The sequence below is a fragment of the Nuphar pumila genome, chromosome 13 (assembly GCF_984573655.1).
Source record: "Nuphar pumila chromosome 13, dmNupPumi1.hap1.1, whole genome shotgun sequence".
Taxonomy (NCBI): domain Eukaryota; kingdom Viridiplantae; phylum Streptophyta; class Magnoliopsida; order Nymphaeales; family Nymphaeaceae; genus Nuphar; species Nuphar pumila.
Genome location: NC_143261.1, coordinates 51,974,891 through 52,119,069, shown reverse-complemented (window position 1 = coordinate 52,119,069; position 144,179 = coordinate 51,974,891). Strand labels below are relative to the sequence as shown.

The 144,179-nt window shown below is 39.0% G+C and overlaps 1 protein-coding gene and 1 long non-coding RNA gene across 3 annotated transcripts; both read left to right on the top strand.

The window, feature by feature from the left end:
• Positions 1 to 10,308: 10,308 nt before the first annotated feature.
• On the top strand, positions 10,309 to 19,490 carry LOC149818372 (zinc finger protein CONSTANS-LIKE 9-like). Its single transcript, XM_089985732.1, has 5 exons — positions 10,309 to 10,457; positions 12,122 to 12,859; positions 15,028 to 15,255; positions 16,868 to 17,226; positions 18,553 to 19,490. The coding sequence occupies exons 2-5, from the start codon at positions 12,182 to 12,184 to the stop codon at positions 18,671 to 18,673; spliced, it is 1,386 nt and encodes a 461-aa protein (XP_089841858.1). The 5' UTR covers positions 10,309 to 10,457; positions 12,122 to 12,181; the 3' UTR covers positions 18,674 to 19,490.
• Positions 19,491 to 60,923: 41,433 nt separating this feature from the next.
• Positions 60,924 to 107,372, top strand: LOC149818371 (uncharacterized). Of its 2 annotated transcripts, none has more exons than XR_016427399.1 (2): positions 60,924 to 61,015; positions 107,094 to 107,372. It is a non-coding gene; the product is annotated as an uncharacterized LOC149818371 (long non-coding RNA). The 2 variants fall into 2 exon arrangements; XR_016427400.1 differs by lacking the exon at positions 60,924 to 61,015 and adding an exon at positions 69,303 to 69,380.
• Positions 107,373 to 144,179: the final 36,807 nt, after the last annotated feature.

Sequence of the window (144,179 nt, the reverse complement as noted above, 5' to 3'; positions counted from 1 at the left end):
CTCTGGTAAGGTGCCAGGAACGATCGAACCTCGTACCGACGAGCGGATCCCGTCTCCCAGTTTTTCCGCAAATATTTCAAAAACGGAGGCGAGTTATTTCAAATATTTTCAAAATTAAGGTCAAGTGAGACCCCGCAAAAGAGTTCCTCTTCTCTTCTCTTCTCTTCTTTTCTTTTCTTTTCTCTTCTCTCTTCTTTTTCTCTCTTTTATTTTTCTCCCTTCAAAAAGGAGGAAATAGAGGTTAGAAAGGAAAAGAGAAGGAAGAGAGAGAACATCACGAGAGGAAAATTTTGCGATGATCACATGAACTTTATTTGCATGTCATCGCATGTGTTTAGCTGTCCTCTAAGACATATACAGTCATTGCAATCTAGGAGTGAGAGAAAAGTAGCAGAGTAACTTGTGTGACACTTCTTTTGACCTCGTGTTGGCATTGTCCCTTGTCTTTCACTTGAACCGAGGATGCGCACATGACAAATATGATCTGCTATTTTCTTGATCTTTGAAATACAACATGCAGTGAGTTGGACAAACATGTATCTTTTGATACTCCATACCTAGAGCGTTGACCATAACCTTCACACGGTAAAAATTTTGTGGCAATTTTTCATCTTTGGGCAACATACACTTTATAAAAAAACACAAACGATCAGAACATGATTGACTCAAATTATACTCTGACTTCAAATTCAGTAGTTAAAGAACTGCAGACAAGATAGTGTGACTCTCACAACCATTCTACAATGGCTCATCAATATCTCTAAGTCATAAAATCTATTAGCTGCATCGTTTGTTGCTTCTTTCTCTACCCAGTTGGTACATCACTAGGATCCATAGCAGAATCTAGTTCTGGTCCTGTGACATAAAATATTAAATCCACATATAGATTATCGTGCACCACATTCACTTGTGCATCAAAATTAGTCCAAAATTCTTCAACATGAAACATTCAAATCTGATAACTACTGACAAAACCCTTCCTGTATAGGTGATGTCTAATGCCATGAGGTTCTACAAATCGATTGTTCTTACACATCGTGCAGGGGCACCTGATCCGACCGGTGTGATCCACTGTACTGATATTTGTCGTTGCAAATTCAATAAAATTGTCAACATCATCCATATATTCAAGCGATACCTCATTATTAACTATCTTACGGTATATTCATTCATGGTTTGCAGCTATTTTGTCCTATGATGTTATGAATATTATCTTAAGCAGTTAAAAGAGAATCATAATAATGTTATGATAAAGAAAATATTTAATAAGTCTTCATTTTGCTTGTTGCTTGTGTTGAGTTGGTTAACACTTTGTTGTTTACAAATCTATTAGAAATTTTTGTTTGGTGTTTGTTAGTGAGCAATTTTTTTGTTTTAGTTAATGCATAATTTTTTTTTCTCTTTACCACAAACATGTTTAACATAAAATGCAATTTCATGAACTATTATACATGCATTGATAAATCAATATTTTTTTGTATAACACCATCACATCATATTTACACACATCACAAAGATATTTAGAAAGATGAAATCACATTCACAAATATGATACATTCATTTTAAGCATATTTTCATGATACAATTTTATATGAAAGGCATAATCAAATCGAAAATAACTTCATGCAAGCATGGATACAAGCACATCAAATATGGCAATACAAATAATCATTCATACCACAACAATGTCAAACATGTATCTGCAGCAAATACACTCCAATATCTCACTAACTACAACCATGACTAGTATGGTCTCCGAACTACAAAAATAAGAGCACTTCTATTTTCATACATTCAAATCATGCTTAGCATGATCTCCAAATTTCAGTAGAACAGTTCTAGATATCCACAACTAAATGAGTGTGTGAGCATAAAAGTGTTGCATCCAAGAAAGCAAAGAACATGTGATGCGTTTGCATCGCTTACTCATCACAGGTATTTACCCAATTTGCATTATTTTGCATTTGCATTTTTTATTTTCTTATTGCATTCTTTTTGCTTGACCCTTTTAGCCTCATGTGATGTGTAGCATTAAGCATCACGCATATGCTCAGGTACGCACCTGCAATGCACGAATATATAGACAATTCAATATAATTCCAACATTTATACAATGTGTTTGTGCTACAAACTAAGTGCATGTGCAACAAACTTTTACATTTCTATCATACAACATGAATTACATTTTAAAATTTTAGTTTAGGAATCCTACCTTTTCAACGCGATGAAAAGTAAAGCAAAACTCAAAATCTGAAAAGTTCAGTGTAACCACCACACACGACGACCTACACAACCCTCTCACCAGGGAAGAGTGCTGCAACTGCACACACACAAATGATAAATTCTAACTACGCTTTCACTCACGTGCGACAAAAATTAAAACGTAAAATGGTAATTCGATTGGCGAAAACTGCGAAGCAAAACCCTAACAAGTCCAAACAAAATTGGATAGTCGCGTGGTGTATCTCTATGGGTTGCACACTGCCCCGTGCATCCCCTAGTGATGACACAACCATCCCTACGCAGAGTTGTAACAAAGCTCTTCTCTCTCCTCTGCGTGTGTGTGTGTCTATATATATATATATATATATATATATATATATATATATAGAGAGAGAGAGAGAGAGAGAGAGAGAGAGAGAGAGAGATGGTAAAACACTAACAATGAGATGAGAGGCATTGGGAGATTGCCCACAAGCGCATGGAGGCCGACAGTCGCCCATGTACGATCTTGCCCGTTCTCCTCTCTAGTAGGAGGCGGCGTTGGTGGTGATTGTGGTAGGGAAAGAGGGAGAGGTGGTGGTGGCTCTCCCTTCGCTCTGGGTCAAATCAAAGAATCTTTCGAGGAGGCGGTGGAGGATCCCAGCATGCCTCCCTCCGGATTCGGCCATGGAAGAGGAAAACCCATCTCTTCGGCTCCAATCCTTCCTTCCTTCTCATCGTGGGTCTCTGAAATCATGCCCTCCATTGGTCGAGGCCGCCCTTCCTCCCCTCCCTAATAAGAACCAGGTGGCGGTCGCCCCGTGAAACCCATCTTTTTTCGGCAAGAAGACGTGGAACCTGCCGATCTTCACTCAAAGAAGAAACCCCAATTCTCGATTTCGCCTTCTGCGCCTGTAGAACCCAACCTGCATTCCTCTCTGGCTGCTGGTTTAGCGGGCGCAGGCCGTGGGCAGCCGGTTAGGCCGCCACCAGGTGTCACGATAAGAGAAGAAGAGAATCAGCATCTTTGTTGGAGGGGCATCGATGATGGCTAACGTTCGGACGAAAGGGGAAACGCAGAAGAAAGAAAGGAAGGGAGAAAAAAGAAGGGAAGGGAAGGGAAGGGAAGGGAAGGGAAAGGAGAGCTGAGGGGAGATGGCGGCTGATCCCCGACATACTTAAGGAGGGCGACAACCTCGTTGGGTCTCTGATGGCGGCGCGAGTCGACGACAGAGGTGGAGTGAGGGAAGAGGGAGGAGAAGGGTAATCAGAGAGAGAGCGAGGGAGAATTTTGTGCTCTTAGATGGGCCATTTTATATCGAAAAGTAGTGACAGATTAGCGACAAAAACATTTCGTCTCAAATGCCACCGCAAATTAGCGACAACGTAGCGACGAAAAAATTATGTTGCTCATACATCGCGAAGTTGCAATAGAATGTTTTCATCACTAATTAGCGATGGATTTTGAGACAGAATTTTTTTGTCGCTAATTTTGCAACTAATTTCAATTTTAAGGACAACTAGTTTTCTCTAGCTAATCCATCACAAATTTGTGATGGATTATTTCCATCACAAATTTTCGTCGCTAATTAACATTTTTTTTGTAGTGGAATTAAACCTGACCCGTTGACACCCACCCCTACTCATGGCGGTCACTCACCAGCCACCACCACCAGTATAATTTACTTTGAGTATCTTGGGGATTTCATAGTGCTTGTTTTTATAAGATTATTGAAAAAAGAATTGAGCCTTTTGGTGTAGTATTGAAATTTCTGTTTTATTTTTCTAGTATTTTTTTGTATCTCTAGTTTGTTTCGGGCAGATCGGGTTCAGTTTTGTGCTGCTGTTTTTTATGCCTCAGATCAGTTTAATTGAGGTCGTTTTCATGTAAAAACAGTGCTATAAGTGTGTTGGGTGGCTTCTTTGGAGCAATGTATGAGTTTGATTGAGATTTAAGAGGTTTTATAAAGGTGATAACCTTGTTTTTCAGTATCATAGGGTTATTGAGCTTGTGTTTCTTCCCTTAATCTCAATTTTGAGTGCTCTCATCTCAGTTTTAGTATTCTTTAGCCTGTGTTAGTGGTGTGGTTAGACAAGTTTATAGCCTTTTTTTGGTATCGACATCTCTATTCCAGCAAGGTTATATCACTCTATTTGTTCTTGGCATCTTGCTTGTGATATTGGCCTGAGTATTATTGTTCTGGTTTGTCTTCGATATTTGTTGGTTGTATTCTTGTTCAGGCCTTGTATTTCATATGAATGATAGGGCTGATCTCGGTTCGTTCTTGGCCTTGTATAAGATGAAAAAAGAAGTTGCTTAAACTTTGATTAAATGTGTTCCTCAATGGATCACCTCAAACAGCATACCCCCAGAATCGAGCCCAGTTCGGGTCGAGACGAGCCTGAACACTCAACCTCGAGTCTAGCTCAAGCCGAGCCTGTACACTAACATACTTGGGCAAGCCAAGCCTGTACATGATATGCTCAGCTCGCTCGTGTGCATCCCTAATGGGGGGTAATGTTTGCTACCCTAGTGGGGCAAGGAAACTGTAATGAAAAAATGTGATATTTTTATAATTTTCACCCTTTTTGCACATTTGACCATCCATGTGATGTGCACGTTAATGTTTGCTACCCTCATGGTCAAGGAAACTCTAATGAAAAAATGTGATGTTTTTTATAATTTTCACCCTTTTTGCACATATGACCCTCCATGTGATGTACACAGCTAGGGATGGCAGTGGGGCGGGGTGGGGGACAAGGTCTCCACCCCTGCCTCGCCTCAAGATTAGAACCTCCATCCCCGGTGGGGATGGATTTTAACCTCCACCCCCCCCTTCATCCCCGTTTCATGTCCTCCATCCCCGGTTCAAACAAGGATGAGGCAGGGACGGGGCGGGGAAAAGGGTATGTCCATCCCCGTACGGGGATGGATTTTAACCTTCGTCCTTGCCTCCATCCCCGTTTCATACCCTTCATCTCCGGTCCAAACGGGGCAAGGCGGGGCCCTGCTTTTCCCGGTCCACTGCCATCCCTAGGTATTTGCAAGTTTAGTTTGATGTTTGAATTGGATTTCATAGGTTGAAAAAACTACAATGTATCAAAATTTTAAATCTGAAAAAAACATATTTTTACCTCGAAAAACTATAATCCAAGGGTTGATTCCTACTATTTTGATCATGTTGGATCTAGCAATATAGAATCTGACTTAATCAGATTCAGAACTGAATTCGGATTCTAATGAAAAAAGATAGAACCCAATCTAGATCGGACTAGTCCAAAACTCGATATTTAGGCTTAATCTGATTTGGATCAAAATCGGATTCGGATCCAGATTTTAATGAAAAATTAATACTGAATCCGAATCTGATATTTAATCGGATCCGGAATTGGCTACCGAATCCGACCGGGTAGGATAGCATGCAACGTCAACGCAAGGCACACTAATTTCGTTGATGAATATCCATTTTGGTCCAATTCACGTAGCATGGGCAATTTGGGTAATTTTGCATTCAGCAACCTTTAAATAAAGATTCCATTATGCTTTTGTACCCGGTCTTACCCAAAAGTGCGTCCGTGCTTTCCTTAACGAATGATATAGTGACACGTGTAAACGTTTGATCAATAATTTAGTACCACGTGTCCCCCACTTCGTTAACTTTTCAGCCAATCTCACTATCAAGTGTTTCGTCATCAATGCAGTCAGAGATGCTCTGCCACGTCAGACGTCGTCTGACTAAGACCTTTTCGGCCACGACGTCGACGTGGCTGATGACTCATCGCCATGTCAGCACTAGACCTATCGGCTGTCGACGCATTGAAGGGAAAAAGACTGAATCACCCTTAAAATTTTATGGACTTACCAGAACAGAGAATTCAATAGTAAAAAAAAGTCCCCCACAAGGGCTCCGCTCATCTGGTAGGGACTACTTGTGAATGTGGTCAAATTAACATGACATCACAAGTTCGAAACCCACGAGGTGGCATCCCTTGCTGCAAAGTCGAAGTTAAGTGTACTCTCTGCTGGGCAATGGTGACTTCAAGAGTTTTACTAACTGGAGGTCGGCCAATGTATGGTTGGTGATGGAGGGCATTTTCTCGGCAAGAAAAAATTCTCATAATATACCAAGAAAACAAAAAAAACATTGATCCAGGCTGATTTCTAATTGAATCAGTGAAGTATCAATTTAAAACTAACCAGTTGATTCGAACTGATTTTGATAACACTAAAGCTAAACACTGTTCCCTGTATTGCGGGTCATTGCTAGGGCTGGTAAACCAACTGAGCAGTGACTCAGCTCGGTTGGGTTCTTGATGAACTTGTTCATGACTGGTTTGTATAACCGGTGATCCGAGCCACGAGCAGCTCATTTAGCTTAAATAAATTGAGCCCGAACATAGGGTGTTCCCCTCGTGAGAGCGTGTATAGATAACATATATGTATTTTTTATATATAATAAATATTTTAAGTATAATATATAAAAAAAGAATACATAAAATATATATATACAAAAAATGCATGAAATATATAATATGAATTATTAAGTGTAATATATATATATATATATATATATATATATATATATATGTATGTATGTATAAATAAGCCAGTTTTATGAGATAGCAAGAGAATTACATATATCCAAACGCTGTAGGGGCCGAATGAACAAGCCAGTTGAAGCAAAGGACTCAATTTAAACGAAAAAGACTTCAAATACTTCACCCATCAGTCAGATTGAGTTGCTTAACCATTTTGAAGTCTACATCAAATAGATACAAAGATGCATTTCTCTTGTGCAGCCCATAGTGACAAACCTTTTTTTTAGCAAAATCTTGTTTGTCAAAAACTTGCGAGAAATTATTTTTTTTTCATAAAATCTTGCATTTTGGCAAAATCTTGGTAATAAAAAATAAATAAAAAATATAAAAAATATTTTTTTAAGAAAATATTAATAAAAAGTTTCTAAAAATAAAAATACACATTTTTTCATGATAAATAGCCATTTAAAATGTAAATATCATGTTTAAATCATGGTATTTATATTTTTTCATAAATCTCATGATATTTTGAAAATCTTGAGAGAAATTTCCATTTTAAACTTTTAGGCAATTTCTTGTGATATTATCACAAGATTTTCATAAATCGCGCGATATTTGTTAGAGAGGTGCAACCTCTTAAAAATATTTATAAGGAACACAACAAACAAATAAACTTTAAGTATCATAATATAATTCCTAAGCTCGTGACAAATATCAACGATATATAAAATGTCATATTTTTAATGTGAAATACAATCACAAAAAAAATGTATTATTTTCAAGCATTTTTTATTTAGAATATGTTGTAGTTTTACGATGATATTGGCACTTTAAATACATTTTCATGTTTTAATTGTTTGCATTGAATCCATATTTTAGAATTTGATTGAATCTTATAGGTCATCAATTACTTCGTTTCTATATTTTCCTTGTTTTATATAAATTTTTGTGGATGTTTTTATTTTTAAATAAAAAAAATAAATTTTAAATAGATCGATTCAAAACTATCTGATCCGGGTTGATCTTCTGAGTTTTTTTTGAAAAACGAATCGGTTCAGAAACGGATTCTGGCAACATTAGTTGCATTGTGATTGACAATTTAACATTTTTTTTAAAGAAAGCCTAAAGAAAAAATAATTTGCCAACAGAAATTCAGCTTCTTGAAATTATTTAAAAAGGGTAATTCCGGAAATAAACCCTTATTCAATTTCGTTTGATTTTGAACAGCCTGTTTCATTGTTTCATGCCCCAAAAAGTGCAATTGGGCCCACTACCACATTAAATTTTGCACTTTTTGGATCCAACAGTGAAGATAATTTGGACAATTATTTTCCACCAAATTTCGAAATTACCCTTTAACAAGCAGGTGGGAAGTACCAAATCCACTGGATTTGTGGTTTCCATACTTCCTTTCCCAGCTACCATGGACGCCAAGATTCCAAACAGGCCCTTAAGTCACATGCTGAATAGGATCCTTATCCAATCTTGACATCAGCATGGATCAATAAAAATTATTCGGACTCAGCTCACATTTTCTATCTGACCCGTACACAATCTGCCCCTAATAACCTTATATATATATGTTTATGTGAAAATGAACAGCATAAGAAAGTTGGATCAAGGGATACCTGGCCTATAGCCGATCCATACCCAAAGCTAGGGATGTCAATGGGTCAAATTTTATCGGAATCTGGTTCATGTTTGGTCGAAAATGGTAAGCCAGACACATATCCTATTGTAATGGGATTCTGATATGGTTTTGTTTCTTGCTACTAAATCCAACAGATATCCGGTTTTGAAGGATGTCCAAATCCAATTACACGTAAAAAAAATACTGGATTTGGTATGGGTTTTTCATCATCGGAGCCCAAATTCAAATCCGTTTAGCTAATGTCCCATTAGCCGCATCTAGTATTGGTCAGATCCTAATCACAACTGTTTACATCCCTAACGTCATTTAAAAGTGTAGTTAGAAGGCTTATTCTTAAAAAATAAAAATTGTTATTATTTTACATTTAACCCTTTTGGTTATAAAACATTAAGAAACTCTAAAAGCTCCAATCATTTTTTTCTCAAATGATTATCTTTTGTTGCTTATTTTTTCGGTTTATGTTGAATTTTATGTTGACATCATTTATAGTCATGCATAATTGCACACTAGTACAAGCAAAGCTAAGTAACTAGGGTGTCAACGGTCAGGTTTGGTTGTGAAACCAGACCTGGCCCCAATTTTCGGGTATGGTATTGGGTTCAGACTCGGGTCTAACCGGACTCACCATAAAAGAAACCATACCTGGACCTGATAAGAATTACATGAACCAGACCTGGGCCATACCCAGTAAAATAATATTTTTTTTTTATCATTTTTACATTGAAAAATTGTGAGTCTTAATCAAAATTCGGGTCGGGTCTAATATAAAATTTTAAAAACTATACCCGACTCTATGTATTAATCGGACCTTTGAGTCCGAACCCAGACCTTATTCGGGTCTTCTTATTTATCACCATACCTAGACCGTATAGGGTTTGATATAGGTCGTGTCCGAGTAAACCCAACCCATTGACACCCTTGATCTATCTAACACATGATCCAAATTCAAGTCAGCGAAAAACCTTTTTTTTTTATAGTCCAAGGAAAACCCCCAACCCCCTATCCCAAATCACCGACCACACACATTGGCTGGTCTTTGATTGGTAAAACCTTGAAGTCCTCCCAACCTATCGGATATTACACTCAACTTCATCCTTGCTGCAGGAGGCACCACCTGTGGATTTCGAACTTGTGACGTCCTGTTTTGATGACATTATTGAAGCCCATGTGGGCAGAAACTTTTGTTTTTTTTTTTGACAAATAAAGCTGGGGTTACCAGTTATACAACAATACCATAGGGATTCGAACTTGCAACGTGCCAACACAAGGACTGCTCCTGCCACACAAGCGGAGCCCCTGTTGGTGTGGGGGGCAGGAAATTAGTAACAGTCCATAGGCCATATCTATACCTATTTATGTTATATAGCCACTAGTCTCTAGGTGACACGACACTGGACAAGCTATTTGATACGTCATGATTCATGAATAAATCTGACGTTATTTTATTATATTTAATATTATTTTGAATACTAAATACATGTTTTGTATTAAAAGTTAAAAAAAATGACTCGCGTTTTAATTTTTAAAAGAAGAGTTGAATGCGTGTCACGTATCTACATCCAGATTACATACGTGTCCGTGTCCTCATGGCATAAACCCAAGCTCAGAACCGGAACAATGCTACTCGGATCCAATACGACTCGGCCACTGCGACGTGAGCACGTGCGTCACTCGTACAACGATCGGCTGAAGATGCGGGAGGCAAAGAAACGGAAAAAGGGCATGCGAAGTCATTATCTATAACTTTCGTGGGCTGTCTTGTAGTTTCCTCTTAGTTATACTTTTCGTCCACTGTTCACGCGCTGGCCCGGATGACCCCTTGTCCTTTTCTCTCTCTCTCTCTCATTTATTTTCGTTTTGTTTAAATTTTTTATTCTCTCAAGGCAAAAGGCAAAAGGCAAAAGGCAAAAGGCAAAAGGCAAAAGGCAAAAGGCGAAAAGCCTGTGTACAGAGCTTTGTCTATCTTCTCATCATCCGATATTTTTTGTTCTCTTTTTCATTTTCATTTTTTTTCCGCTCGCGGGAATTCCGACGACTCGCTGTGATCTTCTTTCTTCTCTTTTAGGTACGATCTTTAATTAGTTACTGGTCAGTTATTGTACTTTTTGTTGCATTTTCTGCGTTTTGATTCGTCTTAGCGCTATTTTCCCCGTTTTCGGTGTTTTTTTAAATGTTTTTGGTGTTTATTTGCTGAGTTCTTGTGTAGGTTTTGGATTCGTTAAGAGTTAGTCGAGATCTGATGGGATTTGCAGTTTTTTTCGTTTTTTATGGCTTTTTGTGCTCGGATTTGAGTGTAACGATTTGAGTTGGCGTTCGGTAAGATAAAGTAAGGTTTATGTGTAGAATCGGCAACCGGGAACGTAAATTTTAGCTCAGCGTGTTTGGATTTGTCTCCAAATTTCTGAATTTCGGGGAAACGCAGTGCTTGTTGTGGAAAATCCAGCAAAATCCTGTTTTTTCCTGCGAAGAGTTAATATTTGTAGTTAGGGATTGCTTGAATCTGTTGAATTCTGTCGATTAAAGGTGCTTATCGTGGAAAATAGGTGAAATAGGTGCTAGTGTTTAATATAGCGGTCGCTTTTGGATTTTGGTTAAATTTCTATCTGGAGATCTTCCGAATCACGTGGAATTATGGTGAATTATGTCGGAATATGTTGTCGTTTAATAGTTGATATATATAATTTTTCTAGTTTGAGGTTTTAGATTTTTTTTCGTAAATTTTGTGAGATTTAGGCATTCATCAAAGCCTTTTTTGTTCGAAGTATAACGCAGATTTTTATTTATAAATCGTGACAGTGGAGCTTTTGCGTTGGCTTTGTATGAGAAAAGTTCAGCTTATAGATTTTTTCTCTTTGGAAAATTGTTTTGCTTTTATCTTTCTGAACACGATTTTATCTACACATCTATCAAAATCATTGAGATGAGGTATGATATTACCTTTTTTAAAAATTTTCTCAAGGTGCTTCTACAATTTATGTTTATTGAGGCCCTGATTTTCAGTTGAAGATCTAAATCTCAATTCTGAATAGAGATTCCAATTTCCAAATAATTTTCTTGTGAAAATTGGTCAATCTCCCATATCAGTGAGATTTGGTCCTTTTATTAATTATCAAGATTTAAGGATTTAAAAATTCAAGGAAACTTGTAATTTAGTTTTGTTGAGTTCAAAAGTGGACTGCTATATTCATAAGGAATTGTAGCATTTCTGAGAATGATGAGGATCAAGCTTCTTGTTGGAATGCTCAAATGATGTCTTGAATTGTCAGCTAATGCACTTTTTTTTTCATCCATTAGCCATGAAAACTACATAATACGTGAGAAACTAAGACTTTCCTTCTCCTAGAGAAAAGCTTCATAAGAAATAAACAATTCTGACTAAGTTTTCTGCTATCTCACTTTCTGGTGCAGCCTTGCTTAAATATTCATCTACTAGTCTATGTTTGGTACTCTATTTTATTGCCGTTCGCTTCTCATATATAAGTTGCAAGATCTTACATGTTTACTCTGAGCTAGCTTGTTGGTTGTCTCATTTTGTTTTTGTCTTCTCAGCAGTAATAAATAGACATTGTACAAGAAGAATGGTGCATTTTATTTTGGTTTGTTGAACTGGTTTATGATTGTTGACATGAAGTGTTAGAGGTTGAATATTATTCAACTAAGTGATATTCTTAGATAGTGGTTTTAAGACAATGACTAATCAAGATTTGGAAACTGGAATCACTTTCTTAGGTTGTGAAAATCTTCAAGTAAGGCTATCATGGTGGTATTACTAAATGAAGAAGCTGCAACATGATTGAGGTTGATGACAAATCTATTATCTTGTGGATAGAAGAAGTCTCTGATTTCATCTGCCCTCTGAATTGTCAGAATACTAACAGGAAAATGGGTGTTATTTGTGACTTCTGTCGAGAGCAAAGATCTGTAGTGTACTGCAAATCAGATGTTGCTTGCCTATGTCTTTCATGTGACCGTAATGTTCATTCAGCGAATGCACTTTCTCAGCGTCATTCTCGAACATTGTTATGTGATGGATGCAATTCACAGCCAGCTAGAGTCAGGTGTATTGAAGAAAAGATGTCATTTTGTCAAAATTGTGACTGGAATAGACATGGTGGTTCAGCCACAGCTACAGAACACAAGAGACAAGTAATAAGTTCTTATGCTGGCTGTCCTGCTGCTGCAGAACTTTCTAGAATCTGGTCCTTTGTCCTCGAATTGCCTTCTTCTAGGGATTCCAAATGTGAAGAAGGGATGCCATTGGCAAGCATTGATGAGAATAGTGTCAGCAATTGTTGGGAACCTTCAAGCAGCAACACTTTGGAACTAACCATGCCTAGCAAACTAAGTGAACTGGAAGCTGCAGATAAAACAAGTTTTTGGATGGAATCTTCTCCATTGCCCCCTCTGAACTCTATGCCATTTGGTGTGGATCAGCAAGGTGGAATAATGGACTCTGCTATGCCCAAGGTGAGTCATCATGGTGATTCTTTTGTTATATGTATTCAAATGATGTTATATGAAAGTATGAGTCTTGTGGCATGTTCTTAATTGCAAGATATTTAATGTGTTGCATTGTTCTTGTGAGATATGCATGCAATATTATCTATGATTCTATATTAGTTGATGTTTGATGATGTCTTATGCGGTTCATAGAGACATAAATGCTTCATATGTGATTTTGTGTAATTCGTCATTATTTCATGTGATATGATTTTTTTAGAATTTTTACTATTTTTTCTGATTTTTCTTGAATTTTTGGAAATTTTTTATTAAAAATTTATGATATGTTTACAATACGGGTAACAATACGATACTTACAACCTTGTAAATGTTAGCACCATACTATGTCACACATACACTTCACTTAGCATGCATGTCCCGTATCAACACGGCACGACACTCGGTCACTTCATGGACATGATAGGACACTTCATTGACATAGTCAAATATGCACTATTACAAAAAAAAAATAATAATTTACCAAAATGACACCTAACTTATCAGCTTTTTTTAAAAAATTACCCAACATTTTGGTTGTACATTGATTCAACCACCTATTTTCTCTTAATGCATTTCAAATACCTGACAAGTGTAAACTGGAATTTTTGTTCTCTATGAAACAATCAAGTATATGTCAACTTATGTTTTTTCAAACAACCCAACAATGGGGGTATCCTAATCACTTGGTTTGATTAAACAAAGGGTCAATTGAATGGCTTCGTGACCAAGTGTGCCTTTGAAACCTGAATTTATAAAGGCACGTGCTAAATGTAATAACCCAAATGTTAACGGTTTTTGTAAATAGCTGAAAAGTTAGATGGATTTATGCAAATTACTCGTTCGTTTTTCTCCTAAATGAAACACTTGTTATAAGGGAAGGGACAAATATCATTGTCTTTGACTTCAACCTAGCAAAGATAGAAGGAAACATGCATTAAAGATGATACTGCATTACATATCGCAAATACTCACTACTGGCTTCAGTGGTAAGTATAGGTATCGGATGTACTAAAGGTCCTCTTTTTGTACTTGGTTTCACCCTGTATCCTTCAGTATATGCTGTACAAGGCATGAGAGAAACGAGACCTGAATTGGCAAACAAGTGAAAAATCGATACTTCAAAGCCAGTTGATAGTTGGTATTTGTAGTGCAATATACACAAGAAATAGTGGAGGGATGTGAAAATGTGGCGATGGGCCGAATTATACATGCATAGAGAAAACTCACATTAAACAACTTCATTGGAACTGAATTGTGTATCCAGTAGCTGCAACATGATGTGAAGGCCTGAAACTATCAACCAAGAAATAGACTGACATATCTGAAAAAACAGCACTAAGATATGAGGGGCATGTTTTGGAAGCTGTGCTGCAGCTATTCAATGGACAAGGTCAAGTAAAATGTTACAGAGATGGCAGTAAGCCAGTAATCCTAGAAGTGTAGGATGATTACCTGTGCTGTTTCTTACACAGTGCTAGGAGTTCCTCTAAAGATCTGATGGACTGGCAATGAGGCAGTACCATATAGTTTTGCCAGTGAGTACTTGACGTGTCCTGTGTTAGGATGTCCATGGTATGTCATGACTTATCTTTTCTCCCCTTTTTGTATCAATATGTGCACCTCTTTATTTGCTTGAGGCCATATTTATCTTGTTCCAAATTCTTGTATATTGTGCCAGATACATAGGTATATGTTAGCCTTTCTTCACATTTCTGATTCTTTTTACCCTTTGATTTTGTTAAGAAATTTACCTTGTGTGTTCCTCAATTTCATTATGTCAGGTTCATCTTTTTCTTGTGGTACAACCTCTTCGTTTTTAGTCTCTTATAAGGAACTTTGAGTCAAACTTGTGCATCTTGTAAATTTGCTTTTCTTATTGAAACAAGAGAGCTAGACATATTTTCAGGTAACTTGAAGCATTGTTTGTTTTTCATTTTAGTAGTTTCTTTCTGTAACGTTTATATTTGGAGCTTCTAGTAACCGGCTTTCATATGAAGAAAACTCGATTATTGTTATCTATATTTGCATGCCTATTAGCTGTTAAAATTTCATATGACATTTGTGTGACTGGTTGAGCTTCATTGCAGTTTGTTATTTTCAAAGAACTTCAAAAAATTTGCTGATGCTACATGCAGTTATCATGTGATGGAATGAAAGACATTGGAATCTTTGAGGATGCTGAACTATATGAAGATTTCAATATGGGTGATGTAGACTTAAGCTTCGAGAATTATGAAGAACTCTTTGGAAATTCTCAGAATAACTCTCAACTTCCTTTTGAGGATGGTGGTGCTGATAGGCTGTTCTGGGGAAAAAATGTTTCTGCTGCTGATTCAAATGGCCAAAATGAGATTTCCCTAGAGGTTTTTACTATGGCTCCTCATGCTCCTGTTTGCTTGACTGCTATAACCATGTTAATGATATTTATATCTTGTACTTGTGAACTACATTCATTATCCAGATCTTATTGATTGGCATATACCTAAATGGATATATGAAGCTAATGGCATTACCTGACTCACAGGGACACTCCATTTTACTCATATTCTGTCCTCTTATATACCGCTTTTAATGGAAAATCACTTAAGGATGGTATGTCACATGTCCCTTTTTCTGTGTCCCTGTGAAATAGCAGCTGCTAGCTTATTTAGACTGAGATCAGTTTGCCCATCTCACCGCATGTCTGAGTTGAGAATCTAATAAATGGATCACCTCATCAACTTTTGCTAAGTCATAAATGCTACATGTGGGAATCTGACATGCTTGAATCCGTATCTTCCTCTGAAGTGGGCCATGATTTCTAAACATTGTTACATGTAGTTTAAACGTGACATATAATGGTACAAAATCATGCTCATATTTTAATGAAAAAATCATGCAGTGAGTATGTCATCAACACCAGTCAAATCTTCTCATGATACTATGATGTAAAGGCATAATGTTTCTTGGATGGTTTTGGGCACTGCACCTGTTCTGGGGTTAGTCATATCTGCTCTTTACTTAACATCTGTATGTGCTTGTCTGAATTTGGCAGTTGTTTGGGAGAACAAGTGAAAGCATAGATGACTTTAACTAGACAAACTTTCATCTTGAAGAAATCATGATGTGATTGCTAGATACTTCATGTTGACATGGAACAAGGGCTCATATTAGCGTATGAGCTAGATTACAAGCCGACAGTATTCATTCCTTACTGGGAAATAAATAACGATTTTAAAAGTCCCTCCTCACTCAGACAGATGGACCTTTCATTTTTTTGGTTAAGCAAGCTGGGGGATAACCCTCATGGGATTCGAGCCTGAGACCCTTGGTTATGATGGTGTGACGACCTAACCATCCAGCTATCTCATTCAACCTCCATTGCAAGAGATGGACTTGAATGAACAATTGGTAGTTCTTCATGAAATTACTAATGCCTTTTATCTCAGACATATGAACTAGAAATATGGTACTTTTTGGTACACATCATTGTAGAATAGTTCTTCAACCTTGCGTGCACTTTGCATTTTTTCAGACATTTGTAAAATGAGAATAATCTTGTTACTGCTAGTTTTATCTACAGGGATGAGTTAATGATTGTGATCATGGGCTATAATTCAATTTAAATACTCCTCTTTAACACCTGGTTTGTCTAGAATCTATTTGTTTTGGGATAAGCAGTATGCTGGCTTCTCTAGAATCTATTTGTTTTGGGATAAGCAGTATGCTGGCTTCACTGTAGAAAACACGATGGTTCAATAAGTTATTCATGCAATCAAAGGCCCAGTTGACATTTGGAAAGGATAAACTTAAACTTTGCTGCTGCAACAGAAACTGTGGTGACCATTTTCCACCTGACTTCATTGGTCTTGAGATAGGAGAAGAGCAATGGATTACTGAATATTTTATTTGTTGGTTATTCATAATAATTGGATTTGCTGCTGCTTTTATGCAGAAAGACTAAACCACCATTCTTCAATGTGTTTTCCTGATCAGGCTTGCTCTTCAGCCGCAGACCCTGCAGCAATTGAAGAGCCCCTTCTTGCTGGTCCATCAAAAAAATTGCAAACTGCAAGCAGAAGTGTGGTCTCTGATTCAGCAATGCCAAATCCTGGCCTTGACACTGATACAAGCCTTTGTATTCAACCAAGGCAAGCATGCTCAAGTTTGTCACTTCCATTTTCAACATTAAGTGGTGAAAGCAGTGCTGGAGATTATCATGATGGTGGGATATCATCCATGCTTCTCATGGGAGAACCTCCTTGGTTTCCCACTGCTGGTCCAGATAACTCGCATACTCAAGCTAGCAGAGACAGTGCTGTCATGCGTTATAAAGAAAAGAAAAAGACTCGCAAGTAAGTGTTGTTAATTGAAACAGTAGCATAAAGTTTGAACTTATTAGCTGATCATTACCCATTTACTATCATTTCCTTACAGAAAAACGCTAGCTGATTAAGAATTCTAAGGGCTAGTTTGTTTCATGAAAACAGTGACCGCTTTTATATGAAAATGGCTGCTCTTCCTGACATTTAAACAAACAGCTTTGCAGGAAAATGCAGGGCTCATGCATTGCCTACGTAGCAGTGCATTGAGTCCCACATTTTCCATCAGGGTTCATCATTTCATACGAAATGGCTTCCCCACTGGGAGGGGTTGGAAGCCATTTCATATGAAAAAGGGGCACACTGTGGTTTTTCAAACCATGTGACATCAAAGGGGATTCGATCCTCTCCCATGTAACAAACGGTACCCTAAACTAAATTGGTTCATATAATGCTGTTTTAGGAATGAAGGTTGAAACATTTGGTCAATTTCAGAAATTGTTGGTCTGTGTGCAACTCATGGATATTTGTGTAGGTGTGATTTTAATCTGACATCCACTAATTTTGAAAATGACAAGCATGTTTTGCAAATGAAATGCATAGAAAATGTCCCTAAATGTTGAACAACATTGCGCTATGTTTGAATGTGAGGGCAGTGAACATAAGTGGGTCCAAGGTGACCTATTCTAGTCTTTTTCTTTCTTTCTTCTTCTGCATGCTTTAAAAATGACTTGCAGCTGTGCCAAAAAAGGTTTTTGCTTCTAGAAAAGTTCAAACTACCATTAATTTTTCTTTTCTTTTCATACTATTATCTTAAGCTTTAACAGTATCCTTCGTACCATAGGTTTTTGGCATTTAAATTGTGTGCCTGTCCATGCGGCTGAAGGATAGATGGTTGGGTTGGTAGTGGGTGGGTATATCCTCTTCCAAGTAAAATTTTTGCCTCTGATTATTCTTGAATTTGTCAAAGGGCCTGACTACCTGAGACTATATCCTATCCTTTTATTTCTTTTCCTCATGATCAACCAATCATAAAGTCCTACAGGTGGTCTTTACGCAGCTTGGCTTGACTGCCTGAGACTATATCCTACCCCTGAATTTCTTTTCATCCTTAGGATCATCTAATCATGAGATCCTCCAGATGGTCTTTACATATCTTGGTACAGTGTACCATTTGGTATGAGTTGTTAATGCAGCTAATGATTTATGCCAATTGTATTTATTTATCTCCAATAGTGAACTAATCATGATATTATTAGCTGCATTAGCTCAGAGTCGGGATTCAGAGTTTTTAGACAGTGTGAGGCTGGTAATCGGTTTCTCCCGTGCATTTGATTTATTTATCTAAATCTTGAACAGGTTTGAAAAAAAGATACGATATGCTTCTCGCAAGGCAAGGGCCGATGTCAGAAAGCGTGTGAAGGGGCGGTTTGTGAAGGCTGGTGAGGCCTATGACTATGACCCATTATGTCAGACATGAAGCCTTCTGAAAGGAGCACAACATCCTTGATTAATTGCAGAATGAAATGGCTTATAATGGACTCAAAATTTAGTGTAGACTTATGTACCACTTCTGTATGTTTCCAGCTTGGAATTCTTTGGATCTATGCCAGGACTATACAAAGAGATATGCCACCTTGATTGTTCTACTGCAAAAAAAAAGACAGCGATTTAGGAGCTGTACGAGGTCTACATGTTGGGTGTCGAGATCGATATTGATGCCTACGTTTTACCTTGCCACAGATAAAGTTCTTTCTTTTTGGTATATGGAGAATGAAAGAGGAAATAAAACAGTAACAGCCTCTAAAGAGAAGGCTTAGGATATTCTGGTGTAGGCTGACCATTGGAATCAAAGGAAAAGAAAAGAGAAAAAAGATTAGTATACAAGAGGATTTTATGCAGCATAACTTAAAATTCAAAATGTTTACTTTTTTTCAGGTGGCATTATCCCCTGAATGAAGCTTGGATCTCTGTTTTCATAATCTCAAATTGAAAACCAAAAAACAGGCAAATGGAACCACAGGAGAACTGGAGGGCTCAGTTTTGAATTTCTTGCTGGAAGATAGTTTACTTGTTTCTCAAAACCTCAACAAAATTTTGATGTTCTTCAGTCAATGTTGTAAATATTTTTCATTGATTTTTGGAGAAAACTCATATCTGAAATTATGGTCCTTACAGCTTCTTCATTTGGTGCTAGCAAGAACTACGAGTATATATTACTATTGTAATTGGTCTGAGTTCATGTAAAATACTTAATTCATTGTCTTTATGGGTACATTTTGGTGACTCCTTGTAAACTGGTGTATTATTTTATCGTTTTTGCATTGTATTCTTGGTCGCATATGGAGAAACATAAACAAATTGGATGGTGCATAATCTTTGTTTTGGTTTTTAAGGCTCTGTTTGGGAGCCGCTGTTGGGAGCATTGATGGCAGAGCTGATAAAATCTGTGGATTTGGCAACATCATTTTCACGAGGACGTTGTTGAAATCCGCCTGTTTATAACACCATCACCCTTCCCAGTCTCCCCTCTCAAAACGGTGTCTTCAATCGACGGAGATGCTTGGGATTTAGTGAATCCCGGAAAAGGGCAGACAATCAATGCCTGCCCATCTAGATTAATGTAGCAACTATCCTTATCTTATTTTTTAAATCGCGAACTTGCACAATGAGGCCATTTTTAGTGTGAAAAGGTCAGGTGCAATATGATTGCATAAATATTTGTGCATTAAGCACCTGATTGCCCTCCGGGGACAGGCATGTCCCCCTTTCTTTATTGCCAAAACCTGGATTCTATCGGTTGGCCAGGGATGAGAGGGTGGTGTATGTTCTCCCTCGATGATTCACACTGAATCCCACGTCTGTGTTCGGGGTCTGAATGGGCATCACGTATACAAGCACATGGGGCTCGTATTTCCGTGTATGTTGACATCACTTAACATTAGAGTCTGGTGTGGTTGCAAAGACTTCAGTACCCTTTCTTGTTATTCTTCTCATAAAGCGATGGTTTGAGAAAATAACAAAAATGCCCTTCATTCAAAAAAGAAAAAACAAACAGTTCAAAAAAAGGACAAACATGTCCTCCATCCAGAAAGTCGAGGATGATGTTGACTCTTCAAAGTCTTCTTCTTCTTTCTTCGTAAAACACTGTAAAACCCTCTCTCTCTTTAGAGAAGAAATCAAGGGAGACAAATAGTTCTCCCTGGAGAAGGCCATGAACATCAACCCTCTCACTCTCTCTCCCTTCTCTCTCTACTTCTGTGCACATCCAACAGACGATCCTACATTGCTCCATCAAACACCGACTGACCTGCACACTGACTGTAGCATCGTTGAACTTGATAAGTTATGGAGCCTGATTCATAGTTTTTGCCCTTACAGGAGGGGGTTTGGGGGCTCCTCTCAGCGTGGGTAACATCATTCAACTTGATGAGTTGTGGGGCTTGATTTAGAGTTTTTGCCCTTACAGGAGGGGGGTTCGGGGGCTCCCCCCCGGCGCGGATCCCGCTGCGCGGTCAACGGGCATGGGTCAGGGGGGCGCCCCTGGCGGGGGGCAGCGCCCTCCGGACCAAAACTTTTTTGGGACCTTCTAACAACGATTTGTAGTATTATCGGGCTTTCCTACAACGATTTGTAGTATTTTTGGGTCTCCAACGAGCCCCACAACGATTTATAGTGTTATCCGGCTTTTCAACAATGATTTGTAGTGTCTTCCGCAAATCACTATAGCGATTTATAGTGTTTTGAGGTCTCCAACGAGCCCCACAACGATTTATAGTGTTATCCGACTTTTCAACATCGATTTGTAGTGTCTTTCGCAAATCACTATAGCGATTTATAGTGTTGTTGAATCTCACTATAGCGATTTGTAGTGTTATTCAGTAAGCAAATCGCTGTAAATCACTACCCGAATTAGGACCAACTTGTCAGGGTCATATCTCCCTAACCGGAGGTCATATTCCAAATCCGTAAAAAAGTGGTGTCTTCGTTATTGAGTCTAGTTTATTCCTGTAAATTTTCAACGATTTCTATTATCATTTCATTCCTCATTTTAACTAAAAAACAGACTCTTATTATTATGTGTTATTTGAGTTGCACAACACCATTCTTGCTTGACATCCACATCTTGATTCTGGCATGCTCCTTGTTGGATTTTCCATTGATTTCTTCCAACCTTGCTTGGAATAAACATATGTCTTTCTCACCACGACACCCTGTGCATTTTTTGACTACGACATCCGGGACCCGCGCCGGGGGGAGCCCTCAGACCTCCCTCCTGTAAGGGCAAAAACTCTGAATCAGGCTCCATAATGAATCAAGTTGAACGATGCTATCCACGCTGGGAGGAGCCTCCAAACCCTCCTCCTATAAGGGCAAAAACTCTAAATCAAACTCCACAACTGATCAAGTTGAATGATGCTACCCACGCTGGGAGGAGCCCTCAGACCCCCCTTCTGTAAGGGTAAAAACTCTGAATTAGACTCCATAACTCTTCAAGTTGAATGATGCTACCCACATTGGGAGGAGCCCCCATACCCCTCTCCTGTAAGGGTAAAAACTCCGAATCAGGATCTACAACTCATTTAGTTGAATGATGCTACCCACGCTGAAGGGAACCCCCAAACCCTCCTCCTGTAAGGGTAAAAACTCTGAATCAGGCTCCACAACAGTCAATGTGCAGGCCAGACGGTGCTTGATGGAACAATATAGGATCTTCTGCTCGATGTGCACAGAAGCAGAAAGAGAAGGGGGAGAGTGAGTGAGAGAGTTGATGTTCATAGCTTCCTTCAGGGGAGATTTCTTTCTCGGATAATCCTGCAGTGCAGAGATTGGGTCTTAAATAATCATCTTCAGGGCACTTAAGTCTTTACAACCACTCCTTTTCTAGAATCGCCATTTTTTTTGGCACCAATGGAGGAGAGGGTACTTAAGTCTTTGCAATCACATCAAACTCCAACGCTAATTAATGCTGACAAACATGGGGATACGAGACACACATGCTTACATACGTGGTGCTCTTTGGGACCCCCTGAAGATGAGATGTAGCTTACTGGCCTGTTCGGGGGGGAACATATAACCTGCTTCGGCCAGGGATCGGATCATGCCCACCCATTGACACACCTAATATCATCCCGAGCAATATATCTAAGAGTTTAGTTGGAACCATTTCTTTTTAGCCCAAGTTCTTCAATTTTTTTTTGAATTTATAACCTGAAGAAATCGCACCCAGCACGAAGACTTGGTCACAGTGGCTCAGCCTGCCATATCTACGGTCATCGTGCCAGCAGCGTAAAACTCTGAGGCTAGGACCCTTGCCCCAAACCCTATGCTACGCATTGGCTTGCGCAAGAGGGGCGACACCCATAAGAATCGAATCTTGACTGCCCCTACTAATAGCCAAGCCCCCCCACCCCACTAAGCCAACCTCCCTTGGGGCAAGTTCTCCAACTTTTCATCAAACATTTTTGACAATCAACATATATTTTTGTATTTAAAAGCGAAAAGGTTGTTACTTGTGATTAGGGGTGGGCAATCAACCTGGCAGCTCCATGGGCCAAGCCAACCTGGCATCCATGGGCCAGGTTTGGGCCATGATTTTAGGCCCGGGCCCGTTAGGTACCGTACCAAAATTTGGCTCGTTATATCGTAGGCCAGCTCGATGGGCTTGAGTTATTTATCGAAATTTTAATAATATAAAATTTTAAAAAATCACTATTACATTGTAACATGAATAACTATTATTATTTATCTAATTAATTGCATGAAAACTTGTTATTTGTTAATTATTACTATTAGGTCCGCTTCATATTGGCCCATTGGGCCAATGGCCCGGGCCATGGGCTTCTCTTCAAACCTAAGCCCATTAAGAATCCGGCCAAAACCTGGCCCGTTAGTAAATTTTCCGGGGCAGATGCCCACCCCTACTTGTGACTGTTGCCAATTAAACCAAAACAACAAAAAGAAAACCTAAAGTATATTATAAAGTACTGATTAAGGCCCGCTTCTACAATCTTATACCATTCTAAAAAGTCCAAAAATAGAAGTCTTGAGTTCGTACACTAAAGATCATTCAGAAAAAACTTTCTATAAATGGAACGATGATCTTCTAGTGAACCTCTAAAAGATAACGCCTCCCTAAGCCGTGCATGTTAGTCACCAAGAATTGCTTTCCACCCAAAGTAGGGATGTAAAGGGTGGGATCCAACCAGGGTCCGAACTGGATCTGACCCACATTACTGGATCTGGATAGCATATCAAATCTGGTTCTGATTTGAAGTAGATAAAGTTGGGTCTATTCAGATCTGGATCACAATCAGATGAGCATATATGGATGGGTTTGAGTAGGAATTGGGTCAAACCTGAGCGTTTTATCTTTTTACTTAAAAAAATCAATGGATTTTATCCGTCTCCACCATATCCAGTAGTGCTCATTTGTGAACTGGATCCTGAACTTCATTGTAAAATTCCAGTCAGATCTGGATCTATTACTGAACCCACTCTTACCAATGGACGGTTGATTATGCCCAACCTTCCCAAGTATTAATCAAACTCGCATGCTTTCTGTTCAGATCCGTGTTAAACCAGAACAGGATGAATGTTCGTTTTGCTTTACAATGGATAACTTAGAGAAAAGGAAGGCACTAAACTACAAGTTGACAGTACTTCATTAGTTAGATTAAAGCGAAAAAGATCCAATATAAGAAAGGAACTGGAAAAATACATGAATAAAATGTACTATAAGTTGGTATCAAATTTGTATATGTCAACCTTTGAGTAAAAATAACATCATTACTACAAGGACAATTTTTTGTTAAGACTACCGAATAGAATATATTCATTATTATTACAATAATATTTGATTTAATATGGGTGTTATTATTTTAATTTTTGGGTATTTTTATAAAAAATATACAATAAAATATTACTTGATAGCATCGTGTCAATTTTCTAGGGCTTCACAATGAGTCTGGTAAGCCCCAACTTGTCCTGGGTCTGGATCATTTAAGCCCTGCTGTAGATCGTATGACTTAGAATGTGAACCGAGCTTGAGCACCAAGCCGAGGCTCCTTCCACAAATGAGCCAAGCTTGGTCAACGTACAGCGCTTGACTGAGCTTGGGTAGTCCGGTTAGGCTTGCTTAATAGTGTTAAGAAAAAATAAAAGAAAAAGTTGTTGGGGGGTTTTGTCTCAAAAGTATTGAGTTAGAACCTAGGATTGTCTACCTATTTCACTAGTATACCCAAGTCAGTCATTGTTTATTTATTCCTAAAAGTTTAGTCCTATACTTTTAATTGAGTGAGAATTTTAGTTGGATTTAAATAATAGGGAGTTGCATTTATGAGTAAGTCTTGTTGGGGGGCATGTGATTTAGATTTAGACTTTGGATTTAGATTTGATTTTAGACTTGGGTTTGGGTCTAATCTAGCTCAGCTCATTTGGTTTGGTCTTGGTCAATCTTGAACTTTGACCATTATTTTTAGATTCTGGGATGATTTTATCCCCAAAACCAACACTGATCTTCTTCATCATTGACTGACCCATTTATGAGCCTTGACCAATCATTTATTAATCTAGACTCAGTCAATCCCAACATTGGAGCAGCCCTTGAACTGGTCCAACGTTCCTCTATGGCCCAGTGAATGCTCCAACGACCCTTAGCTGCTCTGTCATGTTGACCGTTGATCACTTAACAGGGTCATTTCTGTTCTATTGACTGTCCTCATCCTTTGACCACACCTAGGTAGTAACTCTCCTTCTTTTACTGCCAGCACAAACCCTTTTATTAGTAGTTGTTGGGTTGTCACTTATATATAATGTATCCCTTTCATTTTCATGATAACTCACGTCTCTTTTTTCTCTTTTAAGGGTCGGGCCCAGGGATGGCAGTGGACCGGGGGGGGGGGGGGGGGAAGCGGGCCCCACCCCGCCTTGCCCCGTTTGGACCGGGTATGAAACGGGGATGGAGGCGGGGACAAAGATTAAAATCCATCCTCATTCGGGGATGGACGTGCCCTTTCCCTGCCCTGCCCCATCCCCGCCATGATCCCCACCTCATCCCCGCCCCGTCCCTGCCACTTTTCCCCGCCTCGCCCCATCCCCGTTTGAACCGGGGATGGAGGACATGAAACAGGGATGAAGGCAGGGGTGGAGGTTAAAATCCATCCCCGCCAGGAATGGAGGTTCTAATCTTGAGGCGGGGCGGGGGTGGAGACCTTGTCCCCCACCCCACCCCACTGCCATCCCTAGTGGGGCCGCCCGTGCCTAATCAATTTCCCAGCTCGACTCGGGCCATCCATTGAAAGTCCAACTGGAATAGTCAGGCCAAAACCAACCCAATGACTAACCGAGTTGGGCTCGGGCACAAGGGTCGGCCCGAGGCTGGCCTTAATTTATAGGTGCCTTGTAAAAAAAGATAAATGCTATTTTAAAAAGAAAAGTAGAAACTCTAAGACCCTTGAAAAATGTCTTAAAAATGTAAAATATACTTGTTACCCGCCCATGCACATTTTGAGCTAACATTAAGCATTTGATAGCTAGCCTCTGTCTGGTTGATATGAGGTGAGATCTGTCATCATGAGACATATTTCTTTTTTTTTTTTTGGTATAGTCTCTTGACACTCCACTTCTCTTTCTCAAAGTAGACACCCTTTCCTTGCCCCCCCCCTTTTCTCTCTCTCTCTCTCTCTCTCTCTCTCTCTCTCTCTCTATATATATATATATATATATATATATATATATATATATATATATATATATATATATATATATATATATATATATATATATATATATATATATATATATATAGAATTGCAACTTGAGTTTAAAAGATTCATTTAAATCCAATTTAATTTAGCCTTTTTTATTTGAATTTCTTATTTAGAATTGGATCTTTTAATATAATAGATTCATCCCATATCTAAAGTAAACCTAGGGTTTATCATGCTTTCTTATAATACTCATTATAGGGTTTCTGAGGTAGATTTGATGGATTGAATTATTGTTATTTTTTTTTTAAATTTATGCATTAATTTCTATTGCTTCAGCTTTTGTAGCATAGATTTGTAGGAGTAATTGATGACATAGTATTTCTTTGCAGACTGTGTATGTTGATTTGCATCAAAGTAGGTTCAGGGTAAGCCCTAAATCTTTCCATGCTGCTGCTGTGAAGTTCGCAAAGCGACTGGAAGGAGACTCATAAAACACACAAGAGTTGCAAGATAACTTCTTTTCGAGAGATAAAAAAGTGATTGTGAATGATATGATTCAAGAGTTTAATTTGACAACGAATATGATTGAAAAAAGGTTCAAAGATTTGCTCTGTTAGAAAAAATTAATGTTGTTTATGCAGCGTTCAATTGAAAATAATAAAAGGTAAAATCATCCTCTTCTGATACGTGAGGAGCGTTTGAATCAATAGTGAATCCTCTATACTAGTGTTTTTCGATATACAACCACCACCATTTTTTACTCTTAGCCTCATTCTAGCAATGATGAACAAACATGATGTCAACCCGAAGCAGCTCGTGGTGCAAAAACTCGAAGGAGGGTTCCAACCCCCTCCCCTTTTCCCCACCACCACTTACCTTTCCATATGACACAAAGAAGACCACTACCACACTTGGGCAACCCAGCTATTCTCAGCCGGGGTGCTCAAGCTTGCAATGGCCCACCCAATCGATGAGGGTGGATGGCGGTGGACCTCGGCCTACCATCCCACCTGCCCTAGGATGGACAAAATAAAACATGGTGGGGGCAAAGCAGGTTATATGTTCCCCCCCCCCCCCCCCGAACAGGGCATCTCATGCTCGGGGGTCCCAAAAAGCACCACGTATTTAAGCCTGTGCATCTCGTATCCCCATGTTTGTCAGCATTAATTAGCATTGGAGTTTGATGCTATTGCAAAGACTTAATTACCCTCTCCTCCATTGGTGCAAAAAAAAATAATGATTGTAGAAAAAGAGTGATTGTAAAGACTTAAGTGCCCCGAAGATGATTATTTAAGACCCAGTCTCTCCACTGCAGGATTATCCGAGAAAAAAAATCTCTCCTGGAGGAGGCCATGAACATCAACCCTCTCACACTCTCTCTCCTTTCTCTTTCTGCTTCTGTGCACATCTAGCAGAAGATCCTACATTGCTCCATCAAGCACCGACTGACCTACACATTGACTGTTGTGGAGTCTGATTCAGAGTTTTTACCCTTACAGGAGGAAGGTTTGGGGGATCCTCCCAGCGTGGGTAGCATCATTCAACTAAATGAGTTGTGGATCCTGATTCAGAGTTTTTACCCTTACAGGAGAGGGGTCTGGGGGCTCCTCCTAGTGTGGGTAGCATCATTCAACTTGAAGAGTTGTGGAGCCTGATTCAGAGTTTTTACCCTTACAAAAAAGGGGTCTGAGGGCTCCTCCCAGCGTGGGTAGCATCATTCAACTTGATGAGTTGTGGAACATTAATTTGTAGTGTTAATCGCTATATCCATCACGCGTAAATCGCTATTTGAATCAAGACCAACTTGTCGGGGGCGTATCTCCCTAACCAGAGATCAAATTTCAAATCCGTAAAAAACGGTGTCTTTCTTATTAAGTGTAGTTTATTCCTGTCAATTTTCAGCAATTTTTATGGTCATTTATTTTCCCATTTTGATTAAAAACCAGACCCTTTTTATTCTGCATTATTTAAGTTGCACATATTTTTAGTTCATTTTGTGAAAGTCATATCTCCCCAATGAAATATCATTTTCCAAATCTGTAAAAAGGGTTTTCCTTTTTTAGGTGTCTAATTTATATCTGGAAATTTTTATAACTATTTATACATATTTGATATTTTAAATTTGTTAAAATTCAAGACTGGTTACAAATTAATCTTATTTAACCATGATTAAACAAAATAGTTTTGGTTTTTTATATATTTGAAATATCAAATAAATATATAAAGTTATTAAAATTTTCAGATATAAGCTAGACAAATGAAGCAAAAAAATCCTTTTTACAGATTTGAAAAATGATCTCTCGTTGGGGAGATATGACTCTTGCAAAATGAACTAAAAACATGAGTAACTCAAACGATATAAAGTATGATAGAGTCTTGGTTTTTTACCAAAAATAGGTATGAAATGACTATAAAAATTGCTGAAAATTGACAGGAATAAACTAGACTCAATAAAAAAGACACCGCTTTTTACGGATTTAAAATCCGATCTTCGATTAGAGAGATACGCCCCCAACAAGTTGGTCTTGATTCAAATAACGATTTACGCGTGACGACTATAGCGATTTGTAACCAGTCTCGGTTTTTAATAGGTTTGAAATATCAAATGAGCATAGAAAGTTATAAAATTTTCCAGATATAAACTAGACACATAGAGGAATAAAACCCTTTTTACGGATTTGGAAAATGATCTCCCGTTAGGGAGATATGACTCTTACAAAATAAACTAAAAACGGTGTCATTCAAATAAAGCAAACTGATAGGGGTCTGGTTTTTTATCCAAATGAAGTATCAAATGACCATATAAATCTCTGACAGAAATAAACTAAACTTCATAACAAAGACACCACTTTTTACGGATTTGAAATCCAATCTCTGGTTAGGGAGATATGACTCGGACAAGTTGGTCCTAATTTTGGTACCGTGATGGCTATAGCGATTAACACTACAAATCGCTATAGCCGTCACGCGTAAATCGCTATTTGAATCAAAACCAACTTGTCGGGAGCGTATCTCTCTAACCGAAGATCGGATTTCAAATCCGTAAAAAGCGGTGTCTTTCTTATTAAGTCTAGTTTATTCTTGTCAAATTTCAATAATTTTTATGGTCATTTCATACCTATTTTGGGTCAAAAACCAAGACCCTATCACACTTTATATCGTTTGAGTTACTCATGTTTTTAGTTCATTTTGCAAGAGTCATATCTCCCCAACGAGAGATCATTTTTCAAATCTGTAAAAAGTGTTTTTTTGTTTTATTTATCTAGTTTATATCTGGAAAATTTTATAACTTTATATATTTATTTGATATTTCAAATATATAAAAAACGGAAACTATTTTGTTTAATTATGGTTAAATAAGATTAATTTATAACTAGTCTTGAATTTTAACAAATTTAAAATATCAAATATGTATAAAAAGTTATAAAAATTTCCAGATATAAACTAGACACCTAAAAAAAGAAAACCATTTTTACAGATTTGAAAAATGATATTTCATTGGGGAGATATGACTCTCGCAAAATGAACTAAAAATATGTGCAACTTAAATAATGCAAAATAATAGGGGTCTGGTTTTTAATCAAAATGGGAAAATAAATGACCATAAAAATTGCTGAAAATTGACAGGAATAAACTAGACTTAATAATAAAGACACCGCTTTTTACGAATTTGAAATCCGATCTTCGGTTAGGGAGATACGCCCCCGACAAGTTGGTCTTGATTCAAATAGCGATTTACGCGTGACGACTATAGCGATTTGTAATCAGTCTCGGTTTTTATCAGGTTTGAAATATCAAATAAGCATAGAAAGTTATGAAAATTTCCAGATATAAACTATACACATAGAGGAATAAAACCCTTTTTACGGATTTGAAAAATGATCTTTCGTTAGGAAGATATGACTCTAACAAAATGAACTAAAAACGGTGTCATTCAAATAAGGCAAACTGATAGGGGTCTGGTTTTTTATCTAAATGGAGTATCAAATGACCATATAAATCTCTGAAAATTTACAAAAATAAACTAGACTTCATAACAAAGACACCATTTTTTATGGATTTGAAATCCGATCTCTAGTTAGGGAGATATGACTCTGACAAGTTGGTCCTAATTTTGGTAGCGATATACAACGATTTGTATCACAAATCGCTGTAGTGTTTTGCGAAAAACACTACAAATCGCTATAGCGAGGTCCAACAACACAATAAATCATTGTGGGTCTTGTTAGAGACCCAAAACACTATAAATCGTAGTTAAAAGATCGGACAACACTATAAATCGTTGTAGGGGTCGTTGGAGACCCGAAAATACTATAAATCGTAGTTGAAAGACCAGACAACATTATAAATCGTTGTAGGGGTCGTTGGAGACCCAAAAATACTATAAATCGTAGTTAAAAGACCGGACAATACTATAAATCGTTGTAGGGGTCGTTGGAGACCCGAAAATACTATAAATCGTAGTTAAAAGACCAGACAACATTATAAATCGTTGTAGGGGTCGTTGGAGACCCAAAAATACTATAAATCGTAGTTAAAAGACCGGACAATACTATAAATCGTTGTAGGGGTCGTTGAAGACCTGAAAATACTACAAATCATTGTTAAAAGACCGGACAACACTATAAATCATTGTAGGGGTCGTTGGAGACCCGAAAACACTACAAATCGTAGTAGGGACACATTAGAGACCCCAAAAAATCATAACAACGATTTGCTGAAGAATATTGTTAATCAAATAGCGATTTGTTGAAGGAGGGCTACAACAGTCATGATATGGGGGCAAAAATCAGAACATTTACAAAATCTGGATACAGGGTTCTGGTATTAAATCAAAATAAAATAGCAATTGATCATGAAAAATTTTGAAAATTTACAGAGATGAACTAGACGCATAAACAAAGAGAACCCATTTTACAAAATTGAAAAATAATCTCTCATTAGGAAAATAAAATTCTGACAAAATGGATCAAAATCTGAGCCGTTAAAATGACATAGGGTGACAGGATTGTAGTATTTGACCCCAAACTGGTATGAAAACACCATAGAAATCGCTGAAATTTGATATGAACAAACTAGATTCAATTTAAAAAACAACCTTTTTTACGGATCGAAAAGATCATCTTTGGTTAGGGAGAAATCACTCCCGCAAGTTGGTCCTGATTTTGCTAAAATCCTGATAGTGCAAAATAACAAGTTCTGAACCTTGATTTTTAAAGTGGGTCAAACAAACTCAGAATGATCTGATTTTGGTGGAGAGTATGAAGACATATGAATGAATTTGCAGTAAAAAAATTAGATTGAAATGAGCTCTGATTACATACAAATAGATGAATTTAAAATACACCAGAATTGAAAGTACAATCTAAAAAACAACTGAAAATGATAAGAGTCAACTGCACATTCAAAAAGAAATAACAGGTTCCAATGAATCCGAGAAACATCTTTGTATTCTCCTATACATATTAACTCTTCAAGTTGAACGATGCTACAGTCAGTGTGTAGGTGAGTCGGTGTTTGATGGAGCAATGTAGGATCGTCTGTTGGATGTGCACAGAAATAGAGAGGGAAGGGAGAGAGAGTGTGAGGGTTGATGTTCATGGCCTTCTCCAGGGAGAACTCTTTGCCTCCTTTGATTTCTTCTTTAGAGAGAGAGAGAAGGGGTTTTACAGTGTTTTACGGAGAAAGAAGAAGAAGACTTTGAAGAGTCAACATCATCCTCGACTTTCTGGATGAAGGACATGTTTGTCCTTTTTTTGAACAGAGAAAGAAGAAGAAGACTTTGAAGAGCCAACATCATCCTCGACTTTCTGGATGGAGGACATGTTTGTCCTTTTTTTGAACAGTTTGTTTTTTCTTTTTTGAATGAAGGGCATTTTTGTCATTTTCTCAAACCATCACTTTATGAGAAGAATAGCAAGAAAGGGTACTTAAGTCTTTGCAACAACACCAGAGTCCGATGCAAAGTTATGTCAACATACACGGGAATACGAGCCCCATGTGCTTGTATACGTGGTGCTCATTCAAAGCCTCGAACACAGACGTGGGATTCAGTGAATCATCGGGGGGGGGGGGGGGGACATACACCACCCTCCCATTGAAGGCCAGCCACCTTTTGGAGGGCTTTTGCTAGATGCAACATTCTCTCTCATTGAGTTTAGGCCTTAATTAGTCAAGGCTCTACTTAAATTGAGCTTAAAGTCTCTACCAAACTTAAGCCTAGGGTTCGAGGCTATGGTCTAGCCTAAGTTGAGTATAGGGTCTATCTAACTTAGTCAATAGGCTATTCTCGAGTTGCTTGATTTTACTTAGTGTAAAGTAGAAGAAAACTCGGTTGTATCTTGACAACCAAGAACTTGATCTTGAGTGGAGCAATTATTGCTTGAAAGGTGTCACGTCTAATACAACGTTCAAAACTGAAAATAATGTGATTTAAGTTTTGGACATATTGAGCTAAGCTCAAGCTGACTTGTTAAGAGAGAGAAAAAACACATTGTTTCAAAGCTGTTAGAAATTTTGAAATCTAAACCAACTTGCTTGATTGGCATGACAGGACTCATCATATGCCATATGACGGCCTCTGGGTGAAAAACGGATCAGAAATGTATCATCATGCCAAATTCAAAACTAGATCTAAAATTCCAATAGGAGATGCAAATCTGAATCAGATTTGATGAAGGTTGCATGTGTGTGTATATATATATATATACACACACACGAAAATGGTAGCTGCCTGACCACTTAAGCCCTCATTGCACATCATGATGGACGCTTAGCAAAAAAAAATCCCGCTGAAACACCTTTAGAGAAAAAAAAATGTAGTCGCTAAAGGTGCCAAACTTTTAGCAACGACTTTTATTGCCTTTAAAAGTCTCAGTGAGGCTTTTAGCAATGACAAACTAAAGGTGTTTCAGCAAGATTTTTTTGCTAAGTGTCCATCACGATGCACCATGGACACGCTCAACCCGTGTCCGTTTTGGTCAGCCAGCTACTACTCCCACCTAATAAAAGCTTCAAATTTTTAAAATTTCAGAATTTTGGTTGATCTTCAAAAATCACCGGCTCACAATATACTAAAATTTTATGACTTGACCATCAGGGGCTCCGATAGTTTGGTAAGAGCTGTTAGTGCATGTCACCATTTTGGGATGTTGCAAGTTCAAAACCCAATGTTTTTGTTGTGTAACTGGTGGGGGTATGCCTAATCCCAACTTGCATATAAAAAAATTTGTCTTCAAAAGATCTTATTTTTATGTAAAAAAAACGTAATCCAAAACACGATTCCTATTAAATAAATTGTGTTAAGTACATCTATTAGGTCTGATTGAGAAGATGCAACTAACAACTATGAGTTCTAGTAGGTGGGAGTAGGTGCTCTTAAAGCATGGTAGAATATATATATATATATATATATATATATATATATATATATATATATATATATATATATATATATATATATAGTGGCCACACAAAAGGTTGCAACTACCTGTGCAATTGTGCTGACCGTCCATCATGAGGCTTGATGGACAGCCAACGCCAAAAAATGCTAAAACATTTTTAGCAGCAGTTTTTAACCACTAAAGTCAGTTTTTGCTAAGACCTTTAGCGCATTCAAAAATTGCTGCTAAAGGGTCCCAAACACGCAATTAGCATATTTTTTCTCTTTTTTTGCCGCCATGCATCACATAGCTGTGCACCTAAGGGTTGCACAGCTACCACTCATTATATAATAATAATAATAATAATAATAATAATAATAATAATAATAATCATGGATATGGATACGTGCTAAATGAAATGCGCTAAATGAGTTTTTTTAGGTTTTTTTTTGTTTTTATTTTTAAATTCTGACAGTACAGATTGATCTATATACTTGATTTTACAGGGATCAACTCTTAAAGTGTTCGATTCTGACATATAGGTAGGTTTTTATAACGTTACAAAAATCGACAGTCCAAAATCTTTGTAAATTTTTTAGGTTCCAGATATCATTTTTTTCATCAAAGATCCAGGTGTGGATTCCTCGTAAATAGACTGTGCCCAACACATTTATGGGGTCAAAACTGCAAAAAAAAACACCTAAAGAGCTGAAAAACCCATTTAGCATATTTCATTTAGCAGCTAACCATCTCTCTCTCTTAGCATATATATATATATATATATATATATATATATATATATATACACACACACACGATGAAGAACCCTCGCCATCGCCAAGAACTGAATCACTTAACTGGCTTGTCTCTGGGGTCACAGACAACCAAGCTTTTACGGATCCCCACCAGTTGAAGGCACACAGACACCACACCCAGTGCATTAACAAGTAAAAAAATCAAAAAATCAAAACCAAGCTTCTCTAATCAGATTTTGATTCTGATCAAAACTTGAACCAACCTAACATACCCGTTAAATCCGATTCATATTTAAAAATCACCAGAGTTAGCAAATTACAATCTGATCCAAAAACCACATTGTGTCTTACTTTCAGAATCTGAATCCAGGAATAACATGTCAGATTCCAATCGGACATCAGTACTGTATTTGATCTGTAATGCACTCTAAAATTATATTATCATGTGTTCTGTGTCTGAGTAAAGGGGTGTCAACATCTCGGATCTGGTTCAGACCGAAGTGCATCTCAACCTGGATTTGACTTTAAGGAACTGGTATCGAATCCAGGCCAAGGTCCGATCAAGTCCGCATAAGAAAAACCATACCCAGCTCTTACAAGGATTACATAAACCAGATCTAATCCATACCTGATAAAACAGTATTTTTTAATCTGTTTTTTTATATTGAAAAATCATGACTCATCGAAACTTGGGTTGGACCTGGGTCAGGTATGAAATTTCACGTACCATACTCAACATCATGTATTAGTGAACCCTTTGGGTTCAACCTGGTTTCTTATTAGACCTCTTTCTTTACCATCAAACCCTGACCCTATAGGGTTTGGGCAGGGGCTGAGCCACATTGAGGTCAGGGTGGCCATGTGCCCACCCTGACCCTAAATTTCCCAGTAAAAGGGTTTGGACCAGGGTGGGCAGTGCCCACCTTAACCCATCTGGGTGCGGGGTAGTTGATGACTGGCTGACTCTGTGTAAGGTCGGGCCACGATGGGCAACCTAGACCCATCAACCCAAGCCCTCCTCCTCTATATCCTTGACCCCACCTCTCTCTCTCTCTCTTTATATATATATATATATATATATATATATATATTCTCCCTGATGCTGGGTCATTCTGGTGGCACACCAACATCAGCAGTGCACGCACACACCTCAGACTTTCTATCAATTTTGTCTGATTAGGTCTGACCGTCCATTGTCCGGCGGCATTTCTGGCATATGACCCTAGCCTTGGTGGCTGAGACACTGAGTCTCCACCTCCTTTTCAAATTTTTTTTTTAAGAAAGCTTGATAGGTTTTAATTTGTCTTTTTTTTTTCAATTAGCATAATGTATTGGTAGGGTTTAGAATTTTGATGTAGTTTTTTTATTTGGAAATACTATGAATGTTTAGTTAGGGTTAGAGTTTTACATTTTTATTTTTATTTTTCTTTCAATTAGTCTTAGTAATGAATAATGAATGCTTAATTTTGGTTAGGATATTAGTTTTTTTTAATTAACTTATATCTATGCTTTTTCAGGACTTTGAGTGTGGATTTGGATTTTTTCAAATGGCATTAATATATATGTAATTAGGGTTTTATATTTTTTTTAAAGCATGATTCTATTAATGAATGCTTAGTTTTGGTTATCAAACCCTTAAATCTTTGTTTTTCTTAGAATTTAAGTTTTTTTATTTTGGTTTGTCAAGTGGTATAATTATTTAATTTGGAGTTTTTTTTTAATTAACATATTTATGAATGAAGTTTGTTAGGATTTAGGGTTTTGATGTGGTATTTATAAAATAACATAAATGGTTAATAGATTTAATTTGAAGTTTTATTTTTTTTAATTAATATATTTATGAATGATATTTGTGAAGATTAAGTTGTTTGATGTGGTGTTTATAGAATGACATAAATTGTTAGTTTATGGTTCCAAGCTTTTTTTGTGTGTGTTTTTTAATTACCATTAAGCATGAATTGATGAATATTATGCAATTTGATTTTGGTTAGAATATTAAAGTTTTTTATTAATTAACATAAACACATAAATTTTTGTGTTTGTTGGATTTAAGGTTTTTCTTTGTTTTTTTTAATTACCATTAGGCATAAATTCATGAATATTTCATGTAAAGACCGTGAAAAAAAATTCGTGTCTGACTCGTGTCAGACACGTGCCCTGCACGTGTCGGGGTCTGGGCTTGTCGGACCCGGATCTGAGCTGGACCCGAACCCGGACCCGGGTTCTCGAACTCTCGAGAACCTGCGTCTTTTAAAAAGACGCAGGCGTCTCGGGCAAGGGTTCAAAAACCCTCGCCCCTTCTCTCTCTCCTCTGCTCCGCCTCCCCCCTCACGCTGCCGTCGGCAATCGGAGGCGCCGGCGAGAGATTCCGTCCGGCCGCCTCCCCTCTGAGTTTCGGCAGCCTTCCCGGCGATGCTAGCATCCCTCGCTGCCTCCCCGTCGCCGGCGATCGCAGCAATCGGCATTTCCCCCTTTTTGTTGCCGACCTCCCCGTCACCGGTGTCCTCAGCCGACGGCGGCCTTTGAGCTCAGGCGACCATCTCCACTTCTCTCCCTCGTTTCACCGTCATCGGTGAGTGCTGCTGCCGGTGACTCGCCGCCGACCTTGTCTGCTGTCGACTGCGCCTCCTCTCCGTCCGGCTGGCTTGCCGACGACAACCTCTGAGTTCTGGCGACCAGCGATCCTCCTTGCGGCCAACGAGCGTCGGCGACTCGCCGCCGGTCACCTGTTTCCTCCCCCGTCGCTGCAGTCTTCGGAGGTGAACCCTCCCCTCTTCGTTGCTTCTTTTCTTCTGTGTGCAGGGTGGATCGACAGGGGGCTGAGCCCCCTGTCATCACCGCTTGTTGGCAGGGGGCTAAACCCCCTGTCGCTGGCTCTTCTTGGCAGGGGGTTCCGCCCCCTGTCACTCTTTTCTTTGTGTTGTTGGACGACAGGGGGGTTGAGCCCCCTGTCGCCTCTTGCTCGGCAGGGAGTTACCCCCCTGCCTTTTTGCGGTGGGTTGACAGGGGGGGCTGAGCCCCTGTCGCCTCTTGTTTTGGCAGGGGGTTACCCCCCTGCCTTTTTGTTGTTAGTCGGTAGGGGGCTGAGCCACCTGTCGCCTCTTGTCGACAGGGGGCTGAGCCCCCTGTCGCCTCTTGTAGACAGGGGGCTGAGCCCCCTGTCGCCTCTTGTCGACAGGGGGCTGAGCCCCCTGTCGCCTCTTGTCGACAGGGGGCTGAGCCCCCTGTCGCCTCTTGTCGACAGGGGGTTACCCCCTTGCCTTTTTGCTGTTAGTCGACAGGGGGGCTGAGCCCCCTGTCGCCTCTTGTCGGCAGGGGGTTACCCCCCTGCCTTTTTGCAGTGGGTCAGTAGGGGGACTGAGCCCCCCTGCTCTTTTGTTGGTTCTCGGTAGGGGGAGGGGTCCCCCTGCCTTAGTGTTGCCTCCCGGCAGGGGGCTTTGCCCCCTGTCTTCTTTTGTTTGTCGACAGGGGGCGAGGGCCCCCTGCCTTCTGTTGTTTCCCCTACAGGGGGTGGAGCCCCCTGCACCCTCTGTTGTTCCTGGCAGGGGCGGAGACCCCCCAGCTCTCTTGTTGCTCCTCGGCAGGGGGTTCTGCCCCCTGCCTCTTGCGTTGTGCCAGTAGGGGGCGAAGCCTTCCTGCTTTCCTGTTTTCGAGCAGGGGCTTGCCCCCTGCATCTCTGTATTTGATCTCTGGCAAGGGGCTTTGCCCCTGTCTCGTGTTCTGACAAGGGGTGTTTCCCCCCTGCCTTGTTGTGGCAGGTGTGGCAGGGAGCTTCTGCTCCCTCCCCTGTCTTTCTTTGTGCTAGCAGACAGGGAGCTCTTGCTCCCTGCCTCTGCTGCTGTTGCCAAGCAGGGCTGAGGCCCCTGCCTTTGGCACCCTTGTCTGCAGGATGCAGAGTTCCTGCATCTGCCTCCTGCAGGCAGGAGGCCTTGCTATGTCTATTGCTTGTTTATATTCGGCATATCCTAACGTTCTAAGCTCTCCAGGTTGAACGGTGGATCTAGCTCGCCCTCTGTGGATCGAGCTCTTGCTTGCCTACGCTGCATGCGTACGAGGACCCGCAACCCCTTAAGGTAGGGGATTCTTGCGTGAAAGGACAATGAACTGACAAATGCTCAAATAAGAAAGATAACTAAAAGAGGACGATATATGTATACGTATAATATATATACATATGTCTTTACCTTCAAGGACGCGGTTTTGCGATCCTTGTCCTCTTTACTTTCCTGCACTTTCCTTTCTGTCGCCACCGCGCTATATGTGCCTAGGCTTTCCATTTCTGTCTTTACATTCCATGTCTTTTAACTCAAGGACGCGGTTTCGCGATCCTTGTCCTCCTTTACGTTCTTGCACTTTACTTCATGCATTTACTTGTTGCCCCGCACTTTGCGCCTTGGCATTTACTTGCTTATGTCTGCCTTGTTCTCCAGGATGTAATCCTGGTCCTCCTTTACGTTCTTGCACTTTACTTCCTGCATTTACTTGTTGCCCCGCGCTTTATGCGCCATGACTTTGCTTCTGCTTTACTCTCCGTACTTTACTTTCCTGTGCTGTCGTGCTTGCTCTTGCACTTACCTTTTGTATGTGTTCGTCTTTATTTTGTTGCTGCACTTCGTGCCTATGCCTTGCTCATGCATGTATTCTATCTTCGTCGTATGCTCCTTTCTTGCTTACGCTTATTGATCTATCGAGGTGCAACCCCATGCCTCGTGAGTCATCCTTTACACTTGCGTAGTCAGTATATGATCTTCTACCTCACGAGTTGCTTACGTAGTTGCCTGCTTGTGCGTTACGATGATCGAGGTATGATCTCATACCTCGTGTGGAGCTTTAGCGTTCTACCCTCGCGGTGCAGCTCCTCCCAACGAGTCTTGCCTCTTGTTTTGCCTTTGTATTAATATGTGCATGAGTTTGTCTCTTGTCAGCTTGCACTCCCTGAAGTGCAGCTTCGGATGTATAGTGTATATCGTTTCACTTGTCTTACAAGCCACGACACACACTTATGCACTTCGGTTCTCCAAAGACATTGTCTTAGGTGCAAACCTATTTTCAAGATGTATAGCTTGTAAAGCAGAGGTAGCGGCCGGACCTCCCAAATCGATGTATTTGGGAAAAATGTGTACAACCTTAGTTTGCCTATTCGATACGACTTAGATAACCTTGTTTAAGATCATGTGCCCGAGTAGGGCGGGGATCCTAGCGAGGTACTTGCGCCATCACTAGATCGGCATTACCTCACTTCTGATGCGAGACCTAGTTTCTAGGCATTCTGGTTCAATCAAGATTATAGCGCCTTCCTTCCTTTGTGAAGGTATTGTTGGATCTCTTACGAGGGATCCATGTTCCTCCTCTTGTAGTTGTACCCTTAGTCACGTACGATATGTTTGAACTACGAAGAGCAGGACGAGAGGTCTATAGAAACCTCTAAACGTGTATTGACACATTAAGCTAATCCTATTATACTGTGTTCGCCTAATAGACAGGTTGCTCACGATTGTTTAAAGGACCCGAGCACGATCAGTTGGAACTGAAATGAGTTCATTGTGGGCTTCTGTAAAGCAAAAGTATTGGGATTTCCTGCGAGAGATCCATACCCCTCTCATTGTGGTTGTACTTTTGAACAGGTACGTTGCGTACTACGATGAGTAGGATGAGAGGTCTATGTCTGCCTCGAACATGCAATTGCATGTGTTTGAGATCACAAGAGTGATGTTTCTATCCTCACTGAGGATTGACCCCTTTCATCGTGATTATACATTTGAATAGTTACGATGCGTACTGCGGTGAGTAGGATGTGAATTATATGGTTGTCTCGAACGTGCAATGGCGCGTATAACTCACCTAAATAATAATCATGTGCCTTCACAGGCACGATGCTCGAATGGGTTGAAAGACCAGAGCATGAGAATGGGACGACGGTTAAGAAACCCTCCGTCGTGCTCATTCAGGACGGTTCATCAAGAGAGAGGATGGATGGTACAAAACTCCGATGGACAGTCATTAATGGCAATCTCGGGCAAAGATCCGACCTTCCCCAGTCATCGGAGGTTAGGGGAAATCCTTCGGGCCACTTCTGCAGAAGTACAGATGCGCATCCATTGGGCTTTTGTTTGCCTTTGGGGATTTACTCTCTTGGTCACAGACCGTCCCCTTAGGAAGCGGACTCAGTCAGTCATTTGGGGTATAATAAAATACATAGCATAATGGACCCCCGAATCGATCTCGGCTGTTTCTACGTTTTGCCTTGTGCGTACCCACAACGGCCTGCTCAGTAATGAGACAAGATATAACTTATACACATGATCATAAGATATGCATGTTGTGACATGCGTTGCTTGCTTGCTTGTTAGCCCGGTGGTTCGGTATGCTACTCGTTGAGCTGGGTACGCCTGTCGAGGCGTTACCCTTATTGGTTAAACTGCTTGCGCAGTTCTGCTAAGTAATGACTAGCTTCTCATACTAGTCAATTACTTATAATACTAGCACTATGCTAGTTGTTGCATGTTGTGATATAACTGCTACATGTTTGCCTATCATAGCTGCGGACCGATAGACTAAACCATATAATGGTACTTGTATGTATTACGAGTGTTGTTATGAATACCTGTCTTATGCAATTGCTTTGCTTGGCTGGTGAATAGAGTTAGTTACTCTTCACCTATTATATCTGTGGGATTGCTATAGTTGCTTGTTTAACACTATAATCCTTATTGCCCTTGTACGTAGCTGTTTGACTTATTAGAGCCTTGCTTACTTTATAGCATGTTTGATTAGATTTGCTAGTCTTGCTTGTTCCTGCTTGAGCTAGCGTTTATCTTGCTTATTGTAGCCTTTGCCCTTTCTTGTTCTTTGCACCCCTACTAGTCTGTTGTGAGACTGACCCATTTTCATGGGCAGGTGGTGAACAGGTTGAGACAGCTTGCGATGACATGATGACGCGATGCATTCAAGGCAATGCCCTTTCCTGACGTTGCGCTCCTGGGGATTCTTTTGATAGATGTAGTACAAGGTTTCTTTGAAAGCATCTATTTTGATTATAACTCTGCATTTCTAAAACTGTATTACCAAAATGTGGTTCTTCTTTTCATTTCAATAACATATATATTTAAACTGCAAATCGGTTTGTAAGGGGGAATCTGTTTTTGGTTGTAATGTGCCCAAGGTCTAGGGACTTGTTGTTTTGAACCTGATCTTCCGCTGAACTTCTGTTTTAAACTCTGATAAATGATTGATTTCAAAGTTTTCCACCTTTTTCATAAAAGGTTTCAAGTCCATGATTTTGAGGCGTTACATTTCATGATTTTATTTCTGCTAGAATATTAAGATTTTTTTTATCAATTAGTATAAATACACAATTGTGATGTTTGAAGAATTAGGGGTTTGATTTGATTTCGAGAATAACATAAATGTTTAATTAAGGTTTTAGGGTTTTTTGTATTTTTTAAATTATTGTTAGGCATAAATCTATGAATATTGCATGATTTGATTTTGGTTAGGATAATAAGTTTTTTATCAATTAACATAAATGCATAAACTATAATGTTTTTAGGAATTACAAATTTGATTTTGTTTTTTTAAAATAACATATATATTTAGTTATGGTTTTAGGTTTTTTTTTATACTTTTTTAATTACCATTAAGCGTGAATCCATAAATATTGCTTAATTTAATTTTGATTAGAATATTAGATTTTTTATCAGGTAGCATTTACATAATTTATGAAGCTTATAGGATTAAAGATTTTATTTGTTTTTTTTAATATCATAAATTAGTATAATTTTTTAGTAATCACTTTTTTTACTTTGTATTTGTGCCCACGCTAGTTTAGAATCCTGGCTCTGCCCGGTCTGGGCATGGTGATAAATAAAAAAGACTTGATTAAGACCCGAGTTTGGACTTGAATGTCCGATTAATACATGGATTCTAGTAGAGTTTGTGAAATTTTATACCAGACCCGAGTTCTGATTAAGACCCACAATTTTTTGAATGTAAAAATGATAAAAAATATGGTTTTACGGGGTAGAGCCCGTTCATGTAGTTCTTATCGGGTCTGAGTATGATTTCTCTTATGGTGAGTCTGATTAAACCCGTGTCCAGACCCGATACCATACCCGAAAGTCAGGGCCAGGTTTGGTTCCACCTGGGTCCGAAACAAACCCGACCCGTTGGCACCCCTGAGCTCAACTCTCAATCAGCATACCAGATTCGAATCAGACATCAGGACTATATCCGATCCGTTTTCACCCTAAATTATATTATATTATATCACCTGATCCGTGTCCGAGCAAAGGGGGACCCCACCCACTGTAAACACCCAAAATTTTCACACTTATCCAGTGCTCACATTTCATGTGTCATTGCATATCATTGCATGCATCCGGAATACCATTTCATTGCACTACATAGCATTGCATGTCATTACATCTCATTTTCGAGATCCAGCACTCCTGTTTTCAAAATATTTTATCCAGATTTGAGTTTTAAAACTTTTTCTTTCAAAAATCAATTTCAAAACCTGGGTTTTTACTCAACATTCTGTCATTTTCCAACCCCAGGACTTTATATTTCGAAATATTTTCTCAGAAAACAATCTGGATTCATTTCAAACTCAATTTCAATTGATTTCAATTCTCAGATGAGACCCATTTAGGTGGTGTCGCTTCTGGATTCCTTTACTTATCAAAAAATCTCAAAAATTTTAGAGTCCTAATTGGATCAGGACTCTTTTTCCAGAGTCCAGTCGGATCAAAACTCTATTTTTTACTACCTTTTTACCTGTTTTTGAAGAAAACCTTTCAAAATCTTCTGTTTTGGCCAAAATTTCAGAGTCCTAGTTGGATCAGGACTCTTCTTCAAGAGTCCAGTCAGATCAGGACTCTTCTTCGGAGTTTCAATTGGATTGGGACTCTTATCTTTTACAACTATTTTATCTATTTTCAATCAAATCTTTCAAAATGAGTCAGAAACTCAGAGTTTTAGTCAAAACAGGACTCTGTTCAGAGAGTCCTAGTTGGATCAGGACTCTGATCCTGATTTCAATTTTGAGAGAATCTTTTAGAAATCTTTCAATCTACCAAAACTATTACACTTTTATCAAAGAATTTCAAAATTCTGAGATTTTATCTCAGAGTCCTGATTTGATCAGGACTCTACCCCAAAGTCCTGATCGAAGTAGGACTCTATCCAAAATTGATTTTCTCACTTCATTTTCACTAGTTTTCAAAAAGCTTTGCCCAAATTTCATCATTTGCCTACCAGAAAAACCAAAATTCTTAGAGTTCTGATCGAATTAGGACTCTTTCTTAGAGTCCTAATCGTATCAGGACTCTGAACCAAAATTCGATTTTATCGTGTTTTTAACTGTTTTTCAAAATTCTTTCATTTGTTTTTCAGGAAATACCAAAAATCTAGAGTTTCAGTCCGATCAGGACTCTGTCCCAGAGTCCTAGTCCAGTCAGGAGTCTGTTTTGAAGTTTGTTTTTATTCCATTTTTTTTATTCCATTTCTTTTTAAAAATTAGGTCATTTTGTAGAGTCTAGTTAATCCAAGACTCTAATTTAGAGTTCTGATCGAGTTAGGAGTCTAACTCTAACTGTATTTTCTGACTTGTTTCACCATTTTCGATGAAATCTTTTCAAAAATTTCTTTATTTGGCTTTTAAAAACCAAAATCACAGAGTCCTAAGAGTTCAGGACTCTAATTCGGAGTTCCAGTTCGCTTGAGACCCTATTTTCAAAGATCTTGAATTTCAAATACTGATTTTAACCCATTTTCAAAGCCATTTTCAGTGTTTATTTCAAAATTCTTCAAAACTCGATGTGGGCCCACTCAGTTGTCACCATATCCAGAGGAGTTCTGACTCGGTTAGAACCCTATGCCATTTCAAAAATTCTAATTTTAAGTTTACTTTAGAAAATCTTTTGAAAACTCCTTCAATTTCAAGTTCTAAAATCGCTTTTTGAAAAACTCAAGTAGGGCCCACTCGGGGTGGCGCCATATTCGAGTAAGTCAGGGCTAGACTAGGGTTAGTCAGTGTCTTAGTTAGTGTTAGGGGTTTAGAAGAGTTAATATCATTTTGAAAACCCATTTTGAAGTTTAGTTTTTAAAACTAGTGTTTTTAAATGTTTTTAAAGGTTTTAAAAAAACCAAATGTGGAAGATGCCAAGTGGCATCACAATTGGACTTTCTAGGGTTTAATTAGGGGTTAATTAGGGATTAATTAGAGTCCCACCTAGGCTATAATTGTCCAAAAAATCATTGCCCCCTTTATTGGATTTATTAGAAAGAGTTCTAAAAAAATAAAACTCCTTAAGTAACCCTAATTAAGGAGGTTTTGAAAACCTATAAATAGGGGACTTCAAGAGGTCAAAAGGGCTCTTTTTCTCTCAAATTTTCGTGGGTTCTCTCTCCTTTCCAGCATCTCCACCTTCCTCCATTGCAGCTGCAAGCACCAATGTAATATTTTTAATATTTTTTTAGTTTTATTCAATACTTTTTCATGTTTTAAATCAATTTTAGCCATTGGTGCATTCCCCTTTATGGATTAAACCATGGATTCAAGTCCAAGAACCTCAAGAGAGGTTCAAGAAAGTGATCTAACTCTGTTTCATGGTGTTTACAGGGATTCTAATTCATTAGAATCAATTTTAGCATTAGTCTTTGCATTATTAACCAATAAAATACATGATTTACCCTTTTAATGGGTTAAATCTATGTTTTAAAGGTAATATTGAATTCCAGCCATTGATTCCCTGCTTTTATTTTATTTTCATGGTTTATTCATGTTTTTTTTACGTTCTATAGCATAGAAATAATTTTTATTTACGGTTTTATGGTTTATTTTATTGTTTTCATTAGTTAATGCATATTTTCTCAAGTTTCTTAGATTTCTGTGTGTTTTTTAGTTTAGAACAGAAAAGAGCATGTTGTTTCGGATTGAAATATGCGCTGTTAATTTCTGATGTTTTTATATGTGATGCATGCATATTTTATTGATCTACTATAAAAAAATCAGAGTTTTTGGACTTCGAGAACCTTGTCAGAAAAATCAGACATCAAATCGGATTTTTAAAACTTGAAAATCGTTGTTAAAATCAAGAGGGTAACTTGCTGTGATGATATTTTTCTCATCTTATATCCGATTTTAGATTTGTAAAGTGCCATGGATTCACATTAAATAGATCGGTCTACTGTGAAATTTTCAGAATTTTTTATTACTGTTTAGTATTTTTCCTTTGTCGGAGACTTTGATTTTCAATTTAAAACTCGTTAGGGTTTACCAAAACCCTAATCAAACTTGTGTTGTTTATAAATACCAAACTACAGATCCGATTCATGATCTGTAAAAAGTGAGTATTGTTAATTTTCTGTCAACTGTTTACTGTTAAAATCTCATATATTTTGAATGAGTTCTGTTATTTATCCTGGAATGTTCAATTGAAAGTATCAGTCAGGACCAAAGTTAAAATCAATATATTCAAGTCCGGATTGTCGGATGGGTATCTCCCTGGTTTTAAAAGCTTTTTCATATCTGTAAAAAGGAAAAGTTTTGTTTTCCTGTCTATTTGGTCTTTGTAAAATTTCATAGATTTTCATGGGGTTTGACCCCTGGTTCGGGTCTTGGACTGAGACTGGTTGGTGAACTAGGTCAAAAATAGCATATTTTTAGGGTTTGATGCTATTTTAGAATTAAATTAATGCCAAAAAATTATTTTTATAATTCTAATCCAATATTAGGGTTATAATAAGTGCATGTGCCAAATTTGATGAATTTTGAAATCTGATTGATGGCTGAATTAAGCAAATTGCAAAGCAGGGTACCCGAAGAATTCCAAAACACTGCAAAAATCACAAAATTTGTGATATTCTTGGATTTTCGTGTATAAGCATATATTTTTAGGGTTTAATCATATTCATAATCATATTAGGATACTTTAGGTTGAATTTGATGTTCATTTGATTTCATTTAGTGCATAAAACCTAAGTTTTACCAAAATATTTTCTAAAAACCCTGATTTCAAGGCCATAGCCTTGCTATCGGGGGCAATTTGGTCATTTAACCTAAATTTCAAAATCTCTAACCCTAATTTTCATATTTTTAATCATGTCATAGCATATTTAGTTTGATTTATTTTCATTTGAACCTCAAAACTTGCATTTTACCAAATATATTTCTAAAAACCCTAATTTCAAAGCCATAGTCTTGTTATTAGGGGTATTTTGGTCATTTTGACCCCAATTTCGAAATTGCATATCTTATCTTCCTTATTTATTCAATTTTATTTCATATTTCACCATTTTGATTTAAGGGAATCATGGCAAAAAGACTTATATCTAGCAAAATCCAGCAATTTCCTGATATTGCTGGATAAATCTAGAAAAGCCAACATATCATTACTAACAAAGTTTTCTAGTTTTGCAGGTACATTGAAGACTTTATTTTTCATGTATTTAAATTTCAATAGTGATGTAAACTAAATTAAACTTTGGAATAAGAATTTACATTTCCTGCTTAGCTTAGGCCGTGGCATATAGTTTATTTTTTTTAAATAATGTTAATGTGTGATGGATGATGATTCATGCATATTCAAACTCACTGTGGTCTACACGAATGGCACATACACTAGCTTTTATGAAGTTTATAAACTTGGTGGAATTCGTATTTATGGCCATAGTCAGAATATGAAGGATATCTAGATTTATGATCTTCACATTAGCCACATTCATCCTACACTCTTAGGCTAACTTCAAAATGCACTGCATTTCTCAAAAATACAAAAAGTATTTCTTAATTCCTCAAATCCATATTCATTCATTTCATGCATTTGCCAATTCCAATTCAAATTTCAATTCAAAGAAGTTCGTTTTTTCAAAATTTTCTAAGTCTATTTCAAAAATCGATTTTCTCAAAATATTGATTTGCCAATGATATTTCAAGTATTTCCCAAGTTCCAAATTCGATTTTCTAAGTTATATTTTCAATTTCAAAGTTTGAATTCAAAGAAATCAAGTTTTTCAAAGTTATTTCACATTTCTCAAAATCGATTTTCACAAAACCTCTAGATTCTTCAGAAATCAATTTTTACTTTTCTCAGAAGTACATTTCAAATCCCAATTCACGATTTTCCATGTGATATCTATTCTAAGTGTTTCAGTTATTCAAAGCAAACATCATGTTTTCAAATATGCATTTTCAGAAAATTCATAGCACATGCCTGATTCTATGTGCATTTAGAAATTAGAATATGATTTAGATAAGTTGAATAGAGCAGAGCAGTAGATTGATCATTGGTTCGATTACCCCTGTTAAAGGTGGCAGAAACGGTCGAACCTCGTACCGACAGGCGAGTCCCATTCTACGGAATTTTCCTGCATTTTAAAACGGAGGCGAGTTATTTTCAAAAACTATTTCAAAGGTCAGTTTGACTCGCAAAAAGTTAAAATTTTTTGTGATGATAACAGGTTTGGCGACCGTGATGGGATCCGTCTTTGCCTGATCAATCTAATACTCTACTTAGTTCAAATTGTCAAAATCGATTTCCATGGAATGTCAGCTTTGCTTTATAATATCATGTGAACCTAGGAGCCTAGACTTGAACCCAACTGACATGGAATGCATATAGATTAGGTATGATTTGGTAGGACCATATTGAGGAGAATTATTCATGCTCACATAGACTTAGGTCTAATACAACACTCCTCAATTTAGGAATTGTATGAAAACAATGTTTGCTTCTTCAAATATTTCAAAATTTTATCTCTTTAGGACTTAGAGCCCTCTGTTTTCTTGCATGTGCTCATATTTCAAAAATCACCCTACCTATATTGTTCCGGTCTTCACGTTGCTGGGCTCTCTTCCAGAACCATAGTTCGGGACAGAGCCTCACAACTGGGCCACCTATTTGGGTGAAAACCCCCCTGCCACGTACCAAGGGCCATAGTCCAACGTATATCGGAAGGTGCTCAAGGATGTTGGAAAACTTGAACCTAGAACCGGAGAAATTGATTTTATGTCACGTACATCGAGCCTTGGCTTGAGTATATAGGCATAACTGGATTGGATACAGTTGATCTGAACCTTAGAGTTAGGATTAAGGTCCTACAGCTATTTCAAAATTTGTGCATCTAGAGTCAGCTTTTAGGGAATGTTGTATGTGCATACTTGTTTATGCAGAATGTGATTGAATGTGTTATTTCCTTTTTATTTTCCATATTTTCCCAATTTTCTAAAATACTGGACGATTTTCTCAAAATTCCCCAATCTATGTCCATGTACTGTCCATGTTTTAAACCTTGGACTATTTTCTAAATACTTCATTTTCCATTTATTTCTTCATATTTCATCAAACCCTGGACGATTTTCCAAATTTTCCTTAATTTTCTTCAAAACTCCAGGTGATTTCCCATCTTTCCTGTCTTCTGGATCTCGAATTTCCTACTTTATTTTTATCCTGCCTGCATTTCCCTCAAATTTCCTGTATTTTCCCAAGTCTTATTCCAATTTTCCATGTTTTCCAGTCTGATGGCATCTAGTCAGCTTGATTCAGTCTTCCCTGAGGGTCACATCTCCTACGAGGTGCGACAAAGTCTTCCCGAGCATCGAGTCCTCAGCACCGGATCTTTGTTTCCCCGATGGTACTATTTATGGTTCAAGAATTTCTCTCGTATGTTTCCGGACCACTTGGATGATTGTGGGTTAGAACTGGCGTCCGCAGTGGAAAAGCAGACAGTCAACAACAATTTGATCCATGCACTAGCAGAACGATGGAATCCGAGCACTTCTACTTTCTGGTTCCCATGGGGAGAAATGACGTTGCTGATAGATGAATTTTCAGAGATTATGGGATTGACCAAGCCAGCCGGTCTGCCTGAAGATCCATTGGAGAAGCAGTTTTTAATTAATGTCAAGGGTCTGGACCCCCGAGAAGCTTTAGCTCGCATTACAGGACGTAAGTCGTGGCCCTTGATCGAGGAGGATGGAAATGAATATGTGGACCTGCTCGAAATCTACAAACAGTATGGAACATTTGCAGAGGTCAGCTCATTGTCCAGGACAGCTCGAGAGAGAATCCAGCATGCGATGGTTCTGTGCACGGTGGGATTAGCCTTCTTTCCTGATGGGCGAAATTATATAGATATCAGAATAGTTCAGCCTCTAAGGAGATGGGGAAGTCGACAGACCAGCCACCTCTCCATAGCCATGGCCGCACTCGCTTTTCTATACCGAGGGTTAACCCGTTTCACACTCGGAGAATCAATTCTAGTCGAAGGGTGCACCTACACATTACAATCTTGGTTCCTCCGGCATGTGCCTGCCCGAGCCAGTTCATTCAGATATAATGGTGAAAAGCCTCTTCCGGTTACTCGATACCGGTTCTTGATCGATAATCTTCAGGAGGAAGAGGTCGTATGGGACTACTTTGATCGTCAGGAATCACCTCCTAGATACACTTATGCATACGGCAAGCGGTTCAGGCTACTTGGTTCATTCTTCTACGCATACTATCATCCAGAGCGGTGTGTCAGGCAGTTCTCTCAGAGGCAGAAGCGCGTAGAGATTCGTCCACTAGCAGAGGTTCTGCCAGAATTCGACCTCGCATCAGATCAATGGTTCAGAGCATACCATTCTGCCAGACATGGCTGGGATTCCTTTGTCAATCTTACTATTTTTCCTGGTCCTCGTGTGTCTTCTGATTATCCGGAGTGGTGGAAAATTGTCTGTCCCCCTCCCCTCTGTCAAGTGTATTATTAAAATCATATTTTCGATAAAGTTTCTTTAATCTTCATTTCACTTTGGTTTGACGACCTCGCCTAGGTAACAAGGCATATTCTTAGTTGTTTATTTTGCAAAGAATAGCAGCGCAATTGTCGTAAACTCCAGCGATGACTCAATCCCTAGTAATGGGATATTATTTCAATTGTCTACCAAAATTCTCAACAAATATTCTTCTCCAACCAAATTTCCTTCAAAAGCCTAACCATTAGTTCTACCTTGTAGAGAGCATCAGCAACATCTAAAAGAATACTCGTGATACTCGATGGTTCATACAAAGTCCGGAAAGAAAATCCTATCAGTTGAAGGCATTGCATACTCAGTCGCTTCAGAAGAGGAAATTGACTCACCCCGTAGTCAAGGTCAGCAAGCAGAAGATGAAGTAGATCCCCAGATGTACGTCATGTTCAAAAAGATGATGAGTAAGATGCTGGCAGAGCAAGCCGAAGCCAGTACTAAGCAGATTCAGATAAAGCAGAAGGAAAATGAGAAGGCCAGGGATTTCATTCATAGATGGAGATCCGCTTGCAATAAGATGCGTGAGCCAATAGCAGAAGGACACACACTATCTTTGATCCTGAGCAACTTCTCGCAACCCCTAAGGGGACTGATTTCTACATCTCCATCAAAGAGCTTCATAGAATTGACAGAACGAGCTGAATGGATTGAGTTGAGTATGGAAAATTGATCTTATGAAGGTTTCATGTTCACCAAAAGCAGCAGTCAGCAGGAATCTAACAAGAAAACCCATTTTACTTACTCTACCAGCAACAACAAGAACCATTATAAGGGAAATGTGAAAGATCACAGCTCTGGCCCAGGGGACCAAACCTCAGCAAAAATGAGCAAAAAGGTGAGTTGATTCCCCAGTATGATAAGCAACCTCAGCGATCTTTTGAGGTTGAGACCTCAAGAAAAGTCGAAGCACGACAACTGGAGTTTTAAACGCGACTTTACTCCCCTAGATCAACCGCGTGAAGAAATCCTTGAATATATGTTGGCCAAGGAGATGATTAAGCTCCCAAGAGTCGATGATCCTCCTATCATTAGGGGAAGATTTAAAGATCAATTCTGCAAGTTTCATCGGGTCATGGGGCACGATACCAAGTACTGCTTCGTTCTCAGGAATATTATTCAAGACTATATCAATAAAAATATCCTTGTGGAAGGCAAAGAAGAAGATAAAGCAGCCAACTCATCAGCACCCTAAGAGCGACAAGGCCATCACTCTTTCATTCTTGCATTTTGCTTTCGTTATTTTGTATGGATGGCATGGTCTCATCTCTTTCATCAATAAAATTATCAATCCTCCTCATAGTTTGGCATCATCTTTTGTATTTCTCCTTCTTTACAAAATGTCTTTTTACAAGGAGTAACCTCTTTCAGAGTGTCTCCTGAATTCATCAAGAAGCACATCGTCAATCTTTCCACTGTTATCTTCAGAGAACATTCCTCAAATATCAATTATCTATCCTTTCATCCAATATCTTACTCCCCCATTACACTGGGGCACTATTTTAAAAATTGTCTTTAAAACATCCTGTATGCAGGCAGGATCAAACAAATCTCTCATTTTGCACACATGTGCACCCATTTACATTCATTTGCATTTGCATGCATTCATTTGCATTCATCTGCATCGATTTGCATTTGCATCGAATTCCCCATTCAGGATAAGGGATAAATCCTGAGGCTCCGACAGTTGTCCAAGTTGTCGTAAGGGTGAAGACTGAAAATTTTCCATCAAAATCAATTAGTAATTCTTCAGAATCTAGTGTTCGTGCTGGTAATTTTTCAAAAATCCAATGTTCGTGCTGGTAAACTTTCAAAATCCAGTGTTCGTGCTGGTAAACTTTCAAAACCCAGTACTCGTACTGGTAATCATTTAAAACCCAGTGCTTGTACTGGTAACCATTTAAAATCCAGTGCTCGTACTGGTAATCTTTCAAAATCCAGTGCTTGTACTGGTACTCTTCCAAAATCTGATGCTCGTGCTAGTTGAACTAGTCCCAAATGTCATCTTTATACTTATCAATTTTTCTTTCCTTTAAATGTCTTGAATTGGTCTAGAAGAGTCGAGTTCCGATTCGAATCTTCTTCCAAATCCAATTCAGAATTGGTCTAGAAAATCCAAGTTCCGACTTGAATTTTCTTACAAATCCAATTCGTATAATTTTCTTTCCTCTAGATTCTAGAATTGGTCTAGAAGAGTCGAGTTCCGATTCGAATCTTCTTCCAAATCCAATTCAGAATTGGTCTAGAAAATCCAAGTTCCGACTTGAATTTTCTTACAAATCCAATTCGTATAATTTTCTTTCCTCTAGATTCTAGAATTGGTCTAGAAGAGTCGAGTTCCGATTCGAATCTTCTTCCAAATCCAATTCAGAATTGGTCTAGAAAATCCAAGTTCCGACTTGAATTTTCTTACAAATCCAATTCGTATAATTTTCTTTCATCTAGATTCTAGAATTGGTCTAGAAGAGTCGAGTTTCGATTTGAATCTTCTTCCAAATCCAATTCAGAATTGGTCTAGAAAATCCAAGTTCGGACTTGAATTTTCTTACAAATCCAATTCGTATAATTTTCTTTCCTCTAGATTCTAGAATTGGTCTAGAAGAGTCGAGTTCCGATTCGAATCTTCTTCCAAATCCAATTCAGAATTGATCTAGAAAATCAGAGTTCCGACTCAAATTTTCTTTCAAATCCAATTCGCTTAGCTTTCCTTTACAAGTTTGAACTTCTACTCAAACTATCCTGCGAGTTGGTCTAGAAGATCCGAGTTCCGACTCGAATTGTCTTTCAAAATCAAATTCATCTAGTTTTCTTTGAAGAATTGAATTCCGATTCGAATCTTCCCTCAAAAACCCAGTTTAGCACCTGGTCCAGTCAAAGCTCACAAGTTGGAATCATTCCTTCTTAAGCTATGATCCTTATGTTGAATTCCTATGGAATTGATAGTTCGTAGGTCGAACCCCTACGGGACCAATGCCGTTCTCAATAGAACCAATGTCGTTCTTAGGCTGAATCCCTATAGAACCCATGTCATTCTCAGTAAACCAATTCACAATTTTGACCTTCGGGTCAATCAATTTTCAATTTTCAATTATCAATTTCCAAATTTCCAATTTCCAATTTCCAATTTCCAATTTCCAATTTCTAATTTCCAATTTCCAATTTCCAATTTCCAATTTCAAATATCAAATTTCAAAATTCTAATTTCCAAAATTTGACCCTTTTGAGTCACCCAATACCCAATTTCAATTATTTTCTCTTGCGAGAGACCCTTTTTATAGGGAGAGTTCGAGGGAGCTCGCTCTTTTCGCATGCTATCCAATTCGTCCACTTAGCCCCTTTTCAGAGAGAGTTTGAAGGGACTCGTGTCTTTGTGAACCGTTTGCAAAACAAAATTCCAAATTTCACACAAGGAACCCTTTTTATAGGGAGAGACTCGACGGAGACTTGCTTTCCTTGTGGCCCCATAATTTTAGATTAGGCCATTTCATCATGAAGGACCCTCTTTTTAGGGAGAGTGTGATGAACTCGTTCCTTCATGACCAATTTACCGACCTCACCAATTCCGGCCCCCTTTCCATAAGAGAAGCCTAATGTTAGGAAGTTTTGACGAAAGCTTAATTTCTCTTCGAAAGTTCGTTTTGCAAACACCTCCTCTTCAGGGAAGAGAGGAGTAATTCCCAATTCTAATTTCTGAATCTTCAACTTTGGGGAAAGGAGAAGAGAATTTTTGTCATGGATGTGTTGCGTTGTGCTTCAAATGCTCGCTTTCACAAAAGGATTTCAAGAAAATTTTGCCAATTTGTCATTAAATATTTGTTGATTTCAAAAATCTTTATTGCACAAAATTATTACTTCAGAATACCTCCACTATTACTTCCGAAAGGGCAATACTTTCACGAAAAAGGATTCAAAGTTCAAAATCTTTTTATTGGCAAACCAAAAGGATGAAGAATAAATCCGCGATATGGCCAGCAAAGAGAATTCAATGTTGTTGCAAAGCCATGAGTGATTGATATTGATCGCAGTCAATGACACATTTTTAAAGACCATTCTTGAAAAATAAAGTAGTCGAAATATCCTGGGTGATACAGAAAAATCCACTCAATTTTCATATCTCCTCAATCACCTAAGCTGCAATTAAATATCTGCAAAAGGGATCTCTCAATTGTCCTCAAGATGAAGGCGAATTAAGCGAGTCGACCCCCGGGGCCAAAGAAGATTTGGATCATCTCCAAGATGACGGAGTTTGTGACGGATCCTTTCAGGGAAAGTTCAGATCACCGTCGAGATGAAGGCGAGTGTGATGAGTCTACCGACAAACCCTAAAAGATATTTGATTCTAGCTATCATCAAGAGATTCCCAACCAATAAGCCAATAACTATCAAGATAATCCTTGAGAGAAAAAAAGGATCGGAACATATCTGAGATGAAGGAGTTTGTGACGTACCCTTCCCCCAAAAAAAGAGAGAAAAGTCAGGACATCTCCAAAATGAAGGATGATGTAATTCCCGGAATATCCAAGAGAGCTCGAATCTGCTAAAAAGAGAGTGCAGAAAGATCATCATGAGAAAAGAATCCCAGGATATCAGACTTCCAAATCTATCAAGAATCTTCTTTAATTTTGTGAAATTCTTTTATCAATATTCTTTCACCAATAGCTCTCGCAATATCAAGAATACTTTCTTTTCCGTCCATATCAAGGAAATTGATAGCTTCCTTGAAAGAAAGTCAATCGCAAGCAATTTGAATTCGAATCTTGATTCTACGGAGTTAAGCTCAGTCGGAGGTAATACTTCAGGTAGAAAAGAAGGAATACTTTCAAAACAATGTGCATCATTTTCAATCAACAACAATTTTCAACATTTTGACAATATTTTCTAGCTATCCTGGCATGAAGCGAGAGCTTGGGGTTCATCTTTGGCGCATCCTGACACCATCCCTTTTAGGACTTGATTACAGAAGTTTTCAAGATTCCTTCCCTTCTTTGGTATAATCTAAGCGCACGGGCTCTCAGATTCGCACACTTCCCTGTGTCTCCACTGTCCCACCATAGACAGTCCAATTTCGGCTTGAGGTTAAGCTACCAATTTCAGCAAAAGGCAATTTCAAAAGTTAATCAGTCTCAGCAATGAGACGCCCAAAATCAATCCTTTTTCAAGCTTTAGGGACCCCAATTTCCTTTCTTTTGCAAAACCCCTATCGGATTCATTGTGCGGAAATCTGAAGGTTTCATCACAGTCTCTTCTTTCGAGGATTTCGTCCATTTTCTGCCCAATCAGGTTAAGGGTATAAACCTGGGCCTCCTTTGATGATGTATTCCATTTTCTGCCCAATCAGGTTAAGGGTATAAACCTGGGCCTCCTTTGATGAGGTATTCCATTTTCTACCCGATCAGGTTAAGGGTACAAACCTGAGCCTCCTTTGATGAGGTATTTCATTTTCTGCCCAATCAGGTTAAAGGTATAAACCTGGGCTTCATTCTGATGAGGTATTCCATTTTCCACCCAATCAGGTGAAGGGTACAAACCTGAGCCTCCTTTGATGAGGTATTCCATTTTCATTTCCCGGTCAGGTTAAGGGTTAAGCCTGAGCTTCGTTCCATACGAGGTATTTCCCGTCCCATCTAGGTTAAGGGCAAAACCTGAATCTCATTTCTTTTTGAAGTAAAATTTTCTCCTTATTCTCCATTTCATATCTACCATCATCATTTGAATTAATTCTTTCATACCCAGTCAGATTTATCTAACTGGGGCATTTTTATGATCCAAATTTGGTGTGTTTTCTTTGCCACTAAGCTCGGCTTTCAACCGGCTTAGCAGCAAACAGGGGCATCTGTAAACACCCCAAATTTTCACACTTATCTAGTGCTCACATTTCATGTGTCATCGCATATCATTGCATGCATTCGGCATACCATTTCATTGCACTACATAGCATTGCATGTCATTACATCTCATTTTTCAGATCCAGCACTCCTGTTTTTAAAATATTTTATCCAGATTTGAGTTTTAAAACTTTTTCTTTCAAAAATCAATTTCAAAACCTGGGTTTTTACTCAACATTCTGTCATTTTCCAACCCCAGGACTTTATATTTCGAAATATTTTCTCAGAAAACAATCTGGATTCATTTCAAACTCAATTTCAATTGATTTCAATTCTCAGATGAGACCCATTTAGGTTGTGTCGCTTCTGGATTCCTTTACTTATCAAAAAATCTCAAAAATTTTAGAGTCCTAGTTGGATCAGGACTCTTTTTTCAGAGTCCAGTCGGATCAAAACTCTATTTTTCACTACCTTTTTACCTGTTTTTGAAGAAAACCTTTCAAAATCTTCTGTTTTGGCCAAAATTTCAGAGTCCTAGTTGGATCAGGACTCTTCTTCAAGAGTCCAGTCATATCAGGACTCTTCTTCGGAGTTTCAATTGGATTGGGACTCTAATCTTTTACAACTATTTTATCTATTTTCAATCAAATCTTTCAAAATGAGTCAGAAACTCAGAGTTTTAGTCAAAACAGGACTCTGTTCAGAGAGTCCTAGTTGGATCAGGACTCTGATCCTGATTTCAATTTTGAGAGAATCTTTTAGAAATCTTTCAATCTACCAAAACTATTACACTTTTATCAAAGAATTTCAAAATTCTGAGATTTTATCTCAGAGTCCTTATTTGATCAGGACTCTACCCCAAAGTCCTGATCGAAGTAGGACTCTATCCAAAATTGATTTTCTCACTTCATTTTCACTAGTTTTCAAAAAGCTTTGCCCAAATTTCATCATTTGCCTACCAGAAAAACCAAAATTCTTAGAGTTCTGATCGAATTAGGACTCTTTCTTAGAGTTTTAATCGTATCAGGACTCTGAACCAAAATTCGATTTTATCGTGTTTTTAACTGTTTTTCAAAATTCTTTCATTTGTTTTTCAGAAACTACCAAAAATCTAGAGTTTCAGTCCGATCAAGACTCTGTCCCAGAGTCCTAGTCCAGTCAGGAGTCTGTTTTGAAGTTTGTTTTTATTACATTTTTTTTATTCCATTTCTTTTCAAAAATTAGGTCATTTTGTAGAGTCTAGTTAATCCAGGACTCTAATTTAGAGTTCTGATCGAGTTAGGAGTCTAACTCTGACTGTATTTTCTGACTTGTTTCACCATTTTCGATGAAATCTTTTCAAAAAATTCTTTATTTGGCTTTTAAAAACCAAAATCACAGAGTCCTAAGAGTTCAGAACTCTAATTCGGAGTTCCAGTTCGCTTGAGACCCTATTTTGAAAGATCTTGAATTTCAAATACTGATTTTAACCCATTTTCAAAGCCATTTTCAGTGTTTATTTCAAAATTCTTCAAAACTCGATGTGGGCCCACTCAGTTGTCACCATATCCAGAGGAGTTCTGACTCGGTTAGAACCCTATGCCATTTCAAAAATTCTAATTTTAAGTTTACTTTAGAAAATCTTTTGAAAACTCTTTCAATTTCAAGTTCTAAAATCGCTTTTTGAAAAACTCAAGTAGGGCCCACTCGGGGTGGCGCCATATTCGAGTAAGTCGGGGCTAGACTAGGGTTAGTCAGTGTCTTAGTTAGTGTTAGGGGTTTAGAAGAGTTAATATCATTTTGAAAACACATTTTGAAGTTTAGTTTTTAAAACTAGTGTTTTTAAATGTTTTTAAAGGTTTTAAAAAAACCAAATGTGGAAGATGCCAAATGGCATCACAATTGGACTTTCTAGGGTTTAATTAGGGGTTAATTAGGGATTAATTAGAGTCCCACCTAGTATATAATTCTCCAAAAAATCGTTGCCCCCTTTATTGGATTTATTAGAAAGAGTTCTAAAAAAATAAAACTCCTTAATTAACCCTAATTAAGGAGGTTTTGAAAACCTATAAATAGGGGACTTCAAGAGGTCAAAAGGGCTCTTTTTCTCTCAAATTTTTGCGGGTTCTCTCTCCTCTCCAGCATCCTCACGTTCCTCCATTGCAGCTGCAAGCACCAAGGTAATATTTTTAATATTTGTTTAGTTTTATTCAATACTTTTTCATGTTTTAAATCAATTTTAGCCATTGGTGCCATCCCCTTCATGGATTAAACCATGGATTCAAGTCCAAGAACCTCAAGAGAGGTTCAAGAAAGTGATCTAACTCTGTTTTATGGTGTTTACAAGGATTCTAATCCATTAGAATCAATTTTAGCATTAGTCTTTGCATTATTAACCAATAAAATACATGATTTACCCTTTTAATGGGTTAAATCTATGTTTTAAAGGTAATATTGAATTTCAGCCATTGATTCCCTGCTTTTATTTTATTTTCATGGTTTATTCATGTTTGTTTTACGTTCTATAGCATAGAAATAATTTTTATTTACGGTTTTATGGTTTATTTTATTGTTTTTATTAGTTAATGCATATTTTCTCAAGTTTCTTAGATTTCTGTGTGTTTTTTAGTTTAGAACAGAAAAGAGCATGTTGTTTCGGATTGAAATATGTGCTGTTAATTTCTGATGTTTTTATATATGATGCATGCATATGTTATTGATCTACTGTAAAAAATCAGAGTTTTTGGACTTCGGGAACCCTGTAAGAAAAATCAGACATCAAATCGGGTTTTCAAAACTTGAAAATCGTTGTTAAAATTAGGAGGGTAACTTGCTGTGATGATATTTTTATCATCTTATATCCGATTTTAGATTTGTAAAGTGCCATGGATTCACATTAAATAGATTTGTATACTGTGAAATTTTCAGAATTTTTTATTACTTTTTAGTATTTTTCCTTTGTCGGAGACTCTGATTTTCAATTTAAAACTCGTTAGGGTTTACCAAAACCTTAATCAGAATTGTGTTGTTTATAAATCCCAAACTACAGATTCGATTCATGATCTGTAAAAAGTGAGTATTATTATTTTTCTGTCAACTGTTTACTGTTAAAATATCATATATTTTAAATGAGTTCTGATATTTATCCTGGAATTTTCAATTGAAAGTATCAGTCAGGACCAAAGTTAAAATCAATATATTCAAGTCCGGATTGTCGGATGGGTATCTCCCTGGTTTTAAAAGCTTTTTCATATCTGTAAAAAGGAAAAGTTTTGTTTTCCTGTCTATTTGGTCTCTGTAAAATTTCATAGATTTTCATGGGGGTTTGACCCCTGGTTTGGGTCTTGGACTGAGACTGGTTGGTGAACTAGGTCAAAAATAGCATATTTTTAGTGTTTGATGCTATTTTCGGATTAAATTAATGCCAAAAAATTATTTTTATAATTCCAATCCAATATTAAGGTTATAATAAGTGCACGTGCCAAATTTGATGAATTTTGAAATCTGATTGATGGCTGAATTAAGCAAATTGCAAAGCAGGGTACCCGAAGAATTCCAAAACACTGCAAAAATCACAAAATTTGTGATATTCTTGGATTTTCGTGTATAAGCATATATTTTTAGGGTTTAATCATATTCATAATCATATTAGGATACTTTAGGTTGACTTTGATGTTCATTTGATTTCATTTAGTGCATAAAACCTAACTTTTACCAAAATATTTTCTAAAAACCCTGATTTCAAGGCCATACTCTTGCTATCGGGGGCAATTTGGTCATTTAACCTAAATTTCAAAATCTCTAACCCTAATTTTCATATTTTTAATCATGTCATAGCATATTTAATTTGATTTATTTTCATTTGTACCTCAAAACTTGCATTTTACCAAATATATTTCTAAAAACCCTAATTTCAAGGCCATAGTCTTGTTATTAGGGGTATTTTGGTCATTTTGACCCCAATTTCGAAATTGCATATCTTATCTTCCTTATTTATTCAATTTTATTTCATATTTCATCATTTTGATTTAAGGGAATCATGGCAAAAAGGCTTATATCTAGCAAAATCCAGTAATTTCCTGATATTGCTGGATAAATCTAGAAAAGCCAACATATCATTACTAACAAAGTTTTCTAGTTTTGCAGGTACATTGAAAACTTTATTTTTCATGTATTTAAATTTTAATAGTGACGTAAACTAAATTAAACTTTGGAATAAGAATTTACATTTCCTGCTTAGCTTAGGCAGCATTGCATATAGTTTATTTTTTTAAATAATGTTAATGTGTGATGGATGATGATTCATGCATATTCAAACTCACTGTGGTCTACACGAATGGCACATACACTAGCTTTTATGAAGTTTATAAACTTGGTGGAATTCGTATTTATGGCCATAGTCAGAATATGAAGGATATCTAGATTTATGATCTTCACATTAGCCACATTCATCCTACACTCTTAGGCTAACTTCAAAATGCACTGCATTTCTCAAAAATACAAAAAGTATTTCTCAATTCCTCAAATCCATATTCATTCATTTCATGCATTTGCCAATTCCAATTCAAATTTCAATTCAAAGAAGTTCATTTTTTTAAAATTTTCTAAGTCTATTTCAAAAATCGATTTTCTCAAAATATTGATTTGCCAATGATATTTCAAGTATTTCCCAAGTTCCAAATTCGATTTTCTAAGTTATATTTTCAATTTCAAAGTTTGAATTCAAAGAAATCAAGTTTTTCAAAGTTATTTCACATTTCTCAAAATCGATTTTCACAAAACCTCTAGATTCTTCAGAAATCGATTTTTACTTTTCTCAGAAGTACATTTCAAATCCCAATTCACGATTTTCCATGTGATATCTATTCTAAGTGTTTCAGTTATTCAAAGCAAACATCATGTTTTCAAATATGCATTTTCAGAAAATTCATAGCACATGCCTGATTCTATGTGCATTTAGAAATTAGAATATGATTTAGATAAGTTGAATAGAGCAGAGCAGTAGATTGATCCTTGGTTCGATTACCCCTGTTAAAGGGTGGCAGGAACGGTCGAACCTCGTACCGACAGACGAGTCCCATTCTACGGAATTTTCCCGCATTTTAAAACGGAGGCGAGTTATTTTCAAAAACTATTTCAAAGGTCAGTTTGACTCGCAAAAAGTTAAAAAATTTTGCGATGATAACACCCACCCTCCTAACCATCCATCTCTCAGGAGCATTTCTGTAATTTAATCAGACCCATTGTCCGTCAAAACTGCAACAGAACCGCCCCTCTCTGTCTCTCTCTCTCTCTCTCTCTCTGCAGAAGAAGGAAGACAAAAAGGGTTATGAAGAAACCTTAATTCCCATCGTACGGTGAAGGAATCTCAATATTTTTGGAGGTGCGTGAGTTCTTCGGGTGAAGTTTCTTTTCCTTTGGTTTTTTTTTGTGATTAGTGTTCTTCAATTCGTGAGATTTCGATCTTTTTTTGTTTTGTTTTTTGTTTTCCATTGTGTATCTGATTCTATCATCTCGCGAACGTTTAGGATCCTTTTTCTTCGTTCTTTCCCAAGTTTAAATGTTGAGAGGAGACCGACCCTGGAAAGTGATCTCTCAGGAACTGCTTTTCCTTGTGGGAATCTGGTCATTGGTTCGGTAGCTGTTCTTTGGGACGATTATGCACGCTTTATATGTAATTAATGATTTAGTATTAAGATATTTGTGCAAAATTATGTTTTTTTTCCTGATTGCGTCGACGATGAAACTAATTATAATTCACCTAATCTCTATTGTTCTCTCTTGTTATTATATGATCTTTATACTCCATTTCGTGGAATGAATCGCTGACAGTGAATGTCTCTCTCTCTCTTTCTATATATATATATATATATATGTAGTAGTGGCCTACCACTTTTCTAGCCTACCGTGAGTGAATATGGGTGTTTTGGGGTTGTTTTTCGCAAATTTGACCCTGCAGGTGGGTTTGTCATGGTACATTTGCAAAGAAACAACAGTTGGATCATGTTTTTTCAATAAAAAACATGATTTTTTAAGCTTTGAATATTTATGAAAATCTTAGATAGTTGGTTTTTAAACCTTATAAAAAACTACCTGCATGTTGGGATTGGATGATCTAAGAGTAGATTCTTATAAAATTAAGCTCTAGAATACATCTGTACGCTCACAGGTTTAAGGAAAACATGAAACCCCCCCTTCAAAAGCCTGGTAATATATACAAAGAGAGAGAGAGAGAGAGAGAGAGAGAGAGAGAAAGAGAGAGAGAGAGAGACGAACTATAACCATCAACATTACGAAAACAGGTTCAACCAACATTGAACCTACCAGATAACCCGCCAGGCCCAAGACATGCCAAGGAGCCCCAAAACGAAGGAAAAAAGAAGAAAGGGAAAAGAAAAATGAAAAAAAAAGATAACAGAAAAACATGAAACAACTCCAGTTTGTCAGCGAGCATCACCCTGGATCATGAGTGGTCCTTGTGGGCAGATTGTGTTGAAGATCGGGGATGTTGATGCAAAGAATGGCATACACGTCCACAAAAATAAGGTTCACCATTTTGTTGAACACTGCCGGAATATGCCGAAAGATAGCGTTGTTGCGAGTCATCCATACAACCCACCATGACGAGAGAAGCCAGGTTCGCCAAATAATCCGCCAATAGTTGCAATAACGAACTTGCTTAGGACCCCACAACAAATCGCTGACGAACGATTCCTGGCGCACGCTGACCCCCGGCTTATTCCAAGTCACCTTGAAAATGTTTTGAAAGACAGAGCACTCCCAAAAAAGGTAAAACGCAGATTCTTCGGCCGCCTCGCACAACACACATTTACTCGGCTGATGGAATCCGATGGATTTGAGGAAATTGTCAGTCTGCACCCGATCGTGTAAGATTAGCCAAGCCAGGAAACATGATCTCGGAGTCGGACCCTTGCCCCAGAGCAAGCTTGTCGGAAACCGGTCCTCCCCCGATGGAAGGAGAGCGAGGTAGCCTTCTTTTGAGCGAAAAGATCCGTTCGGAGCAAAGATGTGTCCAACGAACTGAGACTGCGAGTCAACATTACTATGTAACATAACCGCAGACCAAGCTTGGATCCATGATCGACGAAGCTTTGACATTGTTCGCTGACGCACGCTAGTGGCCCCCACCAAGGATTCCACACCTTCGTATTTAGCCAAAAGCATGCTTGCACACGGGGCCCCAGGTTGGTGGGCAAGCCAGCTCTGCTTCACGACGAGAATCATACTCCTCAGCCTTGGATCCTTGATTCCCAACCCTCCCCCTATATAGGGGAAGTCGAAGTGTGTCCCACCCTATGAGGTGGCATTTGTTGTTGGTACCTCGCCCCGACCACAGAAAGTTCGCCACTATCTGAGTTAGCTTCTTACTAACCCCCATAGGCATCAGGAACATAGACATAAAAAATTCTGGCATAGCAGAAAGAACGTGCTTGATGAGAGTCAGTCTACCCGCGATAGAAAGGTAGGAAGCTTGCCAACCCGATATTTTGTTCTGAACCCTTTGGATAGTAGCGCTCCAGGCTGTCGTTGTTACACAACTGATTTGAAGCGGCAAACCCAGGTAAGAAAAGAAGTTTTCCGATACTGAGCACCCGAATATCCGCTGGCTCATGTCCAGCATTGACGGAGGAGCATTGACCATGGATAGACAACACTTATCGTAGTTGATAGATAACCCTGACATCGATAGGAAAAAAAGAAGGACAAGCTTGAATCTTAACATTTATTGGATGTACGCCCTTCCGAAGATAATTATGTCATCAGCGAAAGTCAGGATCTGACTACGACACTCTTGTATACCGAGAGACTCAATTAGACCATCCTCCACTGCCCTCTTAACCAAAACCACAATTCCTTCAGAGACGATGTTAAAGAATAACGAAGACAGATGACATCCTTGCCGAAGACCACGACCAAGTTTGAAATGATTTCCCTTGACCCCATTGATCTGAATCTGTGACTGGGCATTGGTAACTAGCTCATGCACCCAGCTAGAGAAACACCTATCGAAGCCCAAGTTCGCCAACATGTTGAAGAAAAATGACCAATGAACTGAGTCGTAGGCTTTATGAAAGTCAAGCTTAAGAGTGAAGAAGGCCCCCCCGCTGATCTTCAGAGAGTGCAACACTTCTGTGGCCAAAATGAAGGAATGTTGAAGCCTTCTGTTAGGAATGAAGGCAAACTGAGCCTCCGAAAAAATCCTAGGAGCGACTGACCGCATCCTATTAGCCAAGACCTTGGCAATAATGTGATATAAGCTTCCTAACACTGATATAGGTCGAAACTGCGAGATATCCGATGCGGCTTCCTCCTTAGGAATAAGTGACACAATTGCTAGGTGAGCATGAACCGGCAATCTGCCATTGCGATGAAACTCAGCGAAGACACTAAGAATGTCACTCTTAACACATTGGCAGAATATGCGAAAGAAATCCACTGGATACCCATCAAAACCTAGAGCTTTCCACCCAGACGAGTCCTGCACCGCCGAGATGATTTCTTCTTCGGTGAATAACCCCTGAATCGAGTTGGAGAGCGCTCGATCCAAGGACAAAAATAAAGTCGTACCCATATTGCCACGTGCAGCTTGGTTGCAGAAATACAGGTTAGAGAAATAGTTGGTGACAACATTGATTACCTGATCGCCCGAAAAGAAGACACCGTTGATATACATAGAATGAATCGCATGTCTTCGATGCCTGTGCGACGCTAAAGAATGAAAGAACCTTGTATTCCCGTCACCCGCTTTAAGCCAAGTTACCCTTGACCGCTGCTTCCAACGAATCTCATCCTTTAGACGCCAAGATTGCACTAGAAGAGTCAGCTCGGCCGATCTAGCATTGAGGCTTTCAATATCTGATGCATTCATATAGGTCGTATCCAAGAGAGACTGATTTATAGAAGACAGTTCACGCTCCCAATCCTCCATATTTTGGAATTTGCTTATTTTATTGAAGATAAGCCAAGATTTGATATCGCGGGATAGGCGAAAAAGCTTAACCATGCATCTAGTAGCCGCCCGGACCGCATAGCAAGGTCTACTTCAAGATTGTTGGACTAATGACTCGAAACCCGCCTCCTTAAACCACCATTGCTCAAATCTAAAGGATTTGTCGCCGGTGAAGCCTTGTCCCCATCGAATAACAATCTGACTATGGTCCGAGACAGATGGTGGAAGTAGGTAACATGAAATGTCATTAATAGAACTCAGCAGATTTGACGAAACAAGCACCCTGTCTAGTAGACGAAAGCATGGTCTAGATCGTCGATTGGTCCACGAGAAAGCTTTGCCTACATGGGGAACGTGGTACAACCGGTTCATCTAAATAAAGTTTTGGAAAATCCTCATTGAAGCCGAGTAGGGCACCAGAATACTTGAGTCGATAGAAGACAGAAGGCAGTTGAAATCTCCCATAATAATATGATGGTCCCCAAATGAAGCAATGACCCTATTCAAGTCCAACAAAAACTCCTCCCGCCGGCTTTGACGGTGGGGACCATACACCATAGTGACCACAACTGGATTTGCGATTGAAGGAAGTGGAAGAGTAATGGATATGGAAAACGTACCTTCATCCACCTATTGTAAGGCTAGAGAATGCTTCCCGAGGATGAGGATGCCTCCCGCATATTGAATCGCAGGCTTGAAGAAGAAATCTGCACCACGCCAGATTTCGGAGACGACGGAGCTCGGGATATCTGCCATCTTCGTTTCACAAAGAGCAATCAGATCAAGCTTTTCTTGACAGATCCAACTCGTCAGAAAAGACGTTTGGGGGAGCAATTTAGTCCCCAAATATTCCAACACAAGATCTTCATAACTGAAAGTCCGAAAATCCCCGAGGAGTACGGATCCTCATAGACCGCCTAGGAGAGACCCAGACTCGCCGAATGGAGAAAGCGAAGGCCGACGACGTCTCCTTATTGGGAGACCACCCTGCTCAGGTTGAGATAACCCCCCCGATCGAAGGAGATAGGGCGTTGGCGTTCGTGAAACACCCCTCATCCACGACCAAGGTCGGTAAACGATCTGCGATCGCAGTCAGGGACTCACGCATAACAGAAACGATGCTGAGTAATTGGGTTTGGGTAAGCGCGAGTTCGAGACGCCGAGTTGCATCATCCACAAACAGACCCATAATGAATGAAAGATGATCACTCATAGATGACGAACCCGCAGGCGACAGATAGACCAAGTTTGGGGAACCCCTCATGCCTTCGAAGTCACCCTCCCAGATAAAAGAGGTGTTGATAAATGCAGACGGAGCCCTGCAATACACGGCTAACAGAGGGGCACTTACCCAACTGATGGAGACCAAGCGAAGCGGACAGACGATGCAATTGTTTGAGATAGACAAAACCAAGGTTGAAAGGCCATCAACTAGCCTGCAAAAAAAACGTTGTCGAATCGAGACTCCAATACTAGGCGACCTATGGGCCCGAGCAAGAACTGAGTCCTCCGAAAAGTGAGACCTCTTTCGAAAGAAAGGCCCAATACCAGACTCTCCATAGGACATAGCAAACGAATTTGAAGATGTTGCAACTGCATAGGGGCTGAGAGAACCCTTAGTCGCCCAGGCGACCCCTGACAGTCCCCGATCCTCATCAACCTCGAAGAATGGATCCACCAAAAGGTTCCGCAGCAACATAACCTGTGACTCAGACCGACCGGATTCCCATGATCGCAATCATCTACCTGACCGAGGCACAGATGCCTCATCACACCCGCCAATCCACCTGATAGCCCGCCCGCCTTCGAGCAACGAGCTCAGAAAAAATGATACTACAAATAATGATGATGACAGCAGTCTCTCACCCCGAGGTTGCAAAAAGCCTCCAGCCAACACAGGGGCACATATACCGCCAAGGAGCCGAGGTAGCCTGTACCCCAACGCCCCCGAGGGAGAGCAAGATGATGACAATGGACGAAGAGAGTCCCCGCTCACCCAAGAGGACCTCGCGATGTCAGTAAAGGGGTCCACACCAGCCACCGATCGTCGAACGACGTGATAACCGAGTGGCCAACACGACCACCAAAACAAGGAGAGGCGAGATCTCGTTATATGGATCGAGGAGAGCCTGCTTGCCTGCCCTCTGGCCTTACCATCTCCTCGAAAATCAAAAAAGGCGAAAGAAAAGTAATAGTACCTTTGTCGAAAAGAAGAACATGAATAAATCGTTGGCACCCCAGAGCACGCAAACTGCACCCCCGAGCTTCGACGAAGAGATACAGACTGATAAATCGCAGGCACCCTAGAGCATGCCGCCTGCACCCCCAAGACAGCCGCCTGCACCCCCGAGTTGCAAGAATCACCGAAAGAGGGGCCCTCAGAGACAACGACATCACAGTGGATAGGCGGGCCCGACAAAGCAGAGCAGGAATCGACCCTACCCATGAGAGCTAGCGATCCACTGGGGCGGTCACGACAAAGATGGTTGAGTCTGAAACACTTCCCTGAGAACGACATCGGCGCGGTCGGCGACGACGACATCGGCACCCGAACAGAGCCGATCTTGATTTCCAAAAACAACGTTGAAGGGTCTTCCAATATGCCGATCTGGACCCAAGGCGCGAATGAAGTTTTGCAAGGGAGGTGCATCCCTCGCGAAGAGGCTCAACCTAGGGAGGAAGGAGAGGCTACCGCCCACGGGCGCCTAAGAACCGGGTGCCGCCGAGACCTGAACAACGAGGCACAATGGAGGCATGCATGACGCTTGCGAAAGTTGAGCGAAAGGCAACCCGCGCACCACCAGTCACCCGGTTTTGCTCGGGGAAGACGAGAACGAGAATGTTTTTTAGAGAAAGACTGTTGCCAGGTTGCTTTCACCTCCTGCCAGACCCGACCGACGCTTGAACTGGGAAACCTACGGAAGAAAAACGGAGCCCGGAGAGAGGCGCCAACAGAGCAAGCCTGAAGGGATTCCACCTTGATGGCTCAAAGGAATCGCCCAACATCATGAGCAAGCAGCGATCCGGCGGTGAGACAGGACGCTAAGGCCTCCGATAGGGAGAAAAACACATGAAAAGATAGGCGAAAAGGGAGAGCAACAGAAGCGCCTTGACGGCGAAGGGCGAAGGCGATCCCCCAATCGTTCAAAGCCTCTAGTATAGAAGAAAGATCAAGTTTGTTGACCCGCAGAGGGTTGGAGGCGCCTAAGCCCCAGAAGAAGAGGGATGGGTTAGGAATGAGTCACAGCCAACGACATAGAGAGGTGCAGGTGGAGATGACGCTTGAAGCCTGCAGGAGCAAGATGGAGGTGGAAACAGGGTGGGTGGGGTCACGAGTGGAGCTTCACAGATTGAGGAACAGGGTGGGTGGGGTCAGTAGAGGAGGCAAAACCAAAGTGGGGTCCGGCCATCAATGGTAGATCAACACCGAGAGCCAAATAGGAGTGCCCATGCTTTGGTTGGTGGGGTCAGTGGTGGAGCCTCGAGGGTAGAGGAGCAAGGTGGGTTGGGTCAGGGCGGAGGCAAGTGGGGTCATGCGACTCAGGCCGCTAAGGGCAGAAAAACAGGGAAGGCTGGCATCGACTGATGCTCGATAGAGGGAAGGGGGGATAGGGTTGCAGAGAAGGGAGAAACACACCTGATGCAGGTGGGGAGGATCTGCGATTTCGTTGAGGTTGCAGCGAGGGAGGGTCCGAGGTTGAGTAGCACGAGCGGGAGCTCCTGAACCAGTGGAAGGGACGGTGGTGAACCTTGGCAAAAGCGGTGGTGTTAGAGATCCTTGATGGCTTCTGCGAAATCGGGGTTGTCAGCTGATTGGGGATTCAGAAATGAGGGATTTCAATGAAAAAAAAAACCCAGATGGATGACAATGTAGATGTTGTCGGCATCGATTAGCTGCAGCCAGGGGCATAGCAGCGGATAGGGGACCACAGTCAGGGGCGGAGCTGAGGCCGTGGCAGAGGCAGAAAAGAGGAGAGTGGGACCAAAGCCAGGGGCGAAGCCGTGGACTCAAGGTCGCGGCAGAGGCGGAGCAGTGGGGAGGGGCCACAACTAGGTACGTAGCCGGGGAATCGTGAAAGAAAAAGGGAGAGTGTGGGGGGCTGGGCCGCTCGGCTATGGGGTCGCAGAGGCAAGGGCGGAACAGAGCCGCCGCAGCGGAGAGGGGACCACCATAGTGGTGTCGCTGGGAGGGCGGAGTGAGAGAGAGGGCAGAGCGAGAAAGAGCAGAGAGAGAGAGAGAGAGAGAGATCATAAGCAGAGTTGCAGCTTATGGAAAAGAACAATAAGAGAAACAAAGTGTGTGAACTTCGTGAGAGAGAGAGAGAGGTTTTGCTTAACGTGGTATCAGGGATGGAAATCTGGATAAAAAATAACGAGTTTTCATGGAAGAAATTTACCGGAAAGAATTACAAAAAGTCTTTTCAAAAATTTGTACACACTGCATTTCATGATACGATCATCGTGTTCACTTCTTTGCATGCAATCACTTGTAGAAAATCAAAATTCTGATATCTTCAATTTCTCATGAAAATATAGATTTAATGATGTTCATCCAATTCCTGTACTCACACACACATGCACACACACACACCCAATTAGTAATGGTTTTGCTCCATTGCTTAACAAGGATTGAGTTTATGCATGAGCTTGTGACTTGGATTATGAGTAAAGTGATTGATCATCAGGTTGTACCATTTGCAGGTTTGGTTTCCAAATATGCCTTTGCTGAATTCCGCAATACCTACAGTCACCACAATTCCATTTATAAGTCCATTAGGTATGCTGGTGTTATCATCGCAAAATTTTTAACTTTTTGCGAATCAAACTGACCTTTGAAAAAGTTTTTGAAAATAACTCGCCTCCGTTTTTAAAATGCGGGAAAATTCCGAAGAATGGGACTCGCCTGTCGGTACGAGGTTCAACCGTTCCTGCCACCTTTAACAGGGGTAATTGAACCAATGATCAATCTTATGCTCTACTCTATTCAGCTTGTCTAAATCATATTCTAATTTCTAAATGCACAAAGAATCAGGCATGTGCTATGAATTTTCAGAAAAATGCACATTTTGAAAACATGATGTTTGCTTTGAATGATTGAAATATCTTGGAAAATCGTGAATTGGGATTTGAAATATACTTCTGAGAGAAATAAAATCGATTTTGAGAAATCCTTGACATTTAGTGAAAATCGATTCTGAGAGACTTGGTTTCTCTTAATTCAAACTTGGAAATTGAAATTCTAACTTAGAAAATTTGAATTTGAAACTTGGGAAATACTTGAAATATCATTGGCAAATCCATATTCTTTTGAATAAGACTTAGAAAAATTCTGATTTCTCTAACTTCAAACTTTGAAATTGACTGCATAACTTTGGAAAATTGAGTTTATGAACTTGAGAAAAACACTTGAAATATTCTTTGAAATTCAATGCTTTTGGGAAAATCGATTTTGCTATAAGACTTAGGAGATTTTGAGAAAATGAACTTCTTTGAATTGAGATTGGAATTGGCAAATGCATGAAATGAATGAATATGGATTTGAGAAATACTTTTTGTATTTTTGAGAAATGCAGTGCATTTTTGAAGTTAGCCTAAGAGTGTAGGCTGAATGTGGCTAATGTGAAGATCATAAATCTGGGTATCATTCATATTCTGACTATGGCCATAAATACGAATTCCACCAAGTTTATAAACTTCATAGAAGCTAGTGCATGTGCCATTCGTGTAGACCATAGTGAGTTTGAATATGCATGAATCATCATCCAGCACACATTAACATTATAAAAGAAAATAAACTATATGCAATGCAACCTAAGCTAAGCAGGAAATGTAAATTCTTATTCCAAAGTTTAATTACAAATTACATCACTATTGAAATTTAAATACATGAAAAATAAAGTCTTCAATGTACCTGCAAAACTAGAAAACTTTGTTAATGAATATATGTTGGCTTTTCTAGATTTATCCAGTAATATCTAGAAATTACTGGATTTTGCTAGATATAAGCCTCTTCCTTGATTCCCTTAAAAAAAAATGATAAAGTATGAAATAAAATGGTATAAATATGAAAGAGAAGATATGGAATTTCGAAATTGGGGTCCAAATGACCAAAATACCCCTAATAACAATACTATGGCCTTGAAATTAGGGTTTTTAGAAAGATATTTTGATAAAATGCAAGTTTTGAAATTTGAATGGAATAAACTCAAACCAAATATGCTATGACATGATTAAAAATATGAAATTAGGGTTAGGGATTTCAAAATTTAGGTCAAATGACCAAATTGCCCCCGATAGCAAGACTATGGCCTTGAAATCAGGGTTTTTAGAGATAGATTTTTTTGTAAAAACTTAGGTTTTATGCACTAAATGAAACCAAATGAGCCTAAAGCATCCTAATATGATTATGAACATGATTAAATCCTAAAAATATATGCTCATGCACGAAAATCCAATAATATCACAAAAACTGTGATTTTAGCAGTGTTTTTGGATCTTTCAGGAACCCGGTTTTGCAATTTGCTTAATTCAGCCATCAAATGGATTTCAAAATCCATAAAAATTGGTACCTGCACTTTTTATAACTCTAATGTCGAATTGGAATTATAAAAATAATTTTTTGACATTAAATTAATCCGAAAATTGCATTAAACCCTAAAATATGCTATTTTTGACCTAATTCACCAACCAGTCTCAGTCCAAGACCTGAACCAGGGGTCAAACCTCCATAGAAATTTATTAAATTTTACAGAGACTAACTAGAAAAAAAAACAGAGATTTCCCAATTTACAAATCGGAAAAATCATCTCCGGTTAGGGAGAAACCCTTCCGGCAATCTGAGCTAAAATATATCACTTTTAACAGGGATTAAAACAGCTATTCCAGATTGAAAATACAGGAATAAATAGCAATCCTAAACAAAAATTTCTGCAATTTTAGTGGTGAATAGTAGACAGAAAAATAACAATACTCACTTTTTACAGATCTAAAATCGGATCTGTGGTTTGGGATTTATGACTAACACAAGTCTGATTAGGGTTTTGGTCCCTAACGAGCTTTAAATTTAAAAACAGATTCTCTAAATAGGGAAAAATACTAAACAGTGATAAAAAAATCCGAAAATTTCACAGAAGACAGATCTACTCAATGTGAATCTATAGCATTTTACAGATCTAAAATCGGATATAAGATGAGAGAAATATCATAACAGCAAGTTACCTTCTTGATTTTAACCACGATTTTAAGGCTTTAAAAACCCGATTTGATGTCTGATTTTTTTGACAGGGTTTCCGAGATCCAAAACCTCTGATTTTTCTACAGTAACTCAATAACTCATGCATGCACCACATATAAAAAAATCAGAAATAAACAATGAGTGCTTCAATCCGAAATAACATCATCTTTACTGTTCTAAACCTAGAACACACAGAAATTTAAGAAACTTGAAAAACCATGCATTAACTAATGTAAATAAATAAAATAAACCATAAACAGTAAATAAAAATTATTTCTATGCTGTAGAACGTAAAACAAACATGAATAAACCATGAAAATAAATTAAAAACAGGGAATCAATGGCTGGAATTTGATATCACCTTTAAAACATAGATTTAACCCATTAAAAAGGGCAAATCATATATTTTATTGGTTAATAATGCAAAGAATCATATTTAAATCAATTCTAATGGATTAAAATCTCTGTAAATCATCCAAAACAGGGTTAGATCACCTTCTTAAATTGTTCTTGCTGATTCTTGATGGTTCTTGAGGTTAAATCCATGGTTTAATCCATGAAGATGATGGTGCCAATGGCTAAATCATGCTTAAAACAATGAAAAACATTAAATAAAAACTAAAAATTAAAGAAAAAACATTACCTTGAGGTTGCTGCAATGGAGGAAGGGCTGGAGAGGAGAGAGAAGCTCCAAGAACTCAATAGGAGAGAGATGGGAAAATCGACCCCCCTTATGCCTCTATTTATAATAAAAAAATTAGGTTTAAAAATTGACAATTTTGAAAATTTTGGACTCTAAAGGAGGGGCGATTTTTGGGTGGAGTTACCTATATGCCCTTAGTCTAAATTATCCTAAATAGTTCCTAATTAACCCCTAGCTAAACCTAAGAATCCCCCAAATGTGGTGCCACTTGGCATTCTCTCACATTGGGTTTTTAAAACACTTTTAAAAACCTTTAAAAACACTAGTTTTAAAAACTAACTTTCAAAAATGAGTTTTTCAAAATGGTTTTGACTCTTCTAAACCTCTAACACTAACCAAGACACCAACTAACCCTAGTCTAGCCCTGACTTACTCGAATATGGCGCCACCCCGAGTGGGCCCTACTTGAGTTTTTCAAAAAGCGATTTTAAAACTTGAAATTGAAGGAGTTTTCAAAAGATTTTCAAAAGTAAACTTAAAATTAGGATTTTTGAAATGACATAAGGTCCTAACTGAGTTAGAATTCCTCTGGATATGGTGCCAACTGAGTGGGCCCACATCGAATTTTGAACATTTTTGAAATAAACACTGAAAATGGCTTTGAAAAGGGGTTAAAATCAGTATTTGAAATTCAAGATCTTTGAAAATAGGGTCTCAAGCGAACTGGAACTCCGGGTTAGAGTCCTGAACTCTTAGGACTCTGAGATTTTAGATTTTAAAAGCCAAATGAAAGAATTTTCAAAAGATTTTATCAAGAAATGATGAAATAAGTCAGAAAACACAGTCAGGGTTAGACTCCCAACTCGACCGAACTCTAAAATAGAGTCCTGAACTAACTGGACTCTGTAAAATGACCTAAATTTTGAAAATAATCGAAAAAGGCTAAAAATGGAAGTAAAACAGACTTAAAAACAGACTCTTGACTGGATTAGGACTCTGAGACAGAGTCCTGATCGGACTGAAACTTTCAAAAATTTGAGAAATTTGATGAATAGAGGAATTCAGAAGCAACACCACCTCAATGGGTCTCATCTGTGAATTGAAATCGATTAAAATTTGAATTTGAAATGAATCCAGATTGTTTCCTTGAGAAAATATTTCGAAATATAAAGTCCTGGGGTTGGAAAATGACAGAGTATTGAATAAAAACCCAGGTTTTGAAATTGATTTTGAAATAAAGCTTTAAAATTCAAATCTGGATTGAATGTTTTGAAAACAGGAGTGTTGGATCTCGAAAATGAGATGGGATGACATGCAATGCTATGTAATGCAATGAGATGTGATGAAATGAAATGCAAAATACATGCAATGATATGCAATAATCTGTGATGACCTATGAAATGGACAAACACTGGATGAGGGTTAAAATTTGGGGTGTTTACAGATGCCCCTCTTTGCTACTAAGCCGGTTGTGAGCCGAACTTAGTGGCAAAGAAAACACACCATATTTGGATTATAAAAATGCCCCAGTTAAATGAATCTGACTAGGTATGAAAGAATTTATTCAAATGATGATGGTAGATATGAAATGGGGAATAAGGAGAAAATTTTATTTAAAAAAGAAATGAGATTCAGGTTTTGCCCTTAACCTGGATGGGACGGGAAATAACTCGTATGGAACGAAGCTCAGGCTTAACCTTTAACCTGATTGGGAAATGAAATACCTCACCACGTGAGTCTCAGGTTTGTACCCTTGACCTGATCGGGCGGAGAATGAAATACCTCATCAAAGGAGGCCCAGGTTTATACCCTTAACCTGATTGGGCGGAAAATGGAATACCTCATCAAAGGAGGCCCAGGTTTATACCCTTAACCTGATTGGGCAAAAAATGGAATACCTCATCAAAGGAGGCTCAGGTTTATACTCTTAACCTGATTGGGCAGAAAATGGAATACCTCATCAAAGGAGGCTCAGGTTTATACCCTTAACCTGATTGGGCAGAAAATGGAATACCTCATCAAAGGAGGCTCAGGTTTATACCCTTAACCTGATTGGGTGATGATGGATGGAATCCTTGAAAGAAGAGACCGTGATGGAACCTTCGGATTTCCGCACAATGAATCCGATAGGGGTTTTGCAAAAGGAAGGAAATTGGGGTCCCTAAAGTTTGAAAAGGGATTGATTTTGGGCGCCTCATTGCTGAGACTAATTAACTTTTGAAATTGCCTTTTGCTGAAATTGGTGGCTTAACCTCAAGCCAAAATTGGACTGTCTATGGTGGGACAGTGGGGACACAGGGAAGTGTGCGAATCTGAGAGCACGTGCGCTCAGATTATACCGAAGAAGGGAAGGAATCTTGAAAACTCCCGTAATCAAGTCCTAAAAGGGATAACAACTGATGTCAGGATGCGCCAAAGATGAACCTCAAGATCTCGCCTCACGCCAGGATAGCTAGAAAATATTGTCAAAATGTTGAAAATTATTGTTGATTCAAAATAATTGAAAGTGATGCACATTGTTTTAAAAGTATTCCCTCTTTTCTACCTGAAGTATTACCTCCGACTGAGCTTAACTCCGTAGAATCAAGATTCGAATTCAAATTACTTGCGATTGGCTTTCTTTCAAGGAAGCTATCAATTTCCTTGACATGGACGGAAAAGAAAGTATTCTTGATATTGCGAGAGCTATTGGTGAAGGAATATTGATAAAAGAATTTCACAAAATTAAAGAAGGTTCTTGATAGATTTGGCAGTCTGATATCCTGGGATTCTTTTCTCATGATGATCTTTCTGCACTCTCTTTTTAGCAGATTGGAGCTCTCTTGGATATTTTGGGAATTATATCCTCCTTCATTTTGGAGATGTCCTGACTTTTCTTTCTTTTTTTTCTTTTGGAAGGGTACATCACAAACTCCTTCATCTCAGAGATGTTCCGATCCTTCTTTTCTCTCAGAGATTATCTCGATAGTTATTGGCTCTTTGGTAGGAAATCTCTTGATGATAGCTGGAATTAAATATCTTTTAGGGTTTGTCGGTAGGCTCATCACACTCGCCTTCATCTCGACGGTGATCTGAACTTTCCCTGGAAGGATCCGTCACAAACTCCGTCATCTTGGAGATGATCCAAATCTTCTTTGGCCCCGGGGGTCGACTCGCTTAATTCGCTTTCATCTTGACGACAATTGAGAGATCCCTTTTGCAGATATTTAATTGCATCTTAGGTGATTGAGGAGATATGAAAATTGAGTGGATTTTTCTGTATCACCCAGGATATTTCGACTACTTTATTTTTCAAGAATGGTCTTTAAAAATGTGCCATTGACTGCGATCAATATCAATCACTCATGGCTTTACAACAACATTGAATTCTCTTTGCTGGCCATATCGAGGATTTATTCTCCATCCTTTTGGTTGGCCAATAGAAAGATTTTGAACTTTGAATCCTTTTTCGCGAAAGCATTACCCTTTCGGAAGTAATAGTGGAGGTATTCTGAAGTAATAATTTTGTGCAATAAAGATTTTTGAAATCAATAAATATTTAAGGACAAATTGGCAAAACTTTCTTGAAATCCTTTTGTGAAATCGAGCATTTGAAGCACAACGCAACACATCTCTGACAAAAATTCTCTTCTCCTTTCCCCAAAGGAGAAGATTCAGAAATTGGAATTGGGAATTACTTCTCTCTTCCCTGAAGAGGAGGTGTTTGCAAAACGAACTTTCGAAGAGAAATTAAGCTTTCGTCAAAACTTCCTAACATTAGGCATCTCTTATGGAAAGGGGGCCGGAATTGGTGAGGTTGGTAAATTGGTCATGAAGGAACGAGTTCATCACACTCTCCCTGAAAAGAGGGTCCTTCATGATGAAATGGCCTAGTCTGAAATTATGGGGCCACAAGGAAAGCAAGTCTCCGTCGAGTCTCTCCCTATAAAAAGGGTTCCTTGTGTGAAATTTAGAATTTTGTTTTGCAAACGGTTCATAAAGACACGAGTCTCTTCAAACTCTCCCTGAAAAGGGGCTAAGTGAACGAATTGGATAGCATGCGAAAAGAGCGAGCTCCCTCGAACTCTCCCTATACAAAGGGTCTCTCGCAAGAGAAAATGATTGAAATTGGTATTGGGTGACTCAAAAGGGTCAAATTTTGGAAATTGGAATTTTGAAATTTGATATTTGAAATTGGAAAATTGGAAATTAGAAATTTGGAAATTTGGAAATTGATAATTGAAAATTGGAAATTGGAAATTTGGAAATTGGGAATTTGATGAGTGATCAGCACGAGGACTGAACTCAAGAGGTCGACTGACATGACACGAGTGCTCGATTTTGAAAAGATACCTGTATGCATACTGGTTTAAAAAAATGTACCAGTTTGGATACTGGATTTTGGAAGATTACCAGTACGAGCGCTGGATTTTGAAAGATTTCCAGTACGAGCGCTGGATTTTAAAAGGTTTCCAGTACGAGCGCTGGATTTTAAAAGGTTACCAGTACGAGCGCTGGATTTTAAATGGTTACCAGTACGAGCGCTGGATTTTAAATGGTTACCAGTACGAGCACTGGGTTTTGGAAATTTACCAACACGAACACTGGATTTTGAAAGTTTACCAGCACGAACACTGGATTTTTGAAAGTTTACCAGCACGAACACTGGATTTTTGAAAAATTACCAGCACGAACACTGGATTCTGAAGAATTACTAATTGATTTTGATGGAAAATTTTCAGTCTTCACCCTCACGACGACTCGGACAACTGTCGGGGTCTCAGGATTTATCCCTTATCCTGAATGGGTAATCGATGCTAATGCAAATTGATGCAGATGAATGCGAATGAATGCATGCAAATGCAAATGAATGTAAATGAGTGCACAGGCGTGCACAAGTGCGTGAAATGAGAGATTTGTTTATCCTGCCTGCATACGGAATATTTGTAGATAAAAACAAAATTTTAAAATGCCCCAGTGTAACTGGGAAAAGAATTTTGATCATTATTGAAGAAAATTTGGAAGGATTACAAAGAATAGAGAATTGTTCAAGTATAAAATTTTTTCAAATGTCGAGCATTGATGGGATCTGGTAATTCTATTCCATCAGCATTGATGAGTCGATATGAATTGCGAGGTAGTGCCTCTTTGACAACATAAGGACCTTCCCAATTTGGCGACCATTTGCCACCCGGGCGATGCCTGAGATAAGTTGTTGATCTGAGCACTAGATCATTGACCCGAAATTTTCTCTCAATGACAGATTTTGCATATTGTCGGGCTATCCTCTGGCGATAGGATTGAGCATGCTCTGCTGCTCTGAGCCTTCTTTCATCAAGCAAATCAAGTTGTACCAGTCGTTGTTGCTGATACTGATCAAGAGGTAATTCTAGAAGTGATGCAAATTTCAGAGCAGGTTTCTGAACATGTAGAGGCAGTACTACTTCAGTTCCGTAGACAAGTTCTGACGGAGTAGCATTCGTTGGAGCTCGAATGGTGGTTCTGTATGCCCATAATGCGTCATGAATCTTTTCATGCCAGTCACGGTCCGTTTCTAAAGTTCGCTCAGGATTCGAATCAGAATCTTGTTGGTGGCCTCTGCCTGACCATTCCCTTGAGGATAATAAGGAGCGGAAAAATGATGATGAATTCTGAATTTTGAGCAGAATGTCCTCATTCTCTCATTCTTGAAATGACTGTCATTATCCGACACAATATCATGCGGTATACCGAAGCGGCAAAGGATATTCTTATGGATGAAAGAGACCACATGTCGACCTTCTACTGTGCGTAGAGTGACTGCTTCTACCCATTTAGTAAAATATTCTGTTGTGGCAAGAAAATATTTATGGCCATTGTAGGCCGAAGGAGTGATGGGGCCTACAACATCGAAAGCCCACATGGAAAATGGCCATGGCGAGACGACAGATTGCAAGTATGTCGCTGGCGCATGAATGGAAGGCGCATGCATCTGACATTGAACGCACTTCTTTACAAAACGATAGCAATCTTGTTGCATAGTTCTCCAATAATATCCTGCTCGGATGATTTGTTTGACGAGAGTCTGATAGCCAACATGGCCACCGCAAATGCCTTCATGTGCTTCTTGCACGATTTCTTTGGCTTCTTCTTCGTCCAAACATCTGGAATATTCAGAACTGAATCCACGACGATAAAGGACGTCAGCAAGAATAAAATATCGAGCAGACATGCGTTGAATTGCTCGCTGCTCTCTCTTTGATAATTCTGGAGGAAATTCGCCAGTTTTAATGAAATTTTTGATATCATGATACCAAGGCTTCTTCTTCTGCTCAGCCTGGTTTATCTGCTCTATTGGGACGAAAGCGGGTTGATCAAGTCTGCCAATTTCAAATGAGCGACAAGATTCTCCACTCCTGAAAGACATGATGGATCCCAGATTAGCTAAACTGTCTGCAACTTGATTGAAATCTCTCTTGATATGGAAAAGTTGGAATTCTTCGAATTTGTTGGCAAGAGCTGAGACAATCTTCTGGTAAGGAAGTAATTTTTGATCTTTCACTTGCCATACGGCCAGAACTTGATTGACGATTAACAAAGAATCGCCATAAGCATACACTCTTTTGACATTGAAATCCTGTAGAATTTTCAGACCTTGTATCAAAGCTTCATACTCGGCCATATTATGAGTGCACTGAAAATCCAGTTTAAGAGAAAAAGGAATCATCTCCTTCTCTGGTGTAATTAGCAGAATTCCGATTCCTATGCCTGCCATATTCTTGGAACCGTCGAAGAATAAATTCCAAATTGGGGATTGTTGAATATTGCAGATCCGCTCATCGGGGAAATCATCCTCAGCTTTAACATCCTCTGCTAGAGGAAAATCTGCTAATTGGTCTGCAATTGCTTGGCCTTTGATAGATTGCTGAGAGACATATTGCAAGTCGTATTGCATTAATAGGACTTGCCATTTGGCGATCCGTCCGCTGAGAAATGGTTGTTCAAGAACGTACTTGAGAGGATTTAACTTAGATAGAATCTTGACTTCAGACGCCAATAGATAATGCCTCAATTTCTGACACATCCATACCAGAGCTAGGCATGTCTTCTCTATCTGAGAGTATTTCTTCTCATAATCAATAAAGGTCTTGCTCACATAGTAAATGGCATGTTCTATCAAGCTACCTTCTTCGTACTGCGCCAGGAATCCGCTGCAAGCAGCTTGATTAACTGAAATGTATAGCAATAGGGGTTTCCCTAATTCTGGCGGCTTTAAAACAGGAGGATTGAGAAGATATTTCTTGATGCGTTCGAACGATTGCTGACACTCTGGTCCCCATTCGAACTTCACTCCTTTTCTGAGCAAATGATTGAAAGGCTCACATCTCATGGCCAAATTAGAAATGAATCGCCGAATTGATTGCATGCATCCTTGAAGGCTACGCAATTCTTTGAGATTAGTTGGAGGCGGCATGCCAATGATAGCCTTGGCCTTAGCAGGATCCATCTCTATCCCCTTCTTGCTGACTAAGAAGCCTAGCAACTTGCCAGATTCGACTCCAAAAACACATTTTTGTGGATTGAGTCTTAGCTTGTAAAGAATGAGCCGCTTGAAAACTTGATTGAGAGCTTCGATGTGATCTTTCTCTTCTTTGGATTTTACTAGAATATCATCAACATATGCATCCATGATTTTGTGCATCTGATCATGGAATATAACGGCCATAGCGCGCTGATAAGTGGCTCCAGCATTCTTGAGCCCAAAAGGCATGACTGTATAACAGAAAGTGCCCCATGGAGTGGTAAAGGATGTTTTGGATTGGTCACGAGCGGCCAACTTGATTTGATTATATCCGGAGTATCCGTCCATAAAGGAAAACATAGCATGCCCGACTGTGCTATCGACTAGGAGATCAATGTTTGGGAGCGGATAGTCATCCTTTGGAGTGGCTTTATTGAGATCACGGAAGTCGATACAGATTCGCACTTTCCCATTCTTCTTATGAACTGCTATGATATTCGCCAACCAATCCGGGTAATCAATTGCTCGAATGAATCCTGCTTTAAGCAGATCCTCAAGTCCTTCCTTGACCTGTTGCTCGATTCGAGGATCCATTTTTCTCAACTTTTGCTTGACTGGTTTCGCCTCAGGCTTCAAAACGAGGCGATGTTCCACCAATTTCGGATCTAAACCTGGCATATCCTCATAAGTCCATGCGAATACTTCTTCATGCTGCTTGAGGAAATTAGTGAGCCTTTCTTTCTCTCTTGGGCTCAAACCACTGCCAATTTTGAGAATTCTAGGATCGTCTTCTGATCCGATATTGATATCCTCAGTCGGATCTTGAACTAAGGATGATGGCTCATCTTGCCTCTGAATCGATGCAAATTCTGGCAGTTCCTGAAGAGCTGAATCGAACTCTGCGGGTTCTTCTGACTGCTTTGCAGTTTGACTACATTCTGCTCTTATTCTGACCTGATGAATTATTGCTGATTTCGAACAAGCTTTTGGATTAAAGACGAGCTTCTTGATAGATCGGGAAGACATTCTGAAAATTGGAGGATAAATTGATTTAGGAAAATTGCTCATCATGAAATAAATTGCTTTTATTGAAAATAATTGGAAAGATAAAAGAGCAAAATGATTTCAATTTTGTGAAGATTTAATACTGAGGAATAAAGAGACAAATGGCACCAAGATAGACAAAGGAAACTGGCAACTTTATTGAAAGATAGAATTAATCAAAATGACAATGATGAAAATGAAATGGGATATCATCCCGACAATAGAATAGAAAAAGAAAGACAAAGGAATTCTTCTAATGTGCCCCCTTAATGAAAACAGTCCCTTTCTGAGATCTTCGACCATTAAAGCCCAATCCGGCTCTTTTAGGGCAGTGCTGAGGAATCACTGGTTCAAGACGACCATCTTCATTTTTGCCTAGGCCTCGAAAAGGCTGGTAGCTATGCTTTACTAGTAAATCAAACCCTTTTTTAGCCTTCATAAATTGGGAGAATAGGGGATGACCCTTAAGAGTGCTGTAATCAATTCGTCCTCCAATCTTGAAGAACTGTGGACCTCCCCATCGGGTCGCAGCCACTGTATGCTCGGGTTGCTCTGCCGTCTGCATTATTCCTGAATCATCTTCGAAGCTGACCTCTTCAATACCCCTAATGCTAGGGATATCAGTAGTGAAAGAGGGCCTGGGAACCATGGGCTGTGCTAGCCTCTGCTCCGGATCTTCGCCTAAGACTGTCGTGATCATACCACCTTTTGACCACTTGATGCATTGATGCAGAGTAGACGGTACTGCGTTTGTGTTGTGGATCCATGGTCTCCCGAGAAGTAGATTATAAGTGGGCGGCACATTGACCACGTGAAAGAGAATTGAATGGATCGAGTAGTCAATGAAGATCTCTAGGAATATTTTTCCTTTCGCTGTTTGGCCATGATTGTCAAACCCATAAATGGTGATTGGATCTGGAATGTATTCTTCTTCTTTTATGCCCAAAGCTTTGGCGGTCATTTTCGGACATATATTGAGGCTGCTGCCTCCATCGATCAGCACATGAGGAACTGTCATCCCTCTGGTTCGAACCACAACATACAAGGCATTGTTGTGAAATACATGAGGTTTAGGGAGATCCTCATCGGAGAAAGTAACTGGAGCATTAGTCATGGCCTGATTGACTATATGGGCCATGTCTTCAGGAGTTGTGCTTGGTTTCACCTTGATCTTTTGTAGCAGATCATTCAACACCTGCTGATGCTTGGCGGAGGCTTGAGTTAAGTCCAAAATTGAGACATTTGATAATGCTGTAATAGGCTTTAGAGTTGATGTCTCGCTTTTCTTTGTGGTGGACTTAATGAGATGCTTAGGGAGCCATGACATACTTCTGGCTACCTCGGGAGATATCCCAGCGGACTTGTCAGACACTTTCAATTTGCCGAAAGCTGAAATAAGGTCCATCTTCTGGGCCTTGGACCGAGCCTACTGCAATACCAGGACTTGATGCTGAGCTTGCATGTCATTTTCAGAGCATGGCCTGATATGCTCCTGTGGTTGAAACTACTGTTCGGTGATGACTACTGTAGAATGACGAGGAAATGACTCTTTTAGAATATCTATATTTTCATCTTCCGCGCCTTCTACCAGAAGATTTTTATCAATAAGGTCCTGAACAATATTCTTCAGAACAAAGCAGTTCTCAGTATTGTGCCCCACTGTTCTGTGGAACTTGCAGAATTGGTCTTTGAATTTTCCCATAGGAACGGGAGGATCGGCCAGCCTTGGCAACTTGACCATCTCCTTGGTCAACATGTACTCGAGCACAGTCTCGAGTGATTGATCTAATGGAGTGAATTTCCTGTCATAGCTCCATCCTTCATGCTTCACTTTTTCTCGGGGTTTTGGTTCCTGCTCCAGCTGAAGCGGCTTATTGAATTGCGGGATCGACTTCCCTTTCTGGTCATTCCTGTTTGAACCTCCTGCCCCATAACAGAAGTCTCTATTCTGCCCCTTGCGATGATTCCATTTATTATTATTGACAGAATTAGTAAAGTGAGTCTTCTTCTTTGACTCGTTCTGGCCGCTGTTCTTGGTGAAAGTGAAACCTTCATAGAAGCCATTCTCCAGACTTAATTCGAGCCATTCGGCTCGCTCCGTTAATTCAATAAAGGTTCTGGATGGTGCGGTAGAGATGAGGCCTTTCAGAGGCTGCGAGAAATTGCTTAGAATTAAGGACAAAGCATGCTCCTCTGATATGGGATTTCTCATTTTATTACAAGCTGACCTCCAGCGGTGGATAAAATCTCGGGCCTTTTCATTTTCTCTCTGTTTCAGGCCACAGAGGTGGCTGAGGGTCGGGAGTGCCTCAGCGTTGAATAAAAAGCGCTCAATAAACAAATTGACCACTTTATCAAACTCTTTCAGCTCTATGGGATTAATATGCCTTGAATACCATTTTGCTGCAATACCCTCCAAACTGCGAGGGAAACAAAGAAATAAGGCCCTGTTATTCCTCCTGAACTTGGAACACTCTGCAAAGAAAAGGGCGAGGTGCGCCTTTGGGTCACCCGAACCATCAAACTTAATGAATTTCTTGGGGAGGTTATCGAGATCATCATCCCCATCCAATATATCATAGAAGTCTTCGTTGGTGAAGATTTTCTTGCCCTTGTCGCGGGCCTGCAGATCCTTAACCATTTTCATCACATCTTTCAGTTGTGACTGCGTAGGGTCGTCAACAGACTGATTCTTGGATTTGTAAGCTGACCCCTGACCCTGAGTCGACCTTCTGAATTCATATTTATTTTCACATTCCTTGTCAGCATCGTCAGCTGATTCTGACTCATCAGATATTTCCTCGTGACGACTCTGCTTTTTGCTGATCTTCACATTCTTGACGGCCTGACCCTTATCTTTCTGTTTAGTTTGAATTTGCTCAGTACTGGCCTCAGCTTGCTCTGCCAGCATCTTGGTCATCATCTTTTTGAACATGATATACATTTGGGGATCGATGCCATCATCCGCCTGCTGACCCTGACTCTGGACTGATCGAGGTGAGTCCATCTCTTCTTCTGAAGCTACTGAGTACGCGACGCCTTCAACTGATGCGGCTTTCTTTCTGGATCTTGTATCAACCATCGGGTATCGCAAATGTTCTCTTTGGATATTACTGATGCTCTCTGCAGGGCAGAACTGATGGTTAGGCGTCTGAAGGAAATTTGGTTTGGAGGAAAATATTTGTTGAGAATTTTGGTAGACAATAATATCCCATTACTAGGGATTGAGTCGTCGCTGGGATTACGACAATTGCGTTGCTATTCTTTGCAAGATAAACAACTGAAAATATGCCTTGTTACCTAGGCGAGGTCGTCAAACCAAAGTGAAATGTAAAGGAATTTTATTGAGGGGAAAAACATGATTTTATCAATAATACACTTGACAGAGGGGAGGGGGACGAACAATTTTCCACCACTCTACAAAATCAGAAGACACACGAGGACCAGGAAAAATAGTAAGACTGACAAAGGAATCTCAGCCATGTCTGGCAGAATGGTATGCTCCGGACCACTGATCTGATGCGAGATCGAATTCTGGCAGAACCCCCGCTAGTGGACGAATCTCTATGCGCTTCTGCCTCTGAGAGAACTGCCTGACACACCGCTCGGGATGATAGTATGCGCAGAAGAACGGTCCAAGTAGTCTGAATCGCTTGCCATAAGTATAAGTGTATCTGGGAGGTGATTCCTGACGATCAAAGTAGTCTCATACGACTTCTTCCTCCTAAAGGTTGTCGATCAAGAACCGGTATCGCGCAACTGGAAGAAGCTTCTCTCCATTGTATCTGAAGGAACTGGCTCGGACTGGCACATGTCGGAGGAACCAAGACTGCAAGGCATAGGTGCACCCTTCGACTAGAATGGATTCTCCGAGTGTGAAATGGGTCAACCCTCGGTATAGGAAAGCGAGTGAGGCCATGGCTATCGAGAGGCGGCTGGTCTGTCGACTTTCCCATCTCCTCATAAGCTGAACTATTCTGATATCCATGTAATTTCGTCCATCGGGAAAGAAAGTTAATCCCACCGTGCACAGAACCATCGTGTGCTGAATTCTCTCTCGAGCTGTCCTAGACAACGAACTGACTTCCACAAATGTCCCATGCTGTCTGTAGATTTCGAGCAGGTCCACATATTCATTTCCATCCTCCTCTATCAATGGCCAAGACTTGCGTCCTGTCATGCGAGCTAAGGCATCCTTAGGGTCCAGACCCTTAACATTAATCAGAAATTGTTTCTTCAATGGATCTCCAGGCTGACCGGCTGGCTCGGGCAATCCCATAATCTCTGAAAATTCATCCATCAGCACTGTCATCTCGCCCCACGGGAACCAGAAGGTAGAAGTGTTCGGATTCCACCGCTCTGCTAGTGCATGGATCAAGTTGCCATTGACTGTCTGCTTTCCCACTGCGGACGCCAGCTCCAATCCACACTCGTCCAGATGGTCCGGAAACATACGAGAGAAGTTTTTGAACCATGAATAATACCACCGGGGAAAGAAGGATCCGGTGCTGAGGACTCGATGTTCGGGAAGACGTTGTCGCACCTCGTAGGAGATGTGACCCTTAGGGAAGACTGAATCAAGCTGACTGGATGCCATCAGAATAGACTGGAAAACATGAAAAATTTGGAATAAGACTTGGAAAATACAGGAATTTTGAGGAAAATGTAGGCAGGATAAAAATAAAGCAGGAAATTCGAGATCCAGAAGACAGGAAAGATGGGAAATCACCTGGAGTTTTGAAGGAAATAGAGGAATCTCATGAAAATCGTCCAGGGTTTTAATATTTCATAAAATGGAGTATTTGAAAATCGTCCAAGGCTTAAAACATGGACAGTACATGGACATAGATTGGGGAATTTTGAGAAAATCGTCTAGTATTTTTAGAAAATTGGGGAAAATATGGAAAATAAAAGGAGATGACTATAACATATTCAATCACATTCTGCACAAACAAGTATGCACAAACAATATTCTCTAAAAGCTGACTCTAGATGCACAAATTTTGAAATGGCTGTAGGACGTTAATCCTAACTTTAAGGCTCAGATCATCTGTATCCAATCCAGTTATGCCTATATACTCAAGCCAAGGCTCGATGTACGTGGCATAAAATCAATTTCTCCGGTTCTAGGTTCAAGTTTTCCAACATCCTTGAGCACCTGCCGATATACGTTGAACTATGGCCCTTGGTACGTGGCAGGGGGGTTTTCACCCAAATAAGTGGCCCAGTTGTGAGGCTCTGTGCCGAACTATGGTTCTGGAAGAGAGCCCAGCAACGTGAAGACCGGGACAATATAGGTGGGGGTGGTTTTTGAAAACATGAGCTCATGCAATCAAATCAGAAGGCTCTAAAACCTACAGAGATAGAATTTTGAAATATTTGAAGAAGCAAACATTGTTTTCATACAATTCCTAAATTGAGGAGTGTTGTATTAGACCTAAGTCTATGTGAGCATGAATAATTCTCCTCAATATGGTCCTACCAAACTATGCCTAGTCTATATGCATTCTATGTCAGCTGGGTTCAAGTCTAGGCTCCTAGGTTCACATGATAGCATAAATTAAAAGCTGACATTCCATGGAAATCGATTTTGACAATTTGAACTAAGTAGAGCATTAGATTGATCAGGCAAAGACAGGTCCCATCACGGTCGCCAAACCTGTTATCATCGCAAAATTTTTAACTTTTTGCGAATCAAACTGACCTTTGAAAAAGTTTTTGAAAATAACTCACCTCCGTTTTTAAAATGCGGGAAAATTCCGAAGAATGGGACTCGCCTGTCGGTACGAGGTTCAACCGTTCCTGCCACCTTTAACAGGGGTAATTGAACCAAGGATCAATCTTATGCTCTACTCTATTCAGCTTGTCTAAATCATATTCTAATTTCTAAATGCACAAAGAATCAGGCATGTGCTATGAATTTTCAGAAAAATGCACATTTTAAAAACATGATGTTTGGTTTGAATGATTGAAATATCTTGGAAAATCGTGAATTGGGATTTGAAATATACTTCTGAGAGAAATAAAATCGATTTTGAGAAATCCTTGACATTTAGTGAAAATCGATTCTGAGAGACTTGGTTTCTCTTAATTCAAACTTGGAAATTGAAATTCTAACTTAGAAAATTTGAATTTGGAACTTGGGAAATACTTGAAATATCATTGGCAAATCCATATTCTTTTGAATAAGACTTAGAAAAATTCTGATTTCTCTAACTTCAAACTTTGAAATTGACTGCATAACTTTGGAAAATTGAGTTTATGAACTTGAGAAAAACACTTGAAATATTCTTTGAAATTCAATGCTTTTGGGAAAATCGATTTTGCTATAAGACTTAGGAGATTTTAAGAAAATGAACTTCTTTGAATTGAGATTGGAATTGGCAAATGCATGAAATGAATGAATATGGATTTGAGAAATACTTTTTGTATTTTTGAGAAATGCAGTGCATTTTTGAAGTTAGCCTAAGAGTGTAGGCTGAATGTGGCTAATGTGAATATCATAAATCTGGGTATCATTCATATTCTGACTATGGCCATAAATACGAATTCCACCAAGTTTATAAACTTCATAGAAGCTAGTGCATGTGCCATTCGTGTAGACCATAGTGAGTTTGAATATGCATGAATCATCATCCAGCACACATTAACATTATAAAAGAAAATAAACTATATGCAATGCAACCTAAGCTAAGCAGGAAATGTAAATTCTTATTCCAAAGTTTAATTACAAATTACATCACTATTGAAATTTAAATACATGAAAAATAAAGTCTTCAATGTACCTGAAAAACTAGAAAACTTTGTTAATGAATATATGTTGGCTTTTCTAGATTTATCCAGTAATATCTAGAAATTACTGGATTTTGCTAGATATAAGCCTCTTCCTTGATTCCCTTAAATAAAAATGATAAAGTATGAAATAAAATGGTATAAATATGAAAGAGAAGATATGGAATTTCGAAATTGGGGTGCAAATGACCAAAATACCCCTAATAACAATACTATGGCCTTGAAATTAGGGTTTTTAGAAAGATATTTTGATAAAATGCAAGTTTTGAAATTTGAATGGAATAAACTCAAACCAAATATGCTATGACATGATTAAAAATATGAAATTAGGGTTAGGGATTTCAAAATTTAGGTCAAATGACCAAATTGCCCCCGATAGCAAGACTATGGCCTTGAAATCAGGGTTTTTAGAGATAGATTTTTTGTAAAAACTTAGGTTTTATGCACTAAATGAAACCAAATGAGCCTAAAGCATCCTAATATGATTATGAACATGATTAAATCCTAAAAATATATGCTCATGCACGAAAATCCAATAATATCACAAAAACTGTGATTTTAGCAGTGTTTTTGGATCTTTCAGGAACCCGGTTTTGCAATTTGCTTAATTCAGCCATCAAATGGATTTCAAAATCCATAAAAATTGGTACCTGCACTTTTTATAACCCTAATGTCGAATTGGAATTATAAAAATAATTTTTTGACATTAAATTAATCCGAAAATTGCATTAAACCCTAAAATATGCTATTTTTGACCTAATTCACCAACCAGTCTCAGTCCAAGACCTGAACCAGGGGCAAACCTCCATAGAAATTTATTAAATTTTACAGAGACTAACTAGGAATAAAAACAGATATTTCTCAATTTACAGATCGGAAAAATCATCTCCGGTTAGGGAGAAACCCTTCCGGCAATCTGAGCTAAAATATATCACTTTTAACAGGGATTAAAACAGCTATTTCAGATTGAAAATACAGGAATAAATAGCAATTCTAAACAAAAATTTATGCAATTTTAGTGGTGAACAATAGACAGAAAAATAACAATACTCACTTTTTACAGATCTAAAATCGGATCTGTGGTTTGGGATTTATGACTAACACAAGTCTGATTAGGGTTTTGGTCCCTAACGAGCTTTAAATTTAAAAACAGATTCTCTAAATAGGGAAAAATACTAAACAGTGATAAAAAAATCCGAAAATTTCACAGAAGACAGATCTACTCAATGTGAATCCATAGCACTTTACAGATCTAAAATCGGATATAAGATGAGAGAAATATCATAACAGCAAGTTACCTTCTTGATTTTAACCATGATTTTAAAGCTTTAAAAACCCGATTTGATGTCTGATTTTTTTGACAGAGTTCCCGAGATCCAAAACCTCTGATTTTTCTACAGTAACTCAATAACTCATGCATGCACCACATATAAAAAAATCAGAAATAAACAATGAGTGCTTTAATCCGAAATAACATCATCTTTACTGTTCTAAACCTAGAACACACAGAAATTTAAGAAACTTGAAAAACCATGCATTAACTAATGTAAATAAATAAAATAAACCATAAACAGTAAATAAAAATTATTTCTATGCTGTAGAACGTAAAACAAACATGAATAAACCATGAAAATAAATTAAAAACAGGGAATCAATGGCTGGAATTTGATATCACCTTTAAAACATAGATTTAACCCATTAAAAAGGGCAAATCATATATTTTATTGGTTAATAATGCAAAGAATCATATTTAAATCAATTCTAATGGATTAAAATCTCTGTAAATCATCCAAAATAGGGTTAGATCACCTTCTTGGATTGTTCTTGCTGATTCTTGATGGTTCTTGAGGTTAAATCCATGGTTTAATCCATGAAGATGATGATGCCAATGGCTAAATCATGCTTAAAACAATGAAAAATATTAAATAAAAACTAAAAATTAAAGAAAAAACATTACCTTGAGGTTTCTGCAATGGAGGAAGGGTTGGAGAGGAGAGAGAAGCTCCAAGAACTCAATAGGAGAGAGATGGGAAAATCGACCCCCCTTATGCCTCTATTTATAATAAAAAATTTAGGTTTAAAAATTGACAATTTTGAAAATTTTGGACTCTAAAGGGGGGGCGATTTTTGGGTGGAGTTACCTATATGCCCTTAGTCTAAATTATCCTAAATAGTTCCTAATTAACCCCTAGCTAAACCTAAGAATCCCCCAAATGTGGTGCCACTTGGCATTCTCTCACATTGGGTTTTTAAAACACTTTTAAAAGCCTTTAAAAACACTAGTTTTAAAAACTAACTTTCAAAAATGAGTTTTTCAAAATGGTTTTGACTCTTCTAAACCTCTAACACTAACCAAGACATCAACTAACCCTAGTCTAGCCCTGACTTACTCGAATATGGCGCCACCCCGAGTGGGCCCTACTTGAGTTTTTCAAAAAGCGATTTTAAAACTTGAAATTGAAGGAGTTTTCAAAAGATTTTCAAAAGTAAACTTAAAATTAGGATTTTTGAAATGGCATAAGGTCCTAACTGAGTTAGAATTCCTCTGGATATGGTGCCAACTGAGTGGGCCCACATCGAATTTTGAACATTTTTGAAATAAACACTGAAAATGGCTTTGAAAAGGGGTTAAAATCAGTATTTGAAATTCAAGATCTTTGAAAATAGGGTCTCAAGCGAACTGGAACTCCGGGTTAGAGTCCTGAACTCTTAGGACTCTGAGATTTTAGATTTTAAAAGCCAAATGAAAGAATTTTCAAAAGATTTTATCAAGAAATGATGAAATAAGTCAGAAAACACAGTCAGGGTTAGACTCCAAACTCGACCGAACTCTAAAATAGAGTCCTGAACTAACTGGACTCTGTAAAATGACCTAAATTTTGAAAATAATCGAAAAAGGCTAAAAATGGAAGTAAAACAGACTTAAAAACAGACTCTTGACTGGATTAGGACTCTGAGACAGAGTCCTGATCGGACTGAAACTTTCAAAAAATTGAGAAATTTGATGAATAGAGGAATTCAGAAGCGACACCACCTCAATGGGTCTCATCTGTGAATTGAAATCGATTAAAATTTGAATTTGAAATGAATCCAGATTGTTTCCTTGAGAAAATATTTCGAAATATAAAGTCCTGGGGTTGGAAAATGACAGAGTATTGAATAAAAACCCAGGTTTTGAAATTGATTTTGAAATAAAGCTTTAAAATTCAAATCTGGATTGAATATTTTGAAAACAGGAGTGTTGGATCTCGAAAATGAGATGGGATGACATGCAATGCTATGTAATGCAATGAGATGTGATGAAATGAAATGCAGAATACATGCAATGATATGCAATAATCTGTGATGACCTATGAAATGGACAAACACTGGATGATGGTGAAAATTTTGGGTGTTTACAGCTGGCTGCTTGCATTTTAATGCTCCTACTATGCATTCTTTTATTATTGTGTATTTATGGTGGTAAAGTTTTAGATATTTAGATTGATTCTTTTCCAATTCACTAAGGACGAAATGCATTTTCTGACTGATAAGATATGAGTTTATTAGGTCGTTTGTCCTTTGTTTTCTGACAGATACGGTATGACATTTGAAGGCTGGAATCGGTCTATGGAGGGCTTCAAAGTGGTTAATGGTGTTAAGATATGTTAATGTAGGCTAAGATTTACATATACATATATGTATATGTATGTCTAATGTGCTGTAAACCGAAATACCCATCAAGGGTATTTCAGTACTTTCACTGCAATAGGCGTCAGCCCAATAGAGGCTGACAATCCTTTTTACTTTTTTTCATTTTCTTATATTTTCTGTTTTATTTTTCTTTTTTCAGTTTCTAGGTTTTGTAACATTGGGAGCAGCTCCAATGTGACGGTTGGAGCTGCTCCCAACGGTCATAAATACCGTTGGGAGTGTAATAAAGTGGATTGAATCTGATACACATGCAAGAACACACTTTCAATCAAGTGGAATGCTTGATTGAATCACCAAACCACCCACACAAGGGTTTAGCAAAATTAATATTGCATATAATCTCTCAAGAGAGTGATACAAAAATACAAGGCCTTCAAGGCCAATTTATAGAACAAGAGGGGGTTGTTGGGGCAGCTCAATGTGACTGTTGGGCTGCTCCCAACAGTCAGAATTCCAACGGTTAGAATTCTGACTGTTGGGAGCAGCTCCAACAGTCATATTGGAGCTGCTCCCAATGACCCAAAAAGTAACTTTAAAAAATACAAAAAAGAATGAAAGAAAATAAAAAGGGGATAAAAAAGGGTTGTCAACCCCTATTGGGATGACGCCTATTACAGTGAAAGTACCAAAATACCCTTGATGGGTATTTCGATTTACAGCATATATATATGCCTCCTCACTTTAATCCTCCTTTAGAAATTACCAGTGCAGGACCCCAAACATCTGAGTGTATTAATTCAAGTGGTCTTGAAGAGAAAAAAGTTTTGTTCTGAAATGGTAATCTTTTCATTTTGCCAAGAATACAATCTTTACAATCAAATGATTCAGAGTTATAAATTTTTCCTAGATTTGGAAAATGTTGGATTTTGGCTATATGTGGGTGACCAAGTCTCTTATGCCACAGTTCCAACTCTATTTTCTGAATATTATAACAAAAAGCTTTCTTTGGTATTTCCAAAAAAATCATGTAATAGAGCCCTCCTTCTCTATGGTGTTCCCCAATCAACTTGCCTGACTGGCGATCCTGTACCCAACAACCATAAGAAGAGAAGAAAATATTACACCCATAATCAGAAATTTGATATACAAATAAAAGATTTAAATTTAATTTGGGAACATGTCTAATTTCTAGAATAGAAAATTTCTTTGTTTTATAATTTTTTTCAAAATTTTTTATTCTTTCTATTTCAAGAGAAGTCCCATCAGCAGTAAAGACCTTTGACACAATTGTTTTATTTTAAACACATTTAGATAGACTTTGAGTATTTGGGGTCATATGAAAAGATGCACCAGAGTCAAGGAGCCAAGAAATTTTACCTGGATCAAAAAAAGATGAGGTTGTTGCGTCGGTTGAAGCTTCAGATGAGGAAGAGGCACCTTTCATGAGAGGCTGAAGAATCTCCATTAGTTGGGCCAGGGAAACTGGTGCATCTTGATTTTTAGGCTCCGATCCAGCAATTACAGCTCTTTTTCCTCTCAGTTCCTTAAGTTTGGGACATTGTGGCCTATAGTGTCTTGATTCATGACAGTGACGACAAATAACTTTCTTCTTATCATAGTCACCATTTTGTCGGTTAAAGTGAGGAGGCCTATATGATCGAACATGATTCTCTGGTCTAGACACGGCTAAAACGGAATCATCTTCAATTTTTGAAGAACCTTTCCGAAGACGATTTTCTTCCATTGTTAACTCTTCAATAGTTTCAACAATAGAAAGATTTTTTCCCCAGTGAAGGAGGGCTGATTTAGTGGTTTCAAATTCCGACCTTAATCCAGTGATAAACTGGTAAAAATGTTCAACATCGAGTTGTTTCTTACGAAGCTTGATGTCTTAGGCACAATGCCACTTTGGTTCTAAAAGGAAAAGTTTTTCCCAAAGTTCGGACAACCCATTGTAATATTCACGAATAGTTTTGTCTCCTTGTGTCATCATTCAAACTTTTTCTTGGAGGTTGCGTACATGTGCAATATCTTTAAGGGAATACATATTCTTAAGGTATTCCGATGCCTTATCGACATGATCAAATTTGGCAAGACTTGAGCATTTTTTAATGTCAATGCTATTGATAAGCCATGACATTATCTTCGCATGAGATATTCTTCATTCTTTCCATTTCTTCTCGTATGAGGCAAGAGCTTTGATTTTCTCTTCTTCCGATAGAGGGACCTCTTTATCTCCCTCCTTTTTAGTAAGAGATAGTTTGGGTTCCGAATCAGAACCATCCACAATCTCCCATAGGCCTTTTCCCCATATATGGTGCTTCATGATTGAAGCCCATGTTACATAGTTCGTATCACTTAGTTTCATAAGCATGACCACCACCGTAGTCGATGTAATGTATCATGATGATGCTACTTAGCATAGTTGGTGCACGCTTTAGTACATAGCTGACACGCGTAATGAATGCAATCGCTAACTCAGGTGAGTGAATCTTGGATGTTGTCACCTAAGGAACGTGGGCATAATCGTGCTTGCTATGCCCTGGGGTGCACTATGGATATTGCAGTCGTGCGAGACTTATGCAATTTAGCCTATGGGTATTGCAGTTGTGCGAGACTTAAGCAAACCTTGGAACTCCTTGGCGAATGGTTAGCGAGATGAGCTCGCTTATGGTTGCAATGTATGAGTTGTGAACCTTGGCACTGCTTGTGTGTCACGCTTTATGTGACAAATGCTTGTAACTGTCTCATCTTGATGAGTAACATTTGTTATCATCATTTAGCTAGTCCTCGTACTTGTGATACGTTACACATACCTGACACTGATACTTGTGCACCGTTCACAATGTCACATTTACTTGTATAAGCACAACCTATTGTTAGTAGTTTATGTTCTGTGATGCATACCATGTTACAAACTGAATTAGATTTTATGTTCCTTGATGCATGATATGATAGATGATATGAATTGTTAAATGAACTGTCATGGTTGATTTCTCCTGCTTGCCTATTTGCAATAACTCCTGTTAGTTATTCGCTCTCATTGCTTCCTGTGTAGTTTTAGTGCTGCTTATAATACCTGCTCCTGCCTTGGATATACAGTTGTTGTATTTAAGCATGCTATGTATGTTTTAACTAGCTTGCTTTTGATTTTCACATATGGTATATTATGGTTTGGTTTGTCTCACCAGCTCGAAAGAGTACTGATCCTGTTTTATGGGGATACAAGTTTACTTAGGCGTGCAATGGAGCTTGGTGTGCTGCAACGAACTCTGAACCCACACTTCTGAACCTCGCCTGTTAGATCCTGGCGGTTTGGTTTTGTATAAAGGATTGTTATGTACAATTTGTAAAGATATAAATGAATTTAATAAAAGTTGTTTCATGAACTGTTGTTTCACTCTCGTAGCGGCCGCCCAGAGTTTTCCGCTTGTTTCTTTCCCCTTTCAGTTTCTTCCGCGCTTGCGCTTTGGTTTTCAAAAAAAAAAGAAGGTTTACTAAAAAATCCAAAGGATTTTCAAGTCGGGAAATCTGGGTTTGGGGCGCTACAGTTTTGGTATCAGAGCGATGTTTTAAAAGAGTTAAGAAGTGTGGTTCAAGTCTCTGCACGCATCAGCCATCGCACTGTAAATATTTCTAATCTAGTTTTTGTTGTTTCGTGGCTTGTTCTGCTTGATTTGGTGAATTGTGTGTTTCTCGGGTGTCGTCCGATGTGAGACCCCATTTCGTGTTTTAAGCCTCGTATTTCGAGCTTAAGACATCGAATGTCGGAACCTAAGGGTTTGTTTGTGCTTGTGGACCTAGTTCCCAAGTTGTTTCGAGTCGACTCCAGTGATAGAGATCGACGCCACCAACAACACGTTGATTGGGACAGCGATGACGAGGGTTTTCTTGACTTGGAAGACGACACCTTCTGGCATGAGCACCCTCCAGGGATTATAAATCATCGTCAACACAGGGCACAGGAGCACTCCACCACTTATGGAGTGAAGTTGGACCTTCCGGAGTTCGTGGGCAAATTTGCCGCGGAGCAATTTTTTGATTGGGCATACGCAGTACAGTTCTTTTTTTACTATCACTCTGTGGCAGAGCATCAACGCGTCTCCTTGGCATCCACACGATTGAGGGGCCTAGTGCAGACATGGTGGGTTGAGTTACAAAGGTCGAGAGAACAACAGGGGTAAGAGCGTGTGCAGACATGGGAAGAGATGCAGAGGTTGATGCAGTCCAAGTTCGTGCCGTCAGACCATGCCGAGAGAGCCTACAAGGAGTACTTGACCCTACGTCAAGGCACCCGTACTGTGGCAGAGTACACTGCTGAGTTCCATCATCTATCCCTACGAGTGCAGATCGAGGAGGCCACCCGCCAGCAGGTCACGAGGTATATTTCTGGTTTTCGTCCTGCTATTTCTGATGATTTCAGTTGTGTCACAGTTGAGTCATTGGATCAGGCCAGTAGTTATGCCATGAATGTGGAGGAAAGGTTGAAAAGGAGGCAGGACTATAGAGCCTCTAAGGGTGAACCATCCAGTCGACCTAAGTCGAGTTTCCCAAACAGGGGAGCGAGCTCCCCTAGGAAGGAAGACTCCAAGTCCACCCCAAGAGTAGACCCTAGCAAGCCTGACTAGTCTAGACCCGCATACCATACCAGGTCCAAGGCCAAGCCTAGTGAGTCTACCATCCGTTGTTTTAGGTGTCAGGAGTTAGGACATGTTGCGTCCAAGTGCCCCACCGTGAGCAAGAACTCCCATTTCGTTGAGGGTATTGTTGAGTCAGCGTCTGATAGTGAGAGTGAGGGTGAGTCTGTTAAAATATGTTGTAATTTCGTATATATATTTTATATATATAAGGTGATACATATACATATATTACATATGCATATGTATCTACCTATATATATAAAATATATATATTGATAAGGGTAGTTTAGGTATTTTACACATATTCATTTTCGTGAATATGGTTTTGTATTTTTCCCTTTTTTATTTTTTACTTTTTCTTTTTTCATTTAATGCATTGTACTTGCATTGGGAGGGGCCCAACCCACTAGTCGTTGGACCCCTCCAAGGGTCACATTTGTGACCGTTGGAGGGGCTCCAACGAGTATGTGGAGCCCCTTTCAATGCCTCCTAAAAGCCCTATAAATATGGGCAGCTCCTCTTGTATTTTCTTAAGGGTTTTGGGATTATAGCCCAACCTTTTAGTAGTTTATGAATCTTATGAGTGCAATTGCACATTTGTGATTCCGGTGTTGGGCTTGTTGTGCACAAGTGTTCCAAGTGTTCTTGTTGTGTGTATGTTCGCACATTTATTCTCAAAGTTATTGTGCTATCAACTAAAGTATCTTGTTGAAGATACTTTTACAGAGTCGTTGGTTGAAGGCGATGACGAGAGGGAAGCCGTAGACTTCGACGGCAACGACAAAAATTTATTGTCTATCCGTCGTGTTTTGACTGCACCCCGAGAGTCGACCCCTGCAAAATGGTTGCGGAATAACATTTTTAGAACCCGCTGCAACTGTGAGGGGCATGCATACTGTAGAATGAGATGGGATGTACAACCACCTATAGGTGTAGAGAGAGAGAGAGAGAGAGAGAGAGCTGCACAATAGAACCCGTTAAACCTGATTAGGGCTTCTCTCTATATTAAATAGAGAGAGGCAAAAAAGAAAAATTACATCTAAGTCCTTATGAGAATAAAATTTCAGAAAACCTCTAATATAAGAGAACTTAACCTAAAAACCACTTATTCTCAACACTCCCCCTCAAGCTAGAGCATAGATATCAATCATACTCAGCTTGTCACAACATTTGGAGAAATTTGGCCTAGCAAGAGGCTTTGTAAACATATCTGCAACTTGGTCTTCAGACTTTAGGTATTTTGTAGTGATATGACCAGCTTGAATCATATCTCTTACATAGTGGCAATCAACCTCAATGTGCTTTGTTCTCTCATGAAAGACAAAATTTTTTGCTATATATGTTGCCGCTTTGTTATCGCACATCATGGTCATTGGAGAGGAAACCTTCACCTGGAGATCATGAAGAACAGTGCGAACCCATATCAATTCAGCAGCTGTTTGGGCCATAGCCCGATATTCTGATTTTGCACTTGACCTGGAAACCACATTTTGTTTCTTACTTCTCCATGAAATCAAGTTGTCTCCCAAAAACACACAGAATCCTGTGGTAGACTTTCTATCTACTACAGATCCAGCATAGTCAGCATCAAAATAGGCTACTATCTCCAGAGTTCCACCTTTTCTGAACAATAACCCCTTTCCAGGAGAGAATTTTAGATATCTGAGGATCATTATGGCTGCATTCCAGTGTACCTCAGTTGGTTTGTCCATGAACTGGCTAACTTTGCTTACTGCTAAAGCAATATCCGGTCTGGTCACAGTTACATATAATAACTTCCCTACTAGGGAGCGATAGCTTTTGCTATCAACTGGTTTTGACCCTTCTTCAAACAACTGAACTTTATGGTCCATGGGAATATTTGCTGGTTTAGCCCCCAACATGCTTGTTTCCTTTAATAAGTCAAGAACATACTTCCGTTGAGACAAAACCATCCCTTCACGGCTTCTAGCAACTTCTATACCCAGAAAATACCTGAGTGAACCAAGGTCTTTTGTAACAAAGTGTTTTTGAAGATGAGCCTTTGTGGCTTCAATAGCTTTCACATCATCTCCTGTAAGAATGATGTCATCCACATATACCACCATAACAACTATGCCAGAGCTAGTTTTCTTTATAAAAAGTGTATGATCTGCTGCCGATCTATTAAAGCCAAAGCTTGACATTATTTCAAACAACTTTTGAAACCATGCACGAGGACTTTGTTTCAAGCCATAAATTGCCTTTCTCAATCTGCACACCTTCTGACACTCCCCCTCAACCTCGAAACCTGTAGGTTGTTGCATGTAAACGGTCTCAGATAGATCCCCATAAAGAAATGCATTTTTCACATCTAATTGACACAAGCTCCAACCATGCTGAACAACTACTGAGAGAACAAGACGGATGATACCCATCCGTGCAACAGGAGAAAAAGTTTCAAAGAAGTCAATTCCATATGTCTGAGTATACCCTTTCGCGACTAATCTGGCCTTGTACCTTTCAATAGAACAATCAGATTTGTACTTTATTGTATATACCCATTTACATCTAACAATGTCAGCATCTGCTGGGGAATCAACTAGATCCCAGGTATGCTGAGAAACCAAAGCTGTCATTTCTTCTTGCATAGTCAGCTTCCAGCGATTATCAAATGCTGCCTGTTGATAGTTCAGAAGAATGGTTTCAACAGACAAGGCTGAAATAAAAGACTTCATCTGATGTCCAATTCTGGCATGGGAGACAAAATGAGATATAGGATATAAGGTGCATTGTCTTGTCCCCTTTCGTAGAGCAATAGGCCTGCTATCATCATCCTGAAGATCACTATTGTCAGTAGAACTTACCTCAGGAGAAGAAGAAGATGAAGGCTCTTGAGGAAGTGGAGCACTATGCACATATACCAATGGAGGATTATTAAATCTGGAAGAAGATAAAGTTTGGTTTGGTAAGGAGGGCACAGATACTAAAGGAAAAGGAGGTATAGGTAATGAAAAAGACTCAGCTGGATCAACCTGCAACGGGGAACCAGAACTAGAGTAATATGGATAGGATTCCAGGAAGGATACATCCGCACTGACATACTCTCGGCGAGAAATAGGATCATAACATCGATAGCCCTTTTGATTTTTTGGATAACCGATAAATATGCATTTTGTAGCTTGAGCGGCTAATTTATCACGATCAAGGCCAAGTTTGTGTACAAAACAAACACATCCAAATATTTTTGGTGAGAAAGAAAAAAGTGGGGCATTAGGTTTTAGGATATGTAATGGAATTTGATCACCCACAGAAGACAAAGGCATGCAGTTGATCAGATAGCAAGTAGTGGTAATTGCATCACCCCAGTATAACGCAGGAACATTGGATTGAATCATAATGGTCCTGGCAACATCAAGGAGGTGCCGATGTTTTCGCTCAGCCACCCCATTTTGTTGAGATGAATAGGCACAGGAAGTTTGGGGTTGAATGCCATGATCTTGGTAAAATTGTAACAGACCTTTTGATTTAAACTCGACAGCATTATCAGTGCGAACAATCTTGACAATAGATTCAAATTGAGTTTTTATTTCAAGAATTAGGGATTTGATAAGACTTGGAACTTCAGATCGTTCTTTTATTAAAAATACTCATGATAACTTAGAGAAATCATCAACAATAACAAGATAATAACGACACTGAGTCCTAGTAGGAATCTTACTAGGACCCCATACATCTGCATGCAGAAGTTCAAAAACTTTATTACTAGACTGACTCTGACTCGAAGGGAATGAACTTCGATGATCCTTGCCCAACTAACATGCTTCACACTGAAATGATGTGGTGAAAGGAATCTGAGGAAAGACCGACCGAAGCTTTGACAATGAAGGATGACCAAGACGACGATGCCACTGAACAGGACTGAATGAATGTTCCACTGCAGCATGAACAGAACCCATTGGATGATGTAGGTAGTAAATTCCATTTTCTTCATAGCCTCCACCAATCTTCTTCCCCGTCAACAAATCCTGAAAATGACAACCCATTGGATCAAATATTACTCTACAGTTTTGTTCTTTTATAAGGCAACTAATAGAAAGTAAACTTTGAGGAAAGTTTGGAGCATGAAGAGCATTTTTCAACTGTAATGAGGAGGATATAGAAATATTTCCCTGACCAACAACCGGGGAGGAGCTCCCATCGGCTAATGAGACTCCAAGTTGAGCCTTAATGACATTTAGATCTGGAAAAACACGTGAATTTCTACACAAATGTCTGGATGCACCAGAGTCAATAACTCACTTACTATCATTCAGATGGAGATGATTTCCGGTTGAATAGGCAACCCCAGCTACAGGAGTGGTGGAACTCAAAGGTCGAAGAGCAATCAACTCATCATATTCCGCACGACTAAGGGTGATACTACTTTCATTTGCAGTGATATTCTCTTGTGCATTTGTTGCCTCAATAGTAGTAACATTTGCTTTAGGGGTATATGACTTTGATGAAGAAGAGATTGGCCGACCATGCTTATCCCATCAACGATCTTCTAAATGTCCAGATTTTCCACAGAATGTACATTGAAGCTTTTCTCTGCCTCCCATACCACGTCCACGTCCTCGTCCTTTGATATTCTGAATATTTCCACACCCATAACTAGATGGGACAACAAGAGCAGATGACTGAGTCACAGGCTGAGATTGTGGCAGAGAGATCGCAAGTCTACTCAGACGATTGTAAGCATCAGCAAGAGTGGGAACATCTGAACCAGTCAACATTTGAACTTTTGCAACAGAAAAATCTGAAGAAAGACCTGTAAGAAAACAAGCAGCCATGGTTTGTTTTGATGATCCTTTTGCTTCGAGCAACAAAGAGGCCTGTGAGCATTAAGCCTTTCAAACACAGCTTTGACAGAGGCATAGTACTGGGCCAAGGTCTGATCTCCCTGTTGCAAGTTATATATTTCATGTTCAACTTGCAGGATACGACTCACATTCGTTTCTTATGAGTATGTATCACGAAGATTGTCCCACATTAGTTTGGTTGTATTATAGTAGATCAATCCATCTGCAATATGGGGTTCGACACTATTCATGATCCATGACATAACTATGTCATTATCTTCATCCCAAGTAACATATTTTCCCAATTTCTCAATGGGTTCGCCTTCCAACAAAATATGTTTTTGACAATGTCCAGATACCGACATCATAAAAGTTCTGGACCACCTGGCATAGTTGGTTTCATTCAACCTTACGGAAGAGCCATACGAGAAGGGGTTGGCAAAAGCCTTATACTCCCCAATATGTTCCATTTTGGAATCACATTTCGAAGTTTCAGCCATACTGAAGATGAAAAAAACAGAATACCTGACTTGAACAGCAAGTGTTTAAGAGGAATTTTCAACTCAGCAGGAAACCACACCTGTTGTTTCCACAACAAACAGCAACCCACACACAAAATAAAATTCAACCCAGCAGGAAATCACACCTGCTATTTTTCACGACAGAAGAGTAACTTAAGCTACCATGCTTCCTTAAAAAAAAACTCGACACAACAGGGAGTCACTGAAAACCACATTCTGAAATAAACCAACCCACTAAAAACAGCTAAAGTTCAGTTGTTGTTGATACCACAGAAATCACGAACATTGCTGCACCCAAACACATCACGATAAATGATAGAATGCAGTCGCAAAACAAAATATTCACTACACCTGTTGTTCTCCAACATATAAGGCACGACATCCAGTAAGTATCACAAGTAATCAGCACAGAAAAGAAAGTTGCATTCACGGCAGAATTCTGATCACACGCAATCAGCACAGGCAAGAACTCAGCAATCACGGCAACACAGAAAAAAAAAATTTGCTGCTCTCAAACAGCAGGAACACACCTCGACAAGAACTCAGCAATCACAGCAACACAGAAAAAAAAATTCTGTTACTCCCAACCATCAGGAATACCCCTTGACAACTCACGAACCAAAAAAAAATCACGTCATAGCAGAAACAAGTCTCGGCAACACTAGGTCGCAGCAGGAAATCCAGATGAGGAGAACAAATTTAGATCTTCTCCTTAGATCTGACGACAGATCTGGGTAACATCCCAGATCTATGATCAGATCTTCCCCAGTCAACCACCACCAAACCTGATTTTAAGAAGTCGTAGGGTTATTGCTCCTCGTTGATGAAAATCAGTCCCTGTTGATCACGCTCCCAAGATCGAGGGCTCTGATACCATGTAGAATGAGATGGGATGTACAACCACCTGTGGGTGTAGAGAGAGAGAGAGAGAGAGAAAGAGAGAGAGAGAGAGAGAGAGAGAGAGACGGTTGCACAATAGAACTCGTTAAACCTGATTAGGGCTTCTCTCTATATTAAATAGAGAGAGGCAAAAAAGAAAAATTACATCTAAGTCCTTATGAGAATAAAATTTCAGAAAACCTCTAATATAAGAGAACTTAACCTAAAAACCACCTATTCTCAACACATATGATGTTATAATTGATACTGGGGCGTGTGAGAATATGGTGTTCGAGAGTGTCATGTCCACCTTGAACCTGAAAACAGAGAAATTGTCTCAACCATACAAGATGACATGGTTCAAAAGAGGAAACAGGGTTCCTATCACCAAATGTTGTTTAGTTCGGTTCTCCATGAGGGAGCATTACCACGATGAGGTGTGGTGTGATGTAGCCCCTATGAGTGTGTGTCACATTCTTTTGGGACGTCCCTGACAGTTTGATCGCAAGACCATTCACGATGGCCATAGGAACACATACTCATTTATTTTTAAGGGTCATAAAATAGTCCTTCTCCCTATCAAGGAGACCGGTTTTCCCATTGTGGATAAGCCTGAGCGAGTTCCCCAACTCGCGGGTCTATCTTATCGGTCTTTCTTGAGCCATTGTCGGGAGGATGGTTATTGTTATGCCCTGGTGGTTAAGTCGTCGATGAGTACGTCGTTGCCCGTTCTCGCGGACATTGCGCCCCTTGTTGAGGAGTTTCGCGACATTATGCCAGACGACCTTCCTGATGGTCTACCTTCGATGAGGGTGGTGCAACACGCCCTTGATTTTGTCTTGAAATCGAGTCTCCCTAACCTTCCCGCGTATCGCATGAATCCATCCGAGCATGCTGAGTTGTTGAGACAGGTTCAGAAGTTACTGCAAAAGGGGTTTATTCGTGAGAGTTAACCCTTGTGCAGTACCCGCCCTACTCACCCCTAAGAAAGATGGATCCATGCGCATGTGTGTTGATAATCGAGCAATCAATCACATCATTGTCAAATACCATTTTCCCATTCCTTGTTTGGATGATATGTTTGATATGTTGGTTGGTGCCTCTATTTTCTCCAAAATTGATTTAAAAAGTGGGTACCACCAAATCCGTATCCGAGAGGGAGGTGAATGAAAAACAACATTCAAGACACGTGATGGGTTGTATGAGTGGTTAGTCAGGCCATTTGGGTTATGAAATGCCCCGAGTACTTTCATGAACATGATGACCCAAGTATTGTGTCCTTGTATAGGGAAGTTTGTTGTCTATTTTGATGACATTTTGATTTATAGCTCGTCTTTGTCTGATCATTTGAGTTATTTGCGTCAGGTCTTAGAGATTTTAAGGAGAAAAAAGTTGTATGTCAATGCCAAAAAGTGTGAGTTTATGACATCTAGTGTTGTATTTTTGGGTTTTATTGTGTCATCTGATGGAGTTAAGGCGGATCCCGCCAAAGTCCGTGCGATTGTGGAATGACCTACACCAAAGACTATAGGAGAGATCCGTAGTTTCCACGGGTTAGCCACTTTCTACCGTCGTTTTGTGAGAAACTTCAGCACCCTCATGGCCCCTATCACAGAGTGCCTAAAGGAGACTTGTTTCCACTGGACGTCTGCCGCGGGAAAGGCCTTCACGCTCATCAAAGAGAAAATGACTAGTGCCCCCGTCTTAGCCCTTTCTTATTTTAGCGCAGTCTTTGAGGTTGAGTGCGATGCCTCTAAAGTGAAAATTGGTACAGTCTTGAGTCAGAACCACATGCCCATTGCTTTCTTTAGTGAAAAACTAACTCACGCCAGGTGTCGGTACTCCACTTATGATGTCGAGTTCTATGCCGTTGAACAAGCCCTTCGCTATTGGAGGCATTATCTCATTTATAAGGAGTTCGTCTTGTACACGGATCATGAGGCGTTGAAGTATTTGAATAGTAAAAAAAAGTTGAGTGCTAGACATGCCAAGTGGGTCAGCTCTTGCAAGAGTACACCTTCACTATTCGCCATCAATCGGTACTCTGAACAAGGTAGCTAACACACTTAGCAGGAAGAATAGTCTTTTGATGACTATGTCCGTGCAGGTCATTGGGTTCAAGCAGTGCAAGGAGTTGTACCTGACGGACCCTGATTTCCAGCAGATCTGGGAAGGGTGCCTCTCCTCTACTAGCACAACTGACCCACGTTTCAGTTTACATAATGGTTACCTCTTTCGAGGTAATAAGCTATGCGTGCCTGCATTCTCTCTTAGACTTCAATTGATTTTTGAGTTACATGGAGGACTAGCTGGGTATTTTGGACATGATAAGACGTTCGCACTGTTAGATGAATGATACTTTTGGCCCAAAGTGCACAAAGATGTTGTCAAATTTGTTCAAAGTTGTTGAGTATGTCAAGTGTCCAAGGGTCGACGTCAGAATAGTGGTTTGTATACTCTGTTGCCCATCCCTGAACGGCCTTGGGAACATGTTTCCATGGATTTTATTATGGGTCTTCCCAGAACCTCGCATCGTTTTGATTCCATCTTAATTGTGGTTGATCGATTTTCCAAAATGGCTATCTTTGTCCCGTGTAAGCGAACCACTGACGCCTCGTTAGTAGCCTCATACTACTTTAAGGACGTGTCCCGCTTTCATGGATTACCTCACACGATCACCTTAGATTGTTACACTCGCTTCATGAGCCATTTTTGGAAATCCTTATGGGCTTTATTGAAAACCAAACTCCAGTTCAGCAGTGCCTATCACCCATAAACCGATGGCCAATTCGAAGTCGTAAACTGTACATTAGGAAACCTACAGAGGGGTCTAGTTTGTGAAAATGTAAAAACTTGGGACCTAGTCTCACCGCAAGCCGAGTTCGCCTACAATAGTTCCCTCAACCGGTCCACAGGCAAGTCTCTTTTTTAAGTGGTTTATGGGCGGTCACCAACCCATATAGTAGATCTAGCACCTGTGTCTAGTCTCCCAGCCTCAGCCCGAGACGCGTTTGAATCCATTGCGTACATGCATAATATACATAGACAAGTCTGTGCAAACTTGTTGAGAGTTACGAAGCTTACAAAGCTTTCGTGGACCAGGATCGTCGAGATGTTCAGTTTCAAGTTGGTCAGTTAGTATGGGTTTACCTGCGTCCTGAGCGTTTCCCAATGGGTACTTATGGTAAATTGAGTCCTAAGAAATATGGCCCTTTCAAGATCCTTCGACGATTGGGCCTGAATGCCTACCTCCTTGAACTGCCCGAAGATTGACACATTTCGCCTATCTTCAATGTGTCTGATGTATATGCTTACTGTGGAGATAACAAGTCGTCAGAGCCGACTTCTTCTCAACCAAGGGAGAATGATGCAGAGCAGGACCAGATCGGGCCTGTACCGCGTGACTCAGGCACGGCCAGGGAACCCGACCCATAGGGGATGGACGATCGGACCCAGGAGCTGGATCCGATCGTAGGTAAGGTGACCCGATGCAGGGATGTGACCCTGCACACCTACTCTAGATGAGGGAAGGCCCGGATCGTCCCAGAACCATCTGCAGAGTGAAGATGTCTCGGGTCCAGAATCGGACCGAGACCCGGGTCCACTTACATCCTTAAATACCCTATTCTAGGGTTGCGTGCGGCAGACGTGATTGAAATTTCAGCAGCCTTCTTTGATATTGCCTTTCTGCAGTTTTCCCTTTTGATTTCTTCATTTCATTCATTGTTACTTTTCTTCCGACTGTTTCATTTTATTGTTCGATTAAAGTTTCATTGAAATAAAAACCAACACCGTCATTTCCGGTGATCTTTCTTCTTATTTTTGTACATCGCACGACCGTGAGGGTCGTGCCCTCATCCTCCGAAGCCAAGAACGTGAAAGTCGAATCGCTCGCTGCATCAATTTGTTAGTTATATACATAACTTTTAGTGTTTAGAAGTGTAAAATAATGTTTTTTTCTTTTTTCTTTTGCTAATTTTGTCATTTTTGATATATTTTTTTATTTTTTAATGCCAAGATTTTCCCATGATTTTCTTGAAAAAAAACTCGTCAAAATCTCCCTAGATTTTCCATTGTCGAGAAATTCGACTATGCTTTACTGTTCCCCACTCCAAAATTAGTTTATAATTTGTGCCCTTTATCCTGTACTTCCTGTATTTTGTTATGACATATTCAAACTCATTGAAGGTAAGAAGGAAGTTCCTCCAAGGGCAGAAAAGCAGATCCTTGGTTCCAGATTGGCTTTACCCATCAGGCCACCTCTGAGGGTTCAATGTAAAGCATCAATTCCACCTACACGTCAGCCTTCATCCCGTAGGGTAACATCAGAGCCGGACCTGTAAAGAGGCCAATGAGTCTTGGGCCTCAGGGCCCCTGGGCCCAAAAAAATTTTAGGGGCCCATTTTTAAGGCCAATGAGTATTGTTGAAGTAGTTTATATAAATATTTTATACATTTTTATTTAATATAATATAAATATTTGAAATATTATATTTGTTTAATGTGAATGCAAATTTTATTGTTATTTTGATTCTTTAAAAAAAATCGGAGGCCCTGGCCCTGAACTTCTAATATTAATAGGAAGCCCATTTTTTCCCTCCGCCTCAGGCCCCATAAAACACAGGTACGGCTCTGGGTAACATGCACCGTTGTTTTGGTAAGTGGATGAAGATTTAATCTTGATAAGTTAATCTATTAATGAACAATGCACCCTTAATTTCACTTTTCTCATGCATACTTCTATACTCATGGAATTCCTATAATGCTACAATGGTGCTTGACCCTTCATATGATATTCCTTTTCTTTTTCCTTCTTATTGCAGAATGCTAGATATGCAACAGAGCAACAAACCATTCAGCAGCAGTCGGCGGTAATTACTAATGCTCCTGTTCAAGGTAATCATGGCCGTTAACAAGAACTTTTGGACTTCAAGAATTTTCTACTCTGGACTTAACGTGGCTCAACTCTTGTTCAGACTGGCTCAGATGAGATGTGTGAGCTTTAGTCGTGGCTGCCAATGCTGTATAGAATAGACTGACAGAGTGAGATTTCTCTGGTCATGGATGTGTACAGCTTGAAGAAAACCTACATTTACATTAAATACCATGTTTATTATTTTTTGATGCATGATATAGGAAGACTAATAAAACTTGTATCATATTTCTAGTATAAATGTGAATTGAAAAAGCTTGGCAAATTAGTCCTGCATATCAGTGTTATCAAAAATGTGCCTTGAGGTGCAAAAGGCGGGCCTCGCCTTGAGGTGCAGCCCTCTGTGCCTCAAGGCGCAAGCCTGAGGCGTTTTATTTATTTTTTTTTAGATGTCGAGTTTTATTTATTTATTTATTTTTTTTAGATTTCTAAGACATAATCAACAAGATTTTTGTAGGTTAATCTCATATATTTTCCAGTTATTTCAGTTATGTAATCAGTTTCTTAGTATATTTTAACTTTTGTTGGTTAATCTCATATATTTTTCAGTTATATAATCAGTTTTTAGTTACTTTTATATGTTAATCTCATATTTTTAGTACTTATTTGAGATTTTTTATTTCTTATTGGTTGTTATTTCATCAATAAAGCATTTTTTTATTTATTTGTATTTTTAGATATTTTTTATAATTTTTAATTTTTAAATTTTTTTTTTTTAGGCTTACGCTTTACGCCTCCTCAGTTTTTGGTGGAGTGCCGCGCTACCCGTCAACGCTTTTCACAACACTGTTGTATATGTTCTGTGGAAGTTGAAGCCTAGTCCTTTTTAAATGTTTGCAGTACAATTCTCATGTGGTATTCAGTCTTGAATATTTCACCTTTCCATAATATCGATATTCTTATCTTTGTATGCTTACTGTTATGCTCAACCATAGTCAATACAGGCTCCTCATGCTGCATTCTCTTATTCTTGAGTTCTTTGTTTTGTCAAACCCGTGTTGCCACTTATCCTACTGAATGTTGTTTTTCGTTTATTACATGGAGAAACTACGATCCAGGATCGGAGATCTGGTCGTGCTGGTCTTAGCATGCCGTACCCATGGTTGCCGTCCTGGGGGAGTAAACTTCGTGAGCCCCCACCCCTCAACCCCCAGCTAGCTCCCTGCTTTGCATTGTTGAAGGGGGTGCCCGCAGGGGGACTCAAACTTGGGATTAGGGGAGGGCAATGGGCCGGCCTGGCCCATTGGCAGACACTCAGCTCACGGTCCGCCCATTAGGTAGGTTGGGCCGGGCTTCTGGGCCGAGCTGGGGTCTAATTCATATGCCCAGGCCTGGCCCATGGTGGGCCTGCCCTTGGGCTGCTCAGCCCATTGCCCACCTCTACTTGGGATAGGAGGAAAGCTTTCTATCCACAAGCCTGAGACCATGTGAGCAAACCCTTGAGGTCTCTGCTGAATGTTGCATAGAAAAGTTTCTAGGAGCATTCTCAAAGTCAAAAAATGGGTGCTCGACGTGATTGATTTCGAGTCAGGAAGAATGTTGGCGCAGTCTGGTTCGAACTTTGAATACTGCAGTTTGTTTCATTTGATGCAGTTATGATCCCTCTTTTTTTTATCTGTTCTTGATTGCAGGTAAAGAAAAATCACCTGAACTCGATGATGGCGGGACTGGGTTTCCACCACGGGATGATGGTGATGGTGATGGTGGTGGTGGCGGAGGTGGTGGGGGAGGAGGCTGGACTGGGGGTTTTTTCTTCTTTGGTTTTCTTGCATTCCTAGGTTTTTTGAAAGATCAAGAAAGTGAGGGACCTTACAGCAATGATAGAAGATAGTAAGCAATATTTGAGTCAACAAACGCATGTGTGTGGTGATTTATTTTTGTTTTATTACATTGTATTACAAACATCAAAATGAAAAGCTTACCTAAAGTTGGTTTGCATTGATTTCAATCCTGCACTCACACTTTAATTGTGGGCAGCTTGCTGCAGTTAGTCTTGGTTAAACATTTAGCGCTCTGGATTGTTTCAAGTCACAAATGAGGTTATTTCCTAAAGATTATAGTGCTTAAGATGGGTGTTATTTGATGTTAAGTTTATATCAGAGTGCACCCTACCCTAACAAGGTTATAGTCTTTTGAAACAGAAATTCGATCCATGTCAGATAGGAGATTTGCCATTGAAGGTGCTTAGGTGTAAACATCCTGAGTTCATGACTGATTGGAACATCGAGATGGAAACACCATTTCCATGTGTTGCCAAAATGTGGGGTTGAGTATGGAGTTGCCAAAGGGACCCTCTTATGAGTGGGGTTAAATTGTGGGGTTGGAGCTGCCAACTCCATTTCCAATGCAGTGTTTTGGCAACATCACTGCTCTCAAACCGCAGAGAACATGAGATCTCTGGTGGAATCACAACACACCTCTGATTCAAATTTCTTGTGTAGATAGTCTAACTTTGAGACTTTATATTGGCATTAGCAGTTCAACTGATTGAAATGACCAAAACAAGAGGCAAATGAAAATTATCAGAATAAAGCAACATGGTTGGCGAATGACCTGTCTGCAGTGAGCCTGATTGAGGAGCAAAACACGGATTTTCTGTCATAACACATGGAATTGCACCATAATTAGCTCTGATTCCTGGCGTAGATTGTAACAATTTGGACACACTTAGATTGGTTTTCAGTCGCCTTGGGAAGCCTGACTATCCTGGGATAACTTGAGTAAGAAACCACTTTGGAGATTTTTTTTTTTTAAAGTCAAGCAGAGGTTAGGCAGACCCCTGCCAGTTATACAACTATACCATTGGGTTTTGAACCTGCAACGTCCCAACACAAGGTGACGTGCACTAGCTGCTGCTACCAGACAAGCGGAGCCCCCGTTGGTACTTCAGAGAATTTATAGTCACATCTCAGTCGCACACCTACCCCTTATATAGAGAACGGTGGGTGTGCACGCCTCAAGTGCACCGATGTTAGACACCATTTTTTCCATGATTTGAGCGTATGGATGTGTTCAACATCTTCTATTTGCTAGGAATCAACACATGGTTTGTATTTTTTTTCAATGAAAAAAATATGATTTTATAACATTTTTAAATTTTAAAAAGTGTGAGCCATTGATTTTCGAAAAAGTTACTTACGATGTATTGGATAATTCAAAAGTCGATCCCTACTAATTTGATAGTGTATAAAACCTGTAATGGTTTGAATGCTATCCTGCTATATCATAGTCAATTCTTTTGGATAACCGAGGAAAGCCACCTCACTCGCACATTAGCACATTGGTATGATAACCCCAGGCCCCCACTCAGCTTTAGCATTGTAGCAAGCAACATACACCCGTGGGTTTTGAACTCATGACGTCCCTTCAGCTTGGTCACATTCATCAGTCGCCCCTAACAGATTAGAGGAGCTCATGTAAGTGACCGCGTTTAAGCCTTTTTGGTACCATCTAGATCCAAGATCTAGTGTTCATGAAAAGCAGCTGAATTTGAACCAAATAAACCATTGCTACCAATGTCTTGGATGTTGATATATCCCATTGTTTACCATTTGTTTTAGGAGTCACTAAATGATCTAATTCTCCTGCTTTGAGGGCCATTTTTCTTAACAAGTTAGAGATGTACATAGCTAAAAATGTTGGCAATATTTTTAAAATATAGCTAGAAAATATGATATATTGGTCACTGTTTTATCGTTTTAATGAAAATTTCACGATTTTATCACAAGATTTACATTTTAGCAGCTATTTCACTAGAAAAATCGGTCATTATATATATATATATATATATATACTTCTTTCTAGAATTGAAGCTTTCACTGCTATGGTTTGATGGTTTGGAAGGGGGTAATTCGTCAGCAACTTTATTAAAGTAATTGGTTGCATTAATATCATGTAATAACTTGTCTCATGGCCCTAGAAGCCTGAGATCACTTTCCAACTCAGTAGGAGCTAATAAGCAATTCAGCATATTTTGGTGCTTAAATGAAGCCACATTCCATGCCTTTAAGTCTGGGTGATTGTGTCCTCAACCCTGAGTTTTTTTTGCAGGGAGGCGTGCTCATTAATAAGTGACCTGGTTCTCTGTGAGGATTCATTCATCTAAAAAAAAAATCATGAAACAACTTGTGATTTTGGTCTTAAGCGTGTGACATCATTAATCATATTTTGGTCTTTAAATGATGCCACGTGCCATGCCTCAACAATCACTTAGATAAAATCAAGCAATCATTATGATACATACCAAGGGGGCTCCACTTGTTTGGTGGGAGCTGTCAGTATTGGGACGCTGCAAGTTCAAAACCCAATGGTATGGGTCTGCCTAACCCCAGCTTGCCTATAAAAAAAAAAAATCACGATGATAGATGACCTGAACACATACTTGTACGATAAAATGGAATATCCTGAGGTTCATAAAATTTTGAAGTATACATATAACTAATCATAATTACGAGGGCTTCACTCATCTGGTAGGGGCGTTGTGTGATCATTATCAAGTTGATGGGACATCATAAAGGTAGCATCCCTTGCTGCAAGGTTGAAGCTGGGTGTACTCGAGTGAATCTCAAGTGTTTTACCAACCAAAGGCCAGCCAATGTTACCTTGTAATAGGATGTATTTTCCCTGGATTATTCCAATTTGTTTTATTAGAGTATCATTTTTTTTTGAAAAGTACATGTAACTAATTATTGAAAGGTTCTATGTGGAGGGCAAGATCACTTCTATTTGCAGGTCTGAGAAGCTGCTGCTGTTGCTGCTGCATGGAGGCAATCACATGGATGCACTTCTTTCTTGTCTTTTCTTCTTGTAATGATCAATGATCTTGTATTATTATGAATTTACATGAGTCAAATCTGTACAACTACTTCTTTCCTCCTAAATAGATTTTGAGCTGGGATCGTCAATCATCTCATACCAATATTAATGAATAATTGTGCTCCATTTTGTAAAATAGCTAAGTAGCCTCCCAAAATGAGGGTGCGTGTTCTTGGGTTTGAATGAGCACCACATATGTAAGCACGTGGGGTTTGTTTCTTTGTGTGTATCAGCATCACTTAGCATCAGAGTTCGGTGCATTTGAAAAGACCTAAGTATTCTTTCCTGCCATTAGCACCATAAAACGATATTTTGAATAAAGGACAAAAATGTCTTTTTGTCAAAAAAGGGTTATCCCTTATAGTTTTGAATCACCCTTTGACGACACACCATCTACTATAACAAAAGCTCTCTTTGACAACGCAACCTTTGACATCGTCTGCTGTCGCGGGAGCACTCTTTGTCATCGTCTGTTGTCGTCGTTTGAGCACCCCTTTATCATCGTCTGTTATCGTCGGAGCACCCTTTGTCGTCGCCTGTTGTCGTCGGAGCACTCCTTTGCCGACATTTGTTGTCGTCGGAGCATCGCTTTTTGTCGTCTGCTGTCGTCAAAGTGGTTTCGGAGCACCGTTGCCACCATCGACTGCATCTACCTTCTAGGTGTTTCTCCTCCACTGTCGGATTAGCAAAACTTCTGTCCTTTCAATAAGTTTTATGTAAACAAATCGATTTGTAAATCTGAATGCTAAATCTTACAACTGGTTGTACTATTCATGCTAAATAACACTTATTTTCATACTGAAACAAATCGATTTGTACATATTCACCTTTTGAGCATCGAAAAAAAGTTAGCACGATTTGTTTTTATGAAGGCCAAACATTACAACGATATGTACTTATGAAGGCTAAATTTTTACAATGATTTGTAAGTTTGAATTTAACAATGTTTTATACATTTAATGCAGTATCGATTTGTTAGATGCATTAATGATTTATACGTTTGAAGCAGTAGCGATTTACGATTCATGATTCATGATTTATACATTTAAAGCAGCAACAATTTATACATTTAATGCAGTAGCGATTTATAATTTACAACTATATGTACTTATGAAGGGTTCAATTTATATAACGATTTATATGTTTGAAGCAACGATTTATACATTTGATGCAGCAACGATTTATATGTTTGAAGCAGTAATCATGTGTATTTATGATTTATGAAGTTACCACGATTTGTACTTAAGTTTGCTAAATCGTACTACGATATTTAGTTATGAAGCCAAAACGTTACAACGATATGTACTTATGAAGGGTGCAATTTGTACAATGATTTGTACGTTTGAAGCAGCAACGATTTATACGTTTGTTGCAGTAGCGATGTTTAATTATGAAGTTACAACGATTTATACTTAATTTTGCTAAATCGTACTACGATCTTTACTTATGAAGCCAAATATTGTGATGACTTGTAATATTGGTGATTGTGTAACGAATGTGATAATTTGTAATAATATATACTTGGGGAGGTGGTTGTAACATATAATGATGTCATTAAATTTATGTGTTGTCTATTGAGAATAGGACATCGATTTAAAATTTTGAACTGACAGAGGAGAAAAGCCATAATATTTTATTTTCTGTTTGTAATGACTATATCACATTGGTTTTTTTAGACACATTTCCTCTTATCACTCCCCAACTACCCTCTCTCTCTCTCTCCCTTTTCTCTCTCTCGATATAGACTAAGGTTTTACACTTGGACAACGGGTCGGGTAGGGTTTTATATATATCTATATTAGGGTTTTATATTTTGCAGGGTTTCACACATGTATACCCAAATCAACATGATGATTAGACTTAGTAAAGTACAAATCAATTTAAGCAGCTACCGCGACAACAATATATCTTTGTTTCTCTTTGTGAACGAAATTGATACTAGAAAACACATAATATCTTACAAATCGATATATATATATATATATATATATATATATATATATATATATATATATCGCATAATATATTACAAATCGATACGAAAATTCAACATAATAGCTTACAAATCGACTCTACAAAACACATAAAATCTTACAAATCAATGTACATATGACAAAATATATTACAAATCGATACAAAAATTCAGCATAATAACTTACAAATCGATATTAACAAACAAAACAATATCTCACAAATCGATAGAATGTTACTATAATTGCAATTTGTGATACATTGCATATACTCAGTGAATGACGATACCGACTGTAGCATATTTATCGAAGATTACACAAATATTTTTTCAACTACGAAGTATGATTTTTAAGCAACGATTCAAGTACAGTTTATGTATAGCGATTTGTATATGTGAAGGCTAGATGAGACAACGATTTTTACTAATTGTATAAGCACTGAGCAACGACGATTTACCTATGGTATCAAAATTGTAGCTCTTTAAGCTAGACGAGACAATGATTTATATATGTGAATGATACATTATTAAACATAATTCACATGTCATTCCTGTGTTCCATAGCTTTTTGGATAAAGTCATTTTCATGAATGGTGATCCAAAAAAATATTAACAATTTTATTTTTGTGGCTCACGATTCATGAAAATGGCTTCATCCAAAAACTCTTTCTTTGTGAACGAAATCGATACTAGAAAATACAGAATATCTTATAAATTGATATACATATCGCATAATATATTACAAATTGATACGGAAATTCAACATATAGCTTACAAATCGACTCTACAAAACACATAAAATCTTACAAATTGATGTACATTTGGCAAAATATATTACAAATCGATATGAAAATTCAGCATAATAGCTTACAAATCGACTCTACAAAACACATAAAAACTTACAAATTGATGTACATATGGCAAAATATATTACAAATCGATACAAAAATTCAGCATAATAGCTTACAAATCGATATTAACAAACAAAATAAACATATGCCTTTCTCACCATGGTACCCTGTGCATTTTTTGCCCAAGAATACCTTCTAACACTGAAGCCAAGTTTTAAGGCATAATCATTGCAAAATTTGTAAGCAGCTTCCTTATTATTAAACTGCATTCCCTCTACGAGAACATAGTCAGGTGTACTATCATGTAGACTTGAGGTGCTTTCACCTTTGTCAAGTGCACTGTCATGATCGTCTACCTCATTATCGAATTGCATTTCGTCTGTTGGAATATTCAAGTCAAGAGTGAATCCAATGCCTGCACCCTTTTTATCATATGCATCATTAGTGCACATATTCACTTTTTCAGACTTTCCAATGATTGAAATACATCATCTTCACTGCAATAAGTTGATATGCTCAACACTATCATGAGCAAAATATCAATTTGTGTTAGCCAGCGCATACATTTACTATGATTTATTCAGGATGCATGTAACAACAACTACAAATTAGTTAAGCAAATCAAAGAAATGATTGCATGAATCATAGTATCAAAGCAACAACATAATAGCTTACAAATCGATAATAACAAACAAAACCATATCTCACAAATCGACATTAGAAAACACATAATATCTTACAAATCGATATACGATAATTCAGCATAATATATTACAAATCGGTATACGACAATTCAGCATAATATCCTACAAATTGATATACGACAATTTAGCATAATATATTATAAATCGATATTAACAACCAAAACAATATCTCACAAATCGACACTAGAAAAAAATACATATCTTACAAATCGATATATGACAATTCAACATAATATATTATAAATCGATATTAACAAACAAAATAATATCTTACAAATCGACACTAGAAAACACATAATATCTTACAAATCGATATACGACAATTCAACATAATATATTATAAATCGATAATAATAAACAAAATAATATATCACAAACCGACACTAAAAAATACATATATTACAAATCGATATACGAAAATTTGGTATAATATTTTAGAAATCAATATATGGCAATTCAGCATAATATATTACAAGTTGATATTAACAACCAAAACAATATCTCACAAATCGACACTAAAAAATACATAATATCTTACAAATCGGTATACGACAATTCAACATAATATATTACAAATCGATAATAACAACTCACAAATCAACACTAAAAAACACATAATATCTTACAAATCGATATACAGCAATTCAACATAATATCTTACAAATCGATATTAACAACCAAAACAATATCTCACAAATCGATATACATGTTACTACAACCGCGATTTGCGTTACATTGCATATACTGAGTGAATGGACGATACTAAATGGGGTAGAGGCCCTTGCTCGCATCTGCAACCAAGCATTCTTGTCAACAGATCCCACCGCCTTACAAATATCTTCAAGTTTCCAACCGTCGAAACGATAAAATCTACCTGCAATAACAAAACAATGCATTAATGACACTCACAATGACATACGTTCTTCAACAATAGCATGATGACATGAAAATGTACTCACTACGCTTTAATGACACTTGTTGGAATGTTTGTGCCTCATTGTTTTTTTTTCATACTGCTTAACAAAAACGAAGAAGAAGAGAAGACTGTAAAAAGAGATGGCCGACAAATCCCCCTTTGATGCTCACCAATGATTGAACCAGTCGTTTGATTTATAGTTATCTCCACGAGGTAGGAACGAGAAGGCGGGCCATGTGTTGTAGCACAAACTAAAAACAAATGCGGAACATGCAAATCTATATACAGGGTGTGGGATGACATTTTCGTCCAACGCATATCTATCTTACGAGAGGACATTTCCATCAAAAGTATATTTACCTTTTTTATATGTTATTTTATTATGAAGTTATCGTGGGCAACATTAGCGTATGAATTATTGCGGTCCCAAGATATTCCTCCGTACACACCGGAACACGCGAATTTGTGTTCCGGGGAGAACACACAAACACCCTCCCGTAAAATAGTGTGGAAGTTCTAATAAGATGCTTCCTAGCAATGTCACCCACCAACCGCAGTCACTAACCCCTGCCTCCTCGGTCCCACTTGAAAGAGGAAGGCCGGGTTAGTCGCTGTGGTTGGTGAGTGGCATTGCTAATGTCACCTACCGTTTTATAGGGTCCGTTTCACACATGATTTGACTTTTAAGTTGGCTGTAAAGCATTTTTAAACATGGTCTAGAAAGAAAGATGAGACATAGATGGTTGCAAGCTATTACTGGAGGAGGGACACAATTGAGTATTTTTAAGGGGAGTTTGCCGAGTAGCGAGATTCTGAAAGAAGCACGGCATTCGGATTGATAGATACTCACCACCAGCAGCAGCTCCATTTCTTCCAAAATTTGAAATGTTTAGTGGCTCACAAAGAACAAAGGACAGTACTAAGTGGCATTTAAATCAAAATTTGGATTTGGATTTGGTTTTATCTGATTGCATCCGATTCTTAATTTAAATCCAAATCCGATTAAATCAGGTCTGATTAGGTTGGATTCGGTAATGCCTAGATACGACCAGTTTACATCCCCCAAGTACTTTGTTAACTACTCCACAAGATTACTGGATCTGCTCTCAATTTCATGAAGTCCGATGTGTGGGATTGATGAAGTTCTTGTTTCTATGCCAAGCATGTCTTTCATATTAAATTTGAAACGAAGAGACTTATTGATCAATGCTACACACAGTGATGGTTTGGATAAAACGGATGCAGTCTGCCCTTATGTTACAGGTAACTATGTGGGTGCACTTGAATTTGCCTAGGGCGCCCGCTTCCCGGTCGGTTCAGATCCAATTTTATCAAACCCGTTTCATGAAATGGCTCTAAAAATTGGATCCAGACCTAATCCAACTTGATTCAGGTTCAGGTCTGTGTCTTGAGTACAACTAAAATTCTAAACCTGTACATGTTAATGAGTTTGGGGATAAATTGGGTTGGATATAAACTATGGGTGTCCATGGGTCGGGTTTGACCTGGACCTGAGCCATACCATACCCAAAGGGTCCGATTAATATATGGAACTGGGTATGGTTTGTGAAATTTCATACCAGTCCCAGGCTTGACCCGAGTTTCGATTAAGATCTGCAATTTTTCAATGTAAAAATGATAAAAAAAATTATTTTACCAGGTATGGTACGGGTTTGGTTCATGTAATCCTTATATTCTCTTATGGTGGGTCCAATTAGACCCGGGTCCTGACCTGATACCATAATCTCAAACCAGGTTTAGGTCTGGTTCTACATGAGTCCAAACCAAACCTGATCCGTTGACACCCCTAATATAAACAGGCCTTGGCTTCTAAGCAGACTTTTTATTTCATGTATAAAAGTTGGACCCAGACCCGACCCAAAATTTTCAGGTCCAGGTTCGGTTATGATTGTAATGTAGAGCCTTACAGGTTAATTGGTTTTGGGGTAAACGGGGTCAGGTATATAAATAGGGCAGGTTTTAGACAAATTACCCCATTTTAATTGGGTTGGATATTATCCTTTAACTGGATTACATATTAATGAACTATAACGTGATATACAATTTGTTTGAGATCGAGACAGATCCGAAGATGTAGGTTGTGATCCAAGTTGGATCTTGGCATTAATTCCAAACATAGTAAAACGGATCGCTTCTGCACAGGAAAAAGATGGAAATAGACTGGATTCCCTCTAGATCCAGCATAAAAATACTAACCTAGGTCCAATTAAATTCGGTAGGATCCAATCAGATAGACTAAAGTTCGACCCTGATTTGCAAACTAAACCCTCTTACTTGGTCTCTTGGTGACAAATATCCTGATATTTTAAAAAATATTTCTAAAAATGTCTATAAATTGTCAGCATTTTCAAATGAAAGCGTTATGATTTTATTGTAGTATTTATATTTTTATTTGCAAGTTCTCGATAAAAAAACGGGTTTTGTATAATTTTTACATAGTTTTAATCATTATTCATTTAAAATCATTTTTCTAAATTTATGTTTTTTTTTTTTTGCTGAAAAAAGGGAGAGAATACAACATTTTTGAGTTTATCACAAGAAACTGACAACCATTTTATTGGCATTTGAAGAACACAGTACCAAGCTTGCCCTCTATCCAGAAAAACTTGGGTCTGATTTGGATTGGATCTAGGACCCACGTTAGGCCCATAATTGAATGATACAGATAAGGCTGGTTAAAAGGAGGACCGTGGCCCAGCCTGAATAGTTCAGCCTAGGCTTAGTTTTTGGAAGGGCTGGAACCGATCCAGTCCAAATTAGGCCCATGTGGCTAACTGGCAGGCATGGGTTTTTATTAGACTCAGGCCCAACCCGAACCAGGCCTCATCTTGACCCGGTTTGTGAATGGGTCGAGCTTGACCAGGACCGTGACATCAACTGCAACGGTCAAGCCTGTCCACTAAACCGTCCGGGCCAGACCGGCGCACCCATTGCCAAATCCTAGAGTTAAAATGACCAAATTACCTTTTGTGCCAAACATGGTACTTTTTTGAGATGACCAGACTACCCTCCGGACTAGATTGGTGGGGTTCACTGGTTTGGTTCAGTGAAAGAAGTGATCAAAGATCCAATGGGCAATGGACAAAAGGCCAGGCCCCAGGCCCCAGGCCCAGGCCGGCCCGCTGCTGCTGCTGGCCACACCCACCGGTAAATGATGGGGGTTGAGGGTCACGTGGGACTTCACGTGAGTGTCACGTGACCGGCTTGTTTCCATGCAAAAGCTCACGCGGCCCCTCCTTTAGGAAAAAGTTCAATGTTTCAGATACATTGTAGTGAAAATGTCATTCAATTTTTCAGTTATTACATCCAACCTGCTGGTTTTTCTGACTTATTTCCACCGGGCTGCAAAATGCAGCTCGAGCCTGATTGTAATTGGGTCGGGCTCAGCCCGGTTGGCTCGAGCCGGATTGTAATAGGAGGGCATGGGTCGGGCCAGGTCAGGCCGGCCCTATGGCCACCCCTACTCTTCAGGCGTACTTGTTTTGTTGTTTTTGTCGATTAAAAAAATAAAAAAATCTTCATAATTTTAAGTTTATTTGTTTGAAAATGGTAACAAGTTAACAACTAACCATTATCAAGTTTTATCTGCAAAATACCAAGAGAGCTCCACTTGTCTGGTAGGAGCAGCTAGTGCAAGTCACCTTGTGTTGGGATGCTGCAGGTTCAAAACCCAATGATATAGTTGTATAACTGGGAGGGGTCTGCCTAACCCCAACCCCAGCTTGCTTTTCAAAAAAAAAAAAAAAAAGTTTTATCCGCAAAATAAACTTACAAGCATGCCTTTTCTTGGGTGTACTTAGAAGGTGGCAGCAGGGTTGCAAACATGTCAGATCCAAGAAAAGACATTTGCAAATTTTGGCTGTTCCAGATCTGAATCTATCCGTCTTCAATGTATTTTGGGATCCGAAATCTAAACCGTTTGCATCCTTAGGTAACAGGACTTAGGGTTTTACACCAATAAAATGGATGAGCCAAGTAGTTATCCCAAAAGAAGATGATTTTTTAAGATTTTTAATAACAAGGCACAAGCATGTCTGTTAAAATAACAAGAAAAACAAGCAAGTTAAAAGTAATAAGAAAAAATTGGCCACTTTTCTGTGAGTAGTTACTAAGTTGGATGGGTTTTTGTAACTTATTCAAAACCAGCATTGTGCTAAAAAAACACCCAGTGGTATCCCATGTGGTAAGCGGGGTCCTGTGCCAAGCTGAACGCCCAGGTTCGAATCCCTCTGCCACATAGGGCTTAAGAGATATCTGGTAGGGGTCTGCTCCCCAGCTTGCGTATCCCAGAAAAAGAAAAATTATGCTAAAAAAAATGGAGCAGAGGAATGTCTTCTACATAGGTATCTTGCCCATGCATCTTGAATGAAATTAACCTCATTCGTATCCAACTCTTGTTGCTTGTTATAAATAAATAAGTAAATAAACGTTTAATCTGGTTCATGGGTTCTTAGATTTTTGGTCAGGATTATCCTAATAGATATGATCACCACATTCATGTCATTCGATTCATATATAAAAATAACTATGTGCACTATATAAAAGGGTGGTTGCTACAGAAATTATTGATTGTGATATTGCTCTCTCTCTCTCTCTCTCTCTCTCTCTCTCTTAGACCGTCCCGGATCCCTTTGAAAAATATATTTACATGTATTTTTTTACTTAATCTAAATGCATGGATGTGATTTCTATGATTTATTTAGTAGAAAAATTATATTTGTTTAAACATTTTTTTATGTTTAGATGCATTTTTAACTAAACACAAAAATCAATATTTATATTATGCTAAAAACTTGATTTGCTAAAAATCAAGTATTTTTGTTAAATTGATTCCATCCAAAAATATGGTTCTTATTGAATAAGCAATGATAAAACACATCTACAAGTTTGGATTAAAACATTAAACACGTGCAAGTACGTTTTTTTAAAGGAGTTTAGAATGGTTTGAAGCTTACAAATCTCTCTCTCTCTCTCTCTCTCTCTCTCTCTCTCTCTCTCTCTATATATATATATATATATATATATATATATATATATATATAGGGAATGGCACAATCTCTTCTCATCGACGTGAGATGCGGGAATGTGTGATCAAGGGAGCCTTTAGTGGCAGTCGTGATCTCCGCTAAAGGCCTTTTGTGCACACAAAAATTTGCACCACTCATCGCACATGGTGCAACTGCATCTGATTTGCATAGGACCATATGGGCATCCACTGTTATATATATATATATAAAGTGGTAGCTGCATGATCACTTTTTGAACATAACCAAAACTAACTCCCATGGAACAAACTCCATTGCACGCGTGATGGATGCTCCACGCGAAGTTCTGCCAACCAACACCTTTAGCGGCGACAAAAGTCGCCTCTAGAGGTGTTCGCTGCTAAAAGTCTTAGCGCGAAAACCCTTCCGCTGAGCGTCCCATTTTGGTGTATTCAAAAGTGATCATGCAACTACCACTCACTATACATATGATTCAAAATCAAGTTGATACGTAAGTAAATGATGTACGCCTTTGGATTCTCACCAAGAGTGCAACCATGAGAAAATATTAGCTGGAATCCGTATGCCAATGTAGGGGGACCCCGCAAGGTTTTGGTACCAAATTCCCAGAACTTGTTCAGTTGTCCGAGTTACCATTCATGGTGCTCAAGTGGCCACACCTAAGGGTGTCAATGGGTCTGGTTTACCCAGACCCGACCAGGACCAAACCCTATAGGGTCCGGGTGTGGTGATAATAAAACTCGATTAAGACCTGAAGGTCCGATTAATACATAGACCGAGTATAGTTTGTGAAATTTTATACCAGACCCGGTCCCAACCCGAGTTTAGATTAAGACCCGCAATTTTTCAATGTAAAAATAATAAAAAATATTATTTTTCCTGATCTGGTTAATGTAGTTCTTATAGAGTCCGGGTATAGTTTCTCTTATAGTTGACCCCATTAGACTCAGTTTTGGACCCAATACCATACCCAAAAATGGAGCCCAAGTCTGGTTCTACCTGAGTCCGAACCAAACCGGACCGGTTGACACTCTTAGCGTCACTGCTATTGGTCACATGCAGCTCAAGGCAGATGGGCCATCTAATACACATGTCCCATGCTGGTTGGACAATTTCTTTGATCGTACTTGGAAGGCAGAACCTCACTGACCCTACTCACTATGACATGATGCAAAGTCCCTATGTCACATGGAATCTCATACACAAGGACACATGATGCAAGCTAAACTCGTATCTTTGAAAAATCTTCAGAATAGTAGGGGTGGCAATGGGGTCGGGTCGGCGGGTCAGAATACCTCAACACTAACACAACCCGTTTATTAAACGGGGTCGGATGTGGCAAACACGAACACGACCCATTTACCCGACACGGTTAACCCGTTTAATAAACGGGTTGGGTCAACATGACACAATTACACGACACGGCGACCCATTTATTAAACGGGTCGACCGATAACATAGATATGATAACACGTTTGCACGGGTTGCGGGTTGACGGGTTCGTGTAAACGGGTTGCGGGTTGCGAGTTCGTGTAAACGGGTTGCGGGTTGACGGGTTCGTGTAAACGGGTTGCGAGTTTGTGTAAATGGGTTGCGGGTTGCGAGTTTGTGTAAACGGGTTGACCCACCCGCCTAACCCGTTTATTAAATGGGTTGGCATACCCCTAATACGAACACGACCCGTTTAATGAATAGGTTAGGTGGGTCGACCCGTTTACGACATAAACCCGTTTAAGCCAAACCCGAACCCGGCTAAGAAGCGGGTTGGCGGGTGGGGTCAGATTTTGCCACCCCTAGATAAATAGTAAAGGAGAACCTATAATTTTTTTAATTAACAAAAAAAATATTACTTTTTGATAATTTAATAGTAAAAATACTTGCATTATTAAAAATATTAAAATATTTTCAAAAATATTAAAATATTTTCAAAAATATTAAAATAATATCATATGTATTAGTGTCCATGTCAACGTGTCTTAGTGTGTTCACTCTTGTCATGAAGGACACTCTCAAAATGTCGTGACCCTGTGATATGGCTAAGGCCTTGTTTCCAGGATAATGTCCTACGAGCTATTTGACACAAACACAGAATAGGGCATCATTTTATGTGTAGGCCTGTGTCCGATTATAAAAGCACGCTAAAGTATCCTTTTTCTTTATACACTCTTGATTTTAGGGTCATCCTATCTATGAGGTGGAAACCGGGAATGGATGGTAAAGAGAGGTTTTCTTTTTTGTCTTCTTTGGTCGTTATGCTTGCTGTTTTGCTATATATATATATATATATATATATATATATATATATATATAGAGAGAGAGAGAGAGAGAGAGAGAGAGAGAGATGGTCCCTCTATGCCCAGCCAGGGGCGGAGCCATGTATCTAGACTAGGGTGGGCACAAGTGCACCTATTTCAGGTGTGCCCACCCTGACCAGATCATACACAGGGTGAGGGTGGGCACTGCCCCGAACTCTAGGTGCATTTGTGCCCACCCTGACTCCAATGTGGTTTTACCCCTGTGCTCAGCAATCGGTGACACGTAGCAAATGTGACAAACCTTTGGAAAATTCATAGGTCCTTTTCTGGCTTCTCCATACATTTTAAGCTGTGTTTGTGGCGCACTCTAGAGAGAGAGAGAGATTCGTGAAGGGGAGATATGGTCCCTGTCTATGTCCAGCAATTGGTGACACGTAGCCAAGATGACTATGTCCTTTTCTGGCTTCTCCATATACGTAACCTGTGTATGTGGCGCAGTATACAGAGGGAGAGGGCATTCATGGTGATAAGATGAGAAAATGGTCCCTCTCTGTGCTCTCTACGCCCAAACAATTGATGACACGTAGCCAAGAGGACAGACCTTATTTGGGAAACGCAACGGCTATGAATGATCATCCTTTTAGGTCATTTTCTGACTTCTCGATACACCTGAACTGTGTTGTTGTGCATAATTTAGAGAGAGAAAATATGAGAAGAACGATCAGTAGATGGTGCAAGTGGCATTTGGGCAACTTGGCACATACATAAACTTACGTCCCTCACTGATGTGAACGAAAGTCGTCCAAATTAAGGCCACGTAGGAGAGAGAAAAAGAGAGTTATTAAATGACACAAGAGCATTTACATTCAGTTGGGCGCAGCTGAACACGTGTTCAGCTGTGGTTAAACAGCACAAGTAGTATTAACCACGTATCTCTTGCCCAGACAGAGAACACTACCAAAATACAAGAGAATATTGGATGGCAGAGAAACACAAGAGTAAGACAGCCACAATTTAAATTTAGATGGTGATTGTACAGTAAGAGATTAAGCAGATTAAACAACCCCTCCCTTTCTACTATGTAATTGAAGAGCCAAATACACATCATACATGATTAGTTGGCCTTCAGTCCAAATCACCCACCATACTGAAAACAACCATACCCACCACAATAATCTCCATTTTACTTAACAGGGAGTACTTTGAATTGAACTATGCACAGTCACCATCTAGATTGTGGCTGTCTTACTCTTATGTTTCACTCTCATCCAATATTTTGTTGGATTATTTTGGTAACTCTTGAAAGTAGCACGTACATTGATGTTCCTCTTTTTGTTAACTTGGTACCGAGCTGTAAATTCATGTTAGATAAAGCTGCTAATTACCTGCACATAACTGCTCATGTGGATAACCATTTGGAGCCAAAAACAGTTCATGTGGATAAGGATGCTTGGCTAACTGCGTTCTCCTTTTTGGTTATTTTGCTTGAAGGTTTACTTTTTTTATTTTAGCCAATTTCGTATCGGGACCGACCCTGTGTCGTTTGGCCAATGATTCAGCTGATACCGATACTCAAGTGAATAATTTTGAATCGATCAAAAAATAATTAAAAAATATTAAGTGTCAATAAGTGTTGTTAAAAAACACTCCTCAGCGTTAAATTCATGCCTTACCTCAAGGGGAATCAGATCAGGTCATGCTGAACATGAGTCTTTTTGCTCATGCCGACATCATGGCCGTCTGTTTGCATTTTGGATGAATGCCACATGGTTTTGTTGACTTTTGAGCTTTTTAAAATGCAAATCGGATGGTCACGATGTCGGCATGAGCAAAAACACTCATGTTCAGCATGACCTGATCAGCTTCCCCTCAAGGTGAGGGCTTTTTTGCTGTGAGGGGCAAGCTTGAAGTGCAATTGCCTTAAGCCATATGCTTCATGTGCTATGAGGCATGTACCTCAAAGCGGGGTACGCTTCACAGTTATGCAAATTTGGACTTAAATAGTTTAAAAAAAAATTCGAGAAGAAGAAGAATCTCTCTCCCTGCTTCTCTCGGTCTCTTCCTATGTCTTGGTGCTTTCCCTAGGTTTTATGAAAGGAAAGATGGGGTTATATAGACCCCTACCAGTTATACAATTATATCATTAGGTTTTAACATGCAACCCAACACATGGTGACATACAACGGCTTGTCCTACCAGACAAGCCAAGTTCCTGTGGTTTTTCTTCTGCTTTCTAAAACATATCCAATTCATTGGATTATATAATGTTAATCTTTTGTGCATTTGGTTGTTAATGTTAATTTTTTATTGAATGAATGCTCATATTTTATTTCTTGGATACTTAAGTAGATTAAGTTGTTGCATTAATGTTACTTTTACATGTTAATTTTATATTTTTTTTGTATTTATTTGAGATTTTTATTTTTTGTTTGTTGTTGCTTAATCAATAAAGTATTTTTTATTTATTTGCAAATTTAAATAAATTTTATAATGTTTTTAAGTTTCAATTTAATTTTTTGAGGCTTACACTCTATTCCTCAAAGCTTATGCTTTGCCTGAGTTTTTGGTGGAGCACCTCGCTATGCCTCAATGCTTTTCACAACATTGGTGCCAATCAAGACATAACACTTAAAGCTATTAAAATAATATCTAAAAATAATTTTAAATATTTTTTATATTTATTAAAAAATAGTCAAGTGAAGTGTATTGATATTCTGGTATCATATCGCCTGATACTGACAAAATTGGTTTGGATCACATCCAAAACTGGAAGTGATAAACAAGTTGAACGAAACAAACTAAGGGTGTCAAGTTTGGCTCTAGCGATATAAGTCGAGCCCAAACTCATGATAAGCTTGAGTTACATGAGCTGAACTCGAGCTGGCTTATTTGCAAAATGTGTTTTTTAAAATTAAAAATAATAAAATTTTAACTTTAAACCTACTAAAGCAAGTGATAATAATAAGATTTGTATTCTAAATTTATTGCTTACAATTAAAACACTTCAAACATATGCTCTATGATATAAAATATTGTTCATGTTTGGCTTGCCGAGCCTATTTCATGAGTTTGAATGATCCTTTACAAGCCGAACATAAACCAAGGCCCCACCCAAAACCAGACTAATAACTTGGTTTTGTCCATATTCTAAAAACCTAACTTTGTATCTCAAAATCGGGTTTTAAAAAACATGAGTTCACTACAAGAAAAACATTAATTAGCGATGAAAATTTGCGACAGATTTTTTTCGTCGCCAATTTATGACAGATTAGCTAGAGAAAACTATCCGATGTTATTTTGTCGCTACTTAGCGACAATATTTGTCCGTCGTTAATCCGTCGCTAGTTACCGATGAATTAACAACATAATTTTTTCACCGCTAATCTGTCGGTAAATAGCGACAAATTAGCGATGACAAACTAATTGCCTTAGACTCAATCACAACTTAACGATGGATTAGCGATAAAAGGCATTTGTCCCTACAAAAGTCGTTACTTAGCGACAGAGTTGGCGACGACATATGTCCATCGCTAATCCGTCGCTATTTTTTCATATAAGTACCTCTAAGCTACAACATTCAGCTCCGTCCAGCAAACCCCAGCGCCGCCATCTCCCTCTTCGTTAGCCACTGACGATGTGCTACCAGCGACCACCGTCGCCCTTCTCAGTAGGTGCTGCCGACCGAAGCTGCCAGTGACCCTGAGTACTCCTCTGCTCCCATTCGGCAAACTCTACGAGCAGACCCACTGCCTCTATCGTCGACACACCGACGACCTCTCGACCATGGTCTTTGTGCTCACCCCTTTTTAGTGTCACCGCCGTAGTCTCCAGCACGTCTCACGATTATTGTTTCCTTCGTTTCTCATCTGCGAGCTCCTACAATCCGGTCCCCCGTGCCAACACTGTCGCCGCTGTCTTTTTCGGCGTCTCCCAGGTAAACCCTGTGACCCCCTCTCACCTTTTCCCCCTTTCTTTTAGGATCATACGAGGACTGGGGTAAGCTCTGCCTTACTTGTTTTCCGGTAGGGGGTGACACCCCTTGCCTTGCTTCTTCTTTGGTAGAGGGACGCCCCGCTCCCTTACTGTTTCTCCCGCAGGGGGTGGCCCCCCTGCGTTGCTTGATTTCTCCGACAAGGGGTGGCACCCCCCTGCCTCGCTTGTTTTCTGGAAGGGGGTGGCCCCCCTGCCTTACTTGTTTTCCGGCAGGGGGTGGCACCCCCTGCCTTGCTTCTTCTTTGGCAGGGGGTCACCCCCCTGCCTCATTTTGTTTTCAGGCAGGGGGTGCCCCCCTGCCGTACTGTTTTTTCGACAGGGGGGTGGCCCCCCAGCCTTGTGTTTTCCGACAGGGGGTAGCTCCCCCTGCATTGTTGACTGATTTTTTTTCTTTCCGGTAGAGGGTGGCCCCCTTGCCTTACTTGTTTTTCGGCAGGGAGGTGGCACCCCCTGCCTTGCTTCTTCTTTGGCTGGGGGTGGCCCCCTTGCCTCATTTTGTTTTCAGGCAGGGGGTGCCCCCCCCCCCCCCCCACCCCACCCCACCCCACCCGTGCCTTACTGTTTCTCCGACGGCGGGGGGGAGGGAGGAGGTGGCCCCCCTGCCTTGCTTGATTTCTCTGATGGGGGTGGCACCCCCCTGCCTCGCTTGTTTTCTGGCAGGGGATGGCCTCCCTGCCTTGTGTTTTTCGACATGGGGTAGCCCCCTGCCTTGTTGACTGATTTTTTTTCTTTTCGGCAGAGAGTGCCCCCTGCCTTACTTGTTTTCTTCTTTGGCAGGGGTCCCCCCCCCCCCTACCTCATTTTGTTTTTAGGGAGGGGGTGCCCCTCTGCCTTACTGTTTCTTCGGCAGGGGGGTGGCCCCCCTGCCTTACTTGGTTTTAGTCTTACTATCTCTTATTTCAATTTCGTTCACCCGAGGTTTGTGTTTCATTGTCCGGGATCGTTTTCGACAGGGGGCATCCTCCTCCTTATTGTCGAGTAATAAACTTCATTTTAACACAGTGTCTTATGCAGATTTCTCAATGGATCTTGCTTGTGCCCTGCCACCCATGGTAAGTAAGTGGCAAAAATAATGCAAATCGAGTAAATATCCGTGGTGAGTAAGTGATGCAAACGCATTACATGTTATTTAATTTATTGGATGCAATACTTTTATGTTCCCACACTCACTTAGTTGTTGATATCTAGGACTGCTTTGATGGAGTTTGGAGATCATGCTGAGCATGATTTTAATGTATCAGAATAAAAGTGTTCTTATTTTTGGAGTACGGATTTCATGCTAAGCATAATAGTAGTTAGCGGGATATTGGAGTGTGTTTGCTGCAGGTATATGTTTGATATTGTTTTGATATGAATGATTTGAATGTATTGCAATGTTTGATGTGTCTGTATCCATGCTTGCATGAAGTTATTTTCCATTTGATTATGCCTTCTATGTGAAATTGTATTATTAAAACATGCTTTAAATGAATGTATCATTTTATGGAATGTGATTTCATATTTATAAATATCATCGTAATGTGTATAAATATGATGTGATGGTGTTACACACAAAATTCTATGCATTAATTGAAATAAAAAATTGCTCACAAACAATCACCAAACAAGAATTAATAGATAAATTAGATATTTTTTTTATCGTAGTATTATTAAGATTCTCTTTTAACTGGTGATGATAATATCTGTAACATTATAGGACAAAATGGCTGCAAACTTTGTTTGGATATATTGTAGGATAGTTGATAATAAGGTGTCACATGAATATATGAATGGTGTCGACAGTTTTATTGAATTCGCAATGGCAAATGTTAGTACAGTGGATCCCACCGGTCGGATCAGATACCCATGCACGATATGTAAGAACAATCGATTTGTAGAACCTCATGGCGTTAGACATCACCTATACATGAAGGGTTTTGTTATTGGTTATCAGAATTAGACAATTCATGGTGAAGAATTTTGAAATAATTTTGACGCACGGGTGGATGTGGTGCACGATAATTTATATATGGATTTGATATTTGATGTCGCAGGACCAAAAATGAGTTCTGTTATGGGACATAGTGATGCACCAACTGGGGTAGAGGAAGAATCAACAAACAATGCAACTAGTAGATTTTATGACTTACTTAGATATGCTGATGAACCACTGTGGAATGGTTGCGAGAGTCACACTATCTTGTATGCAGTTATTTAACTACTGAATTTGAAGTTAGAGTGTAATTTGAGTCAATCATGTTTTGACTGTTTGTACTTTATTGTAAAAAGTATGTTGCCCAAAGATGAGAAATTGCCAGAAAATCAGTACCGTGTGAAGGTTATGGTCAATGCTCTAGGTATGGGGTATCAAAAGATAGATGCTTATCCAAATAACTGATGTTGTATTTTAAAGATCAAGAAAATAGCAGATCATGTCCATCATATAGATATCCTCGGTTCAAGCCAAAGACAAGGAGAAATGGTAGCACAAGGTCAAAAGAAGTGTCATATAAGTCACTCTGCTACTTCTCTCTCACCCCTAGATTGCAACAACTGTATATGTCTTCGAAGACATCTAAACAAATGATATGACATGCAAATAAAGTTCAACATGATAAAGACAAGATCACACATTCTGTTGACGCGGAATCTTGGAGGCACTTTGATCGTACTCATCAGAACCCCAAGTATGATCAATTATAGGAAGACAAGATTTCTGAAGAGGGTGATTACTATCAATCAGATGATATGTATGACTTCTCTTATGATCACGATGTCGCACATGGTATGCATGTCATATCTCCATTGTCTGATGGCACATGCATGAAAGAATGTGATCCAAATGATATACCAAGTGGATGCATGCTCAATGAAGAAGAATAAGATGACAAAGAGGAGAAGGAAGAAGAAGAAGAATATGAAAGTCAAACAAGTGATGAGGAAGCATTCTCGAGCTAGTGAAATATATCTTGTAATACATACCGCTATTTGATGTGAATGTCTTGCATGGAGTTTTTTTCAATTTGAATATGTAAACATGCAGATATAGAGTTGTGTAACTGATCCAATTGTATTAGAAGTTAAGGATAAGTTATCCATGATTAGCAAGTGATGTCACATCTTATGTTTTAATGTATTGCAATATTTGATGTGAATGATTTGAATGTATTGAAATGTATTGCAATGTTGAATGATTTGAAGGTAATGCAATGTTTGAATGCATTGCATGACACTTTTTATTTGTTAGAATATGGTTCGTGGAGGTCACAGTCGTCGAGCACCCAGTGGTAGTCAGTTTGAGCCTTCATCTTCACGGGTTACTTCGATAGATATATCATTTAAATAATTATATACTTGATTAGTTTAAATGTGTATTGTATGAATTTCTAACTCATTGTTTTGTAGGTGCTGTTTCGCCTACACATGACCCAACTACGCTGGATGCAGGGTCCTCTTAGTGTGACACATGACGAGTAATTCAAATAGTGTATATCGATAGTCGATCGTAAGTATTTCATTGTCACTTGTCCAATACTTAACTTATAAAAAGTGTATATCGACAGTCGATTGTTAATGTGTATCAATTCATGTGCAATACGATGTTTGAGCAACAAGAAGTAATACGAAAAATTACGAAGTCATTACTACATCATCTTCCAGGACCGGTAGCGCAATGGAAATAGTACCCGAGAGAGGTGTTGGACAGATTAATGTCCTCATTCATGGTATGCAACCGTTTATCATAATAAGAGGTGTTTTATATTTATGTGTGCTAACTTTCTGAATATATTTTTAGGCTTCTCATCGCTTCGCGACTACAAACAAGGAGAAAGACACGAGGGCAGTGTGGCAGAAGGTGGCTGCCAATCGATTTGCCGACATGCTGCATAATATGAAGACTGCAGCAAAAAAACAGCTGGTGGGATAGATGATCCACTGCAGTGGAAGGGCCATGGGTCTTCTAATGTTAGGAGAGATTATTGGGAGGGCATGTGCGACAAGTGAGCGAGCAATGAATTTTAAAACCGCTCAGCAAAGGCTGCACAAAATCGAGCAAAGATGCCTGATGTCCATCTACACACAGGTGGATCTAGGACTTTTGGGAGCCACCAGAAGAAAATGATAATTCATCAATATATATATATATATATATATATATATATATATATATATATATATATATATAATCAAAATTTTAAGTATTTCTGCATACTTATTAATCAATTTTTTAGCATTTAACATTGCAAGAAGCAGAAAAAGGAAACATTGTGCCTTATAAGAATGTATTTGTTGAAACACATAAACATAAGAGCACGAGAGATTTTGTATCAGAGAAGGCGAGAGCGACATCGGTATGTATTTATTGTATTAATAAATATTGTAATATACAAGTTACTATGAATTACATTATCATAAAAATTGTAATTCTTAATTATTAATTCATATTCTAATTATTACTTTATAGGAGTTATACGAGCAACAAATGGTACAACGATATGGCAATGACTCCACTCAGCATCCGCCTTTTGATCCTCCAACATAGGTGACTGCTACCGGTGAACCCCAAAAGGGTCGTGTATTCGGGTTTGGGAGTAACATGAATACCACAACAGTCGTTGCCTCCAGCAACCATGGCTCTCAGAGTTCTTCCGCCAGCATCAACTCCCAACGTCTGATTGACCCTGCTATGTCTTGGGATGGTGTCTGTTAGCGTCTTGAGGACAAAATGCAGTACTTTTTAAATAAAGTCATTCCCAACATTATCCGTAATGAGTTGAACAACTTTTTTCAGGACAGAGGAACTTCATTTGCATTCAACATGAGCTCCGGTGTGCGTCAGGTATAAAGATTCATGTCATTTATTTCATGTCGTTAGATTTCAAGCTAGTATATGCTTGATTGAATACATATATGCATGGTTGCTTCACTATGAATTTTTTTAATGCCTTATAACACATATATGCATGATTGAATTACTATACATTTTTTTTACTGCCTTCGAGCATGATACACATGATTGAATCACATATAAAGTTTTTTGACTGCCTTAGAAAACATATGAGCATGATTGAATCACTATATAATTTTTTGACTGCTTTAGAAGATGATACACATGATTGAATCTCATATAATATTTTTTTATTGTCTTAGAACACATATGAGCATGATTGAAGCACTATGACAGTTTTTTGACTGCCTTATAACACATATGTGCATGATATTAGCATATATGAAAGTTGTTTGACTGCTTTATAACACATATATGCATGATTGAATCAATATGAAAGTTGTTTGACAACCTTAGAACACATATATGCATGATTAAATCAATATGCAAGTTTTTTTAATACCTTAGAACACATATATGCATTATTGAATCACTATGAAAGTTTTTTTATAACCTTACAACACATACAAGCATGCTTTCATCACTATGAAATTATTTTACTGCCTTAGAACGCATATAGGCATGATTGAATTACTATAATTTTTTTCTTAGAACACATTTATTTATGATTGAATCAATATGCAAGTTTTTTGACTGATTTAGAACACATATGAGCATGATTGAATCACTATGAAAGTTTTTTGACAACATTAGAATATAAATAAGCATGATTTCATTACTATGAAAGTTTTTTTACTGTCTTGTAACACATATATGCATGATTGTGATACATAACACATTTATTTAACAACATTATAAACCATATATGCATGCGTGAATCACTGTGATATTCTTTGACAACCTTAGAACACATATCTGCATGATTAAATCACTATAATTTTTTTTCAGTCTTAGAACACATATTTGAATTCTGTTAATGTCCTTTAGTTTATTGTTAGTTTATGTCATTCAGCCATTTACTTTGTTGTATTAGATTAGGTGCATTGCATATAATTTATTTTATTATATTTTGTTTATAAATCCTAACATTTTGGTTCTCTTTTGTAGGATTCTGGAGATGATCAGCGTAGAGGAGTTAATGGAGGCATGGAGGGAGTGACAGATCGAGAAAATAAAAAAGATGATGCCCAAAATCTTGGTGAGAATTAGATTTGTTTGACAAACTTGTAACTAATTATAACTTGGCAATGACTGTATTTGGTTGTTAAAGTTTGCTTGTGTTAAATTTGTTTCACCTGTATATGTATTTTTTATGTGTACTTTTTTTTATAAGCAGGTTATATGAATTGTATAGCGAGAAATTTTTCTCAAGTTTCAAAATATTTCAAAAAATATTTTAAAATTTTTATTAAACATTAGAGACAGATATAATATCCGTCACTAAGCCATTGCCATTTGAAAAGGTCATCGATTTGTGATGGAATTCAAACTATCGCGAATGGTCGTCGCCAAATTGGCGACGGACATTAGTGACAGACATGTGTCCCTCATTAAATGGTAGCGATGGATTTGCGATGAATTAAATTTTGTCGCATAACCAAATCAGTCTCTAATTAGAGACTAATTAGCAACAAACATGATCCATCGCTAATTAGCGACGGATTGACGATAGATAAATTCTGCCGTAGTTTAGTGCCTAGGGTTATGCGACGAACACTATTCGGCGCAAAATCCGTCGCTAACTTATTTAGCAACAGATTAAAGACGGATAGCATCTGTCGCCAATACAAATTTTTCTTGTAGTGATTCCTTTTCACTTAGCAATTGAATGGCTAGCTTAATAATGTTTATCATGGACTGGAAAATGGTCACTCCAGTACCATCTAACACGGACAATAAGCCGATCATTTTTAGGTTAGTGGCTAGTTAAGTGAAAATCATCGAGTTGCTTTTTTCAGGCAACAACTTACACGGTAGAGCGCGTAGGTGATTGCAATAAGTGCTTGAGAGGCTTTTAGGTTTTTTTTTTTAAATTCTGACTATACAGATGTGATCTATGTAATTAATTTTATAGGGACCAGCTCTTGAAATGTTCAATTCTGACACATGAATGAGTTTTTATAAGGTATGAAAAATCAAATGTTCAAAATCTTTGTAAAATTTCAAATATCATTTTTTTAATAAAAAATAGATGACCCAGATTGTGAATTCCTCATAAATTGACCATGCCCAATACATTTATGGGTCGAAATTGCAAAAAAATCACCAGATCAGCAAAAAACCCATCAAGCACGAATCACAATGACATATACATATCTAAGGTGGGTAGGTGCAATTTGTTTGTGTGGCATCAGCTCACTGTCACTCATCAGCTGTTGAACTTAGACCCTACGGATCACAAGTTGCTTTCTCTCTCAATGTTGTCCGAATTAGATGAGGAAGATCAGTTGCAATGTGATTGCATATTTTTAGTGAGCTGATCACCCTTCATCTGCTGTTGGGCCCCCACAGCTGACAGGTTTTATCACAAAGATAAAGGGTTACTAAAAGTGTGTAATCTCATTGCTTATGATCTTCCCTTGAATTGGATGATCGAGTCCTTTAGGTATAATTCTTCAAGACTAGGTGGATCACTCCTTTTACTTTTTAGGTTTTATGATAATTATAATATTTTTTAGCTATTTGATAATTTGATTGATTAGGCATTAAATGCATATTTTATAATTTAAGGCTATAAACCTCAAGAGGGAACAAGTGGAAATGAGCAGTGAAATAAAAACCTATCGATAAAGTAAAAAAGGCCTAACAAAGCCATTGGAAGTAGGGGTGTCAACCACATGGTTTACCCGGATCTGACCCGAACCAAACCCTATAGGGTCTGAGTCCGGATTAATACATGAACTCGAGTATAGTTTGTGAAATTTTATACCAGACCCAGACCCAAACCCAACCTGAGTTCCGATTAAGACACAATTTTTCAATGTAAAAAAGATATAAAATATGGTTTTACTGGGTATAATCTGAGTCTGGTTCATGTAGTTTTTATGGGGTTTGGGTATGGTTTTTCTTATAGTGAACTCGATTAGATCTGGGTTCTCTAAGGCTAGCCATTGTGCGGGGGCACTTAATAAGGGGCCATGGATAACATTTGAATATGTTGGCATGTGCTGCACGTCGTTTCAATCAATGTTGTCAGCATCAGAATCTGACATGTACAGGTGAATATGTCGATACCGATTCTCAAGTGAATCGTTTTGAATTCGATAAAAAAAATAATTACAAAATATTATGTCAATCAAAACGTGACAGTGTTAAAAGTCTTTGAAATAATATTAAAAAATAATTTTAAGCTATTTTTTACATTTATTAAAAATAGCCTATTTAGGTCAGTATCGTATCAATTTTCTAGCGATACAATACGTCACTGACATGAATGTTCAATTTGAAATAATTGGATAAAGTAAGATAGTAGTACATCTGGTGTTAACCTAGACCATCCTATTTGAAAAATTCGTATTGCATGTTCCACTTTTGGTTTATCTCATTTTCAAAATAAATTTAAATTCAATTTGTAAAAGTAGTCACACAATAAGTGCTCTTTTTGCCTACAAGAGGCATTATTTCCTTTTCCAAGACATTGACAAGTAGGGGTGTCGACCTGACCCAGACCAAACACTATAGGTCACGGTATGGTGATAAATAAATTAAGACCCAGGTGTTGGGTCGTCCGGGGGTTTCTACCGTCGGTTCGGTGCGCCGGCGACTCTGCCATCTCATGGCATACAACCCCTGCAGAAAAAGAAAAACACACAGCGTACCTAAGGCGGCCATTGCTGAGCTGCGGTGGTTACCGGAAAAGGGAGGTCGCCGGAAAATTCTCTGCTCAGCCGGACTACTGCCCTCTACGAGCTCAGGCTTCTGGATGCAGTCGATGAGTAGACCCGTATTTCCCTTTCGCACACTTGGCTTGGGTCGCTCATGATACCCAATCTTTATAAAGCATACGGTGGGAACAGTTTGTGTAACTGTTCCCCCTTATTATATGCTCATTTATCGGATGGATCATCCCTGATGTGGGGATGTATACACATCGTGGATAACCACCACGTTAATAGTGGTGGTTAATCCAACATTCTCCCACTTGATCCGACGATAAATCTTTTAACCAGAAAACCTTATGGGAATAACTTGATGAATAGAATGGCCTTTATAATCTATTCTAAAGGTCCTTAGTTGAATCTCTAATCCTTAGGAGATTGACAACAACCATAATGAGAATCAAAAAACTAAAAGTGATCACTTTATTTATATGCATATGTCAAAAAGAGTTTAACAATCCCATCCTTATTACATGTTCGGAATGTAATCCCGGTGCTAGCCCTTTAGTAAGAGGATCAACGATCATCTCTTTGGTACCAATATTGACAATATGCACTAAATGATTCTCCGTCCTTTCTTTAACAACAAAATACTTCAATTTCATATGCTTGCATGACGTAGTACTTTTGTTGTTGTTCGAAAAGGACACTGCAGCTTCATTATCACAGTAGACCTTCAGTGGCTTCCCAATGGAATCGACCACCTTTAACTGTGATATGAAGTTCTTTAACCATATAGCCTGCGAAGTAGTCTCGTACAATGCTATGAATTCTGCTTCCATGGTGTTGGCAGCAGTGGTCGTCTGCTTTCCACTCCTCCAAGAGATCGCGCCCCCAGCAAGTAAGAAGACATACCCAGTAGTAGATTTTCTACTATCAAGGCATCCTTCTAAATCCGCATCTAAGTAGCCAATGACCTCGAGGTGATCTACTTTATGATACGTTAACATATAGTCTTTTGTCCCTTGCAAGTATTGCAAGACTTTCTTGGAAGCCTTCCAATGGGATAAACCTGGGTTAGACTGAAATCTGCCAAGTACCCCTACTGCAAAAGAAATATCTGGTCGAGAACATGTCTGTGCGTACTGCAAGCTGCCAACAACTGATGCATATGGATAAACACTCATCTGTGCTTTGTCAATATCAATCTGTGGACAATCTTTTAGGCTCAGCTTGTCACCTTTTGATATGGGTGTAGAACTAGGAGAACAATTCTCCATCCCATATCGCTTTGACACCTTTTCTATATAGAATCTTTGAGAGAGGCCTAGAAAACCTTTTGCTCGGTCTTGACGAATCTCAATGCCAAGAACGTAAGCAGCCTCACCCATATCTTTCATATAAAAATGTAATGCAAGAAACTGTTTTGTCTCTGAAAGCAACTTTATATCGTTGGTTGCAAGTAAAATGTCATCCACATACAACATCAATATAATGAACTTATTCTCAGTTTCCTTAAGGTATATACATTGATTAATAATGTTTTATGTAAACCCGAAAGTCACAATGACTTGGAAAAATTTAATATACCATTGTCAGGAGGCCTGTTTAAGTCCATATATTGATTTGTTAAGCTTGTAAACCAAACGATCATTTTCAGAGAAACCAAGAGGTTGTTCCATGTATACCTCTTCATTCAGATCTCCGTTGAGGAACGATGTTTTCACATCCATCTGATGTAGCTCTAAGTCATAATGAGCTACGAGGGCCAAAATTAACCTCATTGACTCCTTAGTTGAGACAGGAGAAAATGTCTCATTATAGTCAATGCCCTCCATTTGTGTGAATCCTTTATCAACCAATCTTGCTTTATGTCTCTCTATGTTACCTTTGGAGTCCTTTTTGGTCTTAAAGACCCATTTACACTCTACGGGCTTTACTCCTTTAGGTAACGTGACAAGATCCCACACTTGATTTTTAGCCATAGAGTCTAACTCTTCTTTCATGGCTTCTATCCAGTGCAAAGATTGTTTGCTTTCAACAACTTCCATAAAAGTCAATGGGTCATCATCCATATCTATGAAATCACAAGGCTCCTGAAGGTACACCACATAATCAGGATGTATGGCAGATCTCCTAATCCTTGTGGATCTCCAAGCAGGTCGTTCCTCAGGCTCAGATTGAACCTGATCATCCTGTTCGTGTTCTTCCGCATTGTCCACAATAAGTTCACTTTGGATTTGTGCATTAACAATCGAATGATCAACCACATCATCGTTAGGAATAATAATATGGTATCTTTCGATGTTTTCCTTAGCAGGTTTTGAAACTGGATCCTGTTCTTCCTCAAAACCAAGGCTTTGAAGTGCACTCAATCCTACTGAACTATCTTCTAAGAATTTAGCCTTATCCGTTTCAACAATCTGTGGTGAGTGAGATGGGCAATAAAATCTGTACTCTTTTGATGTTTCTGGATAACCAATGAAATATCCACTAGTTGTTCTTGGATCAAAGGCTTTAATGTGGGGGTTATACAGTTTAGCCTCTGCAATACATTTCCATATGTGCATATAATACAATGATGGTTTCCTACCTGTCCACAGCTCGTAAGGAGTTTTAGGCACAGATTTCGTAGGAACCTTATTCAAAATATGCACAACAGTCCTTAAAGCTTCACCTCATAACTTTATGGGAAGTGTTGAATAATTCAACATGGCCCTGACCATTTCTTTAAGCGTACGATTTCTCCTTTCAGCTACACCATTCTGATAGGCACTACCAGGCATGGTATATTGAAGCACAATGTCTTCCTCTTTAAGAAATCGCGTTAATGGTCCTTCTCTTTGCCTCATCTCAGTAAACCTACCATAATATTCGCCACCTCTATCAGACCTGACTATCTTAATAACTTTATCAGTTTGTTTCTCTACTTCTTTCTTAAAACATCTGAAAAACATCAGATTTTTCGAAAATCAAGTAGAGATACATATACCGAGAATAGTCATCAATAAAGGTGACGAAATATTTTTCGTCTATGTAACAGGAGAAAAACGGTCCACATACATCCGTATGGACTATTTCTAATATCTCAGTACTGCGTTTAACACCCTTTTTATATGTGTTTGTATGCTTAGCCTTTATGCAATCAACACATGGATCATTGTTAGTAAAATCTAGAGATTTCAAGATCCCTTCATTTACCAGTCTCTTTATTCTCTTTTCAGAGATATGACCCAACCTTCGATGCCAAAGCATGTAAGATTTATCATTCGTCATGCTACGTTTATTTCCAACTAATGCATATTCAGAAGTCAAAGACTCCTGAGTTTGGATCTTCACATTCAATCTATATAAACCATCATAAACTGATGCAGAACCAATTTCAATTGAATTTTTGAATATGAATAATTTGGAATTTTCAAACTTAAAACAATATCCAAATTTATCTAACTTTGAAATTGAAATTAAGTTTCTACTATACGATGAAATATAAAAGACATCATGAAGATCTAAAACTACGCTTGTATTCAGAGTAATCTTGCAGGTTCCAACACCCTTCACATGTGAACACATCTTGTTTCCTGAATAAATGCTTTTCTCATGCATTGTTGGTTCTCTTCTGCTCAGGAACAACTGTAGACAGTTGGAAATATGAATAGTAGCACCAGAATCAATCCACCAGCTACTTTCAGGAATGTGTAATAAATTACATTCATGAGAAACTAATGACAAATTACCTCTCTTTTCCAACCATTTCTTGTACTTTATGCAATCTGCCTTTATGTGTCCCTTCTTGCAAAAGAAGCACTTTATGGAAGCAATATTGGATTACTTGTCTTGGGATGACTTATCTCCAGTTGGCTTCTTCCTAGCATTTCTCTTAAATGCATAATTCCTTGGTCCTACCTTGGACGTATGAGAAGCCATATGTGCACTCTGCATCTTCTCACCTTTCATCCTCTCTTCTTCTTCAACACACTTGGACATGAGTTCATTAAATGTCCATTCATCATTATGTCTGTTGTACGAGATTTTGAAAAGTCTGTATTCCAAGGGTAAGGATGTTAGGACTAAATGCACTAGGAAAGAATCAGAGATGGTAAGCTTTATGTCATTCAGCTGAGATGCTATGTTTCTCATCTCCAAAATGTGTTGGCGAATGTTTCCCCCTCCAGTATATTTCATAGATATGAGTTTTGATATCAGGGTATTGGCTCTGGCCTTGTTTGAACACACAAACTGTGCCTCAATGACATTCATGATATCCCTCACTGTTCTACATTGTGGGATAGCACTTCAAATGTTCTTAGCTATTTTAGATTGCAAAAGCAACAAGCTAATCCTGTTCGAGTGCTCTTACTTCTCAAAAGCAATCTTTTGATCAGCAGTGCTCTAATCAGTGAGGGCAGTGGGTTCATCTATCCTTAGGGCCAGATCTAGATCCATATACCCTAATGCAAAAAGAACAGTTTCTTTTCAATTACTAAAATTAGATCCATCTAGAAAAGGTATAGAGCTAGAGCCATCTAGAATCACAGAACTAGAAACTACATGACAAAAGACACGTATCAGAAAGCATTCAGACGAGACTTAAACTTTAATAGAAAAAGCAAAAAATAATAAAGGCTCTTGATATGCTTCTTTTCAGGCGAGTGTAGGGGGTCATCGGAGTCCTACTTTGGTAAGAGCTCCGACACGCAAAACCACTTCGCCTACCGACCATATTCGGTAAAACTAAGGTTCTTATGAAGATAAACCATCAACACAATGTATCTTTGGATACTCATGTGTGTTGTATCTCGACACATTTACCTTATTCTACCCTACTTAAATTCCAAATACGATAAAACTACCTTTGGGTCGTCTATCGTTTCATGAATATAAGTACAATATGCATATCAGCTTAAACTGTATGATAGTATAAAATTCATTGATGACTTACGTGTATTCAGTCACTTTGGTGACATGAAAACACTGAGTCATCTAACTATCCTTAATGCCAAATATGCAAAAAATATCTTGAAATAGTCCGTAAACTGAATGGACCAGACATATGACCCTCGAAATGGTTCTAAAACTGAATGAACATGTCATATATTTCACGAACTAGTCTTAAAGCACTCTGAACCGGTCTGAAACGGCCCCAAACCGGTCATCCAAGTGTCCAAACCGGTTCTAAACCATATGAACTGGGGAAAGTATGAACAAAAGTTCATAAAACCCTATAACCACATGCCAAAATCCCTGTATTTTCTTATATTTAAGAAAACGGGGTCTTAGCATCTCGAAACCGGTGAGAAACTGGAAAGAACCGGTCAAAAACAGCTCTGAACCGGTCCCGAAAGGAGGCTGAATCAGACCCTGATCCGGTTCAGGCCAAATAGTGTCTGGACCCTTCTGGATCCGGATCAGACCCAGTATGATCTGGATCCGGATCAAACCCGGTATGATCGGGATCCGGGTCGGACTTAGCTATATCCGGATCCGGGTTAGACCCGATATAATCTGGATCTGGGTCGGACCCGGTATGGACTAGATCCGGGTCTGACCTGATACATACTGGATCCGGGTCTGACTCGGAGTTTACCTTATCCGGGTCGGACCCGAGTAATATCCGGATCTGGGTCGGACCCGGTAGCTACCGAATCCGGGTCGGACCCTGTAGCTACCGGATCCGGGTCTGACCCGGGGGTTCCTTAATTCGGGTCAGACCCGGTATAGACCGGATCCGGGTCGAACCCAATATAAACCGGATCCAGGTCGGACCCGGTTGCTACCATATTTGGGTCTGACCCGATTGCTACCATATCCGGGTCTGACCCGGAGGCTCCTTGATTCGGGTCGGACCCGGTATTTACCGGATCCGGGTCTGACCCGGCATATCCTGGATCCGAAAATGGATCCCGATATTAAACCGTGAAACACGAAATAGGGTTTTCAAAAACCCTATTTCGTAGTTTCACTCACAGCATTGCAGAGGGCGATGGCCGCCGTCACCTGCCGGCGACCATCGCCGCTGCCTGCCGGCGATCAACCCCGACGACCAATGTCGCCTGTCAGTCGGCGACCAATGTCGCCTGTCAGTCGGCGACCAATGCCGTCGCTAATGGCGCCTTTTCACCGGCGAAAGCAGCCATCCACTAGCCAAAAACGTAGAAACCTTTTCAAAAAACCCGACGACTCAATAGTCGTCGGCGACGGTTCTTGCAGTTTTTTAATGGCGGATGGAGAAGGGAAACGCTGGCGGTGTCCTCGCCGACAAAAAACCTCCAAAAACAGAGGTAAGATAGTTTTTTTTTTAATCTGTCTGTCTGTCGCCCAACAGCAACAGTCGTCGTTGTCGGCGACAGGCGCCGGTGACCAGCAGCAACGTCACCCCACGGTGACCTGCTTTGCTGGTCGACCCAGAGCACACCCCGCAACGAAAGTGGGGTGTGGGCCCATAACCCAATGTTGGGTCGTCTGGGGGTTTCTACCATCGGTTCGGTGCGCTAGTGACTCTGCCATCTCATGGCATACAACCCCTGCAGAAAAAGAAAAACACACAGCGTACCTGAGGCGGCCATTGCAGAGCTGCGGTGGTTACCGGAAAAGGGAGGTCGCCGGAAAATTCTCTGCTCAGCCGGACTGCTGCCCTCCACGAGCCCAAGCTTTCGGATGCAGTCGGTGAGTAGACCTGTATTTCTCTTTCGCACACTTGGCTTGGGTCGCTTATGATACCCAGTCTTTATAAAGCATACGGTGGGAACAGTTTGTGTAATCGTTCCCCCTTATCGTATGCTCATTTATCGGATGGATCATCCTTGATGTGGGGATGTATCCACATCGTGGATAACCACCACGTCAATCGTGGTGGTTAATCCAACACCAGGTCCAAACCCAAAGGTCCTATTATTACATGGATCCAGGTATAGTTTGTGAAATTTTATATGAGACCCGGGTCCAACCCGAGTTCTGATTAAGACGCACAAATTTTTAATGTAAAAATGATAAAAATATTATTTTGTCGGGTATGATCCGGGTCCGATTCATGTATTTCTTATCGAGTCCGGGTATGGTTTCTCTTATAGTAGACCCGATTAAACCCAAACCCGGGCCTGATACTATACCCGAAAACCAGACTAAAGTCTGATTTTGGGTCCAAACCAAACCCGACCAATTGACACCCCCACTGACTAGTGCCAAGTGGTGGAGAAGTTGGTCCAAGAAGCAACAGAGTGATCACCAAAAAAGGCAAGTGTTTTAGCTGCCCTTTTAAACGGCCAAAATATCATGATATTTCAAAATATGGTTGCATTATTGTTTAGACAAAAATTTATTAGATTCTTTTTGAAAAAATATTTTATTTTACTTTTTTTTATATGTTTTATTTTTAAATGATCTTTTATATATGCTCTTATTTCTTATTTAATTTATTTTCACATATATTTTGCCGACGACAAATATTTTTAATTTCTCTCAAGAATTTTGCTGCCTCTATTTTGCAATTTAAACTTTGTCACTATAGAGCATATTTAAAACCATGACAAGATAATAGAAACCACTTGGATGGGGATCGAGGCAATGTTACCGGTATAGGTGTGTATCGGCCGATGCAAATCTTATCGGCATAAAATTGACAGACTTCACTTTTAAATTGTTTTTTTAATAAATATAAAAATATTATAATTATTATTTAGTATTACTTTATTATTTTTAACATATTGACACATAATATTTTTTATTATTTTTGGACAATAAAGAATGATTCAGTTGAGTATTGGTATCGGCCTATACAACTCAATCAGTGGCCAAATGATT

What these genes read in the sequence shown, in the direction of transcription:
- LOC149818372 (XM_089985732.1), top strand. Translation starts at nt 12,182, where the DNA reads ATGATTGAGGTTGATGACAAATCTATTATCTTGTGGATAGAAGAAGTC. An exon ending in TGGACTCTGCTATGCCCAAG is followed by an intron (nt 12,860 to 15,027) that starts GTGAGTCATCAT and finishes TGCTACATGCAG; the next exon opens with TTATCATGTGATGGAATGAA. An exon ending in GAAAAGAAAAAGACTCGCAA is followed by an intron (nt 17,227 to 18,552) that starts GTAAGTGTTGTT and finishes AATCTTGAACAG; the next exon opens with GTTTGAAAAAAAGATACGAT.